This window comes from Grus americana, chromosome 9, assembly GCF_028858705.1.
Source record: "Grus americana isolate bGruAme1 chromosome 9, bGruAme1.mat, whole genome shotgun sequence".
Lineage (NCBI taxonomy): Eukaryota > Metazoa > Chordata > Aves > Gruiformes > Gruidae > Grus > Grus americana.
Window position 1 is genome coordinate 26,387,824 of NC_072860.1, and position 121,896 is coordinate 26,509,719.

At 40.9% G+C, this 121,896-nt stretch overlaps 2 protein-coding genes across 4 annotated transcripts in view; one reads left to right on the top strand and one right to left on the bottom strand.

Annotated features, from left to right (window-relative positions):
• LOC129210027 (serine palmitoyltransferase small subunit B-like) overlaps nucleotides 1-4,168 on the bottom strand; it is a 9,050-nt gene extending 4,882 nt beyond the window's left edge. For both annotated transcript variants that reach the window (XM_054835465.1, XM_054835464.1), the window contains exons 1-2: nucleotides 3,829-4,168; nucleotides 3,200-3,348 (exon numbers count right to left, since the gene is read on the bottom strand). The gene's annotated coding sequence lies outside the window, so the exon portion shown is untranslated. The remainder of the gene's footprint in view (nucleotides 1-3,199; nucleotides 3,349-3,828) is intronic.
• A 17,234-nt stretch (nucleotides 4,169-21,402) lies between these two features.
• On the top strand, nucleotides 21,403-120,262 carry PPM1L (protein phosphatase, Mg2+/Mn2+ dependent 1L). Of its 2 annotated transcripts, none has more exons than XM_054835100.1 (4): nucleotides 21,403-21,801; nucleotides 95,730-95,904; nucleotides 113,764-113,925; nucleotides 118,549-120,262. In XM_054835100.1, the coding sequence occupies exons 1-4, from the start codon at nucleotides 21,403-21,405 to the stop codon at nucleotides 118,893-118,895; spliced, it is 1,083 nt and encodes a 360-aa protein (XP_054691075.1). In that variant the 3' UTR covers nucleotides 118,896-120,262. The 2 variants fall into 2 exon arrangements, with proteins under 2 accessions (XP_054691075.1, XP_054691076.1); XM_054835101.1 differs by lacking the exon at nucleotides 21,403-21,801 and adding an exon at nucleotides 40,952-41,104.
• The last annotated feature ends 1,634 nt before the right edge of the window (nucleotides 120,263-121,896 follow it).

Below are 121,896 nucleotides of genomic sequence, written 5' to 3' on the forward strand. Positions count from 1 at the left end.
TCTAAAAAGGTATAAACCCACACTGAGGCATTTGGCTTCAGAATGGCTGTCTTCCATGTAGCTTCTCTGCTGTCTAGTAAGGACTATGTAATAATGCTGCTTTTCTCTTCTTGATCGTCTCTTTTGTCAAAATTTGTATCTTTGAAATCAGTACTTCCTTTCCTGTTTTAACTGAAATTGGACATGAGTTAAAAAGTATGGTATGTGGGAGTATAGAGAGATAGAGGCAATGAAAGAAAATAAGGCTCATTTCCATAGAAGACCAAGCTAAAAATGACTGAAATATCTCTGCCTCACAGCTATACACTGTGGTAAGTCATTTATCTGCCTACTTAAAATTAAGACACTGGGAGGTAATCAAAGCATAAAGTCAAGGTGATCAGGAGAGCTTTCTCTCTAACCTACCCCACCTGTCTATCCACACAAAGCAAGGCACAGGCAAGTTTCTTTCGTTGTAATAATATACTCGAGTTTGTTTGATCCCTTTTGGCTCCAGCACTGCTTGGAAAGAATGGAAAGAAGCAATGTTGACGATGAATTATTAACACACTGGGGAGGCAGCCTTCTGCAGCTCTCTCTGACAGCCAGCATCTGCATGGGCATTAGTGCAAGCCTGTAACATGGTTCCGCTTGGCAACCTCTTCCTGCCCTCTCCCTTGTGCTGGCAAGGAGGACACATCAGGGAACTAGTCAGGCCTGGCAGGACAAAGATGTGCCAGCGTCTTCAGTCTGCGCACAACCTGACCACACAACTGCAGGCGCCGGAGGAAGGGATGGGATGGAAACACATGACAAGGGCAGGGAGATGGTGGGAGGTTGGGCAGGCCAAGGCAGCCCAGGCAAAGATGAGCTTAACCTGCTACAGAACCACACCACAGGGTAAGTAATGTGATCGCAAATAGTGGTGCCAACCTGCTCCTAGGAACATCTGTAGCCTCTGATAGTCATCCTGTGTCCTCAAGACACCTCAGCACCAGCTTCACAGCATAGGGAAGGAAACCCAGCAAGAAAGGATGGCTCTTATAGTGAGTTGTTAGCTTGACTTGCCAATACAATTGAGCTGCATCAAAGAACCTACAGAATATACACTACTGTTCTTGGAAAGGAGACAAATTGCCCTATAGTGGAGAACAGGCTAGTTCTTAGAAAGGCTCTGTTCTGCATGGTGTAAAATATCTGGCATGAGGCTCCACAAATCCCAGCACCAGAAAACAAGTTTATCTGGAGCGGTATCACACCTGGAATCAGGCTGTATGACACCACGTAACAATTAGATGAGGAATGTATCTTGGCTCCAGCTTATAGGGGCTTGACTTACTGCCCTTTGTAATGCAAGTAACATATTTTAATTTTACATTGTTGTCTGCAGGAGTCATACAATTTCCCAGCATGCTTCCCCACACCTGGCTAGGCCAGTTCAGGAACTTTTTTAATTCTCCATCAAGACAGATAATTAAGTAAGTGAAAACTGTGGAGGCTAGTGATCTCCAAAAACACAAGGACAATGCATAGCTGGCCCAGAAGGATTAGGCACAGACTATTTCAACTCGAAGTAAGATGATATCATACCATTTAATATGTTGTGAACTGAGCGTTTCATAAAAGTTGAACAGTTAAGCCTGTCAGTTGTGAAGAGCAGTGAACCTAGACCTTCCCAGTTGCAATTGCTTCGTATCTTCCTATAGAGCTCGCTCACATAATTTTTTATTTAGCTACCACTGATGCCCCGGAAACGCCAGCAAAGCAAGTTTCTTCTGCCCACCAGTGTCCTAGCAGTATGTAAACCACGCTCTTGCGTGACAGTCTGCTGCTGCAGTTCTTGCACGCCTGGTCTCTCACCGAGGTCAGGGGCTCTTCTCTAAGTGTGGTTCAAATTGAACACATTTTCCAGCTCCAGGCTGTGCTTTGTTCCTTCACCTGGCAGGTCTTCACATCCCTTTCTGAATTGAGAATGGGTCATTCAGGAATAGAAAAGACAAGGGAAGCTATGTGTTCCTGCACTCAGCAGCTAAGCTCTGCTTTCTCCCTAAGCTGTTTCAGGTGTAACATAGAAAAGGAAAAGCTGCCTAAAAGGAGTTTAAAATCTAGAACTGTACAGATACAAAGCTATGGCTGCGAGTTGCAGAGCTGAATGCCCAGCCTGGGACTAGGAGCTGATTAAAATGGGAGTTTAAGATTCTCCTGTTCTCTAATTTCTAGGATTATTCTGCAGTTTTCCTTTAAAAGAGGGGTGATACAACCCTAGCTATCTTGCAGACCTTCAACACACTTTATACGAAGAACTGACTGAAGCAGTAAGGAGAAGAAATTTCATTTGGCTTTTAGTAGAGAAATAGCTGCAGTTCTTCTCTATTTCAGACATTTTTACAAGCATACAGCAAATCACATGAAAATCACAGTGACGGTCATAACAAGCATAGTTCTCTCAAATACCTTGGAAGAATTTATTAACATAGGATTAAAAAAAAAGTGTATTTTTTCAACCAGATTGTTTATTCGGTGTATTATTCTAAACCCATACTTCCTGTCATTAGCCTATTTCTTGGCTATACAGAAAATTACATTAGAATGCCCTGCTAAAAGTGACACCACAGTAGAGTGGCACAGGATGGGAATCGAGGACTTTCTATTAGCAGTGGTCAGGGATATAACATCCTCCTGCACTCCCGTCTCCTCTTGTTTCTTCTTCCCTCCTCATTCAGGTAAGAGGTATATTCACCTCTGGTGAACTGAGTAAACATTTCAAGTACGTACTTCAATGAAATTCCACGTTTAATTAAGAAGTTGACTGAAGTTGTCTCCCAAGTACTCCTGCAGCAACCAAGTCTCGAGAGATGACAAAAAACTACTACAAACTTCAGTTGCGCTGCCAACAAATATGGTGGTGTCCACATGTGTGTGGAGTCGAGGGTTTCTATATATATAAGCTCAGGATGGCAACAGCTGCAGTCCTGATGTGCTCCACTAATGCTCCATCTCTTTTCCAGGAAGACTCTCAGCTGCCCGATTCTGTCACAGGCACTGAGGGAATCCCAAAGCCTTCATGACTCAGCCCAGTTGCAAACAAGACAGAAAGGGCTCTTCAGCAGGCAACAATTAATTTTAAATCATTGCAGCATGAACCCCTCCCCCATCTAATGCTGAAACCACAGGAAACAGCACACTGGGTTTGGAATATGCAAAAGAACATTCCACTTACGGAGCATCAAAAGGATAATAGCTGCGTGCTTGGTTCTCTCTCCCAGGTGTCAACACATACTTAGCAAGGGCTAAGAATCCACCAGAACTGGTGCACTGTACAGAAGATTTCTCTTTAAGACAAATTAGCATAGGGTGAGGTCCCAGGAGCTGGTTTTCAGGAGGAAAGACAAGGAATTAAAATTTTGTGTTTTTAAGAACAACACACAAGATGAAAGGATGAGATCAGTGATTTTCTTGTTATAACTAAGGCAGGTAATTACCAAAATGGGTGTCCCTTTCTGAGCGGGAGTAATAAATTCTCATTCACATCTTCTTTAATTTCAGTGTTGACATCTAAAGCCTACTCGAAGCTTTTACCACCCCAAAAAAAGTTCTCAAAGCTGAATTCAGTGTTTCAGCAGAGTACAGCTCCTCATCCAGCCGTCATCGCTTCCTTGCTCTGAGAAAAAAGCCCTGCCAGTCGGCTGGTGAGGGGCGCAGGGTCTCTGTCAGGCAGAAGCGCTTGGTCCTTTCCTTGTGAGGGGCAAGCAGGAGTCACTAAGCGCTCGTTGCCATAAAACAAACCCAAAGGGAAAAAAAAAACCACCTCACAAAAAAAACCCCAAACACAACTCGCTCAGATCTCACCATTTCATTACAAACGAGGGGAGAAGGGCGGCTGTGTAAAATCTCCTCAGCTCCCGTCCCGCCGCTCGCCACTGCCGAGCCCCCGCAGCGCACAGGGGTCCCCCGGGCTGCCGGCCCTCCCGCCGCCTCAGGCTTCCTGCCGGCCCCTCTCATCTCCTCAGCCTCCTCGCTGGCCGCTCTCAGCCCCTTTAGCCTCCCCGGCGGCCTGCCCGCGGCTACCGGCCCGCATCGCTCCCTCCGCACCGGGCAGCCAACAGCACCCGCCCTACGAGGTAACCCAGCCGGTGTACCCCCGGCTCCCTCGGGCCGCCGGCCGGCCGAGAGGCGCCGAGGCGACGCGGCCACCGCGCCAGGCTTCACCGCGGCGGCAGCTGCCTACAGGGCCCAGCAGCCCCCACGCCAGGGAACCGCCAAATGCGGCGGGAGGGCACCGCGAGGGCTGCCGGGGCCGGTAGTCCCGGGGAAACGCCGGGCGGGAAGACAGTGTGGGTTGTGGCAATACCGTGAGAGGAAAAATTCAGCGTGGGAATAGCATGAGAGCACAAATTGTGTCTGCGACAGTGATAGAGTAAGAACAATCACACAGGTCTCAGAAATTCCTTTTACCCAGTGTTTATGGTTGTTCCTGCATCCACCTTCCTCACGGCCCATCCAGCCCAGACCTCTGCTTCTCTAGCAGCAATGGCGCTATGTGAACAGCTTGGGGGGGGGGTATAGCTTCTATTTCATGCCACATTTTCCAAACTAGAAATGGTTTTTACTTAGATGAGCCTCTTCCCTGAAAGACTGCCTGTGTCTTTTACCTCAGGTGGAGCGAGCAGCCGTGTGTGAGGACCACAGGGCCAGCGGCCGCCCTCAGAGCAAAGTGCTTCAGGAAACCAATGCCCAACATTTTGCTGCGTTTCTTTTCAGCATAGCCATATACTTGGTGAGTAAAATCCAAATTAGCTATAAGATGATAAAATCCCCAGTAAAATCTAATCATACATTTTCTACAGACATCAAATAATTAATGAAGAGTGTTATGAGGAAAAAGTAGTTCCTGCCTTGTGTAAGTGATCCTTTGAAAAGCCAAATTTGAGAACATTCAGTGTATCCTTTGACTGTGACAGAAGGGTCTCCAGAGGAATTACAATACTAGGAAGTATTACAGTCTTTTCTGTAATTGCTTTAAAAAGTACATGGCATTCAAATATATCTATTAAGAAACAATCTCTTTTCTTTCTGTTTAGGCACAGGTATTTTTACTGGAATAAAATTTGCCACTGTCTTTCTCCTTTACTGAGCTTTTTTTTTTCCCTTTAATTTTGTAGACTATTGCCATTTTAGCACAGTTTCTTCCTTGCCTCATTAAACCCGAGGTGGAGGTGTTTGTTTCTCAGTGTGCATAAGTGTGCTCGAGTGAATGGGCCTTCAGAGGAACTTAGCACATGACCACAATTGTGGACATGAACAATTTGGCAGGATGAGAAATTGAAATTAGAGTTACCAAGTTATTTAATGCCTTAGTCCCAATTGTCTTGAAGAGGTTTTAGATATCTAAGTAACGTTGACCTATAGATACTGGAGTAGAGATGGCATGGTCATTTCGGTACTTACTGTCTTTCAGTGCAGTCCTACTTGGAAAAATCTGCTTGGATTTGAATACATGGTGTAAACAGTGAAAACAATGCAAGGGGAAGGCACTGGAAAGCTGAATAATTCATTCAAATAACACTTTTTTTTTCCTCCAAAAGACCGTATCAGTCTGCCTATATGTACTTTATCTAAAACTTATTTCAAAAAAGTCTTCATCAGTGTCATCGAATTGAAACTATTTCTAATTTATTTAAACTAAATTTTCTCTTATCCCTACGCTTTTAAAATTCTGCTTCAATCTCTGGTGCTTTATAACTATGAGGAAGAAGAATATTCCATGTACCTCTGAAAGGAAAAAGGTGGTATAGATTACGTATAATAATGGAAAGATTGCTTGAAGTTTATCTTCTGCTAAGAGACTATCCCAGACTGCCTCATGAATGCCTTTCATAGGGTGGAAGATGACTTTCAGTGAAATTTAATCTACTGTAAGAGGAGCAGAGAAGCAGAGAAGACAATTGAAGACTCAGGAAATAATTTGTTTTCTTAATTGCTGACTCCTAGGAACTAGAGACTTGAACATCCTCACACTACTGTGAAAGTAGGGGTAAGTCAAGGAAAGACTGGAAGAAAACAGCAAACCCTGCAACTTGAATGTCCTGGAATGTAATCTATCTGACAGAGAGAAAAGTGACCCATCAGCCATGCTCCACAAATAAGGAACAGGGATTTGCACTTTTCCAGGCTGACATAATTAGTCATTGCTTCCTACAAAAATACAGAAAGCAGTAACCAGGCTATTTCAGCCTGCTGGATCCTGCCTCTTCGGACTGTCAAACCCACTCACGCTAACATGTTTGAGCTCGGCTTACAGAACTGAGGCGTTTGCACCCAGAGAGGATCGTGCCCTTTCTTTGATCACCATCTTTGCTCTCCCCAGTAGCTTCCAACAGCCAGGCCTAACGAGGTTCAGCAGTATGGAAAATGCCGGCACGCTGGAGTCATGGGTGCCCCAAAGAGACAGCTAATTCACCTCACGCTGCCGTCAAGCCCCGTGCTGTGGGACTGAAGATGCGTGTTTTACAATTGGCTCATCACGGTCAGCAGTGCCTGTCATTGCTTCCAAACCGGGATGCTTCAGGAGTCAAAGTGTGTCCTGTCACCCTTTCCTCTCGCAATGCTAATTAGACTCTGCTCTCTGCAAGAGCACAACAGAGACACAAAAGATGCTGATGAATCTTGTTTGTTCCTGCCCTGTAACTGTCATAAATGCACCTCAGGACAGGCAGATGGGTTGAGCAGAAATGTTAGAATTAATGCTGTGTTTTAGAAGTGAAACCAGTACATAAAAGAGTTTCTGCTTTAAGATATTCATGTTAGCTCATTAAAACTATATATAGACCCCAAGCAGAGACCCTTCACCTTTGCCCAGATCTCTTTATCTAACTTAGTTTCTACTGTGGCACATGAAGGGGAAAAGGCTTGCTTTCAGGGCTAATTAGGATGGAGAGAAATTGTTTTTTCTTGGATTGAAGCATAATGTCCTATGTGAAAGAGATTTGCAGGTATGAGAGAGTCAGACAATGGAAATCACACAGAATGCAGCAATTTATGTTCAAAATTAATTTCCCTAGCCAGAGGACTAGAAGTTTATTATTTTAAAAGAAAATCTTAACATCTATAAACAGTGTTTAAATTGTCTACAAAGAACCCAAATACATAAAACTTGTGTCTCCTCTGTGTGCATTAATTTCTCTGACTCATTTACTTTTCATCCGGTCTTTCTGTATAAGAAGCTTTATAAAATCAGAAGGCTATAATACACAGAAGTACCTATTTTGCTTAACTATGTTATAGTTCATTGTTCTCCAGGATACATGAATTTGAAACCTCCAGATAGCTTTTTTAAGTTAGCTCTGGCCATCTATACTTTGCAGTAGCACCTATCAGAAAAGTGGATCCACCTTCTATTTTATTCCTGTAACTTCTGAGTAAGAATTGATTAACTGTGAGTGAGCATTTGGGGCAGATTTTTCTTAATCTTTATGTATTTTCTATCAGAAAACAAGTCTTCTGCACTTCTGCACTGCCAAGATAATCAGTGATGCTGCTTCTTTATTCATATTATTTTGACAGAGGTTCAGACCTTTTCCTCTATATGAATTCTCTTTATTTAGATACTTCTTTTACATGTGTCCTAGTTTCTTTAGCACTATGGCATAAGAAACAGGAATTTATTTTCAGTGTAATTCCCAAATCTCCACTGACAAAAATAAAATCTGAAGAATAATTAGAACTATTCTAGAAATACTTGAGAAATTCTAGAAATACTTGAGAAAAAAAGGAAAAGCAATACATTCATCGCTTATAATTTAAAGCAATGCAAAAACAGTTTCTGTAGCTGTTATTACACACTGTGTTGACATGCATGCACATGAGTGGCAGAACACTATGTATTGTACTAGTGGTATGATAATCTCAATTGGGTATTTCTTCTGTTACGGAATTTTTACTTGTCAGCTTTAACGGTATTCCTATAAAATACTGTTTTGTGTGAAATTTCTTTGGTTTTATTGCCATCTTCTGAAAACTATTTCATACCGTTGCAAGAACTCATATATGGATCAGCAAAGAGGTTTCTGTTCTGTACCTTTATTTTCAATGTAAACAAGCACTACCAGAGGGATTGCTATCTTGTCTACACATACCTAAAAGGCAGATGCTTCATTAAATATGATGCAGTTATTGGCTAAACAATAAATTAATAAGAACTGGGATTCTTGAGATGTAATCTTTGATCTGCCTTAGCTCCCTTGGTGCCTCTTCATAGTGGCAAACTGCAAAAGCAGTAGGTCTTTGAGCCCGAAGGTCTCATTTTAACATTTCTCTTTGCTTTTCTCTTTATATCCTTCTCTTATTAATAGCCATTTGTCAATGTAGAATTTTGAGAATTTTAGTATAGATGTAAAAATATCTTCTTTTATACATATCCGTCTTTATGATTAATAGCAGAAGTGTAGTGACTGGCCTAAAAAAGACTGATTCCTTTCAAAATTATAAAAGACTTTCGTCCCATCTTCTGATCTGATCTTAAATGAGGACATTTTCAGTCCTGGAATAATGAGGCATTGCTACTCCATATAAATCAAAATCTGAGCTCACAGTCTAATTTAATCAAAAAAGGGAAGAACAGTTTTTACTGGAAAATGCAGACATAATCATCAAATGATGGACAACATAAGGTCAATGGTAAGTCATATCTTAGAAGAAAAATAAACCAGAGATTTGCATGTGCGAGATTGTATTTACTATTAACCTTTACATTGTAACTACATGGAAACATTTCCCAGCAGGAATTAGTACCCAGAGTGTAGCTTTTGAACCTTCATGGATTTATGAACCATGTTCAATTACATTTTTAATTCTTTCCTCATACACAACACTTTTATGACCTTCCCACCTATCAAAGCACCATAAAAATAGGACTCTGCCACTCCAGAGAGACCTATTGTTTCAAGAATTCACAGACTTACTATTAAAGCCCATTTCATGTTTCATAAATTTTTACATCAAACATTCGTCCCTGGCTTGCTTTGCTGTCTGAATGACATACTGGATTTTATTTTAAAGATAAATTAAATCCTTTTAGCCATATTTTCCTTATTCCAGATGTAATCCTAGAGAACCTCTGTAAAATATAATTTGAGGGTGAGAGAAAACAAAGCCCATTTTGAAAACAAAGGGCAAAATTGTCCATAGTTTGTCTCATTGCTACTTATATGTTGAAATCCTCCTCTGTGTTGCTAATGTAAATGTAGTAGTTGTTGATCTCCTGCCTCTCTTCATATACAGAGTTCAAGCACTAAATATACTTCCAATGAAGGGTATTTATCAATATACTCTTAGTTTCAAATGGCTAGAGGAAGGGAGAGCTCTGAGTACACAAAATAGTAATTTTAGCTAGAATTCTGTCACTGATTCTAACAGAAAGCAATGATTTAGGCAAAGATTTTGATGTGGTTAAATTATACCTGTGTGTCTCTATCAGTCATTAAGAAATTTGCATCTCATGGCAGAGGTTGGATTCAGTTGTCATATCCATATGTGACATGTCACCTATATAATTTTAATGCAAGACTATTTGGTGGTGTTTCAATTTTTTTTTGTTTAAAAGATGGCCAGGGAAACAGTTTTCCGCAAAAGAAATGCTGACATTTTCAAATGTTTCAATGAAAAGTTGTTGGGTTTTTTTAATGAAAACTGTAAAACAAATGTCAGTGATTCCTTAAACAGGAATTTATAGCAATAACTATAGCATAGTTGCTATATTTATAGCAACTTTGATATTTTCAATACCCTTTTAAAATATTTCTAAAGATCTAATATAAAGACGAACAATCTCAGGCAGTTTTTAAAACTGGATCCCTAGGCTGTTGGGAGACAGAGTGGTGTTAAGGAATTATGCAGGAATGGTGGGAAAGCACAGAATTGCAGCGCGACAGGGGCAGCCTCTTAAACTGCTTTTGACACTGAGGACAAGTCCAATATAGCTATACCCTTACACTTCATTCTTTCTACAGCCTTTCATATGTGTAAGGAGGTAAATGCAGCAAAATACAGTTCAACAGCACAGCAGTGAAATCACATTATACTTTTAAACACACAGCTATTAACATTATTAAATAGGTAAGCAAATTAGTGTGAAACTAAATTCTGTGAAAAGAACTAGTATTTAACAACAATACAGGAGGTGTGGAAAGAACTATTCTAAACCCTTCTTTATGTCTTTCACTAGTTTATTGATATTTGTCTTAACAGTACAGCATATTGTATTTATTCTTCCTATGCTATTTTTCCATTTTCTTATTTATGCACTGTGATAGAATGGCAGATAACTGTGAGGTCCGTAGCTTTGAAACAAATACCACAAACAGTTATATCATTACCCTTATAACCAGTCTCATTGGTTTCAGTAGTACACATGTTCGAAGATAAATTCAGGAGAGCTGTATATAGCAGAGCATAGGCTGAAGGTCAGTGAGACTATGTGCTGAACTGCCTTTCCAGAGCAGGGTCACAGTTAAAAAGCCTTTAATTTTAGATTTTTCAGCAGAATTCAGCTATTTGGAGAAACTGATTTTTAAGACATAAGACTTCATTAAATGTCTCTTGGTATCACAGAGGAATAAAAACTAAGTGAACTTATTAACCTTAAGGAAATAATAGAGCAGGTTTAGAAAATGGCAACTGCAGTTTCACATACATATTACTTCAACATAAGCTAGCCAAAGTTTAAAGTATATATCTTCATTTAAAATGAGGGTTTCTGACTTCTTCAGAGAGATTCTGCCTGACTTGCTTTCTTGTAGTGCCACTCCTGTCTTCACATTGGTCAGCGTGAGACTTCTCAAACCTTTAAAAACCCATTTTACTGGGGTTAAAGGCCTTTATTACGTTCCATTGAATCCGCCAGACAAGTACTTGAACTTTCGTACATCTTCTTAACTTCTGAATTAAAACTCACTGTAAGGGAACTTTGTGTGGTGTCTCAAAACTGCATTTTACACAAACCAGTATTTACTGCCACTGCATCAGCTTCATATCTTACATTTCTGAGGCTGCTCCTTATACCTCAGCAGTGCAGATTTTCTTGAGAGTGCTCATTACTGGTAGTTTTGGGTAGAAAACTTATAAAGATAAAAATATCTCAAAGACATACAAGAAGTATGTCTCATGTCACAGTCATTACAGGAATAAATATATATGGGCATTGAGTTTTTTCACTCTGATTCTTCTGTTTCACGCATCCTGATTGAACCAACCCTTGCTGAAGGAAACTTTTTAAAAGGTACCAGGCTCAAAGGCACTGGAAGAGTGGGGCTCTTCCATCTTTTATGCAGGAGCTAGGCTGTAAATACGGATTACTGCACTTCCAAAGGGTTTTCTGATTCAATACTTTTATGAATTTTCAGATCTAGAAACACCAGATAAAAAAAGCAGTATAAGAAAGATAGATGAAAATGCATGTAGCCTACAGATTCTGCAAATTGTGCTATATTTTGCTTTTCTATGCTCACATACATCAATTCAGGAATTAATTCTTGTAGTTCCCGATTGTGAACATAACTAGTAAAACTCACATTTTGGCTGGCAGCCCAGTTCCTCTCATAGAAGTGCATCAGCCGTCTCCTGTTCCATTACCAAATCCATGGCATCAGGTATTTGTTACACAGAAAGTGCTGTTAATGCTAAGCCAAGCTGTGAAATTATTTTTTCAATACTGTACTTTTTCCATTACAGCAAGAAGCAGAAAGGAGAAACTGTTTTATCTGCATGCAGCCATCAGGTTTTACTTCTAAAGCACAGGATTAATTCTAACATTACGAAGTTTCTGCTCAGTTGATCTTCCTATCCTGAGAGACATTTCTTACGCTTAAAAGTTAAAGTAGCGATGTTGTGAGAGTCCATAGAGGAAGGGGTGCTTTTTCTTTGCGCTGTCACTTCTGGTGACAGAGCAGAGTGTGGTCAGTGCCCTTCTTCTGTAGCAGGTGAAGTCAATCTGCAGAGGCCTCCCTGAGCTAGCCCAGCACCTCTCCCGGGGGCTGGTGGAACCAGGAGCGCAGGGGCACAAGGGGAAGCCAGAGATGCAGAGCTGCAGGAACTGCAGCAGGAATATGGACTGTGCATCAAGGAAGGGAGGAAACCCTTCCCCTCCCTCCTCTAGCAAGAACTTGGGACATAGCGAGCATGCGAAGTATTGTATCATCCCTCCAGCAAACAGCATTGCTTTCCATTTACTGCAAAGGTCTCCTTCGTAACTTCTATGGGCAACAACAGACAAGATTCATCAGCATCTTTTGTGTCTCTGTTGTGCTCTTGCAGAGAGCAGAGTCTAATTAGCATCGCGAGAGGAAAGGGTGACAGGACACACTTTGACTCCTGAAGCATCCCAGTTTGGAAGCAATGACAGGCACTGCTGACCGTGATGAGCCAATTGTAAAACACGCATCTTCAGTCCCACAGCACGGGGCTTGACGGCAGCGTGAGGTGAATTAGCTGTCTCTTTGGGGCACCCATGACTCCAGCGTGCCGGCATTTTCCGTACTGCTGAACCTCGTTAGGCCTGGCTGTTGGAAGCTACTGGGGAGAGCAAAGATGGTGATCAAAGAAAGGGCACGATCCTCTCTGGGTGCAAACGCCTCAGTTCTGTAAGCCGAGCTCAAACATGTTAGCGTGAGTGGGTTTGACAGTCCGAAGAGGCAGGATCCAGCAGGCTGAAATAGCCTGGTTACTGCTTTCTGTATTTTTGTAGGAAGCAATGACTAATTATGTCAGCCTGGAAAAGTGCAAATCCCTGTTCCTTATTTTGGAGCATTACTAATGGATTGGGCATTGCACAGACCACTGAGAGACAGAACCCCGGTATAAGGAGATGACAGTATAACCAACTGATCGGATTACTGGCTAAGTGTCCTAAACTCCCGTATTAAATCAAGTTGTCTTTTTTTCTTTTCATGTACCAGGTTTACTGGTTATTCTGGAGACTACTAGCTATCCATAGTGACCAGCAATGATAATAAGGTAAAAGAGCAGGAGATACAGTAGTTAACAATGGATTCACAATACATCAAGAGGCTTTCCCCCCCTGTATTTTAGTTTAAAATTATTTCATTTACTTGGCAGAGTAGGTCTCCTGACTTTCAATTTAAGCGTAAAGGTCAGCAGAGAACAATGTTTTTGGAGAAGTCATTAGCTATAAATAAATCAGTTCATAACATCTGATAAACAGCCTCCTGCAGAGGGATCTATGTAAATACATTCCATTCCTTCTACGTGCTCTCTCATCCTTTGTTCACTTCTTTTTCATCAGCTGAAGGCAGCTGCCAGTCATTCTGCCCTCTCTAAACAGATACTGTGATTGTGGCAAATTTTGTGAGCTGTGAGAATGCTGAAAGCAGTGGAGCTTGCAGGGAAGAAAACTGAATTTAGTACTGTCTTGCTATCACCAGCTTTTTCCGTATGCACGTGCAGAAATGAATCCTTGATAGCTGGAAGCAGCAGTAGGGAAGCCCGCAGCTGTTTGAAACTCATTCCCCCATCTGGTGTCAGCTTCACAGTCTGGTGCCTCAAGAGACCTAGGACTGATGTGAGAATTGGGGGGGGGGGGGAAGTAGATGTAAAAGAAAATTAAAACCAAGTCATAAAATTCTCTTGTAGTCAGATGATTTTTCCCATTAAAATACAGCTCCTCTGCAGCAAATCTGCATCCTGGTGAAGCAGATGGTGCTGTGGTATCTATATTTCACAAAGTGGGAAGGAAGGAGAGGCAGTTCTGACAGCTGAAGGTACCAACCCATGCAGCTATTTTAGTACAAACCATGCCGTTTGGATCTCACTAGACATATTGCCCATGAGAAGACAGAGAACAAACAAAAAGAAGTGTGTTTGTCACTGCAGACACACAGGAAGAATAGATGTCACTTAAAACATCCTTGAGTAGGTGTTGTGTATGGGAATTACCAATTTCCTACCGCATCCAGTTCTTATGAACCCAAACTTCCTTGTATGATTCAGTGGAGTGTAGACATCTAAATATCTCTAAGCAGCTTATCCCTATTACCTTACACAGAATGTTTTTAAATTTGTCATCTTCTGCAAGTGTCCCTGACTGTTAACTTCTGATTATTTTTTTTTTAATTACTTTGTATTTCTTTCTGTGCTTTTGTATTTCTCTTGGAGGAAGGTTATGGCTGTATCCAGTGGACATCAGCAATGCTCCTTCAGTTTTCCGTGCTGGCTCTTTAGAGAAAGTCTGAGTCTCTTCCTTTTCCTGCCCCTTATAAAATATATTTCCCATTTCAGCCCTAGAGGTATGAATGCTTCATCTTTATTTATCGACAGACCCATTTCAAGCAAATTTCAAGCACTGGGCATGAATACACTATAATTTAAAAAATGGGGAAGGTCTTAATAAATCCTCCATAGCCCCATAAAAGAATTATTCCACCATCCTTGTTTGAATATCTCTCTACCTCCATCACCAAAATATGGGAAATAAGTGAGCCTTTTGAATTGAGTAAAAGGAGCCTGTCCCTGAGGCTGCATATGAAAATGAAGTAGTTTGTGAGAATCAATCACATATTCCCAGAGACAAAAGGAACACAGGCTGCCTGCTTCATGCCATTCAGGGACCATAAAGCAGTCAGAAAAGCAATTTACTTGGCTTGCTCAAGGAAATCTTAAGTAGCCCAGAGCTGAGTTATCTCTATCATGCCTTTTAGAAGGCTTTACTTTCTAGGGTATATTAAGAGTATGGTCAAGGGAAAGTGTCAAGGTTGGATCGCTGCTGTACGTTTGAAATTCATCGTGGCTGTAACTAACCTCCTGAAGAGTCATGGAACTGAGTGCAGCTTGGGATCGGTTTTAAATTGTGCAGTCAGCTGAGTCCACAGTTAATTTTAGTTTTAGAGTAAGTCACCAAAAAAGGCACATGTAACTTCAATTCCCCTCTCATCTCTGTTTTGGTACAAGCCAAGCTTGGCTGACCTAAGGATCTGGTCCAGAATGCAGCCCATAATGTTTTGCATACAAATGTATCTGAAAGAAGTAAAAATGCAAGGAGTTAAAATGTATAAATCAAATTTGTAGTCTCTTGCTTAATGCAAATTAAATAGTCTACAACAAAGACATGAAACATCTGCTAAACCAAGTAAAAATTAATGAAGAGGAAAATTAAGATTGTTGTTGATTTTTATCAATTTGTGTTCAAATCTGAGAAAGATTTAATAAGAATGCTGCCAGTTTGTAGCTAATTCAAAGTGATTCTAAAATGCTTAGCTTCTATTTCTGTTTTCCTTGCATATTTTTGAGTTCTTCATAAAAGAGCTAAGTTTGTGATGCATTAATTCACCAGCAAATACTTTACAAACATTTCCAAGTATATCTTCACTCAGTAGTGATGAAAAGTTATGCTGCTATTTAAATGAAAGAATATTTAGATAGCAGCTTTGGCAGTCAGGATCATCTTTGGCTTTATCTACCAGGCTTTTTTGACGATATTTCAGTCATGCTCCAATTCTCAGTGAGTTCATCTCTGGAAACTGACAGGGAAAAATGTGTTTTGAATAATTATGATACAGAGGGCCTAACCAGGGAAACCTCAGAATAAATCAGTGAGAATTTCCAAGAGTATGTCATGCCCTTGAGAGGTGGACTCAGAATGAAAATTTTGGGATTGTGCTCCCACCAAGGTTCAAGGCAAAGACTCCCACTGGTTTCAGTGGGAACAGAGCTTCAGCTTTTTGTTCGCATTTCATTGTCACTGTCAGTATTATAGTTTCTTCGTGAGTCTTTTATATACTTGGACCACCTGGTAACTGTATAACTACTGAGACCAGAATCACATTGTACTCCTATCAGCTTCTTTCCGTCCTTCCTTATGCCAGTTGCAGATTGTCTTTACATCAGCATGTGAGCTCACTGTTAGAAAAATGTTTTACTTTTCACCTATAATACCCCAATTTTTCTTGCAATTCTAGAACTGTATTAATTCAAGGTTCTGTAAGTTGATAGACTCCAGAATTTCCTTCTGAAATACACCCCAGTTAAATTTTTCCATAAAACGAGTATTGGCATCTTTTCTTGATTGTGTGTATCACAGGATAGTTTGTCTCTGATATTAAAAGTAAATAAAAACATGTAAACACTAATAAACAGCACCCCTTAGTTTATTTGGGAAATTACATTGATTTTTGTTTTCTTGAAATAATGTTAGCTTTAGTTATATCTTACACCAAATTATATACTTATAATCAGAAATTATATACCCTGGAATTTCCATTCTCATGTTTGTCTGCATGCAGGTACCTGCATACATTGAACCTTCCCAATACATCCAGGATGTGCTTCAGCTGCACAGTGATACACTGCTACATGGTTGTGGTTTAGTGCACACTACTCCATAGCAGAATCTTATGTTTAAATAAAAGATGTTGCTAAAACATGACTCTTGCATTTTCCAGAAATCTCCCTGCATCCTGTGACTCTCATTCTCACTGACACTAAGGTCACTTTATGTTGCCAGGAAATAAAAGAAAATCAGACTTTACACACGAAGATGTACTATAATGAGGAATGGGAATTGAGAATCATGGAAAATAGAAAAGAACAACTTGTGTGGAAAATTGCTATTTTCATTCCACATCTGCAAGTGTTCCTCTTCAACGGAGGTGCAAAATGAGCAAAATTCCTATAATAAGATTTCTCATGGGCTTACCAGGGAGAAGGCAGAATTTACCTGCGGTGCTTGGTATTTCCTGCTACATAAAACTCTGGAAACAATATTAGAAAGTGTTGTTTATATCAACAGAAATCAAAAGAAAGAAAGAATAAAAATTATTGGCAGAAAATCTGAAACTTTATTTACCTGTTATCAAAACTATTGTAGAAAGCAGTTTATAATATTGCTATTCTGTTATTTCTCTGGAGAGCTGTGTCTGTCATGGACAAAGAACATCCTGAATATTCTAGAATTTGTTTCTTTAAAACCTCTGAAAAGCATGAGAGATTTTACTGCATTGCAATTTTATTCCTGACACGCAAAAAGACAGTTTTATAGTCATCATTGGTACTACTTTTTCTAGTATGATTTTATATATTAACAAAAGAAAAGGGAAATGGCTTTGTAGGCTTCTGGGAATATTTTGATATAAATTTCAGTGTTCTGACATGCAATGAAAGGACTAACCTGCAGTAAGCTACATTAGTGGGCACTTCTGATTTGTGCTAATAACATTCTTTGAATCTGAAAATCCTGAGAAGACTTTTCAAATAGGCAGCAGAATACAGTAAATAATAACAGAAGCATATTCAACATTTTAGCATCCCAGAGAATATTATAAAATAGAAGTTTTACAGATTTTGGTACTGTTTTTACAAGGAAATTTCCATCAAACTAAATGCTTCATGATAGTAAAATTTTCCATTAAAACTGATGACCCGTTCAGTATTGTATCTTCACTGTTCATCACCAGGGTATAATAATAGTAAATTCAGTTTGCATATAGATTAAATGAAATAAATTTTAATTGTTGTTATTATTATATAAGTTGTCATTATAAGTATCTTTACAAAATGAAGCGTCTTACAATCAAAAAACATTGTTCTTCTATTATAAGCAAGAAATGATAATGCTAACAGTGTTGGTATTGTGCAGACTAGCAAAGTCTTTTCCATATCTTACTCTGTATTTTAATTCTGGGTACCATGAAAATTGCCTATGAATGAAAGTTGTATGCTGCTTTTTTTCTCTTGGGCTCAAAATAATTTCCAATTTTATTCCATGTCAGGCAACATATACCCAATTCCTGTGTATTATAACACTAAACAGACGATCAATACATGTTTATATAAGCAGATTGTTTTTGTAGCCAATGAGTGAAAACAAATTATGCCTTGATAGCTTCGTGCTACGTGTGAGCAGTAGGAGGAGCTGTTGAGCAAGAAATGTTTCTTCCACATGCTCGGCTCATTACATAGTGTATAATTACTAAGTTTATTTGTGAAGCTGACTCAGTGATCGCTTTTCACTCCTTTCACAGATGAACAAAAGTCAACGTTCCCCTCAAAAAGAAAACCCAAATGAAATCTTTCAATAACAACAGATATCCCAAATATTGATGAAATTTTTATTACTGATTTCCAGCGTTTAAAATAATGTGTTTGGATCTTGAAGTTCTGTTTCTCCACTGAAGAGATTTGCTAGAGTAAGCAGGACAGACTTTAGCCATGGAGTGCAGAATGAAACCCCTAAGTGGGTTTTTTGGCTCACTCTGGATCAGATCACTGGGCTGTCTCAATGTTGCTTTGAATTTTGCACTTAATGGTACAGTTGTGTAAAACTTGTACTCAATACCTGGATTATTAGCATTTAATTAGTGGACAGTTCCATTTCAAGGGCTGAGTATTTACATGGGTTACTTTGAGACGGCCCTGTCACGATGGCGATTGCTGCCCCATTGCATCTGTTTAGCAGAACAAGACTTTCCTGTACCCTATTGTTTCATCTGCCTCCCATTCAGAAAGGAAAGCTTCAGACACTGCAGCTGCAGAGTGTTTCAGATCATATTTTCACAGCCGAGATGCTTTTGGAACCATCTCAAACTCTCTTGCAGTATAAAATATGCATCATGCAATGGAAAATAGGCAACAATAATCATTTTGCTAATGGACTGCTCCAGGGTAGTATGGAGCATCTTCTGCTCCTGGGGGCATTTAGCACAGAGAGGATCCCGTACTTCTTTGGAGAAAGTTGATGGAGAGTGTACGGATATCAGTCCTGGGCAACTGAAATAGCAATGATGGATGCTGGTGGCTGGAAAAGTGATTTATGCACTCTCTGACTTGTAACCACTTTATTTCACTTCACAATCCCATAGCCAGAATTCAAATTGCCATCAGCAAAACACAACTTTCATACAAGTCACTGCTCCCTGACAAAACATACACATTTACATCTCATTAAAATGATGATTAAATAAATAGTGAATTGGTTGGCGCTAGTGAGCAGTATTCTCCACATTTTTACATTTATTTTATCTTTCATTAAACATAAATAGAATTAAACAAAGCCATAATGCAGTTGTTATTAAAAACAAACACAGTCATTACAGAGCCAGTTTTGCTTAGTGGCCACGAACGGCTTCCAGCCAGTACAATGAACAACTCAAAGGGGAGTTGCTGCAGCAGATATAGCAAAAAGCCAGGGAGCAGAAATTTGCTCTCTAAGGTCATGCACACAAAGACAAATTGACTGTGCTGAGGGATCTGTGCTGTAATGCAAGTGTCCCAGCCATGATAAGACACAGGTTAGATACAACAAAACTGAGGCTTTCTTTAAACTGAGAAGTTTTGCTAGAAAAGCTCCAGTCACAAAACAGGGACTTAGTCTGATTGGAAAGCTTCAGGCTAGAGGTAGCTACAAAGTTTGTAGTAGCGAAAACATTATTTCATTGGTGCAACTTATTTCAGCTGCTGTTTGTCACGTTTAGTCTTACGTTTCCTAGAAGCACTAGTGAAGTTAGCTGTTCAGTCAGCATCATGAGCTGCAGCTGCTCTCAAGTCTGTGTTGTTACCGTATCAGTGAACTCATGGGCACGTATTTTGGCCTTTCAGGTCAAGAGCCCACGGCACAACTCAAGTGGAGAGTGACGGATGGGAAGATAGAGGTAAGAGTTTCTTCAGGCCTGAAATGTACAACTTTGGATAGTACTTTGAAATACTAATAAAGTGTTACGGCCTGCTAAGATTTAAAGCGGCATCATCCTTAGATACCGCATCTGTCATTAACTTTCCTGCCCCTCATAGTTGGATGTAAGAATTGGACACAAAAAGGTTTAAATCATTAACTTTGGGTTAACCAGATTTGGGGTTATGTAATTTACTTCAGCTGATCTTTGAAAAAAACTAGCAAAACAATAGTTTATGTATGTTTATGTGTGACTTCTGTGTTAACAATAGCCCTAAGGAAGTGGGAGCTGCTGGAAGGCAGGTACCTGAACACTCAGCATTGGCTGAAAGGCGGCTTATTATGGTTTTCACTCAAAATTTCAGACTGGTTTTGTGGTTTGCTAATTCATTTTCAACACCACTCTTACGTGTTTGACTAGTATATCAGCTGTCATACTCTCTGAGGTTGGTTGACGAATTTTGTCAGTTTTCAGACCCCCAGTCTGCCAGCTGGCTGAAAATCACTCCAGCTCATTTGCAGCTCAGGCACTACACTGAATTGTTTATATTCCAGCAAACTTCTGCTCACACAGGCACAGCTTGTAATTTTCATTGCTTATCAGTTAGCAGAAAAACGACAACTTACAGAAATGGCTCAGAGAAAGAGAATACACGTTTTGAGTAGTGGGGTTTTTTTTTGTTTTGGGGTTTTTTTATTTGTTTGGTTTTTTCCCCATTGAATTGCTGTCTAGGCAAACTCTATGATCAGTCTAATAGAGAAATTCCGCCTTTGGTTCCCCTTCACCTGCGGGACTGCCTGATAGTCCTGTAATATCCTCTAGAAAAACCACAGCACTATTTTGTTTCCTGGTTTCCCAGGGTTTTTAGGAGGAGCAGGGGTGGCTAAGAGGGTCACCCTGGCGTCTGAAGTACGGTGAGCTGCAGTCGAGCGTTTGCTGTCCCGGTACCCCTGTGGGAGTCCGGACTGGCTCTAACAGATATTGCCGCACCACCTACACCGATCTTCCCGCCGCAGCCCCCGCCAGCGCGGCCCCGCACCGCCGCCCGCCTCTCCCCGGGCCCAGCTCCGCCGCCCCCGCCGGACTACGAGTCCCAGAAGCCTTCGCGCCGCCCCCGCCAACCCGTGCCGGCGCCCCCCCGCGAAGGCCGCCGGGGCTTGTAGTCGGGCGGCGGGGGCCGGGCGAGGAGGCGGTGGCGGCGGCGCTCCGCCCCGGGGGAGGGACGGCGCAAGGCGTGGGGGACACGGGAGACAGGTACCCGCGGGCGGCCCTGCCAGGCACCTTCTCGCTGCGGCCGGCCGCTGGCTCCGCGACGCGGCGGGGCGAGCTGCGAGAGCGGCGGAGCGCGGCGGCCTCCCGCGGGGCCCTGAGGCGGAGCAGCGGCCTAGGGGCGCCCGCGGCGAGCTCTGGCTCTGAGGGGGGCCGCGGGAGGTGCGGCACCGGCGGAGCTTTCCTCGGCGGGCCGGGCCCGCTCCTCGCCGCTCCTGGCGGCGCGGCTACCCCGCGGGAGGGACGGGGCGCCGCGGGGCCGGGACGCGCCGGTGGCCGCCGCCCGGCAGCGGCGGTGCGTTGAGCGGCCCCCCCGAGGCCGCCGCCGGGAGGAGGGAGCGGCGGGGCGCGGGACTCGGCGCTACCCGCCCGCCGGCTGCGCCCCAGCGGAGCATGCACTGACTCGCTGCCTCGGCTCAGAGCCATCCCAGCCGCCGGGGTGCGCGTTGCATGGTGTGGGGATACACGGTCTCGATAATAAATGATAGAGGATACAATGACTTTGCTGTCTCTGCTGGGTCGGATCATGCGTTACTTCTTGCTTAGACCGGAGACCCTGTTCTTGCTGTGCATCAGCCTGGCCCTGTGGAGTTATTTCTTCCACACGGATGAGGTGAAAACCATTGTTAAGTCCAGCAGGGATGCGGTGAAGATGGTGAAGGGCAAGGTGGCCGAGATCATGCAGAATGACAGGCTCGGGGGGCTAGACGTGCTGGACGCAGAGTTCTCCAAGACCTGGGAGTTCAAGAGCCACAACGTGGCTGTCTACTCTATCCAAGGCCGGAGGGATCACATGGAGGACAGGTTCGAAGTAATCACTGACCTGGTGAACAAGACTCACCCCTCCATCTTCGGGATATTTGATGGGCACGGAGGAGAGGCAAGTGCTCAGCTGGAAACAAAAAACAAACAAACAAAAAAGGGGTGGTGGGGGAGGATGGTTACAGGGCAAGGAATGGATGTGTTCTCGCCCACCAGGTTTGTGCAGTTATCTTAAGATATTGTTGGGGGGGGTGGGTGGGTGTCCTTGTTTCTTGGAGCAGGGGGGAGGGAGTCTCTAAATAGGGATTAATTCCCTTTATCTCTCATTACGCCTTCCATGATCAGCACGGTATAAACCCCTTCTGCCCGTTACAGTAGTAAAGGTTTAATTGAAGTAAAAGCTGTTGGAGGTGTCTCTTACGTGCTTGGAATAACGATGATGAGCACAAACTCCCTGGAGTCATCTTTTGTTACAGCGAAGTGTGGTGTGATCTGATTTTGGCACCGGGCTGGTCTCCCCCTCCTGTCAGGAGCTGCGCTCATCCGTGGTTAGAGAGGAGCCCTCTTAAAGGCAGGCGTGTGTGCAGCCTTAAAGCTGGTGTATGTGAAATGTGTCTTCGCAGTAATTCACTCCCCGGTGAAGACCAGCGAGTGACTGAGAATAAGTATCATGTTTGTGAATTGCATGTAGTTTTTAAGTCATTACAACTGTGCTGTCGTACTTGTCCCCTCCCTAGTGGGAAGCCAGGAAAACGGTAATTTTGCAACTTTCTGGTGTGTAACCTCTTAACTTTTTTTAGGCAGGGTGATTTCCTTTAGGTTGTGTTATGTAATTAGTATTACAGCTTGATGGGATAGTTCATTTATTTCATATGACGAATGTTGAAACTATAGCTTCCTCTTCATTTAGGATTGCAGTGCTGCCATGTAGCTTTTTATATAGCACTTGTATAGCACAAAGCACGTGTTTCATAACTGTGGAAAAGGACAAAGAATTTGTCCTTCTGTGACAAATTAGCTCTAGCAGCCATTATACTGGGTATAAGATTACCTTACGGGTTTTGATGGGCTGATAGAAGCTGGAGAGAAATGTTGAAGTTTTTCACGTAAGTGCTCCTGCCGAGGAGGGGTAAGGCAGCAAGAGAGCTTGGGTGTTCCTCCAGCTGCTTTCACAGATCAAGTAGTCAAAGTCCTTCCTAGAAAAGCACTGGCAGTGATAACTGGACACTAATGGAGCACAAGGACGGCAGCTGCTGCCCCTCTAAACCTGTAAGTGCTGCCTGAAAAATCCAGGCCTTAAGCACACAATCGAAAAGCTGCTCTGCTGCTGTCTGCACGGTTGTAAAGGGAGTCAGTCGTCTGTCCTACTGCTGTCTCACAATGTCTAGCATTTTGCCCCCTTTAAAATAATGCAGACACTTTGGATATTGAAAATTGTCAACTTCATAAAAAATTCTGGTCACGACTGAACCCTGTTTTCCTCTTTATGTCTGATTTCAATTGGGGCACAGCTGTGCCAACTCTTACTGGCATACTTGTGCCACTTTGCTATTCATCGGCCTTCGAGGAATACAGGTAGAAATGTATATATATCGCAAACTGGTACATACCTTCTCCTGAAGGAATGTTAGCTCCGATCAGTGTGTTTGGTACATCTGACGCTTGTTTTCTGAAGCTTTGGATGGAAAGTGCTTGTGCTCTGTCTTCTGCCGTTCTTCCCCTTTGTTTGAACTGACAGTTTTCCTTGTCTGAACTGATCAGCCAAACAAGTTTGCGGGATATATCTGTGTCATGTTTTTAAACAGTATTCTGAGATTGTTACAGATAGAAGTATGATATACGCGCTTAGACTTTGGCATTGTGAAAAGGGGATCTTCTTTCTTTCTTTGATTTTGTATCGTATATGTATCTTGCCTTACGCTTGACTGCAAACTCAGTATAATCCAAAACTAACACAGAGAATAGCTAAATGACAAGAAAGTGTCCTATATATATTTTTTTACTTGCTTGTTTTATTGTGGATCTTGGAATTACATCCATAAGATACGTTAATGATAATACTGGATCTGTGGAAAGCTCATTTGTCTTTTGTGTTCCAGTTCCTCAGAACTTGCTCTAATTGATTCAGTGGCAAAGTATGAGGCTTTTATATGAGGCCTGTCATTTTGAAAGGTTTAGCAGATCTCTCTCCAAACCTTACTAAAGTTAATATTTTAAAAAAGTATGTATCTAGTATCTCTTATTTATCTTTCTAATGAAATCGCCAGCTGTTCTTAGTGGCCTTTAGTCCTACAAAAATAAGTGCATAATCATTGGGGACATAAGTAGTTTCTAGCTTTAGATTTTATGTAAAACTGATGAGAAGAACACAAACTGTGTGCTGTGCATACAGCAAAAAATAAATTATGAAAAATAGGTTTTAATCTAAGCAGGTTCTGTAGTTTTGAGTAGAAATGGGGCGGGAGAAGAAATAGCAAAAATTAATGCTCTTATTTAATCTGTAGTATATAATACTGAATTTCAGGTCTCTATTTGAATTGGTTTGCTGGGTGTCTTATTTTATTCTTATTTTTTTTAAAAGATAAATGACTCTGTGGAACACTTTACCTACATATGTAGCAAAGCCTTTGTGAAGATTAAATTTTCCGTATTGGCTCCCATTAAATGTCTTTCTGTGTATTTAAGGAACAAAGAATTGCTAATCTCTGGAGTTTCATGTGAAACACTGTTCTATATGGGGGAAAAAATGTTTTTCCAAACAGACAATACCACAAATGAGATGCTAGATTAATTCTTTCCAGCTATATGCAAGGGAGTGTGTCTCCATTAATTACTTCCTGCCATATCATGTTGAAGTGGAAGGATAGAGAAGCATGATTCAAGTAATATGAATTACTGTGTAGTGCTAATTTATGAAGATTTCTGGGTTTTGCTTAAATCTTGCCAACATTTTGCATAAATTCTACTTTTCTGTTATGTCATTTCCTCTTCCATCTTAGAATTTTAGCCTGAATAGGTTGGCAGCCATTTACTTAAATTTTGCGGCTGGCTTGATGAGAAAGCAATAAGCAAAAATAATTATTAATGCTCTGTGCTGCTGCAATTACTTGTTAAAGGCAATAATATTTCAGAGATAAAACTTGATACGTGGTGTGTTGTGCAGTCTTACTTTTAATAAAAGTTAGTTTTGTTTCTTGAACATATAATAATAATGCAGAACAGGCAGAGGGCAAAGAAGTAGACTTAGAAAGAATGAAGAGAAGTTTTTGCCTGTTGTCTCACTGAATGATTTTGGCTAAAGGAGTCTTCAAGGTAATCTAACTTAGAATCATAAAAGAAGAGAAGAAAGTATTTGTTCTCTCAGCAGCTTCTTTATAAGGCTTAAAGATGGCTTGAGTGCCTCCCCGCTCCTTCCCTTTTTCCTTTCTTTAGAAGTTTTGGGGCTGTCTAGACTGGAAGATTGGGAAGTGGCAAACTACATAAATGACAAAATAACAAACAATGAGCTTGAAAGCTGAGCAACCAAAAGGATGGATGCTTAATCAGAATAAGTTAACTGTTTTAAGTAGCATTTACTAGAGGGTTCTTTTCTCAAATATTTAAGGTTTAAGCACACAGTTTAGTGAGATCTCAGTATTAGACAAGAACAAAGTAGCTCAGCTACCATCTGCAGTTTTATGGTTATGGCTATGTCGCATATCATTGTTTTTTTCTAACCCTATGAGTGAAGACTTTAAAAATAATTCTAGTAATAGATAGTACCTTAAATGCTGCCTGTGCTTGTTTGCAGTCATAAACTAATGTGGATAACAACGGTGAGAAATTAAAGCTCAGTAACTGTCTCATAAAAAACGTCTTGCTCTTTTTATTTCTTTTAGCCTCCTTCAATAGAAACATGGCAAGGCATGTTGTTTATGATCTGTAGGTGTGGATAAGAGCATTTTGCATGATATAATAGTTTTTTAGAGTTGTTGATAGAGTGTTGCAGTATGTGAAATACACCTTTTTATTTTTATTCATAGTGTAGGGAAAGATTGGGGAGCTTAAATGTGAAGGGAGGGAATTTGCTGTATAAGTGGCTAATGTTTGTAACCACATACAGAATCACATAATGCTTTGTGTGCCACAGGACCTTGAAATCAGTAGCAGGAGCTGTTGGCAGAAGTCTCTGGTTACTGATTAACTTACAAAGACAAAAAAAAAAAAAAAAAGGAAAGGTTAGAAGATAATGGTGAGAGTCCTTACTGGCATTGTCTGAGACTATGGAAATGTGAATGCCGAGGTAAGGCCTGGAGAAGAGGGCACCGTGCCAGCTGTGTTTAAATGAGCCTGCTGTGCATTTAAAATACAGGTACTTGAAAGCATGATTGATTCCTCCCTGATTTATTGGGGTGAACTTGCTGTCCTCTTCAGGCCCGCTGCAACAAACAAGTTGCCGTGAGGTTGGGTTGGGAAGGGAACTTCTGAAATGCTGCGTACCATGGTAATAGCTCATGTGCATATTCCCCTCCTTAAATGAATATGAGATGACTTACTTAGTCCTCAGTGAAGGTGAACAGGTAAACTACCGTAAATTTACCAAACACACAAGGATATTGGCAGAGCAGCTGTAAATCGTACTGTCAGAATAGGACATAGTGTCTGGACGCTTGTGTTTGTGCCAGTTAACAGGATTTTTAACCACTTCACAAACTGATGACCTGGAATCACCTGGGTATAGGCTGTGCTATGATGATGAGCATCTTTTCAGACATTGATAGGGGGAAATTTATTCCATTTAATTGGAGATGATGGTTGACAGTTGGAAGATAATGTTTGCCTTCTACCAAATATGAACTAATGAGCTAATATTTTTATTTTGGTGATCTTTGAATTTTTTTCTTTTTTCTTAGTTTCTGATGCTAATAGCAGAAGGTGTTTATGCTGTGTTGAAAGAAGAGAAAGCTAACCATTCTGGGTTTTTTCTAAATTTATCCAGATCTGCTAATTCTAATTCAAAACCTGTTCCTCTGATACTGAACTACTTAAGCAAACTTAGTGATGAAAATTTATCTATCATACTTTTGAGTAAAGGCCATTAAGGATGGACTTGATGATCTTAGAGGTCTTTTCTAACCTTAAAGATTCTATGATTAATGACTTAAGATTTTATATAATTTAAGAATAAATCAAACAACAGCTTTGAGTTTTTATGGATGTTATAGCCTAGTTGTGAGGTGAAGTCTTTAAGGATTTGCAGTTTTTAAAAAGAAGCTGCTGGGATGGTTTTCCTTTTATAGTAATTTCATTCAATTTCTAATATAGAATCCTCTGCAAAGTGCCTAAATGTTTGAATAAATATTTACATACGTGAGGTCATGTTGATATGCAAGTCTCAAATCTGCTTATAAATTCCATATGAGTGGCCTAAAATACAAACCAAAATGATATACAGGATCATTTCTGTAATTTTGTTTAGTTTATCCAAGTTTTGATGCTTGGATATCATGTTACAGGGTTATGATTTTCACCCTACAAATCCCCACTTATTTGATTTTAGGTCTACGCTATATGCTCATTTGTTGTACAAAACTGTGACTTGAAATTGATTAAAATGGCGTAAAAATATGTAATTGGAAGTAGGAACTCTTATCACTGCCATTCACAGCTGTATCATTGGGTGTAGAATTGAGTCTTTTTCAATTTTTATAAAAATCAAAAAGTCAATTAATTTTAAATGTAGTCTGCCAGCTTAGCTTGGATCAGTGCTTCCATGTTTGGGCACACAGGCAGCCAACTGACTGCCCCTGGTTTAATTAAATCAATTTTGATTCTTAGATGCTTTCCGATTATGAAAGTCATGTAAGTTTCTCCATGAACTTGAGTAACTCCATCGGAAGTGTTTGTGTGCGTGCTCATGCTGCATGGTCGATGCTCAGCAGGCTATCCATCGCCGTAGAAGGGGAGGATATTTCACAGCTACGGAACAGGAATGTTCCGCAGTTGTTAGAGTGCCTGAAGCTTTTTAACTTGATACCCTGCGGTAGCGCTCCTGGGGCCACATCCTTAGATACATAAACAATCTCTAAAGATGGACCAAGGCTCAGAAATGAGCAACATCTTAAATTGCCTGAAAATGTGCTGATTTGTGCTACTGATACTGCTTACCACACAACATAGGCAATGGTGAAGACTTGTTACCTAGTCCCGTTTAACCTGGTCTCCAGCCGGGATGTATAATAAACAAATTTAAATACAGTTCAGGGGCAGTAGGATTTTGATTGATTCCATTCTGCAGGTCAGGAACTTGGACATTTTTGTGTTTAATAGTGTGAAAGAAAGAAAATTAGGATTCTTCGATCCTGTGGGGTTAGTTAAAACAGCAAATTGCTCTGGCTCTGTCTTGAGTGTCATGCTTTCAGAAGCTGTTTTGGACCAGAGTAGTATTTCTCCTTCCTCCTTGTTGTTAGAGATCCAAATATTTATGGTGTAAATTGTTCCTTAAAACTGAGTTTTGGCTTCTGGCAGTTTCACTTTTTAAACAATCTCCTGGCATATGGATACTTTGTTTTGCTGCTGCCTAATTTTTGCCGGTAGCTGCAATTCTCTACAGCATCTTGGCCCTGTGGAAGGCCCTGTACTAGTTGCTGGGTTCCCATGTACTGGATCTGGCACCTCTAAATTTTCTCTTGCTCTCGGGACCCTTCAGCCCTGTCCCCCTTCACCTGGCCCATCTAGCGTGCTTCATCAGCCCATAGGTGTTGCCTTCACAGAAGTGAAACTATGGGCGGTGCTGCGCCTTTCCCCCCTCCCCAGGAGCCTTTGAACATGCTGAACTCCTTGGAAATGGTCATGTGCAAGATCAGTCAAGTTTTGTGACCCAGAAAGGCAATCCAAGGGTAACTGGCACTAATGTTTCTTAGGTCTCCAGGTTCAGGACTTGCTCTTCACTTTAAGCACAGCATAGATATTGATAGATCTAGAAAAAGGAATAAAATGCTTATATGCTCCTTCTCTAGTGCCTTTTGGTTTGAATCTACGCCCTTGAAAGGAGAGTTCCCAAAACTAATTAAAGGGCAGCAGCTGCTATAATTATGCACAGAAAGTCATACGCCTCTAGCTCCACTTCTTCACTGTAGTATTTGTTAAAACCTTAAAGTTCAAGTGAACTCGCCCACCCTTTAGGCCTTACTGCCATCCTCCCTACTCTGTGCCCCCACAAAGCAAACCTCCTCACCCACACGCCCACATCCCCTGCTGTCCAGGCAATTTGGTGACCCTGTTTTTGTACCTGAGCCATCCCATAAACCTTACACCTTCCTCCATTTACAGCATGCTCTACCTCAATAAGCTGTGCTCTCTTTGCCCATGCCAGCCCTTGGGTCCTTGCACCGGGTAGGTCCTCGCCTGTGCTGGGACACAAGCAGACCCAGGAGGAATCTGTACAGTGGCGCGTGTCAGCAGTAGCTGCCTTTGCTGGGGTGCCCAGCCTGCATCTCAGGCAGGATGCCAAAGACGAGCAGTAATATGAGCTGTTGCTGCTCATACCATGTGGCACATCTGAGCTGATTAAAATAATCTGCATGTTCCTAGCGGTGTGCGTGCGCGCCCCAGTTCAAAAACTTCTGTAACAAGTTTGGGAATGTATGCCCTGTGCCACTGCCTTCTGAAAAGGGGAGTAGGTATGAGTGAGAATCTTATTCTTTAAAACAGTTTCTATAACTATTGGTTCCCTTTGGCTGCTGACTTCCTAGTCAGATTCATGTTATCATCAGTGTTCAGTGACTCTCACTAGATACCAGTCTAGCTGGATAGACCAGTTTCTCTGGCTCATGGCCAGCCCAAGAAATCTTCCATGTAAAATAAGATCATGAAGATTTAATGACCATTTGTCTTTATTAGCCCTGTGGAGCTTCAGTTCACCCTGAAGGTAATAAGACAACAAAGACAACAGATAAGCTAAGTCCAAAAGGAAGTTTCCATCCTGACAAAGATGTACCTACAGAGTGCTCGTGATCTCCAGGCCATTGTAAGTTGTATGCAGAATGAGTAGTTGCAACAAGTTGGAGAATTTCTTTCTTTTGGGCTGTTAGTGTGCTTTTAGTCTTGTTGTTTAGCTAGTGTTTTTATTAAAGCAGTTTAAAACTTACTGCCAAACGTAGAAATTTCATTTGAAAGCAGCATGGCTTTTAAAAAAAGTAAATTTCATTGCAGTTTACAAGAAAAAAGGTTTGCAGATGCCAGAATACTAATAAATATTCGAGTCAGGGTAAGTAGGGGAGACTGATCAGACTGTATAAATTGTAGTTTAAATAACTGCCCATTTATGCTGTAAGGCCTGATGTTTAGATGATGAATCTGTTGCTTATCTGGTATAACTGAACTATCTTGATTGCGTTGAAGAGATAATAAGAACAGAAAGTACTTCTTAAGACTAGGCTTTCAGGTCTAGAGTAATTTGCAGGCCATAAAATAATCTGAATGGAAAAATGTACCTTTCTTTCTACTCTTGTAGAAAAGTTATTCCAGGAAAGTAGCTGTTGGGTGGTTATGTATGGCACTGAGCTGGGACAGGGGCTCGGGCTCTGGGGCGAGCAGCGTCTGAGTTGTTTCGTGATAGAAGCAACACGGACGAGGGGAGAGGAAGAAGCATCGTTCTTTCGGTTGGGTGCCATAACAAACTTCTGAGAGTTGCATGGCAGCACAAAGTACCAATCTTACTGCTGCTGATACAAATTGATTATGATGCTGAAACATTGCTGGCTCTCATCATCTCTGACCTTGTCTGATTCACAGCTGTGTGAGCAGCTGACATCTCTAGCCAGACAATCAAAGTACGTGTTTTAACTGCTAAACCACAATGCAATTATCCATAGCACGTCATGTCGGCAAACCTCAAAGCTCGCCTGGAGAAATGAACATTTATTTGCATTTACTTTCAGCACTAAAATGTTATCCCTTGCAAATTTTCTCATTGTCATAAATGTTGAAAAAGTCTATTTTTTTTTTTTTTTTTTCAAAATCCCCTTCAGGGGTAAACATTTGATTTTATTAAGTTCTGTTATAATAGCTGAAACTGTCATAGAGTACTGCTTTCAATCAATACGTTTTTCTAATGTACTAAATCTCTTTACTTTTTCATTCTCTACTAGATAGAAAACTGCTGGAGGGCATGAAACATTTATTCTGATAAGTGAAAGTGCATGGCCCATAATATAGTTCTCTGGTGTGCCACGGCTCACTTGCATTTCTTTAAACTTGCATTTTAAATGGGAACATGATTTATTTGCAGGTAGTCTACACACGGACTGCACCTCAGAATTGCCTAAACTTTCCCTGAAACATATTCTTCCTCCAAACACATGCTGAAGCTGAGATATCAAAATAGCTGATTGTGATCAGCATTAAATGTCTATCTAAGGTTGTATGGTTCAGGAATGGAAACTTAGTGTGAGAGTAGGAGGAAGGGGAGGACAAAACATGCTTGTCATCTTAGTTTTCTTAATGTTCATAGCCCTGAGCTTTCATCTACTTTCCTGCATTTGAGTGTGAATGATTTTTTCTAATTTTTCTAGTTTGTTGTTTGTTTTGTTGTGGTTTTTTTTTTTATTTACCTAAGTCTTTTAAAAGATGTATAGGACACTATGTGGGATGGTGAAGGTGCTTTTAATTTTTTTTTTTATCTGACATATGCAGTGTGTTTACAGTGGGTTTATTTCTGCTGAGAAGCAGGGAAGTTGGACAAGAGTCTGGATGATCCCACTGAACAAAAATAGTATGTTCATTAGTTATATACTACTCATCATCCTACGTTTGGCCCTTTATTGGTATGGAAGAAAAGGGAAATCATGCAAGGAGAAGTAGGAACATAAGCACAAACTAGGTAAAAGCAGTCTCTAGTTGAGAAGCAGCAATGCTGGGAAGGAGACTGAATCTCATTTCGCCGAAGTGGCATTAACTGGGAGACACCAAACTGATGGAAGTCAGTAGAATTGCAGTACGTGCAGATGGTTGTGTTATAACTTATATGCTCCCATAATTGAGATTAAACAAGATTTTGTTGTGAAAGGCTTATGATAATGATCACCTGATACTGGGACCGTTATCCTCAGCACACCTGATCATAGCTGCTGACGTGAGGACTAAGCCCCCTTGGGTGTTTCCATGGGCAGGATGCTGCTGGGATTCCCATCGGAGAGAGGTGAAGGCAAGTGGCCTCATGCTGCGTACTTGCTGGTCAGGTCTTGGGTATGCAGTTAACTCTGAACCGTGACAAGGAAAGTAATTTTTTTAGTAACTGCTTGAAAAAAAGGTGTTGCTACCCTTTCTGTCCATGCAATTGCAAGCATCCAGTGTTCTTACCGGAATAACATGGCACAGGGATGCTGACGTAGGAAGGGGGTGAGGGAGACGAGAAGTGGAGTTTGGGACTTGAAGACAAGAATGTGAGTAGAGGGAAAAGGGAGAGTAGTGTGTGTTTTTTGCATTGTAGCTTGCCTTAATTTTAGATTGCTGTATCACTTGGCTGTATTTAATAAGACACTGTCCTAGCGAGATCACCAGGCAGCCATAGGAAAACTACTACCAGTTTCAATGTACCATTTATTGCCTGAGATCAAAACCCAAGAGATGTATGTGTAAGGGTTTTTTTGTGGTTTAGGTGAATACCGTTTTATCTCTGCATTTTTGGGAGAAACAGAGTGTGTGAGTGTGCATTTTGACAGGGTTTCTTTATGGCCCTTGAAAGAGCACTAACAGTTTTGTAACTCTGGATGCTCTGAGAACTAAACTTTGCCCTCTTTGTTTCTACTGATGGTCACTGGTTTGCTGGCATGTATTGACAGTCCTTATTGCTCAGGACTTAGAGAACAAAATGTAGGACCAGCTGCCTGTTTCATAGTGCCAATTGGCATCGACATGTCAGAGAAGAGCTCCAAGCAGCCCCTCTTCTTGCTTATGTTTCATGCATAAGTACCAACGTGAGGTGCTACATTAATATACGAAGAGATTGGTATGACGAAGTTTTTCATTTTGCAAAATGTTTTATGCTTTCATATAAAATACATCACGTAAGTTTGACTTTTTAAAAGGGACTTGTCTTACAACTACTATTACAGTAGTGGTTTTGGAAGGCAAAGTAGAGTGATTGAATTCTCTCTGGATGAATGTTGCATAAAAGATTTGTAATTTTTGGCAATTAGAAAATTGTTGCTGAGGTTAATGGTGATATTATTTTTAACTTTGAGGGCAGGAGCAATCTCCTGCCTCTGGGATGGAATTATTTCAATCAGTGCTTTAAATAAACACTTTCTGTGATAGTTTAAATTGACAAACATCTAAATCATCAACGTGAATTCTTTTTTTTTCTTTAGTATTTATTTTAGCAATTATGTATCCTGATGTACAGATTCACTTGTTTTGGTATTGTTTCTGAAAAGGAGAGTGGTATTTACTATCAATTATTTATTTGGTGAGATTTTTTTACCCTATTTTTGTGTGGATATCGTAACTGTAAATAAAAGCAGAACAAAAAACTAAATAAGAAGCCAAATGATGTATGTACATTTGTTAGAAGTTATTGAATGATTTGCATCGAGAACTAATTGTATGCAACATTTTAAGCCCGTGGAGGGTGAATTGATTTGAGACACGCTTCTGGGACTTGTAACGTCGGTTTTGTGATGGAGGCCTTCTTATCAAGCATCTTCCTGATTGTCTGTGATAAGGTCAGGTACCATCTCCTCAGATATCAGTTAGTTATAACTTGAATTAGCACAAGACAGACGAGAATTGGAGGTAATTCTACCTGATCAAGCTAAGCTCTTCAAAAAGAATGATGATAAAATAGTCAATACTTTCAAAATCCCACATTTTTTCCTACTTAGGAGAACCTGCTATCCTGTAAGGTATTCTTTGCTACAGTATTGATGTCCTCATTTAACTGTGCTCAAAGGCTCTGTCCTAGTGGCTCTGGTAGGAGGTAGTACATAGATATTACCAGTTCAGTAACTGTAGTTCTCTTTAACCTTCAGAGACAAGTATGTGCCAATTCATATATACAAATATATATATATAAAGTATATTATAAATATTCTAATATATAATTATTTTAATTACTTAAGGTGATATATTCTCAGGCTTTGAGATATAAATTTCATAATAGTTTTATTTTTAAATAACGTGTGGGGTTTTTTAAAAAGCAACTTTTATCTAACTTATCTGCCTCCAGTTAAAGAACAGTGCCGGTCTGCCTGGTAGTGACATAGAGCAGCTCAAACCAGTAGCTGCGTACTGGTTTGTGCTGCAGGTCTGCATGCGATGACTAGAAAAATACTCTGAGTAAATTACAGTATCTCTTGGGAGATGTGTTGGGTTTTGCACCCCACACTTTAAGTTGCATAAGTTGGAGTTTGTATATTGTTCATGTAAACTTTCAAGACTGGCAGTTGAGATAGCTGCTTCTAATAAACTATAAACAACATTATGATGCTATGGCAGAAGAGCCAAAAGAAAGTGTATCCAGCTGCATATTGGAATTAGTTGTTTCAAATGTAGGTTTTAAAAGCTTTTTTGGCATGCGGGTTGCGTGTCTCTTATTAAGGAAAAACCTGACTGTGAAGGAAGATGAAAATCATGTTGATGAATAATATGAAAGGCCATAACCTCAAACCTATTATAGGCAAGAGAGATATTTTTACTGGAATGTTTTGTTACTGAGTTTCCCAGCACTCCCAATTGATAGGAGAGCTAAATACAATTTCAGTGACAAACACCCTTTAATTGAGATTTTTTTTTTATGAGCAAATTGAAAACTTAGCATTTTGTTTGTCACAGCGGCTTTAAGTTGACCTTGCTGTGCTTCTGATTCAAAGTATTTCAAAAGTGTGTCACAAAAACATATTATACCTCTGTGAACAGGTGTTTTCAGATCATTTTACAGGCTTAAATTTCTGCTTATGTCCCTTGGCTGATCTGATACAAGTCAGTAACACAACTGAAAATAGAACTTTATAGTCCCCCTCTCCTTCTTCAGGTGCAACTGCTCCTTCTTTCTGTCGGACACAGACATCATGAACTGTGTGCCCTCCGTTATTTAATGTAACACCATCGCCTACCTGCTACGTTTTGCAGTCTTCAGTTTCATTTCTTAATGTGGTTATCAAGAATAATGGCACCCCTAAGACCCAGTAGCATTAACGCTTTTTTTGCATTAGTACCGTGGATTTTAGTGGTCGTCTTTCATGCCAAAACAATGTTACTGACACGTCCTTGTCACTGTGAGAAACCCTGATTTGAACCTGGGGCAAGCGCTGTGCTACTGTTGGTCATATTTTCAATGAATTCTTTCAGCATCTTGTTGTAAAACAGAGTTTTTTGTTTAAAAAGTGATCTAAATAGCAAGGCATGAGTGAGAAGATGGCCAGCTGCTACACATAGCTGGTCACTGACTGGCTTGGCTGGACACAAGAAGGGTGAACAGCACAACTGGTTTCTTGTTAAGTGAACTCCCAGCCCCGGTGGCTGATTTGATAGCTGAAACTTGCTGTGCACGTCATGAACTCATCACGCACGTGACCTGTGACTCTGGCACTTCATCGGTCGGTCATTTCTGGAGCTGGAGGGGGTTTCCCTAGCAGTTTCAGAAGACCCAAGCACATAACCATTTAACTGAATTAACCCCCAGAACTTCCAGCCCTTATCTACCGTGTTGGAGGAGAAGCTGAACTTAAGCTTTGTGCTCACCTGCTTCTCTGGAATGGGACTTGGTGTTCTCTTTCTTTGCCAACAAGAGTTTTTCAGCGTAGGGAGGTAATGGCAAGACTTGAAAACTTGGCATAATTTGTCCTCTCTTGAGCAACATAAAGGAGAGTCACTGCAAGCAATCTATTGCTTGCAATTTAACTGCTGCAGGTGTTGCAGCATGGATTCCTGAGGCAGTACTCTTTCTTCTCTCTAGTTTTCTGGTGTTGAGAGTTAAATAAATGCCCTGGAAGACTAAAATCTTCTGGAAGCTTATGATCCAGGAGACCAACTTCTAAGAGGCTGGGGATGTGAACACAGCAGCAATGTGGAGGCTGGAAGTGAATATGGGTAATGTTTTCTGATTTAAATAAAGAAAGAAAAGTTAAATTAGGGAACATGGGGGGGTTTATTCTTTTCATGAAAATGCCCCAGAAGATCTAGTTTAAGTGGTTTTGGCTTTGACTTTCACAGTTATGTTAATAAAACATTTAAGATTGCCTGATCTTTCTTGAGTTGAAGTGCTGTATGGCAAGAAAATTGCTCTTAGCAGTGAGGGGCATTTCAAGGAGAAGAGGGATGAGTTGGGAACAATAAAAGGAAATTAAATGAATTAAAATGGGAGTGGGGTGTCTGTGTTTTACCATGCCTCTGTATAGCCACATGAGGAGAGGAAATCAAATAAACCAAATGATGAAAGTGTGTGTATACCCCAGCTGAACAGGGATCTTACTGTGGCCTAAAGCTTATAGCGTAGACAACTCCACACCACTGGAAAGAACCTACAGGCTTTGTTTTTGTGCAGCAAGAATTAGTGAGAGAGTAAAAAAAAAAAAAAAAAAAAACCACAAAAACCAAGAGAGAGCGAGATCGTGAGTGCTCAAAAGGATCAAATATGTAAATATTTTGTAGGGAGAAGTAATTAGTGGTAAGAATAAGCTAATGCCCAGGCCCCGAGCTGCTAGAGAATCTAGATTGCCCAATAAATGTTTCAAAATGCATCACCATTGCCTTCTCTACTTCAGTCATTAAGCTGTAATACTCAAGAACTTACTTGAATGTCAGAGTTCAAGAGCCTGTCATGAAGCTGTCTTTATAGCAAGAAAATGAGTCAAAACACTCCAGGAAAGCTTTTTTTATTAATGTATTTCTGCAGATGCCTGTGTCCTGGGGAGCAGAGTTCCCACCAATATGCTTCAGGAGGGTGTGAAAGTGCCTCTTTGCATCTGGATTTTGGAAGTACTGGCCCCTGGTTCACAGGGGTGTGCGCAGGTGCAGAGGTGCCTGCAGGGAAGTCTAACAGTGGTGTAGCGCTGGCAGCACTCCATAAGCACTCTGCAGTTTTTCCTCTAATTCTCTAGGTATGGTGCTCTAGGTTTATAAATTAGAGAAGGATCCGGCTCTTTAGGAGTTAGCAGTGTTCCCTGCGCTACAGTAGGAGATACAAGGCCAATGTTGCCTTGACCTGTCCCTGTTGTGCAACCTTACTATTTCAAATGGGATAATATTCAATATTTGAGACCATTTGAACCACTTGGAATTAGTAAGCATGTTAATGATCTCTTATTTGCATGAACATGAAAAAAAGCAGAGCTATTTTAAATTACAGCAGAATTCCAAAGGGACCAAAGTAAGGATGGGCTTAACTGCCTGGTGCATACCTCACATACCTGTCGGGTACCTGCTTATGGAGGGGCATGGTCCTGAAAGGGGAGGCGTAAGTGCAGGCTTTCTTATTGCTGTCTTCCTCTTTCATTAGCAGAATTTATAGCATTATGGGACACTATCCACTGCACAGAAGAGCTTGACTTCTTAATTTATTGAAGAATAGAAACTGAATATTTCATCAGTCCAAAGTGAGATTTGAGGGAAAATTTAAAAAATAAGTGACACAAGCCAAGTCTTTTCCCTTCCCTTATATAGAAAACCAATTTGTTTCTTGATTCATTCTGGTAAAGATAAGAATTTCTGTTTCAGCTTGAAAACAAAGGTTGAAACAAGGATCAAGAGGAACCCATATACTGGACTGACTTATAGAAGTTGGCTTTGTTGTGCACTTGTGTGTGTGTGTAATAATCATGGACACCGCTGCTCCTGCAGCTGGATAGCTCTTTCCTCAGGACCTTCTAATCGAAGCCCACACCAGCCCAGATGGGAGCAGTGACAACACAAAAATGTCTGTGTGGGTGCAAGCAACCATAAAGAGAAGCTTCTGAGTGTTCTTAGGTATTCATTGGTCTCTTTTGTTTCCAGTTGCATTGTTTCCAAAGCTCTTGATATGTTAGCTATTTGTTGTTTGGGCCAAAAGTGAAAAAGGAAAGATGGCTACTCTGTGAGCAAGATACACAGGCTGTTAATATATTTCTCTGCATTTCGTAATATTGGGTATTCCCATGTTGGACTCAGAGAGGTGATACAAGAATAGAATTGCAGTCTTGTGTATCAGTATCTCTCTTCTAATTGCAGTGCGCCTTAATGTACTTCAAGATTTGCAGAGAGCCAACTCCTGCTTTACCATGTGAGTTCTTAATCAGGAAAAAGAGCATCTAGTACAGAAGCCTGAGGCTATAATGGATTTAACACTCATTTAAAATATTTCTTAAGAAGAGGAGAAATACTGCAATAGCATGCACAGTTGTATCAGGTTATGATAACTGGAGACTAAGGCATGCCTGTACCACCGTCACCGCTGTGACTGTGGCATATGCAAGTTTGTTTGAACTAACTTGAGTACCATGACTTGTGTAGCTGTCGCAGCACTCTTTGAGACTGAATAAAGATGTGTAAAGTTAGCCTGTGTGGGTCTCCATCTTACAACAGCCACATGCTAGCAATATGCAAAGAAGCTATTTAAAATTAGCACTTCAGCACAGTAGTTTAGATTATCTTCAGTATAAATATATCTTCTGCTGTCTCCACCAGACCTACTTAATTCCTCTTCATTTTTCCCAGCAGCAATGTTGAAATGTTTAACTGCTGAAATGAAATATTCGTTAGCTCTTGCGAGAGTTAATACTTGGGTTTTGTACATGAAACCAGATCATTGTTCATTAGGATGGAACTGGGATTTCTAGCTGGTAAGAGAAGATACAAGTGCTGGTTCAGATTCTACTGTATGAGGAAATTTAGTACTAATTACTTATTCTACAGATATTAGCTTTTGTTATTTTATATGCAGCTTTTTAAGTACAGGCTTTAAATCCTCATATCCTGTCTTGAAAACTGAATTGTAATCTGACTTTGACAATCTGGATTTAGATGGTTTTGGAACATGAATAGGGAAGCTTGCAAAGCACTAGCCAGCACTATATCTGGATTTCATCAAAGTTAGTAATTCCTCTTGTTTTTCTGGACAAGAAATTTGCGTACATAGTCATTTAATGAATCAAGCGTGGGGAGAAACATTCTGCATGTTTGGTCATAGTGCGTATGTAAACAGTAGGAGGTCAGACTCCAAAATGTTGCTGTTCTTTTTAAGTTGAAAGCAGATAATAACCATAAAGGTTTCATAGCCTGAAAGTATATTTAACAGAGGTTTATTAACAGCTAAGAGAGGTCTTATTTAAAATGAAATCTGTTATTACATGGGTATATGTTTAAGATCTGTGAAATTTTGCTTTCATTGCTTATAGGTATACAACTTGCTTGTGATTTGACCGTAGGAAGGAGATGGTTAGCCTATAATCCTGTCCATGTCAATGTATACTGGCTTTAACAAAGGAGGTGATTAGAGAGTTTGCTGGAGTAACTTTTTGCTCCTACTTCATAAAGGTTGCTTAAAACTGCCCTAAAAGTGAAGTTCATAATTTTCTTAAGTTGTCCATAAAGTAAAAATTGTAGATTTATATTGGCTGAATAATTCATCGCTCCCTGGTTGTAATCCTGATGCAACTGCTGCCTTTCCCACTGCAGATTAAAGTTCTCAAGACTTCTTTAGTTGCAAGGCATTCATCTAGATGAAATGGAAACAGAACTTTGAGACCAAAAAAGAAAAGATTTAGTGTATGCAAGTATGTAAGGAAAGAGATGAGGAAGAGCAAAAAGAAGAAAAGAACTGCAGGATTGTGCAGCTTTATCAAATTAATTTCTGCTTTTTGTTAGGATGTCCAGGACTAGTAGTCCATCCTCTCATGATTCTCCCAGATGGTGTTTTCAGCCCTTGTTTGGCTGACAGAAGATGACTGGAATGACAACTATTTATTATGTCAGGGGAACGCCTTGGGTGGATGGCAGTCTCGCTCTGTGGGAACTCGTTCAAAGACTATTGAACTAATGTGTGCTAATACAGGAAAACAGAGGCCATGAAACACATATAAAGTATGAGAGAGAAACCAATTAACAAAGTTTTATTCCATTGTAAAGAAAAGGTAGAGATTTATTTAGCAAAAAAAGAATACTTGAGGGAAACATTATGATGTTTCACCAACTGAAAAAAAAAGCAAGAGGTCTGACTGAAAATTTGCTATTTGAATGCTACAGCTGCTCATCGACAAAATTTATCAGAGCCAAGTGTTGGAATGGAGAAGTCAAGATAGACCATCTAGAAGATGAAGAAGAGTCTGTGAGCATTATTGGTGTTTCGATCTCTATTAGTCAAGAGGGTCTTGAAGACACGTTATTTTAAATTGTTCCAAGTGAAAAACTAGGAAATGTTTTTTAGTACCTCTGTAAAGCTGTGTTAGCATGTCAGAGGTGGAGCATTTGCTGTGTATATTTTATCTGCTATTGAAATGGAGTGGTGATATACAGAAACTTGCCTCTAATTCTTTCATTGTGGAAACCACATTTTGCTTTCAAAATATTTTGAGTCTCTATTGTAAACATGATCCTTTAAAGTAATTTTTGTACTTACTATTGGATTTATTAGTCCCATCTTAAATTAATCCCATCTTAATATATGACTTCTCTTTAGAGAAATAATGCAGTTTTAAAATCTGGATATAATCATACTCATGCTCTGTGTTTATTTGATCTTCCTCAATCCCAATAAATAATTATTTTTCCCTGTAATGCTTCAGTCTGATTTTGAGGTAATGACCATCTTGTGGTAAATATTGATTGCAATGGTGTCCTTTAGAGTTCAGTGCATATTTTCTTTTTGAAAAGTGAAGTTTGAAAAACTTTCCATTTTACATATGAAGGGAAGGTGGAAAAGAAGAGAAAATTTTGCCATATTATAAGGGCTGTTAATCTCTAATAACTACAGCTTTTCAGTCTGAATTTGATTCTTATTTACTGCACCAAAAACATGATTATTATTTTTTTAAAATTTCTGAACAGCTTTGCAGAAATCATGCAGCAGTGTCTTTCTGATTGGAAAGTTCTTCTGTGCTGAAGATGACACTATTTCTTTAATTTATCAGCTGAGCAGCTGTGTTGCAAGAAAACATCTTATTCTAAGATTGAGTGAAAATACACTTTTTGGGAATGACCATTACAGCTGTGATGCAGACTGAAGGATACTTGCTAGCAGAGCAAGTCTGAGAAAAGAAATTCAAATAGTTTGAATTAATCTTATTTTTGTCATAGAAATGAAAGCAGATGTTGACACAGAACTCATCTGTAATTTGGCACTGTTTTGACTGGACACATGCAGTTTTCCTCAGTGCTCAGCAGTTCAATGAAGGAGAAAAAATAATAGTCTTACTATTCTGATAGACCTCAAAGTACTATCCATAGCTACATCAGAGAAAAAGGAACTGGTAAGTGTGCTATAATTACTTAAAATGATCTAATGTGTCTTGTGACCCGAACACCTATTTGTTTGCAAAATCTTTAAATCTGTTTGGTATCAGAGTAGGAAAAAGCCATTTCAAAATAGAGGTCAAACGGTGAAGTTCAAGATGTTATAAAAATACTTTTGCACATGGAAAATCTCCAGTCAGTGGGCAGAGTTGGCAGAGAGTTGATAAATCTTTGCAGGAGTGGTCACTGCTATGAATTCCCCAGCTGTGAACTTACTCTGGTCTCCCAGTACAACACCTATAAATGGGCTCATTTTTTCATGCCTACTTTTTCATTTGAATATTTTCCAATTGGAGATTTTCTCTAGCTCTGTAAGATGTCTGTAGCAGGATGTCTCTGGGATGCGGTCTGTTGCTAGCCTCTCTTGCCTGTCTGAGTTAATGTGATGTTAGTCCCCATCTGCTTTTTGCTTTCTCTTACATGAAAAAACTTTGCACTGAAGTGCACAGCCCTCATCTTCTGTTTGTTATTTGGAGAAAACATATTACCATATTCTAGGAAAACCTAACTCTACACGGTGCCTTGAATATGTGGTGGCCTGTTCTAGTGAAGGTCACAAGTAACCACTCCCTTAGACCGCCTTGCAAGGAAGAAAAATGTTCTTTGTGATGCATTAAGATCTAGTTGTTACTCTTAAATACACATGAAATTAAATCTGTATTTCTTCCAAGGTAGGATTTTATATATATAAATAAATGTTTTCCAAGAAATGGTCCCTGCTCTGTCTTATCAGAAAGGCCACAATTATTTTACTACAAATGGCATAAGTAAATGCAGCCTAATTCTTTTTCCATGACAAAGCCTGTGTGCCTACAATAATCCTTCTCCTGCTGTTCAGTTAGAGATGCAGTGTCTGGAGAGAGGGAACATCCTAACTAGAGATGCTGAGTAAGTATTTAAGCATTAGAAGAAATTTATTTATCAGTCAGCTTTCTTAAAGGTCCTATGTCTTTTGATTTAGTCTGCTAGTCAGTAAGACAAGGAATATATGTCAGATGCATGTATTTATACACAAACACGCATGCACACATACTTGCTCACAAGTGAAGTCCTAGTCTTTAAATGCAGAAATAAAAATCCTCAGGGGGATATTGGACATAAAATGTTTGCATAAGACTTGACACAGCAAAAATTGGCAATAGTTCATTCAGATTTCATGCTAAATTCAGATGCCGTTATGGTAAGAATGAAATACAGGAAAGTCCGAAATGCAAACTGCTATTCAACTGAAACCTGGAGGGCAGCAAAAATTTTTAAGAGGCACAATGAGAAATTTGCTTTCATTCAGCAGTTCTTGGCCCCATCAACAAGTTACTAGCAAACAGAATCGAACTCTGTGGATTAAAGTTTTGTGAAAATGTCATTTTAACAGGTGCTCTTAAAATTATTAACAGGTTCTGGCTAGTCCTATGGATTGGGGGCTTTTTTTAAGAAAACCTGAGGAAACAATTCAAGTATTTCCAGCTGATCAAAAAATCCGCACTAAGTGTTAGCCTTTTAGAGATGCAGATGTGGTAGCATTGAGCATGAGAGAGCAGTACCAGCATGGTGAAGAAAGATCTGAGTTCTTTGCCTTTCAGGTGGTCCTGATGTTCTCTGCCTCGAATGAGAAACACCTGCCACAGGAATGCTTTTATACTAGTAGAAAGAAAAATGTCCTAATAATTCTGAATTTTAGTGTTAAAACACGTGTCTGAAATCTTTGGAAAACCTTTACTATGGTAAATACATGTATTTTGATGGCTTTTTTAGTGGAGTATGTTGTAGCTTCTTTAAAAGGAAGAAGAAAAAACAATTACGGTAGAACATTTTAGTTACCGGATGTAGTGTAAAAAGCACTAATCTGCAGTGAGTAATACTGTCTAAAGTTAGAGCAGGTATCATCAGGAAATTTGCAGTATGTATAGCTTCCTGCTTTGGATTTAGAGTCACAGATTAGATTTCTTTCCAAGCTCATCAAAAATAGCTCTAACCAGTCTTCCACAGACTGTAGCCTGTATTTTGTTAAGGCTCATCTATATGCAGAGGCTCTGGTAGATTGACATTTAATTTGTTTGCACTAAATTACTTAGCATCAATATACAGGTCTTGAAAATCCTCTGGCATAGGGTCTCCTGTTTCACCCTCTATCTATCCTTTTAATTGGCATAGCTGCCTTCTGCCTACCCTACTTGTTTTCTTCTTTTTCTGGACACTCAAAACACTGCAGTTAAAAGTTTTCTGTCTCATTGTTAGATTAACTCTCCGTGGAGTTTGCTTCCTCCACAGTTTTGCTGTGCTAGAAGAAAAAAAAAAGGGGGACACTCCTAATTTCGCAGTCCCCCCTGGGTACTGTCCTAATAAAAACCCAGCACCTTGTCAGTGGACCAAATTGAAATGAGGTTGGTTTGTGCAGCTAGGTTGGCAATACCTCTCTAAGCCAAAAGACGTGTAGCTTTGTGGGGTTTGCTTTTGTCGTTTATAGCCTGCTATATTATAGCAAAAAAAACAAGCAAACTAAAACCCTGTGCAGCTTCTCCACCGAGATGAGAGTACTTTTTCTAACAAGCTGTGTGTTCTATCCAGTGAAATTAAGTAAAGCCAACCAACTAGTTCAAAGCTACTAGCCAGTGCTCATCGAGATCTGACCCCAGGTGAGTGCAAGGCAGTGCAAGGGAGCGTGTTACTGGGGCTTCACCAGTTGTGGCAGGTTCTCTCCTTGGCCGCAGCACCCCGCTGTGCTTGTGCTCATAGCTGCTTTGCTCTAAAGTGAAAAATACATTAATTTATTCCAGCGGGATGACTGAGACTACAGAGTTGGGTTTTACTTCTCACTGAGGTGCACCTATTGCAGCTCATCTGCTAAACAGTAAGTTGCTTAGCAGAAATAACCAGGATGTGGGTTTGGGGTGTCAAGCTGATCTAAAAAAGGCTGTTTCCCCTCACTGCTGCCCCCACCGTGCCTTCCTCCTGCCCTGACACTTGACTGACTGTCAAGAGCTGCTTCAGAGCTAAATTGGCAGAAGCTGTTTTTTTCCAGCTGGTATCTACAGGCCGAGCTAACCCTGGAGCCAGCAGGAAGGGAGGAGAAGGGCCATGGGGCAGGGACCAGCACTTAGCTGGGTTTCGGTGCCCAGGCATTGTAGTTTCAGGCACTTGTTTTTCTGTGTAAACATGACATAAAGAACCTGTTTTTCCTTGCAAGGGCAGTCTTTCAGGTTAGGTTTCTTGTGGCAATATTCAAGTATTTCTGTGACTCACTCTCTGCTGTTTCTCCCCCCACCCCCCCAGTCTTTCCATGTGGTTTTTACACTTGTGTCTTGTTAGCAATATTTTTCCTATTCCTTTTCAAACCCTTCATTGCCTCTAAAGATCAGCCTAGCTCCTCTGGCCTTGGTGTCACAAGTATTCACTGCTGGCCCCTTACTGTGGTTTTTTGGGGGGTTTTTTATATGTCTGGTTTTGGATATTATACTGCTTGTGGTTTTGAGTCAGTCTGGGAAGCTATGGGAGAAGTAATTGATTCTTTAGAAATGTTACAGAGGTGTGGGAGACCAGCAATGCTGCTTTTCCGCGTGTGTTGGTTTTTTTTTTAAACTACAGTAGCAGAAGCCAGCCATAGTTCATGTCTTGTGAAAGAATGTATTTCGTGGGAAGAAGGCAGGAGAGGTAATTAAGGTGGTGTTTGAGTGCATGGGTTTGTGTGTGCATCCATTGTGCTGGGGTACAATGAATTACTTGTCTCTGATATGATAAACTGTTATTGCAGATTTAAAAGTGCTTCATAACATGCAAGGCATAGTAGAGACAGAACAAATCTCCCCAAAGGCTATATTAATATTCATTACAGAGTTAACAGCATTACAGCGCTCGAAAACAGACATAATATATAGGGAAGAAACTTTGTGGGGGTTGAATCTGAGGACTCTCTGATCTAAAAGTAGCTGCTGCACTTTTGGAGCTGAAGAATCTTGGCAGCAGGAGTAACAGCACTTCCCTCCTTCCAGCCATTAAAAGGCAAGTAAAATATAGCATTGCAAAGCCTTTATATTTTGAGCTCCGTAAATTCAATTGGAAAAGATACACAGGTCTCCTGGCGCTGACTCTAGGCAACCTGTCATGACACCCATAGAAACTGAAGTGATGTGCCATAACCTGGCAGTTCTGTGGTCTCTTAAAACCGGCTTGCAGAACATCTTCTCTATGAAATACCTCCCTCGATGTGTGTGTGTCTCCTGTATTAAACTAAATCTTGCATACTGAAACCACTGCTCTGGTTAAAAGAAAGCTCTTCTCTGTTTATGCATCTTTGAATTTGTGCAGCGTTCTTAATGTTAACAAATGTTTTATTCTTAGTGATGGTCTTGTGAAGTAAGCAGTAGCCTTTTACAGATGGAAGGCAGCTAAAATGGAGCAACGTGTTCCTAGAAAAACTGTGTCACTAGAAGAGAAAAGGGACTGTCTGCACACCAGTGGTTGGAATAGGAGTTACTGGGAATAAATGAGCTCTGTGCAGCAGAGGATGAGGGAGTATGGATGGTGTTTCTTCTGTGCCAGGGCACTGCCTCTCTGGTTCAGCTGTAAAGCAAAGGGATAGTGATAAAACCCCAAATAATCAATAAGTAAAATCTGTGCCACATAGTATCCCGTACTGGATGTGGTTTTTTTTTTTTGTTTGCCTGAATGTGATACTGCTGTAAATGTAGTTAGGATTTGAAGCTAGAGCTCAGCTGCTGCTGTCATTTGAGCCAATACTTCACATATCAGTAAATTTCAATCTTACTGAAATGGCATATTATTACATTTGTTTAGTAAGCTTTTGTTGTCTTGGCCTCATTGATTGCATTTCACAGATTCTCAGTGTTATGGTTTATTTTCATTTTGTAATTGAAAATAATGTGTGATTCCAAATGGGCTTTTGTGCATCTTGACTTGTTTGGCATCATCTCAGCCGTATTTACTAATTTTTAATTCCTTTAATGTAAAGGCAGGCATTCCGTTTGATGTTTTCTTTGTGTTGACTCTTCAGTATAGCAAAAATTAGAAAGAAAAGTCAGAGATTATCTAATAATAGCTGTAAGTTTTATAAATAAAGCCTTAACCACTGCATTTTCTTGTAGCACTAAAGGTGGGTTAATTAGTTTTACTCCTTTATGGCAAAGGGAACTGAGTGGTAGGTGGCAATCAGCTCTGTTCTGATGTGTTTCAGACTCAAGAAACTAAAGCTACTCAATGATTGGTTTGGGGTCTGTTTATTTCTAAAGTGAGTAATTGTCTAGGCAGGGTCTTTGTAAGGTGTATTTTTGTCTATTTAAGTGTGGTTAATACAATCCATCTCTGCAGTGGAATCAGTCTGAGTTACATGGATGAGCAACCATAGTTTAGTAACTGATATTAAAGATTCCTGATTGCTTCAGAGCTATGACTAAAATCAGGTAGAGCAAAATAAAAGGGAAATTATTAAAATTTTTAAAATTAAAAAAAAAAAGGTCAGGCAATGCAGTTAAGATTGTTCTATTTGTAAATGATGTGGTACTTCCATGGAGAAAATCCAGGCTTTTCTTAATTTATGCTTTAATGATGTTTTTAAATGGAAGATATAAAAACATTAAGTTCAGAAACATGCTGAAGAGGAACAGTGTTTGCAAATTACTTTAAAAATACTATTTGCTGTAGTGTGAGATGAGTGTTCATCTTCCTGTCTGCCAGTGATGATGAGGGTTCAAATCGCAGAGGTCGTCATGATAGCAGAAATTTCCCTCCTTTGCTGATGGCCTCCCACTGTTGTTAGCGACAGTTGCAGCATCCCAGAGCAACGGTGTTTGGTTCAAGATTAAGATTTGTGTCTCCATAAAAGTGCTTGCCTGTTTGGCTGTGTCAGTTCAAAAATTCAGCCAGGAAAAGAAATGCTTCACATCTAAACAAGTTTGCTTGAAAATCATCATGAGTTACATAAATAATGCTGTTTTAAATTTTTCCTCCACACATCTTGAGAAGTGTGGTTGCTAATCCTGCCAGACATGGCGAAAGTGTATGGTGAAAAGCTTATAAACAGTTCAGCAGATGGATTTCTTAACATGCTCCGTTATTCCCACTTCAGAGCACAGTCTTAGCTGGGTTTGTTTATCTGCCTCATCTGCACTCCACAAAGTCTTTTTAGGCCAATGCTGACACTTAATTTTAAACCAGCAATGACATTGATGCATGAAGTTTTGGAGGCTGAAGTTTTTTTCCCCAAAATAGATTGCGCTGTCTATCTACATTATAAATATTTAGCTCAGGGAGCATGCTAGGTCCAGCCCAGATCACTGCCAGTCCACAAATAAGTAACTGTTAATGTAACTTTGAAAAGGCAAAAAGTTGCTTATTATGTTTATAAAAATTAAGGTGAATGTCTTTTCTTTCTTTGTTTTAAAAAAAACTTGCAGACAGACCTGCCAGTGACAAAGCATACCTAGGAGTATCACTTTATCACCATTTAGTTTGTAGAAAAGCTTGTGGAAATAGTAATGAATACAATAAAAATGACTTCATACTTCCATCTGTTGAGTACCAGCCACAAAAGAGGTGTCTTTGTGTTAAATCTGTGTTGTATGACATAAGGCATTCAAGCTGTTGGTCAGGGAGAAATAGATAAACAATTTGGTAAGAATCCCTGTACGTGCTGAAAGCAGCTTCAGGTGACAAATTTGAGGGGTGAAAATTATAAGTACTTTACAATTGTAAAGACTCAAAGAGAGGTCTCAAATTAGTGTTGCCATTTTCTGAGAATTCATTCAGCCTCATGAAACCAGTGTTTTGGAGGGGCTAAAATAGCAATAATGAAGCTCTAATTTTAGAATTGATTCCTTGCAAAATCAATTGCACGTCAAAGTACACTATTCTAGAAATAATAGCATGGTTTTATTATTGTAGTTTATAAGTTTTCTTTCCGGAGCTGCTTTTTGTTTCCTTTTGTTTTTACATGTGCCTTCTGGGAATATAATCTTGCTTTTAATGGGTTGCTTGTCAATAAGGATTATAATATGTTGTAAGCATATCATATATAAAGAATTTGGAGAGTGAGGGATTAAACCACGTTGCTAGAGAACCAGTAATGAAATAGAGACTGTAGGCATAGGAACTGAATTACAGTTATGAAAACTGTTTTGATAGTTTAGAAAAAAATCTTGAATGCTATAAACATATCTGAAAATTTCAGTAGAGAAGAAACTGTTTCTAGTGCTGTATTTAGATATATGTATTTGTCATCCATTTGCTGCTGTCGCTTAGTATGGGTGGAGCATGCTGTCCTCTGGAAGAGGTAAAAGTCCTAGTGCTTAGAATTTAAAGACTCATTTGATATGACAGCCTGTTGGCTTTTCCAGGTCTCCGTGGACCTATAGCATTGCCATGCTGGGGAACAGCTTAAACCAAAGCCCTGACCTGCTAGAGATGAGTTCATTCTTCTGGCAGAGCTAACACAGTCAAACTTGAGTGTTGCCCCTTGTAAGCTTATTTTGTCCCATCGCAACACTGTCTAAAATAATTTTGTGACACGTCTGCCTTGCTAGAGCAGGACCACGTGTGCCAGGTAGGTAAATGCCTATACTAACGGAGCACCTAAAGACTTGTCCGAAGGCACGAGCAGTTGGGCTCCTTTCACCACTTTTGACACTGTTCTGTCACACCTGAGTCAACGATACTGCATATTCTTTAACCTCTATGTCTCAACAAAGCCTGCTGTTGAGACATAGAGGTTAAAGAACGTGAAGAGAATGGAGTAACCTTCAGATGCTGTCCCTGAGGTTTCATAGCCCACTTCCAGGGATTTCATTTCCTGCCTAGTAGTCCCTCCGAAGTCGGTATTTGCAGTGGAGCTGCCCGTCTCCTGGCGTGTAGGGCTGTCCCCACAAATGCTCTGTACCTTAAACAGAGGGACACTGAAAATAGTTGCTGTCTTCAACATGAGAGGAAAACCAAATCAGATTCACTTTCATTTAGCTTTTCTTCACTGTTGTGGTCCATTCTGTAGCCTGGTTTTTGTACAGTAATTTTTATAGCAAAAACTTATATTCAATTTCAGTATTCTCATTCATGTTTTTATGCAAGTTTTGCAAAATATCACATCCTTGCCAGCATCTTTCTTCCTAACACTTCAGGCTCTCTCATCTTCTTTGTAGCTGTCTCTGATCTCATGACCCCAATTGACTTAGTTTAGACCTCCTGGTACTTTTATGTCTCATCTTTTCCTGTCCTAGGTTACCTCCCTCCTCTCTTTCATACTTCTTTTTCAGCACTTTTTTTCCTTAATCTTTCTCTTCTCATGTTCTGAGAGAGTCCCTGGAAGCTGTCCTCTCGGTCCTTCTTTTTCTTCTTCTACAGCTAAAGGTAAAATGTGCAAATTTTGCCCTCTCTTCTCTCTGAGCTGTCAGTGCTCCTGGTGGAGTCCATCAGTGGAGTCTATCACTGTTACTATTATAATTTCCTTGACTGTATATCTGAGGGCTAAATTTTGCAGCGCTTGACACATGCTCATCAATTTCCTCGGACCAGGTGTGTGTTGTCTTTTTTTGTGGTGGTGTTTCCCAGCTGGTTAATAAGCACGACTGCTTCAAACTAAATAGTGAGGTACTTTCTCCAGTCCATTCTCAGTCATTAATATGGTCTTGGCTCCACTGTTTTTCCAGACATGTTAATACTGAGTTCTCCTACTCTCTGGTTGAGCTCCTAAGACTGTCGGTCTTGGATCTATGCTCAGATTCAGCTCATGTCTTGTATGCAGTACTGTCCTGCTTTGCTTTTCCTGCTGGGAAGGAGTCCTGGATTCCCATTGCCTTGTTCTTATCTCTCTGTGGTATTTCTACACAAATTGTTTGGGTTCAGGAGGAGATTTTCTGGATTTATTCAAGTGAGTTGCGGTCTGTGATTTTTATAAGATGAGTGTGCAGCCTTACGGAGGAGCTCAACGCAGTTTAAAGAATGAGGCCTGATAGAAATAGGTACTAACAAACAGTAGTATAATAAAACATTTTTTTAAAGCCACTGCAAAACATATTCAAATATTTTTGCCTTTTCTGTCAGCTTTGCACATTAACTGCTCACTGTTGTAGCAACATTTGACTGTGCTTACTGAGTCCTGATTTATTCTTTTGCTGGGAAAGTCATTATTCATTGCCTGGCTAGATTTACTATACTAGTTTATCATTTAGTAATACAAATGTGAAACACAAGTGGAGGAGGGGGGTAAAAAGTGTAGTTAAATTTGTTATATGGAATGCCAAATGAATAAATTCCTTGTTTTGTAGCTATTTGTAAAGTTTTCTGCCTAAAGGCAATCTACTTGTACTGTGCATCCAGCTGTTTCCCGTTCAACAGTTCTCACACGGGAGGAGAGTGAGGAATTGTCTTATGGTGCTTTGACACTTTGTGGATTTCTAATTAGATCACCCAGATAGAGTCATCAGCTGTAAGTAGTGCTCTGCTAATTTGATGAAGTTCTGGGCCCACAGTTAGTTGAACAAATATATCTCTTTGCAGAAACCACAGGCACTTCCCCAGTAGACAGTAGTTGTGCTTGGGTGCAGCGAGTAAAAGGAAAGAAAGCAAAGAACAACAATGTATTATGTGTGCGAAACAAAAAATAGCAAAAAAGAAAATCCGCCTGCCTTGCCTGGTGTCTTCATAGAAGGCAATTGTTCTTGCAAAGCTTTTGCTCTCTTCGCCTCCTTATTCTGTTGCTGGAATGTCAGCCCACTCAGAAGCAGGCTTGGCTGTTTTTACAAAAGAGCTTTTTATTTAATTATTAGTATTCAGAAATGTGCTTTGGTTGTTAGATGCCTGGCTTAAAAACTGTTTTTTACCTAGGTATTTAGAGAAGATGGGATTAAATTCATCTTAGCGTCGCTTCTTGTTTGGAGTGAGACTCGGTCCAGTGGTATGGTTTAGTTACATCCCCATATAGTCTAATACCATCTGGTGAGCTTTGAAGAGAAGTAAGCATATAGTGACATATTTGCAGTGTTTCAGAACTGGGAGAAAAATAAATATTTAAATATTCAGCCAGTGCCAGATAACTGTAGTGAATTTCCCACACCTGAGCCAACCCTGCTGCTGCTCCTCTCATCAGATCTGCATGTCCCCCTCTTGCAGATCCCCGTTATTGGGATCAGCATCTCTCACAATAACATCTAGCATCTTCCAATACTTTTGCTGATGTTTGATCATTATAATTCAGAAAGAGTCCAATACAAGCCTAATGAATTCACTAGATTAGGCCCTAATCATTTCAAGACAGATGGGCACAAATGAGATATCACAGGGTTGAGGACCATGTAAGTATCTAGCTAAATGTTTAATCATACAAAATACTAAAACTAGCTCTCCCATAGGCAGTAAAATTTGAGAAGTAGAAAACTACTGAGTGACATTTAGTTGTAATGTGAGTGGCTTCAGGATGTGAAGAGCAAATGCTTTTGGGCTTACGTGGTAAAATAAAGCTCTGTGATATGTACAAGATTTTATTCCCAGTCTGGGAATGAATCCTTTCATGGCTTTCCACTTGGATCTGGGTACTTTTTATTTAGAGAATATAAAATCTTATGCCTGTGATGTAGGCATTTCCCTAGGAACCACTAGAAATTTGAAATAAATGATCACAGGACCATGTCGTTCTCCACAATATCAATTTCGGCTTTCCTTTCTTAACAAGGTCTACAGTGTGAGCACAAAGCACTTCGTGCTTAACTCGTCTTGAAGCTAAAAACCATGTAGTCATAGCTGGATAGCTTCTGAAGGGCATCAGCATGGATTAGCAAGGTAGTCTCTGTCTTTGCTGTTTCCTGTTGATTAATGAAAATCTACATTTCCTCCTGACATGCTTGTTCCTGCTGAAATGTTATGTTATTTTTATATTTACATATCAAGTAGTTTCCTTTTATGCTATCAAACTGAAGGATTTACTGTCTGGGAATAAATACTCCCAGATAACATTAATAGTAACTAAATATAATTATTTAATGAATTAAATATTATGTATTGTCAAAAGTTCTTTTTGTAATCTTACAAATGAATAACATAAACACTACTGCCTCCTTCATTTCTTTGCTTTTCTGTTAAACAGTCTCTCTGGCTGTTGAGAATATGGCAATACTTTGCAAAAAAACGGCAGCAGGAAAAGCCCTTCTCTTAAAAGGCAGGCCCTCAGCTCCACAGATGTGGGAGTGTAACTTTTGGTTGGTAGCAAGCTCAAAAATAAATCATATCATATAAACATATAAAACGTAGTATTAGGATAAAAGTTTGTGTATGTGTAGTAAATCTAATACAAGACTGCACGTGACCTTTCCTAAATAGGTGCCTCTTGTAATTACATTTCTTTCCACTTATTTTAAAAGGTTTAGTATTTCAACCTCTTCAGCTTGTTTAAAGTTTCGAAATGTTACTGTGAGCGCGGGCTCCTCTTAGGAGGAATCTGAAACCATCTCAAGTGTTTTCTAACCTGCTGTGTGAAGGCAAGAAAGCTTTTAAAGCATTCCTTCAGAGCTGACACGTGGCGCTGGAGTGTAGTGGAAGGTCAACTTCACGCAGGTGAGCAAACTGCATCTGATAGCCTGGGGTGCACGACTGCAGCATCGCTTGGCTTTTGCTGTTGGTGGCTTTTACAGTTACATCACTATTCCTACTTTTGTTTGCCTTGATCTTAAAACATATACGGTGATAACTGAACGGCAAAGTTTGTATTTGTTCAGGACTGTGTTATGTTCAAGAGAAGTACACAAAATCATTTTTCCAAATGAAGATTTGGACTATCTTAAAAAAATACCCCATGTAACATGATCTCAGTATTTTCCACAAAATAAATTCATTCTTATGTTAACTTTACAAGGCTATTACTAGTGTCTTTACTGGATACACCAGAGAGGCAGACTGGCTCAGTAATTACATCACCAGCCGGCCTTTTCTCCCTTGCAGAGTTCCTGTGTGACCTTGGGTAATTATTTAACTTTTGTGTGCTTCATTTCCCCATCTGTGAAGCACGGAGACAAACTCTTCCTAGCATTACAAATGTCTGAATACAACTACACTAAACATCATGAGGCCTGTAGGTACTATAATCTCGGTTAAAACAAGGGCAGTATTGATCACAAAAATATGTACCTTTTAAACAAGCAATTTTCTCAATAAATAATCCAAAATAAGGATTGTTTTTCTGTAGTTAACTGTACATTTGGTCTCATTAGACCTAATGAAGTTCATTTCGATACCAACTTGGAAGTTTGTTTTCCTGTCGGGACACTCGGTTTTAGGCTGCTGAACTGAAACTGTATTAATTTTTTCCATGAGAGCAGTTGGAGATATTACTCTTAATGCACGTCAGGTGTTCAGTGGCTGGAGAGAGCTGTAACTTTGAATTTGGCTTCCTGGCTTAGTACATTTTCAGAGGTTAATACCTGTGTTGCCAGGTGGGTTGTACTGTGTGTTGCATGTGAGTCCATAAGTAACTGCGGAGTGGTTTAAAAAGATAAATTGATGTTGTTAACTGCAGCTAAATCAAGTGACAAATGAATGCGCAATAAATTTTCTGTTGTCTTTTTTATTGGAAGCTATGTTTATTAATTAATGCAAAGCAAATATGTTCCACAGCAGGTATAGTGAACATAAAGCTAGACTGTGGAACAGATACATTATTGACAAAATATTTTAGGTGTTTATGCAACCTGCTGCTAGTTATTTTCTGAGATTTTCACAAAGTGACTGTATGCCTAATTTACTTTAAGTTAAACAGGACTGAGGCACTTGGGCACTATAAGTTTCTGGCAGTCACAAATCTGTATCTTTTAGAACCTGAAAACTAAAAGATATCCAGCACTGCCTGATTTCCGTATTTATAATGCTCTGCATGAGGCACTAGGATCTAAAATTCCTAATTCTTTTCCCCATAACATTAAATAACATTTTTTTCCATGTAGAAATGAAGATTTTGAGACTAAACCACCAATTAATCAATGGCCTACAAATGTTCTTTTTCAATGTACAGTTGATATGCACAAAGCACCCCAGATAGTTTGTTCCTCTACATTGCGAGGAAGGATGAATAGCAAAGCTTTGGGGCTAATTGCAGATACAGCCCAACGATGACAATATTTGGTACAAAATGCAGTTGTAAGAGGCCTTCTTGAGTTTTAATTGCAGTTGTGAAATCCTCTGGCCTTTGTGCCTTCCTGTTCATTGCAGTGAAGTCTGATCGAACCCAACTGCCATGGTGATCTTGGAGGACCTCAGAGAGGTATCTTTTGCATCCCTTTAGTAATCCAAAAGTGGATAAAAGTATTACACAATAACTGTTCTTCAGCAGGTTGCATAAAGTCTTAAATAGTCAATCAAGAATCAAGTTTTTTATCACTATGCGCCATTAGAGCCATCTTTAATCGCATGTAATAACATGCGATTAAAGAAGTTTTGAGTCACAAAATTAAAGTTCAAGTGAAAGCCTTCATGTAGGATTGCACTCCATCTTCATTGTTGTCCTAACAAAAAATTAAGTGATATTGACACACAAGTGTCATGTGAGCAAATTCTTAACCCAAATTAAATATTGACTTCCCCTACCTGACTGTAATACTTTTAAAAATACTTTTGAAACTTGGAGAAGTGTAGAGTAGAGGTGAGATGGGGAGCAGGGATGATGAACCCTCTCCCAAGGGAGGGCCAATAGGCTTGGATGGGGTTTACCACCACGGGGTGGAGAAGTGACTGTCCCTTACCAACACCATTGCAGCTGTATTCTCTCCCAGGTAGCTTCAGCATAATCCTAATGAATTTATAAAAAAAATTACCATGAAACCCAGTATTTATTACTTAAAATTTGGGTGGGTTTAATTTTTCTTGTGAGGGAATACATATAAATAAAAAATTTGCATTGATTTGCATTGCATGTCATTTTTGGCTTGAACCAGGGAACAGGCTGATCCATGTTGCAAAATGGCAGGTTTTACAGTGACCATACGCACAATTTATTTGCAAGTGAAGGCTTAATTTCAGGCATTTGCTAGCACTCTCCCTGTGTGTCCTGCATTCGTGTTGCAGAGCCCGCATGAGTTATACATCTCTCCCGACTGCTGGCACCCTGCTCTGCAACCCCTTTCGCATCTATTCTGGGAAGAGCCATCTATGTCACTGTGCACTTGGGGAGTGGCCCAGCCGAGTTTTCTGTCATTTAAAAAGAGTAAAGTAGGCTGTGCTGCACATCTTTGGGGGTGTGGATACCAGGAAGGTGTCAGCATAACCTCTGCAGGCTCAGAATTGGGTTCCTGCAGGATCAGGAACTTGTCTAGCACCGTTTTGGGTTACAGGCACCAGGGCCAGGAGACTGGCCAGGATTTGATCAGACAGCATGCTTAGGGACATATTATGTTTATTGATACTTTAACGTATGCTCCTAAGTGGTCTTCGTGTGCAATAGTAAGAAGACAAATTAATGAAACGTTCTCATGTCCCAGAAATGTTACCACTCTTCTACTGGTTTGAGATTTATGGGGCAGATTTGCATACAAGAGGCAAATAGCCTTCTCATCTTTCAAATTCAGAAGAACAGAATAGGTCTTTCTAAGTTTTGTAGGGGTTGGCAATTGATAATTGCTGCTTTTCTTCCAGAGAATTTGACCAAACTGAAAAATAATACAGTTTCAGATTTCAAAGGGGTACTTTACTTTTAAACCTACTGTATCATGTAAAGGATTTAAAATATTCCCATTTTAACTTCTTATGTAGATTTGCATAGGAGGGGACAAGCCCTATTATTGCTTTAAATTTTGATTACAGTTTACTTGAGTTCTGAATAGATCTAGGTCAGCAGAAATGTTAGCAGCTCAACCAACAGATTTTTTGGGTATTACAAAGCCATTTTTTTGAATGCTAAGACAAAACAGGATGGGTGAGGGAAAGATTATAATTTTATTAGAAAACGTACTGTCTCCTCTATGGAGCAGGGGCAGCCAACTGAGGAGAATGAATTAGTCATGGTAGCTGGGTAACATCTCTAACTGTGGCATGCTATAATCGTGGACACGTATATATGCAAATATGAAAGCCATTAACTAGACAGTTTACAAGAGTCCCATGTGTCCCATGGGCAGCCATCTGTTTCAGAGCTACGACGCTATTCCTTCAGCTGCAGGACAGCCGTCCTGGTCGTGTCTTGGTAGTTACCTGCCAAGGTAGAAAATCAATGCAGGAGCGAGGCTGGCTGTGTCAACTGGAAAAGGTATAAGGCATTCCACTACACATGTCCGAATCTCAGCATGAAAACCTCTTGCAGTTCTTCATCATTCAGCTTTTTCAATAATCATTTCTCTTTTTGTACTAATTTACTAAGCTTTTTGTACATTATACCATGAGTTATCACATGGATATCATCTTTGATTTTGCACCTTGATGTACTTTCCAATTGAAAGATTTTTGCATTTATTAAGTGTGCACTTAAAACCCTTTTAGCAGCACCTTTCTGCTCAGCTCGTGCTAAGCAACTTTAAACACCACGTTCAGATGCGACCCGGGCTGCACACTGTAATCCATGCTGTACCACGAGTCTCACTTTGCTCCCTGTTCCCCAGAGATCCCCCTTGCTACTCCACAGCCGAACTGCTCGTGGCACTCCCAAGTTCCTTGGTGCTATTGTTCAGCTACAGTAATTACTCATATTGTGATAGGTTTTCAATCTGTTTACTTTAGCCAGTAAATGGCTAATTATTTACTATAGAAGCCTCTGCCATGAGTAACTGAATACCTTGTAAGTCCTACTGTTTCAGAACAAACTTAAACCTTTCTCTTTACATAGTTTTCTCTTATAACAAAACCACAGATGCATGCAAGATAAATTCTTCTGATCCTGGACGTGCAGCGAGAAAAGAGATTATGGATTAATATTGTTTGATCTGTCTGTAATCCACCTCTTTGAATTTATGTGTGTTTTTTATTAGGTACTCAAAAGTGATATTGAAGGATATGATTATAGGGCAAGAGAAAAAAATCAACAGCAGAATGGAATAAAGTTATTTCTCCTCTACCATCACCACCAGGAATTAATTATCAGAGCTGTGTATTCAAAGAGATACAGGTCCTGTTTTAGAGCTGGTTCCCTGAAGAGCCCCAAATCCCAGGTGTTCTCCTCGGCATCATGTGCTTTCTCTCACTTCTTTGATTTGTCTGTGCCATATCCCAATTAGTTGTATGTGGTTTATTATTCTGTGGCCTGAAGTGGAGAGTGATTTAATTATTTATTTTGGGTCACACTTACCTTACAGAAAACTTAGCAATTTAAGTTTAACATCCTGTAGGAAGAATGGCAATTTTAAGTTTATGGGCTTTTTTTTCTATTGAGTTTACAATTTTTAAAAAGGGATAAAAGCTTTAAAAAGTTGTTTGACAGGAAGTGCTATGAATAACTTTCAGAGGCAGCTGAAGTTACAGCTTTGGGCCTGGTTTAGTTATGTTCAGTGAGGTAAACATGCAGTTTTCCTTCACTTCGTACAAACAGCGTTATAAATACAGTCTGTTTTAATTTGCCTGTCTTGATGAACAGCATTTCAGTTTTTCATTTACAAATTGCTAGGGCATAGCATGTTGAGTTGTTGGAATAATTGTGGCTTTCAGAAGAAAAGAATAAATGAAAAGAGAATGGCTTTTTAAGACTATTATTATGCAAAGACTGTGGGAAGCAACATTACTGTTATCGTCCTTTTTGGTACATCTATTATATAAATGCTCACTATTCTTTAATTTGTTACGAGTTGAATAATCTGACTTGTTAATGCTCACCGACAGCTTGAATGCTCAGTAGTACCTCAGCCCGAAAAGATGTCACCGCTTGTGACTTGAATATTCCTTTCTTAAATAAAAATGCGCACTGAGTTTGGGACATCCATTCCCGGGGAACTCTGATGGTTTGTTTTTCACCTGCTTGAGTGTGGCATCGTGTGTCCGTTGCTCACACTTAAGTCGGGTGTGTTTGCCTTGAGCTTGGTTGCATGACAAAGCACTGCACAACAATCGTTCGGACTATTTGTAGACCGATATTCTTTGAGCCACAAAGTTCTGTTTTAAATGACATGGTCTAATGATTTTTTTTTTTCTCTCCTGTCCGATTTCACATGTAAGGAAGCAATTAAGCCTTCAGGCAATTAGCTGTCAATTAAATCATGACTCTTCTTAAATTGCTTCTAAGTAACTGTGAGTTAAGTTCATCAAGATGTGAAAATCAGCAAGTAACAGCAGTTTCATCTTAAAAAGGCTTTTGTTTCCATATCGGCCAGCCTCTGTAAGACAAAATCAGTGTTATTGGTGCTCTCTGGCACATGTTTAAATCGTCTCTCCAACTTCATCAGCAGTAATTGCTATGATCAATATGCAATTATTGCAAGTAAAACAAGTTCCTAATTAACTTGGTGAATCAAATAGGTGTCCAGGTTTATTTGTATCCCTAAATCAGTTTTTCAAGGATTGTTTTTCTATCTTGTACTAGAACAATTATTTTTTGTTTATACATCTACAAAATTATATGGTCTAAATCTGGAATGAGTATTTACCTGGCTCTTTGTTCTTGACAGCTCTTAAGCTGTACTGTCTCAAGTTGATGATCTGCAAAACACAGATATCAAGAAGTCATCAAAGTCCACTTCCAAAAACTCAGGCTCAGGTCACAGGCCAGACATATCACAGGGGGTTGATGAAATCTGGAAGTGAAACGAGGGTCATGCCTCCTGTCAGGAAGGCGGTTTGGGTGTATCTGCTGGCTTTGAGTCTATCTGCTGGCTTTGAGGAGCTGGGGGATGCAGGTCGGGAGGCAGAGGGAATCCCAGCTGTGCGGAGGTAGCTGGGGAGCTGCAGGATGGTTGCAATGGCTGTGGGGCCAGGGCCAGCGGGGGCTTTGGTGGCCAACATTGGACCTTGGGGCTGCGCAGGGGTCTCCTCTGAGCACTGCAGGGGTCTGTGTGACCCCCGAGGGGGGAATGGTGGCTGGGGCTCGACTTGCTGGGGGGTAATGGGGATGCAGGGACAATACAGAGTGACCCAAGCTGATGGGAGCAGCTGCTACTGTTTTCTCCTTCTCTTGCAGCTCCTCCTCCTCCATCAGACTGGTCTCAGCTGGCCTTGGCAGCTCATTCCCCCCATCCCTTATGGACAGGCTGACGACACGAGATTGTCCTGTTCTCTGTTGACTTAGGGTGTAGTAATTGCAGGTATAAAGATATCTGTGAGTTATGAATGGAAAACACCCCCTTGGTATTCTCCATGAATATGGATGTGTAAAGTATTGTATCAACGAAAGCAAATTATCCTGAAAAATGGAGCACTGGCAACAATGCTATTAAGAGAAAATTATACAGGCTTACCCTTTCTGAATAGAAGTGCCCCTAGCAATATCGTTTGTCCAAATTGCAGACTATGCGGTCTAAATTTTAAAAGTCACTTCAGTATTCCTAAACTGAGGAATTATTCATAGCATAATGTACATGTGAACTATTTTTAGAATGTGCAGACTAGAGACTATTCATTTTACATTTACTTGGGGATTTAGACTCTGTTTTATACTGTGTAGCACGGAGTTCTCTGTCTTGTCTGCTCAGAGGAGAAAAGCAGAAAATACTGTGCCTTGCTGCTGTTTTCAAACCATACAGGTATTTTGTACATTACGGAAGGATGGAGATACTACCTTAGTCTACTTAATTAATTTTCTACTTATGTAGGAAAGACTGACATAGCGTTAAAAGCCTCAATGAAAGAGTACAAGCTCTGCAGTGGTTTGTGGGGATGAGCGTGCGATATGGCCACAGTTCCAGTGACTGCCAATAGATGTTTGAGTCAGATATGCAGGCATCCATATTGCCTTCATCCCATATTGAAAGCATAAACTTAATGCTTGCAAATAGATAACAGAACTGTGCCTTGAACATGCTACCTATATTTCCCCTATACAAGCACATAGGGCATATAACCACTGTAAATGCTAGCTGGGGGTATGAGGAGTATCCTTTACTCATAGCGTAAGATCGCTGGTGGTGAACAGGCCACGTTGGCAGATGACAGTGCCCAGAGGTTGAACGCTCAGAGATGCGATCCACCTTGCAAAACCACCCCTCAGAGGGCATTTTTTTTCCAAGGGAGATGTTTCAGAAAAATTGCAGTTTACTTCCCCTGAATGAACTTGCCATGGAGGCCGCAGGGCTGCTGTCCCCACGCCTGGCAGCTTTGCACAAACATCAAACCCATTTTTATACAAACCTTTAAATGTCACTGAGAAGAAACCCAAGCAAAGCCCGGAAAATATCCAGAGGAGAAGACTCAGTGGAAAAAATACTTTAAAGTGCTTATTCAGTTTGAAGTAGCTGCAGAGGAATCACTTGAGTGTTTACTCCATACTTTGCCATTAATATTTATCTTGGAGGAGCTGAGAAGGCAGAAAGGGAAAGTGCTTTGGTATCGGTCCATTAGTCTGGAGGTGAGACAGAAGAATACATGAAAGCATTTGCTGACCATGCAAGATGTATCTCTTTCAATAATAGAAATATATTTCTATTTTTGTGCTCTTGAGGGAAGCGTTTGTGTTAATGGCTTTCACTGCAGTAAAAGCTGTGACATGGCTTCTGCTCAGCCTAATGACCATTCATATCCAGGTCTTGGGAGGGCAGAGGCTGGGGAAGAAAGTATCTGACAACTTTCTTTCCAGCACCAAATGCACAGCCAGATTTATGTCTGAGATCTAACTCTGCTGTACGGTTACAAATTCTACCCTGCATTGAGTTTGTAGAAGAATTTGGCTCTTGAAGTAGCTTATCGTTGATGGCTAGACTTGACGAACGTCACAGTTAATTTGCAGCTAAAGCTGTTTCTTTGAAGACCATTTGTGTGGATATATATAAACTTTTCTTATATGTGCTGACCAGAACTTGCTGCGAGATTAAAGCAGAAATACTTCTTCTCTTCATTAGCTCCAACATCCTGGCAACAATATTGAGTAGGGTCCAGTGATTATCTTGAAATGAAGTGGGTGCCTTGCTTTATGGTTTTTTTGGGGGGAGAACTATTTCCAGTTCCTATTTTCAATGGGTGTCTGTCACAAAGTTTCTTGCAGGTCATAAATATAAAATATGCCTTGCATTCACAACTGACTTGTAAGCCTTTGGTGAAGACCAAAATATAGTACATTATTAAAGGTACTTTCAGGAGGTGTACCCATAAAGCAGAGTTATGAATAACTGTCCCTTTGATGCATGTTTTGCAGGAAAATGTATCTTGTCAAGTTGACTGTGATGGATGAGATTTATTGTACTATACTGAATATACTAATATATAAGAATCTTTACAGTCGTGTTCCTAAGGGAGAGCAGCTGGAAAACTACAGGCAGCAGAGTGTTACCAAAACTTAAAATTCACAAGAGTGTCTTAAAAATTTCCAGACTTCACTGAAATTATAATATTCTCTTATTTGGGGATTTTAATTATTATTTTAGTTTCCTCATTCATTCTTTATAGGTGGTTGCTGAGAGACTGCTATGGTATACATGTGTGTGTATATATATATATAAAAAAGTTGGGTTTTGACCTTCTGTGGTAGAAATACCATTTGTGTTATGGGCTGCCCGGATACGTGGAACTTGGGTGTAATGCGTGAATTTTATGTTAGCATAAGATCACTGTTGCCTTGAATCATCCTGTCCCAGGCTTCTTTCCTTCTTGCAGCCCTTCTCAGCTGTACTGTCACAGTGAGAGAGGGCAACGCTTATTCCCCGTTTTCCAGCAAGAGGAGACGCACATCTGCTCCAAGCTGTTGTCTCCTGGTGCTCTCCTTTCCTCTTCTCTTTCATGCAAATGCTTCCCCGCATCCCCTGCCTGCCTCAGCATTTCTCCTGACACCTGAAAATGAAAGGGGAGCATCCCTTTATTGATACAGTTTATGGCAGTTTGCAGTCTAAAATTCAGTGGAGCAGCTATGACAGTTTATATTCAGCAAAAATCTGCCCTTGAGTAGTATTAATAGTGTAATTTTATATTCATATTAATCAGTCTGACAGCTTTCTCCTGGAAGGACAGCTTCCCACTGGAATGGGAGCTGCTGATCAACACGCTTCAGATAGGAAGGTAGGAGTAATTTATTGAAGTTTTAAAGTTTATAAAAAGTGGCTTAAAGAAGTGACACTTTTTTTTTTGCGCGCTTGGCAAATCATCAGCTCTCTGCTGTCAGCAGTTACGGTGGTAGTTGTCACTAAAAATGCATCTTGCTTGTCTACACCGTAGTGACTGATACCAGTTTGAAACAGATCTCTGCTGCTGAAGTGCTTTTCATAATGCAAAAGCAGCTGTAAGCCTACAAATTGTTAAGATGAAGGAACAAGCGGGGAGCCTGGCTGAATCCTGGAGTTCTGCAGGAATGTGCATCTCCTGTTCTGGAGCAAGTGGCATTTCAGCAGTATTTCTCTGAAACTTACAGTCTTTTTGGCACTGATTGTTGGTATTCAGACTATTGAAAGAGTATTTTTTTAAGTTGTTCAGCCTGCGTGCACACATATTTCATGCCTTACAAGTTCCTGTACTGCTTGTCCTAGTTGAAGTATAGCTGGATTGTTTTAAGGTACATAATGTCGCTCATTCTTCTTTGTATCATTTTTCCAGGTGGAAAATTGTTTGTGCAGCGAAATGTTTGCTTTGGTAGGCTTTCCTTGTTAAATGGATGCTTCAAAAGTGTTGCTTTGTCTCCTGTAAGGGGATGTAGATGAAAGCAGCACACCGTGGGGGGTGAGTTTTGCAACACCCTTCAATTTGGGGGGGAATTTTGCTTGCTGACCAGGGACAATAGAAAGCATGTCTCTACGCAGTTTACTTTTGTCCATCTGGATAGTGTTGCAATTTGCCTGAGTAATTGGTAATGTTTTCCATCCTGAGGCTTGAGATGGTGGACCCATATCAATAATTAGTGTAAAGCTAAGGACCAAGATTATAAAGCTGATCTAATTTGTATGTATATCTGGAAGAGTGAGATAATAAAGCCAATGCCAGACTTGCCCTGATTAAGATTTTTTTTTAAACATATCTTATTAATGTGGATTTGTTGTGGATGTGATTTTGTATACACAACGTTTGTCATTTTTATATTCAGTGTACCAATTTCAGCAACTGTGGTTAAGCCTGTTATTTTGTTTTTGCAGTAATAATGTTGCGCAGTGTCTGTCAATGTACTTGTGTAGATTAAAGCGTATCAGTGCCTAATGTTTCTTTTGGTCCCATCAAAGACCTGCACAGTGCAGACATAAACATTGATAGTACATACATCATCACAAAAAAATGGACAAATACAGCAAAGAAAATTGTCCTTCTCCAAGTGATACTGGCAACATTTAAGAATGAATGTTGTTCTTGGGATAACAAATCATATCTTCTCTGTGCCATTTCCAGGCTTCAGATTTGCATCAGTCTGCAATGACCGCAGAACATCGAGTCTCTGAAAAACACAACAGCCCCCAGCCCGAACTTACCGAAACAAATCATCTCCTTTTTACTACTACTGTTGTGTCAAAAACAACAAAGAAAACTGTTTGGGTTTCTCATAATAAAAAAGAAAGAAGAGCATCTTCCAGTATCTCTTTCCCTGGCTTTCCTGGCTGTACATCATTTATCTTTCAACAGTTTTTCTTTTCTTCTATTTGACTTCTTAGTTTAAAGAGACGACAGCTTTTGAAAGATAAATTTTGTGGCAATGTGTAGTATTTGCCTAGCAGTATATATGCTGAATATATTATTTATAGGTATGTTATATATATATTGAATGTGTGTATGTATATTATAGCATATGTTGTCTAAAATATTCAAAGAGTTACCTTAGACTGCTGGTCCTGAATGAAGCATAAACGCTACAAACCACTTTTATGATATTTTGGAGAGAATTAGTGTATGTCAGAGATCCTGAGAGCATCCTCACTTTGTGAACACTAAGGGACAACATATTATGATCAGAAGCATCTTTAATGGGTCACTTCTGAGCCTGTTACGCAGCAGCCTGCCTGCAGCCTGTGTCGCCAAATGCCATCATTGGTGCTCATGCATGGATAGATGGAGAAATCCCACATTTGGGGCAGAAAGCAATGGCTTCATTTGTGCTTTAGCTCTGCTGCACAGGCATCATTTCAGAGTCGTCTTTGGTGTTTCTGAAGCAGCAACCAGTGCTTTCTGCCATGAGCTGAGTGGGCTACGAGAGGGCTTGCTGGATCCAGGGTTGTTCATGCTTGGAACTACAGCCCAGACTTTTTCTTCCACTTCTCACTTTCTCCATCTTTGGAGTGATTTTATAGAGGGAAAAATTTCATCTCTGCTTTTTAAACATTGCATTGAAAAAGTAGCACTAGAGAAGCGCTGAAAGCGAGAGAGAGACTTTGAAAATTGGAGAGGGACTGTTTATAAGGGCTTGTAGTGATGGAATAAGGAGTAATAGTTTTAAACTGAAAGAGGGTAGATTTAGATTAGATATGAGGAAGAAATTTTTTATGATGAGGGTGGTGAGGCCCTGGCACAGGGTGCCCAGAGAAGCTGTGGCTGCCCCTGGCTCCCTGGCAGTGTTCAAGGCCAGGTTGGATGGGGCTTTGGGCAACCTGGGCTAGTGGAGGGTGTCCCTGCCCATGGCAGGGGGTTGGAACTAGATGAGCTTTAAGATCCCTTCCAACCCAAACCAGTCTGGGATTCTATGATGCTATAAGTAGCAGACTGCTATAGTAGTTGTAAGAGTGGCAAAAGATGCAAGTTGGTCTTGTCTTACTGAAATGCCTTAATGTTAGGTCTTCCTTAATCGAGGAAATCCATGACTGATGTTAATGCAGCAGCCTTACTGCAGGAAACACTAAATGAAAAGAAAAAAGCCAACAAAAAAAATCTTCTTTTCACTGTTCTGTAATTATGTTGTATTAAATGGAGATAACATATTAAGTTAGCATCTACGAAAACATTAGAGGTTAGATGAGTAATAACCCAGCAAACCCATAGTACGGTAGGACTGTTTCAGTAGACTGATTTCACAGTCTGCATCAATCCTGCTGCAATGCCATTTCCAGGTTTCATTTTGGAATTTCCCAGGTAACAGCAGTGTAGAACTATTGTTTGATTTCAGTACATTGTGCTTGAGGTCCTTGTTTTATTGTCCTTTGGCAGAACTTGCGCAGCTCTCCTTACTTGGGATAGACTTTATCTACCCGATCGCTGGCAGGGCAGCTGTCCTCTCGCCAACCAGCTGCTGCTTCTTCCTGGGCAGGAGGAGACTGGACAGCAGTGAACGTGGAAGAAGATCTCTACCCCCACCTTGCCTTGATGTTGCCTTTGGGGACCAGTCCAGGCTCTCCCCTCCCAGACATTTCTTTTTAACTTTCAAAGCAGAACTGTTATCACAGTTTTGGGGAAAAAAAAAAAAAAGTATCCAAAATGGGCTTCAAAAGGCCAGTACACACTTTTACCCGTTACTCTGACATGTAAATCGATTTCACCGTAGCTAACAAAGGGTGACAGTGTGACCAGGAGGCAACTGGAATTTTTTTAGCATGAAGGATTTCTGAGGTGGAAACTAATCTTGCTGATTTTTTAAAATAATTCTGTATGTTAGCAGCAGCTGAAATAATAGTTATGTGGTCGATTCTTTGTTCTGCATGGGCAGCACTTTACAGGAGTATCCATAGCATAGCTTTTGGTCTCCATTTATAGTTTATTCACATTTAGAAATATTGCTTATACATTTAAAATACTCAATTCTGTATTCATACATGGTTTTGCATTCACATCTGAAGCAAAAATTACATCTGAAATTCAAATCTTAACTCTATTACAGCGTCCTTCAGTTCTGCACTAAGGTTTTCATTATGTTCCTGAAATTTATTTATTAAATGTTTATGCCATTATAAATTTAGGGAGAAAAACCTGACATGTGAGCCACATGTCAGCAGCAATTTGGCCATTTTAGCTTTTGTCAGGAGTAAAACCCCCCATGATTAACAATTTTTATACATTGTACAGTATATGCTCAATAAATTGTGCAACTGCAAAGAGGTATATGCACTCACAAATACAGTGAGTGTATGAAAATGCCATTTAATCTACTATTTTGCTTTAAATGTTTTAAGAATGTTTACAAAAGCACGCACTCGAACAGCATTAAAGGAACATTCTTAAGGCTATAATCCCTGAAGTTCAAAAATCCTGGACTGAAGTTTCCAATCATTGTAGTGTGTACCTCATACACTCAGTTTCTATGCTATTCACGCTGTTAGCTGTAGCTTTAGATTTAATGGGTATCTTTTTTTTTCTTTCTTTCCCAGTGGCAGCTGAAGGTACGATGTGATGCTAATTTTGCATTAACAGCAGAAAAAAAAATAATTTCATCTGATTAAATTAAAATGCATGGTTGTGATTTCATCTTCAGCTCTCTACTCCTGAAGGAGACTTTTAAAGTTGCCGATCTGTTGAAGGCAGGAGGGAGGATGTCCGAGGACAGTGATGGGACAGTGCCGTGCCCTTGCCCTTCTCCGCCCGAGAGGAAATCTCTAAGTGGAGATGCTCTCCCTTCACAAGTCACAGTTTAATTCCCTGTTTTGCCTGGGTTCAGCCTTTAGGTATGCCAGTAAAGCAAACAGTAACACTAACCTCTGCCTATAGTAAGTAATACCTTGTGCCAAGCAGTTTGTATTTAATTTCCATAATTCTAGTGATTTAACTTCTATTCCCTCTGGTACAGAAAACTAGTTCTGGGTTAGATGTAAACAATAGTTACACCACTGTTGTTTCCCTTCTGTAATAACCCATATTTAATGAAGTGGAGAATAAGTAATAAAGACCAACTGTTCATAGATCTGTGTGCTGGAAGCAGAGAATGTATAATTGCTTTTTAGTACATTAGTGCCATCATTCCTGTGATTAGCCAGGAGCTGGTCTGAGGTGTTTATAACGTGACCAGAATCGATACCTGCATCATCATCACCAAACGTGTACCTCCGCTGCTCTCAGGAGCCTCCTTAGGTATAAACTCGACTTCGTCTCTTTCTCAAGATCATAATCTTCTAACTCGGAACCCAGTATCCAAGAACTCAGAATTAAACAGCTATTTCATTTAAGCAAGCCTGGACTTCTAATAAATTCAAAATCCTTTTTCTGCAGTCAGTTCATTAAATTTTAACTTGTGCAGTCTTTCTCTAGAAGGGCTTTGAGCAGGATTTTCCCTTTGCCTGGATAAATTACATTTCTCTGTAGATGCTGTGGGTTGTGGTATATTTAAGAATGATGTTACGTGGGTTCTAAAACTGGCGAATACCATTATATTTATTGGATTAACCTCTGAACTTTCTAGTCTCAAAAATACCTCAAAACATCAGACATAAAGCAGACAACGCTTTTTGTTTTATGGCCACAGTTTGGGTATAATTTACTTCATTTGTCATCTTCTGTAATTATTTTTCCAATGCTACATCTACCGCAGAGACAATATGTGAATTTCAATAAGCTGTGAAAAGCTGTTCATGAGGGGAATAACAATTCAGACGTGTGGAGGTAGTTACTTGCATTCATTTATTTTTAAATAGAAGTTTCTTTATCCTTCTCAGTTTCATCCTTTATTATTAATAATGTTGTGGCTTTTCCCCACAACACTGCCATAGTGTGAGTTCTGCAGCCAGCTGTACTTGGAGGGCAATTTCTTTCAATTAGCCTGAATTAGCTAAAATGGGTTAAAATAACAAGGAAGTAATTTAAGCTGCTAACCTGAGCTGAAAGCGGGATTGTCCCTCATCACATGCATTAGAACTGAAATGAGAAATAAACCCTTTTTCCAGTGCAGGGAACCATAAGTAAATTAAGACCCTGCTCGATAATAAAATGCCAGTAGTACTTTAGTCTTAAGTATTGACCCATACTGGTAGTTTTCTGATGTGTTACTTGATAATTTCCTACTCTGCTTGCCATTACTACACAGGTGACAGCTTTATACTTTTGAATTTCCTGAAGCTTTTTACTGTAAAACTTGAGATGCAGCCTATATATGAGACCTTCTCTTAACTGCTTTTAATCTCTTTGTTCCGTCCTTTTGGTTGCAGACTTGATGGCTTTTACGCAGCAATGCAGTTAGTAAATACGGTGTCTACATCAGGTATCTTGCTCCAGTGTGAGCCTTCTAAAGATCTATGAGGGGTCACACATCCCCTTGTTTGAAGGAGGCTAACAGCTCCACATCTACCTTCAGAGCTGCAGCTGATGCCCCGTTGTCCTCTACCAGATCTCCAGACTAGCAGCAGCTGGACTAGCCCAAGGTTTTGTGCAAGGCAGTGAGATCTTTTCTCTCTGGTTTCAACCTTCTTTTTCTCCTGCTAGTTTTGAAGGCCCTGCCATGCAGAGTTCTGTCTCGAGGACTGCAGTCCAGCTCAGTGCTGCTCTTGTTGCTGTACGTAATCTAGCTGGTCCTTAAGATCTCCCAGCCCTGCTGCTGAGCCAGGTTGTTCTTACATCTCCTTTCATTTTTCTTTGTTGGTTGTTCAAGTGCAGCGAGTTATCTGGCTGTGCCTTTATCTGTTCTTCTATGTAGTGACCTTCCTAACTGTACCAGATGACTTTTTCTTCACTTACTCATAAATCATTTCCTATTCTTTTATCAGATTTTTTTCTCTTCTGCTTTTTTTCCTAGTGCAGTGCTTTATTTTACAGCTGTCAGCAGTTATTTGAAGTATACCAATGTCACTACCCCTGAAATCCTTCCAGTTAGTGAGATAACTGTTTCTTAACACCTGCTGCTCTCTTCATATATAGAGATACATCTCCGCCATTAAAGATCTCCAGTCTCTGGTTCTTTATTTAGGAGAAGCGCAACAATTCTTGTATCAGCACTGGCCTACTGAGCGTTTGTTTTATACTTGGACTTTGCTGTTCTGGTCCATGAAGGAGAGGTGGTAGTTAGTAGAGACCAGCTTTGTGAATGCACTGTGCTAGTAGAAAAGCATGTATACATATGTATATTCTGTGCAGGTATGTATACTCTGTGCAGATGATAGCTGAGGTGCTATCTCTTCACTCTCCTAGTCCTTTTCCACTGAGATTTGTGAAATAAATCTGTGATTTCTTCTTATGCTGCTTGCTCTGTAAAGAATATTTTTCCAATCTCACATGACTAAGCTGCACCCCTGCTCACCTTCAGGCTCTTTGGGCAAACTCGCTTTTCTGTGTGTGTTTCTTCACATTTCTTTCCAAATCCTTGAGGTTGCACTGAAAGGAAAATAAAGACAACTTGTATATACTGTTCACTTAACTTGATTTTCCTTTATATTCTTTTCATCCCATGCTATATATTGGACATTGTAAGTGTGTAACATGCAATACAATTAGGAAAAAATACAGTTTATTAAAACACACAACAAAGCTTTGTATTCTGGGTGTAGTCTGTAAATTAGCATCTTGAAAAGTACCAAAGAGCAATGTAATGTTTCAGTCCAGCTAGTACTCATCCGGAGGCTTTCTTGGACAAAACTAACACTAGCAATGATGATGGAAAGGTTTAAGTGTTATAAATGTACTGGTGGCTAGATACAGAAATATGAGGACACTTCCTAAAAGCTGGCAAGTCCCTTCCTAGTAAATATTATTATTAGAGAGAACTGTTCATTACAGGATATTTGGATTCAGTGGCAAGGGAAACAAGGCTGGAAAGAATATTTCTTAGTGCTCACAGAGATGTTGTAATATGAGGAGCAATAGAGATAACGTGGGATTTATTAACGCAGACCTTTCAGTGGTTCCGTCCTAAGAAGAGGTAATGAAGAACTTATTAATGCAGAAAGAAAATGGGAAACACTTTCTAAATTCTTCCAGAGAGAAATAAATGAGATGGGAGATTTAAAACAACCAACCAACCAGACTTGTTTATTACCCTGATTGGCAGGCTGAGATGCTTTTCCTCAGAAAGCATCTTAAATCGTCAGGAAAGGCCGAGCTGAGTAGCAGAAGGGCAAGAGCGGGGAAGGGAAGGAAATGGAAGTTTGTGAAACTAATGTGTAGCATGTGAAGTTATTTTCCTTTAGTTGTGCAGATTTAGAATTCACTATTTGCACTTTTTTTTTTTTCTGCATTTCTTGGCCGTCAATTTTATAACAATATCGAGATATTTAAGATGAGAGTCATAAGCCCACACTGTCGCTCCAGGATGGCAGTGTGACTGACACTACCGATGGCCCCGGGTGGAGTAACAGCCCGAGACGCAGTGGTGGGTACACCAGTCCTCCAGTGTTGTGTTGCCTCAGGATTAGCCATTACCAGGTCACTCGTGTGACTGAGGATCTCGTTCCAGTCCTTCATTTTTCCATGGTTAGCTTTCAGTCAGATCAGTCAACCGATCCCAACAATCAGATGCCATCCCTGGCTGCTTTTTTGCTGGGTGTAGTATAAGTGACAGGGGACCACATGCCTGGTGGTGGGAAAGAGCAGGACCATTCCTTTTGATGATAACTCACTGTTAAACCAAGCATGTCTTGCATCTGCGTGGAAAAAAAGCATGGCAAAGCATTTTTGCTGCCACAACAAAAGCACAACCATGGGGCTTTTCTTGGAGTTGGTGTCTTATCAGTTGCAAATGCAGTGGTGGTCACGCTCCTGTCTTCCCACATCCCTTCTTCTCCCAAACCACTTGCGTTTTCAGAGATTGAGTTTGCAATCATTTGCAGTTTGTTCTTTTCCAGTCTTATATCAACGTTACTTGTTTTAGTGTATGCAGCGCATGCTTCTGAAGGTCCCAGCCATGTCTCTACATGCTTGTAGACCATTGATGTCAGTGGGACTGTGAAAACCTACCAAGGGTGGATTTTGGACCAGGAATGTTTTTTCCCCCGGTCGTGGGTTGAATGCTATTCCAACTTTTGTTCTGGCAGCTACTGTGAAAAGCATGTGTTTTGAACATCAGGCACTGCTATTTGTTCCAGGATACAATAATTCCATTTTCAAATACAAAATGTACAAACATCCTGTGATCAACACTACTTCCAAAAAATGTCATTTAAGATAATACTAAAAAGAGATACATCAAAGAGGAACCTTTTAGAAAATTTTCCCCCCAATCCAAAATAAACCTGCAAACAAAGCCCTGGATAGGATGTTGGTATTAATAATGTTTTGTGTCGCTTCCTTGTTGACAGAGGATCTGTAAACTTAGGGGGTTTTTATCTATTTATAAAGCATTTTCTGTTCCAGCAATTTAAATACAGTGGGGTTTATTTTGATTTATGAATGATAATTAAGGTAGACTGACTAGCTGTGTTCTCTTCCTTCAGTTCTACATCTACCTGCTGCAGCCTGCATACAGGCAGTTGTGAAAGAATTAATTAAATTATGCTGCCCATAATTATTACACTATCCCCTGGAATGTGATACCTCCAGGAATAGGATGCTCCAAACACTTTATTTAGAACCTATATGTAAATTACCCTCAAAATTGTAATTTTAGTTGTTTATCATGTTCTGTGCAGGACAATGAGTGTCTTCCATTTATTGAGGTTTAGAAATATGTCAGATATTTTGTTCTGCTCAGGCCATTGCTCTGTAGGTGGCCGTAATCAGTGTTCCTTCAATTACAAGAGTTTTTTAACTGTGGCCACTACATTTTTTACCAGGAAACTTTTGTGCAAACGGTGACTATGATTTAAGTACACGTCCTTGGCTTTGTCTTTCTGTGACCTGATTGAGCTCTTTAATTCCTCAGAATGAGGCAAACCAGCAGTAAAGCCCAAAGCAGGGTTTTACACAGCAACATATAATGATGCCACATAGCCTTCAGACAGGCCAAAATACTCTATTTTTAAATCCAAGATAATTCTTTGAAGTATTTATTCCAGTCAGAAAAGGCAGTGGGATCAGCAGAAAATATGTTTTATTTATGCCAGAGATACAAAGTTGAGGCTTTCTTTCAGAGATATACAGCTACTGTGACTTTTGCAGAGATTTAGGCCTGAAAGTGAGAATTCTTTGATTTTTTCCAGTTACTTACCCATTCCTTAGAAAAATCACTTTTTAGTTTCTTCGTTGGCTTGTTTGCTGCAAATAAGTCAACGCTGCAAAGCAGCCACTGATTAAGGATATGGAATTATTTCTGCTTATTAACACAGAATGAAATTTTACAGATTTCTAGCTGTTGTCACATTAGTTTTCCACTGGTGGGCTCTGTGGGGAAACTGGTGGTCTCGTTACACCAGGAGAAGCCTCTCTTTTTCCCTCTCTCAGCTTCCCACGATGCAGAAGCTTTAGATGCAGAGCCAGAGCAGGGTTTGCCTGCGCTGGGTTTCCCCTATGTCACCTCTGATTGCTAGAGTTGATCAAGAGGTACCCAAAAAATACGAGAACGTTCAACAAAGTTATGGAAATAATTAAGGAAAAGCTTTTACCTCTGTTCTTTATGGTTATAACATTTGGTATTTTATTAAAAATTCAAAATGCCAAATCTGACATATGTTTTTATGCTAGACACCTTTAATGAAAAGGAAAACAGTCACAGGACTGCTGGAGAGCCAAACGTTAAAGATGTGATTTACTCTGAATTCCCTGTCATATTTATACCTCAAGCCATTTTCTAGATGAATACTCAGATAAAGTTGCATGGAAATTATTTTATTGGGTCCTTTTCAAACTTGAAGTAGGTGTTAGTCCTTTCAGAAAGAAACAATCTGCATGTTATTTTGGCAATATTTGGTAAGAGAATAACAGAGCACAGATTTTTCTTGTAATTGATTTAATTACGAAAAGTACATGACGTTAAGAGACATTATTTGAATGAATGAGTTTCTAACTTGGGTTTTAAGTGAAAGTCACATTATTTCTTGGACATATAACTATGAAAATATTTCAACAGTTTTTTTCTTGACCCTGTAGTTATGTGTTTTATTTTACATAATGTCTGGGATCCATAGTGCTGAGAAAGGCTAATAGCTGCTACCAATAAAAAAGCACAGGAATTAGCAATGGAAAGCCAGAAAATACCTAGCAGGTCCATGGCCCTCCTCATGGACGTGTCATGCTGGAGTTTCCGAGGCTGAATTGACTCTCAGGTCCCATTAGCATCATAGTTTCTGTTGGACTCTTCTTGGCAGGGTGAAGGAAAGGGAAGGCTGACGTGTGCAATTTCGGCATGGGTCACAGCACCCAGGAGAAGGCAGGGAATATATCCGTACTGCTCCACTCTCTCCATAGTATCGTACCAGCCGTTAACTAGGCTGAGTTGGACAAGCAACTCTATTAAGAGTGTTACTGAAGTTTCCATCTATGTCCAGAGCTGTCACCCATGCCCTCTAATCCATAGAGCTCTTCTAGGTGGCTGGACTTGGCTTCAGGATGTGTGAGACTTGATTTCAGCTGATTGTAGCTTATGTGTGCAAACACTTTCCTCAATTTGTAGGTGACAATCATCAATTCACGGGGCAGCTCTGGCAGGAAGGTGCCACCAGAGACTGCAGAGGGAAACCTCCCTAAATCACCTCACTGCGCTGGCTGGCCTCTACATCTGCTCTGCTCTTGAGGTGGGAGACCCACTGGGAGAGCCTGGAAGCTCAGGGTCACTGGCCTCAGGGGGAGACACGATATCACATCTGCATGTTAGAGCTCAAGCCAGCATAGCGTACATACATTCGTTAGCACAGGTGGCGGCGGCTTGTTGACAGTAACGGAGCATCTGTTGGCACTGTAGGCGAGAGGATGCAAGGTCTCCTCTTGTTGAAGGCATCTGTCAAGCATGTACCAGCCTTTCTTTTCCAGTCATCCTCTACTGCCTCCCTCAGCTGGAGTAGCCTGCGTTCAGCTTAACCGCGGTCCATATCACAGAAAGATGGCTTTTCTTTTGCCCCCTGAGGAACTTCAGATGAAGTGTTCTGCTTATAAACCTGTGTTTTCAGTTGAGTCAGGACATGGAGTTCAGTCATGGGACTGTTTCTGAGTCCCACCACTCTATCCCTTGTCTTGCATCTACCAGTAACAGCCTTTTCTATCAAGCGCATCTTGCTGATGCCTATAAAGTACCATCTGAAATGATTTTAAGAAGTTTTTATACCACTCCAGTCAGATTACCTAAATGTGGTGCTTGAAGAGTGCACATAGTTTGGTTTTTAGATACAGCTGCATTTTACTGTTCTACTTATTCTGTCCGTGTTTAGTATAATATCTAGCATATCACATGGCCCTTGCCACAGAAAATCTACGAAATAGATTTTAGTATTCAAAATACACAGTGGGAACACAAGGTTGAGAAAAACAGCATCTAGGCTATGTTGAAAAGTTGAGCTCATAAATTCTATGTTGTCGAAGAATTTAAGGAGTTTAAGGAAACTAAAACTAGATGCTTTAAGAAAGGATGCCAAATAGCTGAGAGTTGGGGGAGGAATAGAAGTGGGAAAGCTGTGGAAAGAGGCCAAGGGCAAAAGCATGGCAATGAGAAGTAAAAATAGCAGGATAAAGATCATACTGCTACCAAAAAATAGCCTGTAGTTCCTCATGTGTATGTGAAACTTGAATAGTGACCAAAATAACCTTCATGGAAGAGAAACTCAAGATATTTACTTACAAGCTGTCCAGAACACCTATGTATGGATGTAGATGATGAAGTATTTTCTCATGAAATATCTTTTTACCCAGTGGAATAAAATCAAGCCAAATTCAGTTTTGTTTCTTTAGTTGCTGGGACTAAAGATTTCACTTTCAGGTATTTTAATCTGCAGTTCTTTTAAAGTATAATATCTCATAATTATATCTAATGAAAACATTCGTTACATAATTTTGTATTTGAATTCGTTCATCGCCTTTGATTTCTACCTTATTTCCAAGCAGTAGAGTTAATTGCAAAACTTTGGAAAAGCAGATTTTGTTAGAACAGAATATTTTTTTTAAGTGTCAGGAAACGTCAAGCATTTTAGCATGATTTCCTACAGTTGTCGCTCTTGCAAATTTGATTTACCAGTTCACTAAAATGCCTTTTTTGAAAATACTGCATCTACATGTAAGGGAAAGGGAGTTTATGGACTCAGAAATTGAGATAAGTTCAGAAGTAGCCCTGATTAAATTTTCTTGGGTTTTTTGCTTATATGTTTTGTTCTGACATTTTGTGGAGCCTCCTAGGTGGGAAACAAAACAAAGTATTTCCTTAAAGCAGCACTTTTTGCCTAGAAAAGCAACACATGCCTTCAGTTTAGCTCATGAGATTAATTTGCTCTCGCATTCATGCATTTTCATTCTAGGATATTTTGGGGTTTGTATATAAGCATCTGTAGCTCTTTAAGGTGAGACTCATTCTCAGTATTTATTTTGCAGGGAATTTTCTCCTTTCTATAATGGGATGGATTAAAAATAGCCAAGATTCAATCAAAAGGCCAAGCAAGGCAAACTGATCTGGTTTTGAACTACTGAGCTGGCATATACACCGAGAGAGGGATTGGCACGGGGCTTTTGTGTTGCTTTGCGGCTGGCAGAGCTACCTTTAACTGCAACTTTCTTTTTGAGTGAAGTCCAGCTTAGTGCTCTTATCAGTAGTCATCCCAACTAAATAAGCTTTTCTCAGAAAACAGGGAATTGATAGACTCTAAGTTTATGTAGTGACTTAACACCTGTCAGGGCACTGAATAATGCCAGAACCTGGGGATTTGCCTGCAGTAAGCCTCCCAGAAGTTGATGATGCTCTTAGCAGCAGCATTAACTTCTAATCTATGATTGCCTTTCTCTTTGGGGAAACGGGGTGACATTTTGTATCGATCTTTGGATACCCATCTCACTGAGAGGCATTGTAATGAATGAGTGTTGAGAAGTCAGGTGTGTCCATGTTTAGGCGATAGATGTTCTCTGATTTACCAAGTACCTCGAGCACCTCTAACTTCTTTTAACTTCTTTATCAAAGCTGTCTAAAATTTATCTTTACTGTAACACACTTTTTGGTGGTTGGGCTTCTCTTTTGTCTACCCTTTTCCTCTCTGCATATACTTTCTCCCAAAGTAATCTCGTTATTCTTTGGCTGTGGCAATATACCAATACGTTGGCTCCAAAATTGATTTCTCAGTCTTCCACACACGGTGTGTCTGCCAGGTTTTTGTCCCCCAACATTTCCTGTTGGTATTTTATTTTTCTCTATTTAGATTAGTTTCTGTCACACCCACAACATTCCCAAATCCTGGTTTATCCTTTTTTTGCACAGTGTTGGCACCATTTCTTTCAACCGTACTCACGGCACTGGGATTTTTTCAGATGTTGTTTTCTCATTCTCTGTTTGTGTCCCAACTTCAGTTGCCAAGAAACAGCCCACTTTTGGGGGCAGAAAGCCTTGACCCCATCAGTTTCCCGCTCTAAATTATTTTCTCACATTTTTGTCCTGATCTGTTGAGATGCTTCAAGTAGCATATTTTTCCACTTTGCTCTTCTCTTTTGGTTTCACCACAGTTCATCCCTTTAGTATGTACTTCTGCTCAAAATAGAGAGTTTACAATGGTGTTGGCAGAGAAGCAGTATTGCGGCGGTATTTTGAATGGCTGGAAATAAAGCTAGATGGCAGAGCGAAGGGTATTCCAGTAGCTGAGATCTCACAATGCGTGGAAGGAATGTGTTACCTAGGTGGATTTAAAAGCAGCTGTATCTTTAGATGATGTGCTGGAAGAATGGGGAAGGTTTAGACATGGTTTAGTTATCAAGTATAGTAAACAGAGCCAAGTCGGAGATAACACCTTGGATACATCCTTCTAAGAATAATACTGGTTCTCCTGGTCTCTAGGATAAGAGGATGAGAGGAGGGAAAAGATTAAGAGCTATGCTTCCACTGCTTTATCTTGCACCACTGTGTGAATATCCCCAAGTAAATGTTAAAGCTTACTGATTTGGATTTTAGTTCAGAAAGCTCTGGAGAGTCAAGGTATATTGGCAAGTCATCAGCATAAAGATTACAGCTGATTTGGTTTCTGTGAGTGGGACTCAGCCATGATCCTTGCCTTGGACAGACATTATGAAACTCTCATGGAAAATAACAGGTGGGATGGGAATAATTCTGTGAAAAGGATCCAGATGGAATAATTAGCAGGAGGGAGGAAAAAAAAAAGAGTGTGGCATTAAAGCAGGCAGTATTTCAAGAAAGCAGTACTGTTGGTGGTGGTAAAGTTACTGACAGCAGTCTGGATGGAGGTGTCTAGAAACGTGTCGGTAGAGACCTCACTCCATGCGACCTCATCTGAGGGTCATCCGCAGTTACACTGCTGATCCGCCTCCTCTCTTGCTCTGGGCTCTGTTTTCTTTGATGGCACCTGCATGTTTTGAAATTTTACCTTGAAATATATCCGCTTGTTCGTGCCTCGCAGCAAATCTGTTTCTGCTGTGCAATCTGTACAGAGTTTCTTCTGCCTCAAACTGCACCAGACACGGTACAAGCTCAGATGTAGGGTCTAAGTACAAGGAATGTGTTGGTTTAATACGAGCATTTTGCAGGGGGGAAAAAGCTGTTTGTTTTACAAGGACTTAGAGGTATATAGCAGCAAGGAAATATACTGCAGGAGAGGTGGGATTTGTAAAGCCTGGGGACAGCAGACAATATTCATTGCACGTTCAGTGCAGAATGCTATGTGTGCCTCTGGTAGCAGTCCAGACCTATTTGTGGTACATAGGTCCAGCTCAGGGTGCTGTAAGCTGTTATATCTTCCATCAGTTGTGTGGCATGGAGAAAACAACAGGGGAGAGAGTAGTCCTTGTGCAGGTGGAGTACAGGTAATGAAGAGTGGGGAGAGGGAAACCCCAAGTTCATCCACCCTCAGGGGGAAATACTGAGGGTAGGGCAAAGCACCAGGCTGAAAGGCAGAGCAGCATTTTACCAAAGAGACCAGGTGCCTAAGAGTTTGGGAAAAGAAAATGAGTGAATGCACAAAATAATAAATCAAAAACTGAGTGACAGCAAAAGAAAGATTTGCTACCGGCCCTTTTTGCTGAGAAAATAATCTTGATCTCACCAACTTCCAACTATATACCTCAGAGGCTGTTAGCTAACTGAATCAGAAAAACATGAGTAATTTATTCACAAGAGGCAGGTATTTCAATGAGTTTTTGAAAGCAAAGGCTGTAAGATAAGATGCTTGTTAGCCGTGTTAATCTGGTTCATAGGGAACAGCCATATTATACTTTGCTGTTGCTTTTGATGAAAATCTGAGCAATATTATTCTTCTCACAAGATGCATTGTGTGCTGGAGTGCTGAAAAGTGATCATCCAAAAGATGATGCATGTTCCCTGGAGTAAAGGATGCACAACTATTCCTGAGCTGATGACTGCAAGGTATACATAACACACTTTGTAAGAATAACTCCATTGCAAATGAACCTGGAAGGAACTTTTCCATCAGTTGTGGCTCCGCACTCACCGAGGAGCCATGGGGTGATGGTTATGAGTTGGGGGTCTGACTCCGCTCCTCTACAGTGCTCTGTGCAACCTTGGTCAAAACACTTAATTTCTCTGTGTCTGAGCTTTCCTTTCTGTGGACAGGACACACAAGTGTGGCGATGGCTCATTTGTCTTCAGCCGAGGCATATGCATGTTGGATTTCAACAAACTTGATATGCCAGGCAGGTAGAAAGTAGTCCTCCAGATGTAACCAAGTGGAAGGGTTTGGGTTCATGTGCCGGAGGTCGATGGGTTAAAGCAGCAGTCCATGTCCTGGGGCACGGCCAGCACTTGCCATTCTGCAAAGCAGCAATCTCCCCACAAAGTGAAAGCATAACCAGCCTTTATGATATATTGGGTTTCTCTGAATTTCAGATCTGTTTTTCTTTAGGAATGTTGGCTCAGGTTTGCTTAAATTTCTGTTTAAACTCCTGGAAGTTAAAGGTTGAATATTTTTGGGAACTTTCCAAAATACTAAGCTCTGTTGCATAAGTTGCTTCGCTACATACTCCTGATAAAAAGGTATGTGCTTTTTGTCGTCTCAAGGCTCGCCGTGAAATCTGAAAACTTCAGGCTGTGTCACTTTAATATACAAACACGCTAAGCAATACAAAAGTCTTAAAATCAAAGCTGTGCTGTTATCTCTTCAGACCAGGAGCTTTTTCAAGGAGGTTCTAATGCAGAAACAGAGTAACTTCCAGTTGCGTCTTTGAAGTTTTTTTAGTGTGATATCATGGACATTTAATCCATGCTGTGGCTGCTCTTAAAAATAGTGAGAAATTGCAAAGTGAAGCAGTAAGGAAAAGAAGCTGTTTGAACATTTAATCAGTCTCACTTGATAGAGTCTGCTGGTTCAGTCCCAGTATGGAAGTAAACCTGGTCATGGCTGTAACTTTACGTCTGATGCTGCTGAAATATCCCAGTTTAGGTATAGTACAGTGTGATGATGTATAGAGATATAAAAACTACTAAAGTGATGACTACAACATATTCTTTAATATTATCCTAAGACTCAGAGTGTGCATTTGTGGTTCAAGTCAATGGAGAAGGCAGCATGTCGCTGGCAGAGCTCTCAGCTTGTAGCAGAGCGCTGCTTATTCACGCCTGTAAATCAGCGTCATGAAGTTACTTTTCTCCCCTTAGGTAAATGCATCCAAAGTTGCATTGACATTATTTTGCTTTTTTTTTTTTTTGCCTGTGCGTGTTTGATTTTCTAGTTTTGTGTTTGATGGTTTTGCTCTGCAATGGCATTAAACTCTGGCAGCTAGCGCAGGGATAGAGGTGTTTGCTGAAACACTGGATCCTAATCCCAGCCACAGGGTTTCAGCAACAAGTCATTTGGCTGAATACTTTCCTTGCTCAGCCCTCCCTTTCTCCATCTATTCAATGATGAAAATAGCCTCAAATCTACTTGACCTTCTGCCTTGTTAATAAGTGCGATTAACAACCCCTTGTCCTAATGAACTAGAGAAACAAAATTACTGTGTACTATCATATTTAATTAAACTGTGTTTCAGGAAACTGTCCTTTAAAAGGTAACATATTTCCCTGGCATTAGTTTCATCTTTCCTTTTTCTAACTTCATTCCCCTTTACTTACTCTTCTCCTTTAATTAGTCTCCCTTTGCTCTTTTTTCCTACCTCTGTCTCTTTCCTCCTTATTTTCCTTTCTTTTTGAATTCAGTGTAATTTGGCTGGTCAGACACTGAAGTGATGCGAATGATACAGAAATACCTCCAAAGGCAGATGCAATTCTGCTTTCGTTGCTGCCTCCATGAATGTGTGCAGGCAACGTATCGGAGCACGGCGATCAGGGTGGATAGTGGGAACTGAGGGATGTGCAGGAAGGGCAGACACTCCTCAAAGAGAACAAGCAAACAAGTTGGCTCTCCAGGTAAGGGTAAGATTGAAAAAGGAGGTGAAAAGGCCCAGAGGCTTCTCCTGAACTCTGCAGCTCTTCACCTGGCGGTCCACGCCTTTACAAATGCCAGGTGAGAAGGCACCAAGGGCGAGCCTGCTGCAAACAGCCTCGTCACCCCGCTCTGCCGCTGTTGCAGCCCTGTGGCATGGTGCACCTTCCACCCTACTGCCCTGGACAAGCCATCACACCTTGCTCTGCACACTTGGCTTCCCAACCCAATGCAAACTTTTCTCCGTGTGCAGATGGTGCCCACTTCACAGGTGGGCTCTGTGCGTGTATCCCCCGAGAGCATTAGCCAGTCCCCATGCAATTACAAGCATTTGGGCTCAATGAGTGAAGATGTGTTGATCTCACAGGCAAGAGAAATCCTTTTTTTATTCTTTAACTGTGTACATTTTTAGAGGGAAGAAATAGTAACATCCAGGCATTGGTGTTTATCCTAACCAGAGGCCTGATTTATGCCTCTCCTTCTCTCAAGGGTACTGCTCTCAGTGTTTATGTCGTGAAATGGCACTACAAAATGAACATGCTTTGGGAACTATTTATGGATTCTAATTGGCTGCTTTTCTATTTAATGAAGTCCCTGTCTTTGAGACTGTGCCATTTAATTAAGTGGTTTATATAATTACTCTCTGTCATCAATTCTGTCCACTCTGGAAGGTTTGTGTTTTCTTACCAAAGAAGGTGTTTTATTTAATGCTGGTTTGTAAGTCCTTCAACTTGGGAGACAAAACAGCACACAACACTGCAGAATCCCCAGGTAAAGACACTTTCTGTAGCAGGGTGCACTGAGTTGAGTGCAGTGAGATGCTGCTAAGGCCATTCTTCTCCTCCTCAGTTACTGATGTACCGAAACTTCCTCTTATTCCTCCTCTTTTTAGGAAGAGGAGCTGCGATCCAATCTCTTTGTCAATACTGATAATATCTGTGCCCTCTTGGCGGAATATCTAGCCTGGTTCTTTCTTTGCTATAATCCTAGAGATATTTCGGGCTTACGAAAGGTCTGGTGTTCTTTGCATGCAGGCAGTAACTCTTCGTGCCCTCAACAGCTGCTTTGTGTAACATTGGTTGTAGCAGTGGAGTCACTAAAGCATCTCTTGCTTCAGAGGTGCTTCTCTGCATCCTGAACAGTTTGACCTGTTAATGTGCATTGCTCATCGGAGGCAAGGTTTCCTTCTCAGCAGCGATTACTCTGGTAGCGATTTCAGAGTAACCTGGTTCTCCATGAGAGTTTATGGGGGACATCTTCCTTCTGACTAAACGGAGACCCCTGTGTGGAAGACACATCTCCAGTTTTTCCAATTGACCGTAGCTGTGGTAAATTGAGACAGATCCTTGCTTCTCCTGCTGTAACCTTTGGGGTTTTCCTTCTTTGTTGCTGTTTTCTCAAACCCTCAGATATTCACTTGATTCTCAAATTCCAGGTATAAGAACTAGACACAGTTTTCCATTAACAAATATTCCAGAATAACTTTACTACAATCAATCATTATTATTCCTCTATTTATACCTCTTAGGATTCCAGTAGCCTTTTTAAACACTGTGTCGTATGTCTACCCTAATCTTATGTTTCAGCTGCTTATCACCCACATGATCACAAAGTCTGACGGGCAAGAAAAATCTTTTTTCCTGGCAGACTGTTGTTACAGTAGCACACACAGAGAGGAGACAAAAGTTCGCTTTATTCTTGAACAGCATTGGATTAGTTTTACATAAACTGTGAATGCAGTGCTTTCCTTGCTGGCTCCCAGCTCATTATTTGCAACGTGGGTCAATACAGTGGCCTTTTCAAATCTGAAGCGAGGAGGGGACCTAAGCAAAAGAACCATAATTGCATTTAAACAGACCACATTGAATCTCAAAGTCATTATCTTCACAAATTTTAATTTCCAAATACATCTCTAAAGGAAAATGTCATCGGGCCCCCACAGTAAATTGTTTAAGGGACTACCCGGCCACTTTTTCCTCGTTAACTGTTTGTGTGCAGGGCTTGTTACAGCTTTTGAAGAGACAGCAGGGGCTCCGGTAAATACGGCTGGAACAAATCGCAGTTTTGTCATCTATTCATTAATCCCTCCAGCTCCTCGGAGCAAACGGCACGGCAGAACTGCTTGGATTAACCCCGAGGCTCTGCAGCTACACATACTGTCTTTCTCGCACTGAAGTGGTTTATCTTGATTCTTATCTCCTTCTCATCACAGCATTGGATGTAGCATGGGGCTAATTATTAATGTGATTTCTTAATACAGAATTTTTATAAGGTCACTCGTAAGAGAAATAGGGACGTAAATGAAAGCTTAAGAATTGCTTCCAGTGTTAGACATACCCTGTTTAGTAAAAGCCTTATCAGGGTAGGACTTGGCTGTGGGGCTCCAGGGGACAACGCCTGGTCGAAGCTCCTGCTCCAGGACAGAAGTAGGTGACATGCTGCCTGCTGCTGCTGCAGTGTTTTGGGTGTGCTGGGTCTCTAAAGTGGTGATGTACAGGTGATTTATGACTGAGGAAGGCAAAATAATAGTACTTTATACATCCACACTCCACAGTTATTTGAAGATTCCTGTCCATTTTCTACTTGCTAAGCTTTGGAGTTCTGAAATTACAGAAATATTTCATTCAGGAGCACTGGACTCAGCGTTGGGAAAAGGAACCATGGGAGCATTGCAGGTACCCTAGCTGTTGGGGGAAAATGCACCCAGAGCAGCAGGATGGGAACCAGTGTGTGTCTGACACCGTGCTTCCCCTAGTCTTTTAAGTCCATTAAAAAAACCTTTATAGATTTGCTTTTTAGAATGATCCATACCTGTCTTCCACACACAGTTATAAAAGCGTAATGCAGAACCTGCCGTATTTTTTTATTTACCTTGTGCCGTGACCTGAACCCTGAGGAGTAACTTACAGATCAGCGTCTGTGCTCCTGCCTTTCTGCATGAGAGCCTGTAAATACGGCACAGCTCTGTGTGAGCCATCTGTACAAATTACTTCAGCTAAAACTAATGGTCAGGACTGCAGCGAGCCTCGTTCTACCGGTCCTGACCAGTGTTCCTCTGAGCACACTTCACACCGCGCAGTCAGATGGTGGGTAAAAAAGGACACAAGCAATACTGGTACGTTTCTGCGCTGGGCATCGTAGGAAATGCAAATTCCCAGCCGTATATAAAGTGTCTTGCGTGCTGGTCTCTTCATCCATCACCTCATAGCAAGGCCTTGCTCCGTGATGGAGACATCCATACGTACGACTGTGTGTAGTCCCCTGCACTGCGTGACAGAGGTGGTGTCGAGCTGAAGCTAATTAAGGAAGCGTTTGCCAAAATTGTGACTTTTATAATGGAAAAAGCAATGTTTTGTTCATTAACTTTGTTCTCTAGAATAATTAAATTATTTGCACTACTTTTTTTTTTTTCTTTCTTCCAGAATAAGAACCTAAAATAGAATACACATTTCTGACCAGATGGTTGAATCTTGGTAAAATTCTAAACAGGTGAAAATGGTCTTTTTTTGGTCTCCTGTGTAACAAACTGATTCTTAGAGTGTTTCAGCCCAGACCAAATCTTTCTAGTTCTTGGGATGATTTCTGCTTGGCAGAAAGTGATGTCTCTGAATCAGGAGAGACCATTTAGACTAAAATATTCCAGTATACTCACTCTTTCTTTGCTTGGAGGGAGAGAACAATGCAAAGAAAGAAGAATGCTTCTTGCTATTTAATTGAGTCTAATAGGCTATAAATACATTTTTCCCTCAAATAAAGTAGCAGAATGAAAGGCCTGTGGTAAAACTGAGTCTTAAACCATCTTGTATCCCACTGCTATTTGGAAAAGCATCTGCACAGAAACGCCTGTAGAAATCCCCTGAAGTAGTTTTAAGGCACTTTAATTGCTGATGAAAGCTTTCATTTCAGGATCTGCATTGACACAAGGTTACAGTCGCAAAGTTTTAAACATCGTTTTCTCGGGGGTTGCAGAAAGTTGGAATCATTTTGCAAAACTGATTTTTTTTCACCTTCTATTTTGAACTTGATGAGCTCAGTAAAATACAAAATACAGTGTTTTTCTATATCAAAAATGCTTGATGTCTAGCTTGCAAAATGAGCAGTTCAATACTCTTGTAAAGTTAGTTGTTTTTATAACATTTCAAACATTATTTTCAGTGTTATTTCTCTTTCACTTCTGTTTTTTAATACCAATATATAAAAAAAAGATCCCCTGTTGCTTAGATTTGATTATAGTAATATAAGAAAATGTTTCAGTTCTTCCTGGTTGGGTGAAATTATTCTGGCAGGTCTTCAGCAAATGCAATCCCTGCTGGTATAGCTGTATAGGCATTTATATTTAGTAATCACTTGCGATCATAATTTGTAATTTGGGACCCAGATTTTTCTGCACTGTTAACTGGTAATGGGTAAGTATTTTCATGCATTTTTAAACCTTTTCTAACATTTCCTAATTTAATATTCAGCTCATCTATGTTAATAGTTACAACCAATTAGCATAAAAATTGGGTTAAATCTTGACATACCTTTTTTTTTTAGTAATTCATTCAAACATATTTTGCTTTGTTCCATTAGCTAAATCACGCCTTTTGGCAAATAGAGATATTAGTCTCGTATGCCAAATATTAATGTCCTTTAGATATGGCCATGTAGATATGGTAGTCGTAATTATTGCTTGTCTTTTGTGTCTGTGCTCGTGTCTTCCAGGATTTATGAAATATATCACCTTTACAATAAGCTTCAGCTTCCTATTTGTTAAAACTAACAGGAGCGTTATAAAATAAGTGCTTTGTCTGTGGTTAATTTTCAGTTTAATTTACGCACTAATTTTAATTCTTCTCCTAAAAAGGGCATGAATAATAATTGGCTTCCTAGCACAATTAAGATTCAGAGTTTGTATCTGTGCATATGCAATTTAAGTGCTAATGCATTTCCTTTTATCAGGGTAATAACTCCTCGTATTCTCATTATTCTTAATATATTTATTAAACATTTTTTGGGTGCATATATGCACTTGTCTAAACAACCAGAATAAATATTGTGGGTGGAGTAGACATCCCAATGAATTCTCTGGAAATATTTGTATGGAGTCACAGAAGGGCTGAGGTTGGAGGTGCCTCCGGAGACCATCCAGTCCAACCTCTGGTGGAGATGGGGCAACTGGAGCAGGTTGCTCAAGAGCATGTCCAGTTGGGCTTTGGCTCTCTCCAAGGATGGAGACTCCACAGCCTCTCTGAGCAACCTGCCTCAGTGTTTGACTACCCTCACCATAAAAAAAGTTTTTTCTTGGGTTTAAATGGAATTTTATGTGCCCATTTCCTCTTGGCCATTCACTGGGCACCGCTGAAAGGAGCCTGGCTCCATCATTTGCGTTTGTACACATGGATAACGTCCCCCTGAGCCTTCTCTTCGTTGGGCTGAACAGTCCCAGCTCTCTTAGCCTCTTCTTCTACAGCAGATGCTTCAGTCCCTTAATCATCTTTGTGTCTCTTCACTGGACTAAGTCCAGTATGTCCCTGTCTCTGTTGTACTGGGGAGCCCAGCACTGGACCCAGCACTGCAAATGCATTTCACCAGTGCTGAGCAGAGGGGAAGGATCACCTCCCTCGACCTGCTGGCAACACTCTGCTTAAGGCAGCCTGATGTGCTGTTGGCCCTCTTTGCTGCTAGGGCACATTGCTGGCTCACGTTCAGCTTGTGGTCCACCAGGACCCCCAGGTCCTTCTTCAACCAGCTTTCCAGCTGGTTAGCCCCCAGTGTGTACTGGTGCATGGGATTGTTCCTCCCCAGGGGCAGGACTTTGCAGTTTCCTTTGTTGAACTTGATGAGGTTCCTGTTGGCCCATTTCTCTAGCATGTCTAGGTCCCTCAAAGTGGCAGCACACCCATCCAGTATATCAAGTGCTCCTGCCAGTTTTGTATCATCCGGAAAGTTGCTGAGGGTGCACTCAGGTCCCATCGTCCAGGTTCACTGATGAGAATACGCTTGATTCCCTTGCAAGTAAGATTGCACTTCATGGCTGTATGAATCGAAGCATTTGATTGTTTTCATCGATAATAATAGTTTTAATAGCGGTTGGCCAAAACTTGCAAGAAGAATATGTGTTTTGACTTGATATACATGCTATTTTGAATACTTTCAAATCAATAGAGTGTCTATTAAAGGGAATTACTCAATAGGCTTCAGGATAATTATAAATAGAAATTGTTGAGTGGGTGTGTTCGTACGGAGAGCCATGCATTTCAGTATAATCAACTGTAATTCTATACATCTAATATTGCCCAGTGTAGGTCATAAAAGAAGATTTAGGGGCTACACAAACTGTACCTGAGATCTCAAGGCAATGGTGAGCCAATAGCATAATGCAAATGGTTTGAAATAGGAGTAAGGAAGTGGTTTTGGTATTTGGTAAGTCTTCCTCCCTGGTGTGTTGCCTTGCTGTGATGATTACCCCTAAAGAACAAAGTTGGAAAATAGGAGTGTTCAAAGGAGAACCATATGAATGCTTGAAAAGATTAGAAAGCATGCACGATAATGTGACATGTAATAATGTGCCATTCAGTGAGCTCCATCTATTGAGTTTATCAATGAGAAGATAATGGGGTGATTTGATCAATTTGCATGGATTTACATGAGAAAGAAGAATGTAGGTGAGCAGACATTTTACTTGATTCAGTGGCTGAAAGTCATAGATAATAGCAAATTCAGATTGGAAATAATGTGAACATTTTCTGTGGTATGTGAATTTATCCTCTAACAGTAAGGATAATTAACTTCCAAGGGCTATGGAAGATTCTGTGTCTCTGAAACAGAGTGGAATATTTTTCAAAATTACTTATTCCTTCAAACAATGAGAAAGAGAAGTCCTGTGGTCCTGATTCAAGATGCCAGACAAGATAATCATAATGCTCCCCCTTGCCTTGGTAAAATTAATCTTTTAATTAGATGTCCAGATTCCAGAGCACTCCTTGTAGCTCTGCCAATCGCAGTGAAATCTCTGACAAATCAGTCTCCGTGCTTTGTTTCTGTCCTCATCTGTAGAATGAATGACTGCTTGGCTGCATCACATGGAACATGCTTTTGTTAATTTAATTAATTAATTAAAATTAGTTATTAAAAAGAAGAGACTTGTACAAGTATTTTGCTATCCACTCCCTCACTGGAAGATGGAAAACAATTGTTTTGCATTTATTCTCACCTCTTCCGATCCATGTCCTAGATTAACGAGTACCATGCCAACATTCGCATGTATGCTCGCTGCAATGTCACACATTTCTATGTGACTAATGTTGGGGGGAGTGGGAGGGAAAGCAGAACATGTAATTTTTACATTACAAATTTTGTTGACTTACTTGCTTCTCATTCTAGGACATTTAAATAAGTCTATTTAAAAAGTGAGTGACAAGTGCTCTCTTAGGGAAGAAACTAAAATGCATAATTTAAAGCCATAAATCATCATCATTTTTTATTTGTATCCTTTCTGTTTGGTGATATGGTTATTTGGATTGCTTATAGCCATAAATCCACGTACAGACTGTGTCAAAGAAGATCAAGCTCTCCGTGCTCAAAGCATAAAGTCAGAGCAAAGCTCCACAACAGATGGCCTTTTCTTTCCATTTCATGGACACCAGTTCTCACTGGGCAATTCATTATTTTCTACAGTTGAAGCAGCTGTGGATTACTGTAATTATGGATTTAATATATCTCTGACAATCCAGTGTGAATACTAATTTGAACTTTATACATCTCCTTGGAATCGGGTTAATTTTCTCATGATTATATAGCTTCTGATTAACTAAAGATGTTTGTGAGGCTAATATTTTTCCTGCTACAGAAATAAATTGTGCATGGATTGCAAAATAACAGTGGTGTTTTCGGTGTGGAGTCGTGTTCAAAGTCCTAGGAGAGGATTTCTGAGTTCCCCAAATGTTTTCAGATATCATGATTTTGCTAATAACCTTGTTTTAAATTGTGAGTTTGGCTTTCCCAGGATATGTATTGATCAATAGTAAATTATTTACTCGAATATTTATTTTGCAGGAAAAAAGACACTTTTTAATAGAAATAATAGGCTAAGTGTATCAAAAGTTTGTATTACAGGCAAACTCTACTAACAAGTTCCTTTTGGCATGTTTGTTCTTTAAATAGTATATTGCTTTAGAGGGCAAAATGTTTGTCTTGGTGCCATTTGTAGATCTTGCATTATCCTCTTGAGAGTAGATTATGTTTTGCTATCATATGTTTTCCTTTTGAATAACTATTCATAGCTTCATGTCCTTATTCCAAGAGGTTTGCCTCAGCAAAATCCCACTGACTTCAGTGGAGTTATTCATGGTTCATGCTGATGAAGGAGAGGCATCCGATCCTAAATGCTGGGTGTGAAACGTGAGAGGCAGGGCTGATGTACGTATTTTTCCTCTGAAATCAGTTGAAGTGGCACATGTGGGCCTGGAGGCAGAATTTTTGTATCTCCTTCAATCAACACCAGCCTTTCCTGGTGTGAGTAGGTTGATAAGATGGTTTGTCTACGCTAAGTTTAGCTCTCAGAGAGGCAGAAACTAAAAAAAAAAATTATTTAACCATTTCCTTCCTATAGTAAGCACCCAACAGAGTATCAGGATGCCAAGAAACTACTCTTAAAGTTTTACAAGTGTGAATACAGTAAAATGGAAACAAATACTCCCTACGCTGCACTGTGTTTGCAAACGGCATGGCTGGGCAGGGGGAACGTGCCCTGGTTCACCCTGGAAGCAGGGACATCTCTCTACCAGAATAAAATGCATCAGAGGGAGATTGACTACCTGGTCTTTTATTTAATCTGAGATGTGATTTCTTCAATTTAGCAATCTGAATATTTTTTTTTGTACTGTACTTTTTTTAAATAAACAGGAAAGCTTTATAGCATTACTACAAAAAATCGCTAACAGACTCTCTGGAATACATTTCTTGTCCACAGCCTTATTATGCCATGGTTTTTGCTATCGTATTGGGAGATATCTAATAAGTTAAGTGCACTGTTCTTAGAATAATGAATCGTGTGGTTTGGGAGTTTTTTTTAAAGATGTGAGTCCAGAAACCTGTATACAGAAGCATTTTTGTTAAGGAGCACTAGTCTAAAATGTGGAATGTGAAATTCTGAGCGGGATCATTATATATTTCCAATAGCACCTCTACTTGAAATCTTTTCCATGAGCTGGGGTGGCAGCGAATGAAGGTCAGATGGTGGCAATGACAAGCTTTCACACCCTGGCTCCGCTTCTCGGGAGCACGAAACACACGTGGCGGGTCTGAGGGGACTCTGGAGATGCATCTTAATCCTGGAAGATTCTCTGAAATGCTTAATCTGCACGGGATTCAGCATCCTAATTTACATGGAAGGCTATTTCTCTGGGATCCCCTAAGGCTTAAGAGAATAGCATGAAAGATTTGTCTGTGCTGATGATGTGATCAGTGGTACTAAGACTTTTAAGCACAGGCATGTTTGCTGGAATGAGCAAGGAACATTTGCTCCCTAGACCCAGCTGATAGGAACTGGATTAGCAGATCGCAGGTCTCCTTACACCCCGAGAACCACTTTGCTGTCTGCGCCTTACAAGTCGTGGTGCTTTCGTGTGCGTAGAAGTAATTCCATTTTTTTATCCCATTTTTTTAGGCATCAAAGTTAAACTGACTAGTCTGTAATTTTGTTTCTCTCTTCATACTACTTTAAAAGTAGCCCCGACATTTGCCCTTTCCAAATAATGTCTCACCATCCTCTGTGAATTTTTGAAGACAGAGGTCGTTAAAGAGATTGTTTCAGCCCGTTACCTATGTATACCTGAATGAATTTCATCTGGCCCAGCCAGCTGGAAAACATCTAATCTTTATAAGCACTTTCCAACATGTTCTTTCCCTATTCTTTCTGAAGATTTTGGTTATTTGCCTCTGATATTAGCTGCCAGTTGAATGCAGCAAGGTAAAGATAGTGAGTACTGTAGCAAAAAAAGACATTAAATGCTTCAGCTTTTATGGCATCATCTGTCAATAGCTTTTCTACTCTGCTGAGCAATAGAGCAACATTGTGCCTGGGTTTTTTTCTTATTACAAATGGACATGTAGAACCTTTTCTTGCTACCTTTGCTAGCTCCAAGTCATTTTTTTACTTTAGTCTCCATTTGTTTCTCAGTGTTAGTTGTTCTTTTATACTGACATGGTATTCTGACTGTGTGTACGTGTCCCTGAGTTTGAGATCACTGAGCAAGTTATGACTTAGGTTAATTCCTATTTTTTTTCTGCATTGGGCTATTTTTTATTTGTATTATTTCTCTAAGAAAATGTTTGCTCCCCATACCTTCTTTTCTCCTTTCACTTGCAGCTTTTGGTCGTTTTGTACTGTCAGGCCTTACAAATCTTGAAGTGGCCTTCCTTTAAAGTCCTTTGTCTTTATTATGTTGTTTTCCTCCTGAAGAACCACAAACTGTTGTTTAATCATCACCTTCATGCAAGTTGTCTTTTGCCTTCCTTATCCCACGGGTCTTCTCAGTGCTGGACCATCCCACACCCAAACCGTGGTCTTTGCTACTATCATCACCAACGCACTCCAAGGATGCTGGACAAATGTATTTCCTATAACATATCTTGAGTAGTTGTAGTACTTCATTACATCTTGTGCTTTGGTTGATTATTCCAGTTCCTGATTAAAAAAACCAACCTGTCTACCTTCTTTGTTGTTCAGCATCTGGTGGACCTGCTCTGTGGTAGTGGCCTCTGCATCTCTTTGTTATGGGATGACTTTCAGCAGATCTGTCTCCATTTTACAGATCGAACCTAGAAGAGCAACTACTCTCTTGATTTGCAGGGCATTTCTTTATTTCCATAGCCTCCTTTCTCAATAAGCTATATCATCGGTATTAACAATCTTGTCTTGTGAATTACTTACCGAGCCTCTCTTATCGCCCAATTATATTATAGTTTTGATACTGTACTAATTTCCTTCCAGCTCCTTTTGTGTATTCTCCACTATTCTTACGGAGATGTCTAATAGGATCCATGGATAAATCCCACTTTGCTCTTCATTATGTTTCCTTCCCATGAGATTATCATGGCCGACACTGTCTTCCACAGGGAAGACCCTTGTTCATTTATTTGTACCTACCTCAGGCTTTCACTTGCCAAAACTCACTTGATGCTACTTAAAAAATTCTTTCCCTGAGGTAAACCAGGAGGTGAATAAAGTTGAAATTCCTCTTTTTCATAAGGTGAACTCTATTCTTGCCCAGCAGTTCATGATGTATCATCTCTGAAGAAGGAAACTTATTGTAGTGACCCACATGTCTTTGAAGGGGAGGGAAACATATGAAAAGGAGAGGCAGCAAGATGCCATAGGGGAATCTTGATGGGTTTTTAAATCCTCCGTTGTTGTACATGCTACACCAGCAATACTATGCTCTAAAATGGATCCTGTGTTTTCCTGTGGTCTCTGGATGTTTGCAGTAGCTGGGCAGGCAGAATGAATTGTCTCAAGAATATTAAGATCATAAATTTGTGGTTCCCTCTTCTCTCTGTAAATCACAGGAGTGCGGGTCTGAGGCAATAAAGTCTCCATTTTTAAAATTGGAAATCTGTGTTTATAAATAATGGCTATTCCAGCTAATTAGATCCTCCAGTTGCTTTATGTGCCAGTGTGCTGATCTTGCCATAGCTCTTGTTTGCAGTCCTTGTTTTTCACAGGGTTGTGGAGCCGCTCAGAGCTGGACGCAGTACTGCAGGGGGGTCTCACCAGGGCAGAACACAGGGGCAGAATCCCCTCCCTCGACGTGCTGGTCACGCTGCTGGTGATGCAGCCCAGGACACGGTTGGCTTTCTGGGCTGCAAGCGCACACTGCCGGCTCATGTTGAGCTTCTCATCAATCAATACCCTCAAGTCCTTCTCCTCAGGGCTGCTCTCAGTCCATTCTTCGCCCAGCCTGTATTTGGGCTTGGGATTGCCCCAACCCACTTCTTGCATGTTTACATGTGTGCCCATGGAGGTGTATCTTCTCTGTGTGCAAGCATTTTCATGGACACCCACGTAATTCAGGAGCCAGCCCTGGTGCTCTGCCGTCCTGTTCCTCCTACCCAACCGCACCGTGGGGCAAACAGCAAGCAGATTCCCAGGGCATTGCCACTTGGAGAGGGTTTTCCATTGACAGGTGTTTATCAGCCAATAACACAATTTAATGAGACCTGCTTGAGTGTTTCAAGTGCCAGAAATACACAAGGTCCCTGCGTTTGCTTTGGTGAAAACCTGAATTTTAAAGGTCGAGCGGGTTGGTAAAGCCAGGCTATGGGATGCGTTGAGCTGTACCAGTCTGCAGAACGTGATTGCGATGAGCAGGGATGCAACTGTCCCTTATGGGTGTGGTGGTCTTCTACACACCAAATATTCTACTGTGTGTTGAAAGCCTTTCCAAAATCACCCCATATAACTCTGTAAGGAGACTGCTTTGTCAGGCCACCACTTGACTTTTGAAGTAGCTTCATAAAAAAGCCTTTAATTAACCATTTTGGACCTTTACTTCCCCACATACAAAGCAGCTCCCAGAAGGATACACTTCAGAAAAGCAGAGCAAATTTTAGCAGGCCGTTAGCATAATTTAGAAAAAGAAAATTACTTTGGATGTGTATTTCTCATCAATTAAAAAATGTGGGCAAATTCGGTAATTACAGAAGGATGCTGGCTGCATTTGAGGTTCAGGTTACCACACAGTGAGGGATTTCAGCATTTCCTGATGTGATTTTTGTGTAGGATTTTTTAGTGAGTAGAGAAAAATGTGATATTTTTGTGAATAAGCTCTGCAAGTATATTTCATTGTATGTAGATATTTTAAAATTTATTCTCTATATATGAAATATTAGTTTCCATGGTAGGATGAAATATCCTAAAGTCAATTAAGGTATTAAAGTCAATCTTTTATTTAATTTTGAGAAGGGCGCTTCAGACTGAAAACAGATTCATAGGGGATGCCTAAGTTTCAATTTTGTAAAAGAAATGGATAAATTCCTGCCAGGAAATAGGAGGTTATTGGGACCGAGAGAGGTCACAGTGTGCATTCCTGTGATGCTGTCGCTCTGAAGCGGTGATCTGTGGGAGGGTGCCTGCATGAGCAAGACCACCGTTCTTTGCCTTTCTCACTGCCACAGTGCCTATGGCTCCAAGTTGCTTTCTGTTAGGGGTCGTGATGAAGACTGACCAGCAAATGTACAATTAGTTGTACCTATTACTAATGTTGTTTAATTTTTATTCACCCAGTACAGTTAGCCTCTTGGTTTCCTTAATACCAAGCATACGCATAAACACATGCACTCACACCCTCACGCTTTTTCTTTTTTAATATTCCGGGTACTGGAACGGACTTTTTAAAATAGAGATAAAATTACTTTTGTACTGAACAGAATACAGTACTATCTGTCTCATCGCGGCAGTGCAGCTAGGGATGTAATTACTCAGATGTGGTGATCACCTTTCTTGCTAGAAAAGGAGAGGAGTTTGTATCGGTTCCATCATTGCTTTATGGCTTAAATCTTTAATGACATCTAGGCGTAATGTGAAAGGCAGTGGACAAAGCAAGAGTGTTGGGTTTTGCTGTCACGAAGGGAAAAACCCACCTGTGAGATCAGACTGGAATCCTTGGTGTAATCCTCGGCCTCGATGCCTATGGAAAAACTTGGCGATTGGACTGCACATGGGCAAGACCGATGGTCTCCATGGTCTTCCATCTGCTTGCACACATCTGTTTCTTGACTTTTACTTGGGCCGCAAGATCTTTGGGACAGGATGGCTATTGTTCCTTACATGTTTACAGCCATTAGGATACAAATATTGTCTCGGCTGGCAGAAGACGTGTTTCAGAAAATGAATATGTATAAATCTGTCTTTTGTTTTCTGCTCTTTAGAATCACAGTGTTAGGAAGAGCACAAAAATCCACCCCCCACCCCCCGGATAGTATAAAACCTCTTCTCAAAGGAAACTTTACACACAAAGGCCTGAACTTGGACCAAAATAATTAGTATACAGTGTATCTTTTGGCCTTCTCTTGGAAGAAAACCACTATTAGAATGTAGCATTAAATATGCTGTACTCATGTGGAGAGTTCATTTACCTTTCCTAGAATAATTTCATTCGTCTCACATGGCTTAGCTTGCCGAAAAATTGAACACAACTTCAGTGATACTTTAAGGCTGCAATTTAATAGGCAATTGACTTTGGAAAACTAAATATAAACCCAGGAAGAGCCTGTTGCTGAGTAGAAGTAACTCCTGGTCAGTTCCAGGCCTGAAATAATATAACCTTGTTATCGTTTATTTTTCTCTTTTGCCTTGAGGTTGGCAGGAAAGCTGGAGCACCGGGCAGCAGCCTTTGCTACATCTTCCTTTTCCAGTTATGTTTATATCAGAGATGGAAAGCAAAAAAAACAAAACAATCCAAAACCCATGCCAGAAAGAGGGACCTCCTATTCCCTTTGACAGTAGGGGTGTAATACTCGCAGTAGAGGGATGCTAATGCTTAAAAACCAGAAAGTTTGTGTTTGGATTCTACTGAGGTGCCTGAGCCCAAGCCCCGAGGGAGGAAGCTGTTCCAGTGGCGGCAGGGTCCTGGGGGACTGACACCTCTCCAGAGCCAGATGCTCTTGTTAGTTACTACCATTGATGTTTTTGCACAAAGCTCCGTAACATCGGTACAACCATGCCACCTTGTGTTAATTTCTGTTTCCTTATGGCCTTGAGCAGTCACAGAAAAAAAATTGTAAAAGAATTTTCTGTGTGTGGATGCATGTAGATATGTCATTTTGTAATGCTGTTAAAGATTCATTTCTATCTCCCTGTCCAAGCCTGGTTGTGTATCAATAGCAAGTGATTCCACTCTGACACTTTGTACTTTAAAATTTAGAATAAAAGCATTATATTTCATAGTTATAGTTGCAAGATATGTTAACAATGAAGCAGTTGAGCTGTTGTGGTATGTGTCTAGTCCAGCATGGGTAACTCTTTCTGGACTGCCATAAAGTCCGTGCTGCAGAGTGGGTTATGCCTCAGCTCAGGGAATTTGGTCTGTTATATCCCCAACTCCCTGGAAGTTTTCGACAGGCAGAGAAGCAACCTGTGGATTTTGCACCATGGAGTTAGTAGCATTAAGAGTGTTTTAGTACGAGGAGTTAGATTTGAGAATGCTTTAAACTAAAAAAAAATAAAAATAAATTTGCTATGAGTATGCGTAAAGCTTCTGAAAATAAAATGTATTAATTAAACCTTTGCTTCTTTTCTCCATAGTCGGCAGCAGAATATGTGAAGTCCCGCCTGCCTGAAGTCCTGAAACAACATCTTCAAGACTATGAGAAGGACAAGGAGAACAGTGTGCTGTCTTACCAAACCATCCTGGAACAGCAGATTTTATCAATTGATCGAGAAATGCTGGAAAAATTGACTGTATCCTATGATGAAGCAGGTATATTTGTGTTTCTTTCTACGATGCATTTTAGTGAAAAAAAATTGCTCACTTTCAGTCTTTCTCCTGAATACTGGTGCTTGTGCTGCTGGCAAATTGAACTTTGTCCTCAAAGGTATGAGGTGACTCAGTGAAACAGTTCTTTCTCCTAAAATCAAGTTGAGAGAGAAATTTTTCCACCTCAGTGATTGAATACTAACTAGCTGGAAGGACAGTTATTTTTCTAACAGTGCTTTGTCCTTTGTAGTGCACTGATGTTGATTGATCTAGCCGTGCCTCATTACTGTCCCTGCAAGTGGTGTGACCTGGTTTCTGCTGGTTTCTCCTTCACTGCTAACTTATTTTGGGGGCTCACTTAGCTAGGAGTGTACTGGATAGTCACAGAATCTTATTTTCAAATCTTACATGGTGCATGTGGATAGCCATACCCAGGTAACATGTAGAGTGTGGGATCCTTCACAGAGTTGTCCTGAAGCGTGGTCGTCTTTACAGTTACAGAGAAAAAAAGGGACGCTGTTGATGTTTTTCACCGATCTTCCAAAATAGCCATCAATATCTGCTATATGCCCACTCCCCTGAATCCAAGTTTCTCTGTGTTTAGCTACCTTGCAAAGAAAGAATCAAAAAGAACATTTCATTATTTTCCTGCCAAATTAGTGTTCATGGCAGTGAGTGGACTGGCAGCGCGTATGGAGGTCTGTACAGACGAGCCATGTGTTTCCACCCCCAGTGTGTGCATGCCTGGCTCTCCGCGCTAGTAGAGTCCCCAGTAGCACATCTCTTGGCATCCTTCATTTCTTAGCTTTAGCTGAAAGACGCTGCTCTCTGTTTCTCCACTTTAACTACTCATGGCTGAGAGCTGCAACACACCATCTCCTTTCATCTGCAGTCCTACCAACCAGCCTCGGGCAGCCTTGTAGTACAAAAAGAGAGTTTATACTTAGTATGTCTCCATTTTGCGGATTCTTCTTAATCCCTGGTGGCACTTCCCTGTTCTGTTATTCCCCTGGCCATACCTGGCGCTGTGGTGCCCTTGGGGAACCATGCTGAGCTCAGCTCCAGGTTTTCCTTCCAGCTCTTTTAGGCAGAAGCCTCAAACTCATGACTGGGTTTTTCATCCTGTTTAGATGGTGTTTGCCAGACACCATCCCAAGTGGATCACTATTTTGGTTGAACCTGGTTAGATGGCACTCTGCTAAAATCACCGTCTTCTGAGTTTCTCGTCACTAGCCCAGCTCTGGAAAACCAGGCGCTGACAAGCTGGTGTTATTTCGCCCTATTACTTTGTGCTCACGCTGCAGTGCCCTGAAGTACTTAAAACCCTCAAACTACTTATCAACTTTGTTCAGACTCCTACTCAGACTCCCACTCACTAGCAATACTGTTCTCTCTACTTTGATCTCAAAGGTGCTCCAGCAACTTAAAATACCATTTGCAGACTCTGCGTTCTGGGTACTTACAAGGCTGTGAGCTTTAGTAACTTCAAGTAATTACAATACTCTATTACTTTATCAATTATATTCACATGCTCACCCAATAAATAAGTCTGATTCTCTTAAACTGCTTTGATCTCAAATGCTTTTGAGCCCTGCACGGTCCCATTTGCAGACTACACGTCACATACTTAAGGAGTCATATGAGTTCTCGAAGGATGGCAGAGTTAAAATGAGGGTGCGGGATATTTGTTTAATCACATGTGGCCTGTTTTTAATGATGCGTTAAAAATAAGCTTCGAAAGTTGTTGCTTTTTATTGCTTCTGTTTATTTTTTTTAACGCAGAATTTAGCAGTCCAATGAATCTTGTAAATCTTTTTCCCTGGCTTGGTCACTTCATCTCTTCAGTCATTTTGATTGATAGAAGTTTGTTAGAAAGGAAAAAATGCAGTGGAGGAAATTACTGACTCCTGTCAGAAGAAAAAGCAACCATTTTCTTCTATTGAGGAAAACTGCGTGTTTATACAGAGAAAATAAAGATTAAAACTGGTTGAAGCACACATTTGGGGACTTACAACATGCAATAAAACAATCATGTGGAAATGAGAAGCTACATAAATAACCAGTTTAGAAAAGTCCCAGCATATACACACATTCGGAAAGGAGAGAGAGCGCAGCTCGCTGTAAATAAAAAGCCGGAATTTCAGCTTCCCAATCAGGTAGAGACACCTCTAGAGATTAAAACACAGAGATGGAGCCCGCTCGTCATTCTAATCATGTCACTTGTTTACTACAAAAGCAGAAATGGTGCTACCTGCTCTTGAAGAAAGATCTGATTGTGAGCAAAGCACTGAAAATGGGCAGTTAAATATAATTGCAGCAGCTGTTTGTGATCCCGAGCGCTCCAGCTATTCAGCGCTCGAGCAGTTGTGTTGGTGACATTTTTCTTTTATTAGTGTTTTTCCACACTGAAGTCAATTTAATGAGAAGATCAAGCTGCTGGTGGTATATACAAAATGAAGAAAGCAATCTTTAAAAATCAAAACGGTGAAAATAAAAGCGTTTGTGATGTAAGGGGAAAATACAACATTGTCTGGCAGGAGACTACGGGAGACATCAACAAAACCCATCCCAGAGACCACTGTCAAGGGTTTAATTTCTCTAAGCATGAGCAGTTGGAGTTCTGCTATGTGTCAGCCAGGGAAACTAGAAAATTAGATGTTTAAGGTACGTGATCCAAGGGGTCAGTAGCAGGGTGCTGCATGTAGAGGAGCACTTCCCCAGCAAGGGACTTTTTCCATCCAGGAAACCGTTCCCATCCCTCTTGGAAGGGCCATTTTCCGTAGGTTCACAGAGTGCTCACCCCCAGCTAATTCCCACGCCCCAGGGATGTCTCCCAAACTAGGTAGAATTCAGCTGCATCCATCTTCCAGAATAAAACAGAACTGCACTAAAATGGCTTGGGCTTCTGGTACAATTTTGCATTTTAATTTGGCCTTTCTCGCAGCATGCAATATTAATAACGTGCAGCTTCAGTGGACTCGATATCCTAATGGCTCTTTTTGTAAATCTTTCCCTTTAGGAAATCAGTATATCAGCTACCAAATAAAATGAGTTTGTCTAAAAATAATCAAATGTTGACAAGATTTTTAGTATACTTTATAAAATGAAAGCAGGCCAAAAGTGACAGATGGGTACAAATCCTCTCATAATCTTTAAGTCACTTAGTTTAAAAAGTGGCATTCTTGACTAGCTAAGGCTGGGTTAATTTTATGCAAGAATATTTTTTCCCGCTGAAGCTTTATTGGATGTTAAGCCTATTCCTTTGATCTATAGCATCTGTAAACATCTGGGGTGGTCAGCGACTACTGTGTACAAATACAGGTTTAGGATATTTAAAGGCATGAGTGTGCCAGGTAGCTAAAGCCTGCTAGGAGATTCTGGTGGTGGTTTTGTACTGTAGTTGATAGGGTTTTCTTTAATGGATGGCGCCTCTTCCCCAGGGTCCTGTAGAAATTGAGTTTCATTATTGTGTGACAAAAAAGATGAATTTCATTTTTCCCTGCTGTGAAGCAGTCATGAAAGATATTGATATTTAGGCACTGTATCCAGAGCCAGATGTCAGCCCAAAACATGTTTTCTTAGCTAATATTTGCCAGGGTGCCCTGTGTTTCCTGGAGCCCCCTGCAAGGAAAGCGAGTGGCTGCTTCTCCACACATCCTCCTAGGGAAGATCAAAAGCTCATGCCTGGCCGGACCCTGCGCGCCTCTCCCTATGGGTGCAGTTTGTGTTAGATTTCATTTGAAAACTTTGAGATGCAGTTGATGTGCACCATTGCTTCAGACGCTCACTGTCAGTACCATAGTGTTTCTTAAAGCGTGTTTTTGTGCTAGCAGTCCATGTCCCGAATTGCCTGAATACTCCGATTTTAGCAACGAAATTTATTTTTTTGCTGAGATAAAATGTGGCCATTAGCACCACAACGTATTGCACTTTGTCTCTGGATGAGGCGGGGGTTTGTACTCTGCCTTCCCCAACTGTGCCCAGGTGCTGGGCTCTCCCTGGGCATCACACGGTCCTTGAGGGTGGCTGATGCATCGTCCTCCACTCCTCACTCCCAGCTCAATTTAGTATATAATGAATGGATAAGGAATTAAATCAGCTCCTCATATTCAGCCTGTATTTCTGTGCTTCGCAGAAGACCGGGTCTGGTTTCTGTAGTAGCTGCAGCTCTGAAAATCGGCTCCGAGCATAAATCCAAGGCTCAGACCTTCATTCCAACATCAGGACCGCAACCCAGCATAGATCCAGTCCCGTGAGCATTTGCTGTTTCTGGCAAAAGTACAGAGAAGCAAAAATATCCAAGATTAAACTTCAGCCCAAGAGGCTGGCAAATCCATCTGCTTCATGCAAATGTCCATGCTAGAGTGGTCACGCTGGGAAAAGGTTAACTTTAATCGTCAAAGGGTCAATGCTGCCCCTTTTTCAATTACACTGCTCCCTTTCGGGCAATGCAGGCAGGTGTCTTCCCCTAGAGAAAGTGACTACAAGGAGAAAATGAGAAAATTAAAGCAGTAAAATTGCACCGGTAATATATCCTATAATTTGAAATAATAAATACCTTGCTGGGGAAAATCCTTTTCTCCCCACTGCAAAGAGCTTTACCAAGTAAAGTCATCATTATGTTACATCACAGCGAAGATAAAGTTATCTTCGCTGTGATGTTTATCTCAAGCTGGCTCATGCACAGCAATAACCCATTAAAAATGCAGAAAGAGATTTGTTGGGTTTGTTATGTCCACATCCTTTAAAATAAAATATTGTCTTATAATGCACACTCATCCTTGCACCATGCTTTTGGTCTGTGTTTGGTCCTTTTCACAGAGGGCTTGGTCTTTGGGGAAATACGGGAACATACTTTCAATAGCGGTGACTTGTCAGGTGTTTAAATCCTTGTCCTGACAAGGAGCCTCAGGAATATTTCTCTTCCAGTCTCAGCTACAGCCATTACCAGTAAGGCAGGGTATGGGCGTGCTCTGCTGACAGCACTGGGAAGAGCAGACGTCTGTAATGTCTCAGTTATACGGTGATGATGGCCCTGCAAGAACATGTAATGCTGCCAAATACGAAATGACTTGAGCTTAAAAAACGGTTGGAAAACTTTATCTAAGTTTTTAGGAGGGATTTAAAGAGCAGGAAGGAAAGTCATGCACTAAACATGATAAAAACAGCAGTTGCAAAGGCAATGGGTTGCACAGAATATGCAAGGAAAAATGAGGAGAGCTGTAAAGAAGCTGCAAGGAAAAGAAGAGCCAGAAATTATGTCTCTTCCTGAAGAAAAAGCATGTAAAGGCAAAGGACGGTCATGGTAAACGATGTGTTTCTAGCATCTCGAGGGATGTTGCTGGGTAGGCTTTCTGTGTGCTGTGGTGAGCAGCCCTGGACAGGGGTGTAGCAATCCAGTCAATTTATTGTCTCATGTGTTGCAAACACGTTGACGCGGCGGATCTGTAACTAACAGTGCTCGGATGTGTCGGGGCAACATTTATTGCTGTGCCGGAGGCTTCCTTCTGACAAGGAGAAAACCAGAGTGGCTTGCAGGCCACCGTGGGTGGTGGCTTTCTCTCCAGCTCAGGTTCGGTTTTTAAATCATTTGTAAGTATTTCAGCTCAGGAACATGATCTAAAACAATTCCCCTCCCTGGGTCTTCGGTTGCTGCAGTGACAACTCGGCATTGAGCTTTTTGCAGATAATACAGTAGGAAGTTTTACTCTTTATAGCCAGATGATTACTGCTGAATTTATTTAATCTCTGCCTTAATGGCCAACGCTTTATTTGACTTATTTAATTTCTTTTACACATTAAAGATACATGTTACACGTGGTCACCACGAACCAGCGCTGTTTTTCTGCAGAGGACCAGTACCTACAGCAGAAATCCCAGGGCAGTCACCAAGGGTAGAATTTGTCTCTTTTCCCTTTCAGTACCTGCATTATAGACATCCAATTCCGGGCAACTTTTCTAGAGCTCTTCAGTGGTCATTGGAAAGAAACTGGCATTTTTAGTGTGATTCATGGGGTTGTTTTAAGCATCTACTTTAGTATGTGAAGAGTCATATCCTACACGTGCCTGCTCTTTTCCGTTGGCTGTGAATTAGCTTTTGCTCACAGGGAAAATGCAGGTAGACAGCTCTAGCTGGGAGCTGAACGCCAGCCTAAGGGTCTCTGTAGGTGTACACATAAAACCATTTAAATTACATTTCAGGGTGTAGCTTCAATGCAAACCGTGCGACTTTCATTCCCTACATAGTGGTCTTCCAGTTTGCTAGAATATTGGCAATGTTTGTAAACAACAGACATGTATTTAAGCCAGCCCAAGTGTGCTGTATTCTTTTGCTCCATTAAAATAAATTTTTATTATTCATATAATTACAACCTTTCAGCAGAAGCTCTGAGCAGAAATAGCACTTTGACAGGTGCCTACCTGCCTGTGAAATATTGTTCACTTCCTCATCAACTTTTGAAGTAGGTATTTAGCTATTTAAATTTGTCAGCTAGCAGTCGATTTCTCAGAACTGACATACACGCTAACAATATTTGGTTTGGGGCATATGGAAAATATACCTATATATTTGGTAAAACAAAAAAAATTAATTTTATGTCTTAGGTGAAACCTCTGTGCAGTGTAGGTGCAATGGTGACTCTTCAGGGCTGTGTTAGTAAGATAGGGATTTTTTTTATTAATCACATGAAGTGTTTGTTCTTACTCAAGCGTATGTAACTATTTTCAGTCTTACTGTGTAAATGCCATGTGCTCTTCACCTTGGTATTTACACATTTGTAGTAATTTAAAAAAATAATTTAAAAAAATCTACTACTACTAAAATCCCGCAGAAGGAGAAGAAACCAACACAGCTCTGCAGAGTGCTGAGATTCAGAAGTGTAATAGAAAATGATTTTAAACCATTTAATGGTTTTAATACTAATTATTACTAACTGACCATTTCCTTTCTGTGTACTTATTGATTAAGTCTGGAAAGCATCTTAAATGCACAAATTTATTTTTAGGTAGTTACCTAGTTCAGTCACAACTTGTGGTAGAGTCAGTTCAGGTTTGTGCCCAGGGGAGGAGTGGTTTGATGTCTCCTGCATTTTGGAAAAAGTTTCTCCTCCGCATTGCAAGAGTGCTTTTAAAGGGTTTTTTTCAGCGATGCTGCATTGTCACCGCCTGATTGCCATCTTCCCTGTTTGTATCTTTGCCCTAATGAAAGACTTAAAAAGTGTGTAAGCTCTGGAGAATTAAAACAACTATTTGAGGTTTATTTTGCCTAAGTTTTTGTTAGATTTCATTTGAAAACCTTTAGATTCAATTGACACGCACCATTGCTTGCGATGGTTGTTGTCAGTGCTGTAGTGTTCTTCCTTGGTTTCAGACGCACGTGTTGCATGAATAGAAGGACGTGAGCATGGCTTTATCTTATTTTTTTAATTCTTTATTAAAAAGATATCAGACATCAAAAAAGATATCAGACAAGAGATAGCATTTGAAGACACAGCTTGCTGGGAATTCAGTGTAGGCAGAGAGCACATCTGTTCCAGGCCTCTGGAAGAAAGCCATCCATCTCGGCAGCGGTTTGTCACCTGCTGACGGATGCAGAGATAAATGCCTAAAGGGGCTTGTGAGTAGCAGTGAAGGCAGCAAAGTTTGTTCTGCCTACAAACCTGACAGACCATTTGGAGATCCTTATTAAATTTTCCTGCATCATTACCCGGACAAGCATAAACAGCATTGCTGTAGCAGTGTGGAGCGGCACAAAATCATCACCGGCTACACCTTTGCAAAACCCTTCATTACCCACAATTGCTAGATTTTGGTATTGAAATGAGTACGTTCAGTCTTGCTGCTCCTAGCTTTGCCATATCATATATGAAAAGCTAATATTTGGGTTCTTCTGAAAACGTTTTAAGAGGAGAATCATTGAGAAGAAAATATATCATAATAATGCCAAGAACATGCACGGGCAGGGGGATATATGATCTCGGAGCGCTGCTTCGTTTCTGGAGATCGCTTGCGCTCTTGCACACATCTTTGTGTCATCTGTCCTTGCGCTCTCCCCGTTTGCAGCAGCATTCAGCTCATGCTAAGCCCTGCTTTGCATGCACAACCGCATTGCACGCCACAATCAATCACCGTTAGCCTTTTCCATTATTTCCCGGTGTTTGAATTATACATGGGGAGATGTAGGAGGAAAAAGGAGCAGGAACAAAAGGAGGCTTTCTGTTCTCAAGTGAAGCTTTCTTAAAAACCCTATCCATAATCTGTAACAACCCATTAAGGTAAAGAAGTTGGTCATAAACAAGCAAAAACTGGCTCTTCCTCGTGCTGTAATACCTTTCTAACAGTGGCAGTTGCCAAGTTTGGGCAGTATCGGTCCTTTTTGCTCCCTCAGTGTGCATCTTTTCCAGGCAGCTCTAGGATTATGGGCTGCAGCCGCTGTCTTCAGGCAGCTTGGGTGTATCTCTGGAAAGGTGCCAGTTGGATTTGCTGTTCTCATACCAAAGGTCCCTCCCAACCGTGCTGTGTTCACTCAGGGTGATTTCTGAGGCGACAGCTCTGCCCCGAAAAAATGGACATTCAGCAGATGTGGAGATTTTGCATTTGCAAAGTACGGTTTGATACAGAGAACTGGAAGATACAACCAGAAAATACAGAAGGTAAAAAGTACGGTCCAAGGTGACTTTTGGCTGGGTGTTGGAAGATGATTAGTCCCTGAGTTTGATTAACCTGAAAAGGGGAAAAGTCACCAGCTTGATTTAAGCTGCCACCCTTGCTCAGGCCAGCCAGCCTCAATTTACAGCTCAGTAAAATCTGCATCAGCGAGTTTTGTGTGTTGGACAGTGGAGGGGATGGGGACAGAGTGAGGATCTTGAATTAAATCACAAAATTCCTTAATTGTGTGTAATTCTGATGCGTTATCACTCCTTATCCCTTTTTTGTTCCTCCTCTTGCTCCCGCCCTTCTGCCACCTTGGGCACTGAATAAATAAGTCTTAAATACCTCCGTGCTGTGCAGCTCTGCCTGTATACTAATAAGTTCTTATTTGTTCAGGAGTTAAGGTGAGCAATCCGTCATGCGAGTGCCTCAGGGCCAGCTGGAGAGCACAGCAGATATTTACAGTGGTCCTCCATGAAATTAGCTGCAACCTGATAGACGGTCCTGCCGCCGATGGGTGTTAGTCCTTAGTAAAACCCGACCCCAGGAGCCGAGGGATAATGCAGCCGTAGTAAAAACCGTTTGTCGGATACAATTGCCAGCCACAATGGGGATTTTTGAACAGCCCTGTTCAGGCTGAGTGGTGCGGAGATGTGTGCAGCATCTATAAGTTAGCCGTTAGTTATGCTGTTTGTGAAGGATTTGCTAATTATATGTCTTGAGTTCAGTTTAGTGCCTACCCACTGACACCTTATTTATAGCTGCTGCTTTAAGTCTGGTATTTATGGCTCAGGCAACTCAGAAAAGTGCAGGTCAGCTCCTGGGGTTCAAATGAAATTTTGCAGCCTTGATCCTTTAGGCAGGATTGGGATGAAGCCAGATATGTCACAGGACTAGGCACAAATTGGATGCTTTTAATTATTTTGGTTGGGTTATTTTTTTCCAAGTGGGATTTTCATTTTGCTCCTACTTTTTCCATGTGATTACCAGCCTCATTACAGTTGAATGTCGCTAATAAAAGCCTGTTGAGCATCTAGCATAACATTTGCTAACTAGATAAGGTCAGCCATGCTCTTACACGGCCTCATGGGGCAGCATGTGGAGCAGCGGCATTGCTGACCTTATTGCTGACGCTTAAAATCACCGAGCCTCGGCTGTTCCTGCACCGCCACCGGCAAACTTCTGCTTGACTTAAAATGTAGGGTGGTTCCTGCAGCCTCAAAGCCAGTTAGTGTCATAAACGTAACATTTTTAATATCTTTGGCACTGGGATTGTGGAGGGGCTTATTTTTCTGAAATTGCTAAGAGGGTGGAATCCCTTTTTTTGTGTGATCAGTTCTGCAGACTGCGTTTTACATTGAAATTTGATATATTTCTATAATGGGAAATGCAGTACTGTAGAAAATTTCTCGTGGACCCATAGAAGTTCTGCCTTACAGATCACAGAACTTGGGACAAATCTTAACAAAGCAGACTGTGCGTATCCTACTGTAAAACTTTTCATAGCTTTTATTTGGTTTTAAAGTTTTATCCACCTCTTTCTTAGGAAAGTTAAGGTATTGTTATTTTGAGGGAATACGCTTAATTTTCCCAATGAAAAATGTACAGCTTCTTCCTGAACGCCCCAGGTTCACGTGAGCAGCTTCTGTTAACAGAGGCGGGTGTTTTGCTGGGCTTGGAAGGGTCGTGATATCCTTCGGCTCCTCTTCTGCCAGCTGTTTGACCCAGCAGAAATCCCACCGCTTTGTTCTGAGGTTGCTCAGCGCAGTTGCCAAGCTAAACGAACCGAAGGTAGTTACTGACTCTGGTCAGAGTTCCTAGGTCTCCTAGGTCTCCTAGGTCTTCCGGGTCTCCTAGGGATGCCTCTAGTTCAAAAGAGGTAAATTACATGAAATTGCCCCCAAATTTTAGTTCTGCTGTAGAGGTCTAGGAATTGGGGAAAACCTGTTCCAACAACAGATTGGAGAGAAAAAGAATTCAGTGTAAATCCTATTTGAAAGCAATAACTTTTGTTTTTCAGTTTAAACAACCTGTGCTTTTCAGCAAGGGAATGCTGCGTGCTGGCTTTCGTTTGAGCTGGGGCTGCGCTTCGTCTGCTCTGCCTGATGTCTCTAAATCTCATGCTAAGCTAGACCCTTCCTTCTCGTTGCTTGGCTTATGTAGCAGCCGGTTAGAGCTATTGTAGGAATCTGGTTTGAAATACCAGTAGCAGGATCCCTATCTGTATATACACTACATTACATTGCATGATCATCCACAGTCATTTTAGTTTCCAGTGCTTCAAGAGCTCTTGCAATCAGAAGAATTCACACTTTGCAGCTTGTAGGCAAATGCTGGTGTTGCACTGACCACACAGACCACGTTTCAGACCATGAGTAACAACGGCTCACAAGGAAGTGTCAGCAAGAGGTTTCTTTTCCTCTCGTGTACAGACCTTAGCGTAGGCATTTTTCCTTGTCACATCCCTGCAAGGCTGCACGGGAAGTTTAACTGCTGCAGAACGCCTGAGCCCATCCATAAAGGATATTGCACATGTGCAATATATTTCTACTTCTAGCATATTAAACCGTTGAGTGTGGTGTTCAAGTGTAACTAAATACAGGAGCAATGCCAAGAAATCGACTTCTGAACTGAAACGGAGATTCCTTTTGTATTAAGATTATTTTTCATAAGGACAAGAAATTAATCATGTGGTGCTATGATGGCACGAAGGTGGGAGCGCTCCCCGTTTCCGCGGGGGTATTGATGAGGCAATGTCAGAGCAGCCTGGAAGATGGAGAGGCTGCCCAAAAGGGTTTCCGTTTTTCAGTAATTAACTTTTGTTACCTGATGCACTAAACTTCCTTCCAGCTCTTGTTTTCCTACCTGTGTGTTTTTTACGTAGCTGAGTCAGAACATCTACATGAATCTGTTAGTCTGTAAGTATATCCCAAATATGGTGAATACAATATGATTAATGGTAAACAGGATTGAGTTATATATACATACTCATTGATTAGACAGGAAAATAGGATCTGTCTAAATAGAAATACAGTATGGTTCTCTGTTTCAAATATAAAATCTTAACAGACTACTGCATACAGCCAGGTAGGAATTGTTTCGTGGTGGAAATTAAGCTACAATCTTAGAAGGATTTGAAGTCATTTCTATGTATTCCTAAGAATCTGATGTTTCTTTTAATCTTCTTTAAAAGAAGGAGTTCTTTTAATTTTAGAGGGGAAAAAAATTTATGTTGAGATGATTAAGGAATTATGAGACCTTGAATTTTCAGAATGGTTATTTTTACTTTTGTGCTGTACAGAACTGACTTTGCAGAAGTTTAACTGACAGAAAGGGCAAGTGCAGCTCCTTTGTAGGAAACACCGGCACTGAGGGGACGCAGGGACAAATGCTTGTATCATATATAGGCTGTTCAGTCCCATACGCCTTGCAAGACATTTGAGGAAAAGGAGGTGGGTACTTTAAAAATGCACGTGGATTTTTGAAAGGTCTTGTGAGTGATCAGAAGTTTATTTCATTCACAGGCAGTTAGCCCGGTAATTTGCCAAAACTGTATATTTTGGAGATTATAATAGCATTTTCTCTAATCTGCATAGCTTCTGCTAAAAGAAATTTTGTAGCTATTTAAACATTTCAGTAACCTCTAAAGGGGTAAAGGATGAAGAAGTGCTAATGAGCACAATTAGCTTGGCCTTTCACAAAATCTTTGAGGAAGGTTGGATGTCATTAGAGAAGCCAAAAATGCACATGAGAAATGGCACCTTGGATTAGAAACCAGCCAAGGAGGAGGCGCGCAGGTCGTTGGGATCCAGCAAAAGGTCCATCCCAGCAAAAGGTTTTACAGCGATGCCACCCCAATTACAGGTTCTTGGGATCCTGTTTGTTTGGAGAACTGTTGTTTTCGATACTTGCTTTGTCCCTCCTTTTCCGTGCAGACACGGTGGTTTGGGGAGCATCAGAGCAAGGAAAGGGCTCCAGCCCCTGCAATTCCCACAGTTCCTCTCACTGCCATAGCATGAATGAAACGTGAACGTCTGCTGCTTGATTTTATCGTTGCTTATCTTATAGATAAGCAGTGGATAATTAGACTTATTTTTATGACTTTGGATTGGAATTGGTGGGTCACCTGGAGGGCATGCAGAGGCAGCGTTTCATGATCTTGATGGTCTCACACCACTTTTTATCCATATTCCTGGCAACTGGGAGGCAGGAATTCTCTTACCCTCCCTCATATACTTACTTACAGTGTTTTTCTCAGTCTTGCTTATTCCACAGGCTATAATCAAAGTTTTATTTGCATTGCCTGAGGGGTATGTGCAGAGCATGTAAAATAGAAATTCAGGAGACACATGGCTGGTCTCGACAGGAGGAGCTGAGGCAGATGGGCACAGAGGACAGCTATATTAATGATAAAATCGTCACAGATCTGCCCTGAAAACTACTGCAGTCTTATTGTTTAGGATTTAAAGTCCCTGTAAGGCAAGTGGAAACGCATGGTCTATAAATGAGAAAGAAGCTGCATGCAGTGTGAGTCACTAGTGCAGAGTAAATAATTTTTTTTTATCCCATTTTTTGCACTGTTCTGAGTAATTCTGTTGCTTTCTGAAGGTTATTGAAGCGCAAAAATACTAATTCTTGCTTAATTATCGTGTGAATTCAAGCATGAGCCCTGTTGAAAAAAGATGGGAAGGGGTTTTTTGAGTTGATTTTTGTTTGGTTTTTTAATCAGTCCAGCCAAATAAGTACCGAATTTCTTGACCTGCAGTCACTCTGAATGCATTTCTGCTTAAAGGGTATGGTAGACCTCTACTCTGCGGCTGTCAGGCATCACAGGAATGCTGATGTACACCATCAGATTGCGAAAGGGGGGTCTGGACTTAGCAAAAAGCAGTTGTGAGGGTTGATGTAACACACCTCCCATCTGACTTGGAGTCACCGCTAAGGCAGGACTGGTCAGAGCTGTTATTCCATTGTCAGTTCTTTCTAATTAAGGTTACTGGGGATCTTTTTTCCTGCAGCTTCACAGTGGTCCCAGCTGGCGCAGCCCACCTCCTTTTTCTGCAGAGCATCTCAAAGGCTGCGCATCCTTTGCCTGCGAAGCTTTGTGCACTTCCAGCCACTGCTGTGTCATTTTCTGATCTCTCTGCATGTCTCTCAGTCTCTCTTTAAAAATTAATATTGATTACATTTGGATTTTTTTCTTTCTTGTCGCTTTGCTTTGTTCCGTGATTTCTCTTGAAAGAGGGATGGGCAAAAGTTCAGGGTTGAAGAGAGTGATGAGGGGGAAGAGGAAGGGAAGAGGTTACATGTGCTGATGGCCCGAAACCTATGGGGCACAAGAGACTTGGAAAGCAGAAGGAAAACTCAGGAAAGAGGGAGAAAAGAAGGGATGTGGTGAGCACCTGGTGCGACTAACCGCACTGCTGCTTGTGGAGTAGGGTGAAATGAGGGCAGTGGGGGAATTTCCACCAACATGGGCCATCCGGGGCCCCAGAGCTCTGGTCCTCATCCCGAGCTGCTCTGACAACGGGGACTTGGAGCCAGGCATCCGCAGTATTTTTTTGACGCCACACGCGAAGCACGAGATCTCCAGGGGCCGCAGGGTGAGCTGGATCGTGCCTGGGCTCTCTGATGCCTTTTAATGTATTATTCAGGTCTTGTTTGCACTCTGGTGACTTTTCCTCCTTTCGATAAAGCTGTTATCTAAAAACTGGTAGAGCCGGTGCAGCCTTGACTTTTACAAGGTGCCTTGTCTGATACTAAAATACAACACCAATAATCTTACCTGACTGGGAAAAAAAAAAGGCAAACAAAAAATACCCCTATCTCTGCAGCCAGTATAGTACAGGTTTTAAATTTTCTGGTGATTTTCTTTGTAAACTGCTCAGCAGGGTATTATTCAGGCAGCTGCATCGAGGGACTAATATAACATGTGTTCTCAATTTTGGACCCTTTATGTTGGGAATTTTCCATTGTGCAATTGCATTAAATCTGAGGCAGCTGACAAGAGCACGATGTTTTCTAACTCTACACAAGGTTAAATGACTGAAATAAAAATAGATGGAAAAGAAAACAAAGTAAAATAAGTTTGCTTTCTCGTGTAATGGCAGGCAGTAGCATGAGGTCAGGGGCTTAACGATAGCCCAGCCATCAGTCAGGGACCGTGAAACAACTGATCCTTCCTAAATCACTTTGGAAATTATCTTCTGGTTCAGATATTCATCCTTTTTCATTCACACAGATCACATAACCAAGACGACTGTGTTCAAAGTTATCATTTTTATATAAATTGTGGTAATAATGACTGTATTTGTGAAGCATTTTACTTTCTAAATGCCAGGACTGTAGGATGTTATTTGCAGTATTTTCCTTACTAGGAAATGTATGAGTTTTACTACTGCCTGTAGGAGAAATACACGCTGTGCTGCTGTCCCGGGAAGGGGGAAGGCAATCTGCGGAGCAGTAGGGTGGTCTTGCACACAGGAGAGGTGATGAATTTACAAATGTAAATGTCAGGCCCAGACAGCAGCTCGAGGTTAAGCCGGAGCTTTGATCTTCAGAGAGAGGCATCAGCCGGGTGGTGGATCGCGGAGCCTTGCGGCCTCGTGTGTGGCACGTGGATCTCTCCTGCAGCACATCAGGATCCTTCTGGAGTTGGTTTTGGCTCTATCAAACAGGGCTTTCACTTTTGCCCCAGTTTTACATCTCATAGGTTTTGTTTTCAGCCAAAATTGCAAAGGTGGCTGTTCTTTTTCTCTCTGAAATTTAGATAAAATGTCAGACCAGCGTCAGCAGGTACCAGCCCTCTAGTCTCTTGATTGTCAGCACGATGCTGCCTGAACGTTTGTTAAGGAAAGTTTCATAAATAAAAGCAAGCGAGGATGCCATTTATTGCTATCATTTTCTTATTGAAGCAGAGCTTTATGCATTTGCAGAGTTACTAGCTTTTGTTCAGGCAGAGAATGAGGTGACCTCAAATGCTAAATCCCATTTTGTTCTGCTCAGATGACCAGCTGCACCCCACTACAGTAGTCTGTACCCTCATTATTATTATTTTGTGGTCTTTGTGTTTTGGATACTGGTATTTTCCTTACCAAGTCCTCTGGGGCTAGAGCGGGTCTTTTCACCAGGGTGTAAGGCCAGACACCTACATCCAAACAGGGTGGGCATCTGCCCGGCAAGCGCCCCTTCCAGCATGGCCTTCTTCACACCCTCCGGTGCAATCCCATTTAGCCTTCAGAGGAGGGATTTCTTGAGCAGGCAGCTCATTTTGCTCAGGATCCTGGAGGACAGGTTCCTCTCACGTCCCGTTGTTAGGTAAGCCATTGAGTTGTGCAGTTAGCAGGGTTTTTGCAACAAATGGGAAACTAGATCCATTTAGGTCTGCAATGTGTCAGTCAATTGCAAAAAGTAAAATTTATATATATATATATATGTGCCTGTCTTGTGAAAAAATAGCTCTAGTTTAGAGCTGTGCAAGACAGACCATTAAGTTAAAAATAAATCTTCAGAACACGGTGCATCTAAACACAACTTGTTTATTACTGGCTATTTTATTTATACCAGTCACGGGATATTCAACTACTGACATGGGAACGGCAAAACATAGTTTTAACTCTGGATTTGGACAGCGACACAACAAGCAGCAGCTATGAGAATTTAGCTTTAAGACCATAGAACACAGACTTAAACCCTAATATAGCTCCCCAGGAGCAAACCCAGGGGTCAGGATGCCACTGATGGTGGGCAGTGCTGGAACGCCCCATTGCCACCATTTTCATTAAAACTGCGTCTTTGTCTGATTAAAACCTGCGAGCAGAGATGCATCACTTTGTAACACTGCTATTGGCTGAATTTCATTGCTTCTTCAGAGCACCCCAGCTGTGGCTGCACCTTTTTTTTTTTTTTAGTGAATAATCAGATGTAAATTAACAACAGAGGTGAAAACCCAACCATGTGCTTCTCTGGTCTACCTAAAAGGAAAAGAAAACAGCCATTAAGTTAATTTTATTTACTGTTGAAGGATACTAGAGTACCTTTTGTAAAAATTTTTGCAGCGCTATGTAATCTAAACTGAGTGCCAGGCACGTTCTCCTTTCATGTTTGTTAGTGTTTAGCTAAAGGCTTAATTGCCGTCTTTCTATTTGAAAATACAAATGAAATTGTGGCATCTGGTCCAAAGCCCGTGCAACAAATATTTGTAATAGATGGAGTTTTCATGAATACAGCTCGCAGTAGCTGGAAGGGGAAAATATAGAAAATGCATGGTCTTAATGGGGTCTGCTCTGCTCAACATTCATTCCACTCTGCATCAATAAAGGAAAGGAAATGAGGAAAATAAAAACTGTAGTGTTCGCACTTGAAAAACAGCCAATTTTTCCAATATTTTCCTGCCACTTTAGCCAACAAATACTATGCCTGTTGGATATGGTGCTCAATGACTAATTACCTTTTCTATTAATTAACCATTTAAAGGTTAAAGTAATTAAAAATGTATAATCTTTTCCTCTTTTCAATTAAAAATACCAAACAAACTGACCTCGGTTCTTGAGGAGATGAGGGGAGCGAGCTCTGTTTTACTCATGCACGGTCTAGTGCAGCAGTTTCAGTTCACGGAAGCAGCGAGTGGGCGCTGGGGCTAATTTGTACTTTTATTACTTTCCTTGGCCTTTAAGAAAAGCCAGCTCTCCCTGCCATTAGTAATAGGAAGAACATTTTCCTGCTAATCATTTTTTTCCTGCCTGAACAGAAGACCGACAAGTTGAAGATCTTCAGCTTTGCCATCGCTCATCTTGCTGCCATCCCGTGCAGGAGCAGAGCAGAGTGATGCCGAGAGAAGTCCCCACGCCAGGCAGGCACTCCTGTGAATGCAACCTAAAAATTTGCCCAAATAGTTGCAATGTGAGATAGCGTGAGTAGGGAACAACTCTGTAATCCCAGCTGATGAGAGAGGAAATCTAATAGACTTAAATAGCATTAGGAGAAAGCTGCCAGATACGATGACCGCCTAGTTCACAGCAGTGATGGAGTACAAGCTGCTGCAGTTAGGTACAAGTACAGCCGCTGGTCCTTATGGCCACACGCAGCAACTGGAGAAAACTTGCAGTATAATTGCAAAGAGATATATATATATATATGTATGTGTGTGTGTGTGTGTGTATATATCCCCCTGATGTATTTGTTTTGCTTCCCATTCCCTTCTATTTTTTCCAGGTACAACTTGTTTGATCGCACTGTTGTCAGATAAAGAACTCACAGTGGCCAACGTTGGTGATTCGCGAGGAGTCCTGTGTGACAAGGATGGGAATGCTATCCCCTTGTCACACGATCACAAGCCCTACCAGCTGAAAGAGAGGAAGAGGATTAAAAGAGCTGGTGAGTCGTAACATTTTTGCTTTGGATTGAAGGTTCATCTTTTTCTTCTCTACTCTGTCAATAATATAGACTTTTCCCCTGAGAGAGACTGAAAAGTACTAGACTGAGGCATCAGCAGATAAAATCTTCCATTATTAATACAGCACTTTTCAGTGGGATGTCATGGTGCAGACAGAGAAATGGAAGCAGATTGACCTACGCCTTAATGAGCCAGTGTCAGAGTGAGAAGCGCAGCCTTCATCTTCAACAGCCACTTGACCGTCCCGGCCAGTTCCCTTGTGATCTCTGCAGGGAGTAAATTAACAAACAGGAGCAGCAGCATTACAGGCTTCACACCAAACCGTATCAGCAGCCTTTATGTGAGAGGCCAGCCCCGAAGCTGAGTGAGGTTTAGTTCCTAAAATAAGCAGAGCATGACTCTAATTCATCAAAGCTATTTTTTGTTCCCATATAGTGACAGCTAACGAGCACAAACATGTAAATTGTAGCAGGAGTGTAAGGAAAGAATGTAAGAAACAGAAACCTTTCTGCAATAAATCTTTCTAGCTTTCATCACTTGTCAGTTTAGCGACCTCCTGGGCTAGAAGTTACATTGGATTATCGAGTTTAATAGCCAGTTCTCCATGAGTTTGTCAAAGTCTCTTTTGAACCCATTTCTGGTTTGGCTCCCGCAGCACCCTGCAGCAGCAAATTATGTGATGAAGAAAAAAGTTCCTGTTGTTTGTGTTAACCCTACCGATGAGTGTTGCCTCCAGAGATGCATTGCCTCTCTGCCTCCACGTCTTCATCTGTAAAGTGGAAATAACAAGTTTTTCCCTGAGCGTAAAACATTTTTAAAACCTACGGGTTATCAGTAGGCTCACACGGACACAAATGCCCGTACGCGCACAACATGCGCTTTCCTCTCATTTTCCTTTTATCGTCGAGGAGGCGTAGGAGCAGCGGGGATCCTTCTGCTGCTGGGCAGAGAGCTGAGGCCACATACGTTCCCCAAAGGGGAAGAAAACTTATACAGAACCGAATAAGAAGGAATAGGAAAATTTTGGGCTTAACTTTGCTTCAACTCTGTACTCAGGGGATGTATCAATAAAATCTGGAGATTCTTCTGTAAAATTGCTTCCCTCTTAGCGAAGTGCAGGGCCTGTATGCAATTGTTCACTTAGAGAAGGCCTTCGCTTAGGAGAAAAAAATAATTTATTTATTTCATTTGTCTAGACGTGAGGCTTTGTAACACAGGAACATGTAAAATTAACCTGGATTTTTGGAGGAATTTCAAACTTGGGAAGAAATTATTTTAATAGGTAAATGTTACAACTATCTGCAGCTAAACAAGAAATATTCTACCTAGCCTAGTGACTGAATGAGTTCACTTCTCTGTTACCTGTTGCTCCATTGTATTATCATGATCGATACGGCCTCGTAGTGCTGTTAAAAACATATGATCCAGTTTATACAACCGCAGGATACTTCTATATTTTGGAACATCCTTTCTTTACATACAGTAAGTGTAAAACTGAAGCAAAGTGCCCAAACTGAATTATCAAGCCTACGTCGCTACTGTGACAAAAGTACCTGACTGTTTTTCCTCCAGCTAGATACTTTCTTCTCATGTAGAACTGAAGAAAGCGACAATAACCACATCATTACAGTACATTTTGGGTTTCCAGCTTTACATTGCACCATCAAGCTGCACTGTCCACTGCCCTGTAGGTAGTTATAAAATGACTGCACGTTTGTGTTAGTAGGATGAGATTTCATTTAAAAGTGAAATCCAATAGCCACGGTTGAGAAAATATCCTTCAGACCTCATTCTGATATAAATCAATTTGAGGCAGCCTGAAACAGCAGCTCAAAGAAGAGCGTGACTTGCCCTGTGCGTTTCAGCGGGGCATCAACATTGGGATGACAAGTCTAAACTCAGCCGTCATTTTTTGCTGCCATGGTGGACATTAAGGACGCTCACTGCTTGCTGCTGTCAGCAGTCTGTGGATGGGGAATGAATCCAGTCCCCCTCCTTTGCCCCCTCCCAGCAATTGCGCACAAAGTCTTAGTCAACCCACAACCTTAAAAAAATTCCCATTTATCGGTCTGACATGACTCGAGCTGGTCTCACGCTGGAGCCGATGCTCAGGTTTCTGCTGGGAGTTCCTGCAGTGCAGCGAGAGGTGACTGGTACCCAACCTTGCAGCCAAATGCCAAACGGAAAGGCAGCAGCTAAGAGAACAGAGCAGGGCCCTCCATTTTGAGCTGAGGTGGAATCACCTGCTCCGTGGTGTGGCTAGGCAGTTAAGAGCCACGGTCCGCAGGCTCTGGGTCAAGACTGGCTTACTTTCACCAGAGGCCGGCTGATGCACGCTCACAAGTGCTGCGACACCGCTCGTCTCGCAGCTGAATGACAGCGGGGTCCCACCGCTCTGACCCGTTCCTGCGGGTAGGGGAATGTATGTCCTGCGACACAGAGATGCTGGTTTCCTCAGAAAACAAAAGGAATCTCCTTCTTACATACATTCGCTTGAGCAATGTATAGAGTATCAGCGTAAGACAGTGGCCTTGAAACAACCGTGGGTTTGGCTTGTGAAGAAACACTCAGTCACAGAGCCACAAGGTGACTGTCACTGGTAGAAATTTAAGTCATTCACCTTGAACATAATCCTCTGAGCTCAGCTCTCGCTAACATGCAAAATGTTTGTGCAGTTGCCAAAAAAGCTTCTATTTCTTTAATGCCTTTTCTTCTCCAGTGGCAGCCGGCGCTGCAGAATGTTTGCTTTTCCATGAGCATTTCCATGTATTCTGTATGGATGGCTTTGTAAAGAAAATATTAGAAGTGCCAACAGACACTTCAGCAAACCGCAGGAATCCAGCTCGTGCCATAGGCAGTTCCAGGCGCCACGTGAGAATGGCACCGAAAACTCACTTTGTACGCATAAGCACGACCTGCAAAGCATGGAATAAGCCGCTGCAGCGAGTCAGCAGCAGCAGCTACCTCCTCTGCTGGTGCAGTAACGGGCGCGGGCTTTGCTGTCCTCTAATTGTGTGTAAAACGTCTGCTTAAAACTGCCTCTTCTGAATTGCATTTTGCTTCCCCTGTCGTTCCAATACATACACATGATTACAGTCCAGCTACTACAGTGCTAATGGCTTATGAAAAAGCCCTGGGCTGGTGAGTAGGTGGCTGCGTAACGTTCAACCCCCAAAACCTGCAGCAGCAGCCAGATGAGGTTTGTTTGAGTGCACAGCTCGAGAAGAGCTGCAGGAGGCTCACGAGTCCTTTTTTTTGTACATGGAAGGAAACATCTTCATAGTGGAGACTCCATAGAAGTATTCATGAATCACTCAGCTAAAAAGTTTTGTTTCTGCTGGTTTTAACACCAATCAAGTCTCAAGCTTTAAACAACAATGAATCATTAAATGACACGTAGTTTCACCTGAAAGCAGAAGGAATTTAAAGATCAGGATCAGCCAGCCAGGAATGGAAATGCTATCTTCAGATTTGGGCGACCAGGGGACTGACAGCACATAGGCTGAAGTGCAGAGCTGAAGACATTCCGATCACTACAAAGAACGACAACATTTATAAGCACACCAAAGCAGAGAGCTTGCAGACATAAAAGACAACAGTTCACCTAATTTTCTTGTATGTTTTAATGTTCCATGTTTGCAAATAATGTGTCCTCAGGTGACTTTTCATTCATGTCAAGACAGCAGGAATATTGCTATGAAGCAGTGCCGACAGCGGCCCACGGGTGCATGCGCAGGAATTGAAGGTGCCTCAGTTTTACTCTCTGACCCTGACCGCTGTGTAGTTCCCTCCCAGACTGTGTAGCAGCCAGGTGCTGGCTCTATCAGAGTCATCGGTTTCAGTGCAAAACATATCTCACTATAAGCAACCCCTAAAGAAAGTATTTTCCACTAGAAGTAGCCTTAATCCTGGTGATGGTAAAATCAGTCAGTCAGGTCTCACGTTGCATTTTTCTGACTTGAAACATAATTTTATGATCAGTTTGTTCAAAACAGTTTTTTGGGATTTATTCAGAACAATTTTTTGGTTCTTTCTGACACAGCTCATTCAAGGCAGTTTGGTACAAGCGCCTATAAATGTTTTTGCACTTGATTCTTTGCTTATGCCTCAAAAGTGAGATGTGAGTCCTACTGCAGGGTGTTCTCAGTATTGTTTCCTTCCTAGATCTCCTGAAATGGGGCAAATGTGAACTACACAGACAAAGGAGGTGTTTACTAACACAGGAATATAAAGATTTGCTTACCGTATTTTGCCTTAACATTGCCATGAGGCTTTCTGAACAGAAAGTTGTGTAGTGCAGGAATAGCTGTGTTCAGTAAGTCATCGGTCTCTCTGGGGGAGCAGAGAGCGTGAAGCTGTTTTGTTTGAAAGCAGAGCCAGTCCCGACTTCTCTGCTTCGGCTGTTTCTACGGCACCAGCAGCCACAATCCAGCTCTTCCCTGCGGCACTCCGAGATTTACTTAAGGCATCCCCTGCTTTTTGAGATATGTAACGTGTATACCTCAGGGTGCTGCAGGATGAATTTTTGGGTGAGTCTGGCAGGAAGCCAGAGAAATGCTTTAACTTTAAAAAGAATTGCTTTAAGTGTTGGTGTTTCTCTCCAGGTGGTTTTATCAGCTTTAACGGCTCCTGGCGTGTGCAGGGGATCCTGGCCATGTCCCGCTCGTTAGGAGATTACCCTCTGAAGAACCTGAATGTTGTCATTCCTGACCCCGATATTCTTACCTTTGACCTGGACAAACTGCAGCCAGAGTTCATGATCTTGGCGTCGGATGGTCTGTGGGATGCCTTCAGCAACGAGGAAGCTGTCCGATTCATCAAGGAACGCTTGGATGAACCGCACTTCGGTGCAAAGAGTATAGTTCTACAGTCCTTTTACAGAGGATGCCCTGATAATATAACAGTGATGGTGGTGAAGTTCAGGAATAGCAGCAAAACAGAAGAACAGTAATTATTGTGGTTCTCTGCCTCACTCTGAACTTACTACAAACTCTTACATTTTAAACATAGTAGAAAGTAAATACCGTTAAGATTCTACACAAAAGGAACAGATCCCTCTGGTCTTTGTTCTTTGCTTAACAAAAGGAGCAATACAACAAATACATTCTGAGCGATTATAAGAATTAAGTTTGTTCCCATGTACCTGTCTCCTGTGACCTTGCTGCTCCTTAGAAACTAACTGTAATCTTCCATTTCAGAATTTCCTTTACAAATCCTGTGTAGATTTTTCATTTGATTCCATACCTCTCATTGCTAACAGTCAAAGGTTTGATCAGAGGCACAGCAGGGTCAGGGCAGTGCTGCTGCTTAATAGCAAGCGATAGGAACGATGCTGCTTTTCACTCGTAGGTGTGACTTCAGAACGATGCTGTCATGTTTCTCATCTCTTTTCATTTTTAATCTGCAGGGATAAGGTTGTATGAGAAAAGGTTTGCAATTATTAGCCTGCTATTGATAGGAAGGAGGAAGAGGAGCCAACTATTAGCCTGCTACCACACAACTGACTCTCATTTTGTTCAACCTCCCCCCTTAAAGAAATCCCTGCTAAGCATGTGATTAGGTATGGTTACCGAATTACCTGCAGCCACGTTTATTCAGTCTGTGCATTACTCTAATACCATTTCTTCTATGCCATATTGTATTTAACCAACTAACGTTAAACTCCAGCAAAATACTCTGAGGTCTGACACCTATATCAAAAAATAGCTCTGTGGTGGTAGAAGAAAGTCTGTCATTCACCAAGATTCACCCATACGTTAGTTTTTTGGCATGGACTTTTCATAGGCATGTGAAGAAAGCAATGCAAGATAAAATTAATTTCGTTAGTGACTGTTTGGAAAACTAATCAAAAGAGGGCATTCCTTAGAGCTACCTAGATGCAAGTCGATCCTCTTAAAGACTTCCTTGTACCACTGCAGATTAACTTGTGGTGTTAACCCAGGGGAAGACCACTTGAGAACCATTTTTTGGTATAATGTATAAATGCCAGGCAGTGTCATTGCACTGTAGAGATGGCAGCTTGTGTTAAATCTAGATAAAAATATGTTTAGATCTAACTTTCAGTATTTAATGTATTTTGGAATCTGTGTGACAGGACAATGCCTGTTAGAGGAACAGCGCCAGGGCTGGAGTTGGAGGTTGGTGTTCTGGACGGCTTGCTTACTCGTATCGTGTCTTATAACAACCCTTGGGATTCCCTCCCCACAAAAGGTGGTCCTGGGCGATCTGCTGAAGTCTCTTGTCTTCAGGGTGATGGAGGTTGTCAGTATTTGGGTCCTGAGGTGAATCAGGGATGTAATACATTAATGTTGTCTGGTTCTTGGGTAAAGATACATTACTTGGGTAAAAAAGCTGCCTGTTTCTCATCACCCATCTATAGCCCTTTCTGGGCCAGTGGCTTGCTGGTCCCTAAAATATTGGGATGTGCTGTGGTTGTGCTGAGGGGGTGCGTGTCTCTGAAGACAAAAAAGAAAGAGCAAAAATTCCTCTTTCTGCTCAAGAAGGAATTCCCATCTTAGTCTTGTCATTTTTGTTCCTAGGTCATTGCTTCCCCAGCCAAACGTCCCTCTTTTAGTTTGTTTGGATATAATGACAACTCTTAATTGGATCTGTTGCTATTATCAGTGCTATTCAAATTGTATACGTACCAGGAGCAGAAGTATGGAAGTGTCCAGCATCCTCTGAAACCAGCAGGCACCCGGCCTGCACTGGTCTTTCCCGGAGGATGGAAGGCTTTGGACTTTTTAAATCTTTTGAACAGTGCATTCAGTGAATTTTAAATGCAACTTTGCAGTTAAATTGAGCAGCTAACAGGAAACGTTAGCAATTGCAGAGCGCTTCAGTTATTTTATTTTGAAAAGGTATTTGAGGTCAGAACGCTGTGAAATGAAAACCTCGTGTGATATTTTCATGGGAGTGCTTAATCATGTACTTATAGCAGTATTGAAACTGTGCTCCAGGCAGAGCTCGTGGTGCACGTAGCTTTTGCCTTTCCTTTCCCCTTCACAGATGATGTTTCTGTCGTACTGGCTTCTCCTTGTAGGACACTGCCTGGATGTCTGTCAAACAGCTGCCCAGGGAAAAGAAGAATTAGACCCAGCAGCCCACAAACTCTAAAGCAGAGGGACGCTTGTATAGAGAGACATCACTGCTAATCCTCCACAGGCATTTGAGAAGTTGGAACTGGAACAACGGTCAGCTCCAAAAAAACATTATAGACTAATGCCACTTGAGCTAAAAGCTCACGGCTGCCAGAAAGCCTCCCGCAGCTCAGGTTCTTGAGGTTAGTGAGTGTCACTGAGGGATGCCCGACCTTCTCCTGAGCACAGCTAGCTTGCTGGTTGCTCTGGCACTCCAGACAGACAGGAGAACGAGGTGGCAGGAATCGTACGCATTCACAGGCTCCCGAAGCAGCCATGAGGAAGCAGTGGGAGGGTGGCTTGCTCTGGAAGTAAGCCACGCTCACAGAACTGAGGAAAACACATAGTGCAGTGTGATACAGAACTGTTTTGCAGACTTGTCTGGATATTTATTCCAAGATTCGTTTACTCTGTCGCCCACGGGCCCATCCAGCCAGTTACCGCATCAGCCCTATTTCAGCCTTCCGGTGTCTGCAGTTGCCACAATAGTTGCTTTACCATCTTCCGTGTTCTCTGCAATCCTCCCGCCTTTGTTGTAGCCCCTTTCCTGCCCAAAGACGTTCATGGCAATGATCACCGGTAAGGTTGTTGACTTCTGGTTTTATTACTTTAAAAAACTAGTTACAGCTATTTGAGTTTTAAAAGTGAAGGACTAATGGAGATGACAGGCTTTGTGCAGTCTTCCACATACCTATGCTCCCTGCTAGAACTCTTAGAAGTTTTTAATCCAGTTCTAGACATCTGTAACTTTCCAGTCATGACGATTTGTGCCAAATTCCATTGTGATACATACAGCTGTTGGATGACAAGATT

Excerpts from the sequence above, each read along its gene's own strand:
- PPM1L (XM_054835100.1), top strand. The coding sequence starts at position 21,403 with ATGATAGAGGATACAATGACTTTGCTGTCTCTGCTGGGTCGGATCATG. Across the intron at positions 21,802-95,729 it reads TTGATGGGCACGGAGGAGAG|TCGGCAGCAGAATATGTGAA; the intron begins GCAAGTGCTCAG and ends TTTTCTCCATAG. Across the intron at positions 113,926-118,548 it reads GAAGAGGATTAAAAGAGCTG|GTGGTTTTATCAGCTTTAAC; the intron begins GTGAGTCGTAAC and ends GTTTCTCTCCAG.